Consider the following 144,179-nt stretch of genomic DNA (forward strand, 5'->3'; position numbering starts at 1 on the left):
CATTCCCTCCTTCAATATACTGATCCTCACTGTAATACTGTGTAGACCTAACATTTTGCTGGTCAAAGTAATTTCCGGAATTTGGAGGAACAAAAGAACGCTGCTCTTGGGTTAACACACCTCGACCTCTACCTCTATTTGCTGACTGAGGACCACCACGACCTCGTGAAGCAGATGTTGCTCCATTACGCTGCAACAATGCCGGACAACTGTTCTTAAAATGACCTTCCTCCCTACAATAAGCACATTGATTGGGACCTAGCAAAGGTCTTGGAATGAATGGTTCAGGCTTTTGATACAACCTCTGAAACTGCGGAGGCTGTTGAAACTGAGGCTGAACATAACGAGGAGGATAAGCCTGTTGCAAGAGAACTTTAGTTTTTAATTCTTTCGTCTTTTTCTCTTGTTTTTCCCTTTCTTCTTTGTCTCTATTTTCATAATATTGTGCAGTAGCCAATATCTGGGCGGAAGAAGAAACTGCCCATGAACTCTCGGAGTCTTTTAGCTTGTGTGATAGTTCAGGAAGCAAGTTATATACAAACTTATCCACAAATAATCGCTGTCCCCCTTCTGTAGCCATATCTTGACCACTGTGATCAATGAATGTCTCCTCGAATCGGGTAAAGAAATCGGAAACACTTTCATCTTTCTTTTGTTTACATGCTGCTAGCTTATCCCAATTAACTCTCAAAGCAGGCATCATTGTTTTCATTAATGTAATAATCCTACCAGGGAGTTCTGAGATCAAAGCGTCGGGCTTTGCACCACCTACTTGACCTCTATCTGCGGCAATAATAGCGTTCCAATCGCCGCCTAATTCTTGAGCGTGATCCTCTCTACGAATTTTAGCCCATATTGTCTGTGGAACTACATTTCCCATCAACATGTCAATATCTGCTAGATTCATAGTACATGCATCAACTGTTTGCGACAACTCTTTATAGTAACCAGCAGGATTTTTGCGTGAATCTGGTAGTGACTGTTTAAGTGCTAAAACTTCAGACCTTTTCCAGGGGACATGTATCCATATGCGCTGAAAATGCGCAGGAATAGCTGGATTAGCACCTGCTGCTGCAACTTCTTCCTTCCATATTGGAGAAACCTCTCTCATGGGATAGTTTTTCAGTGCTGTCCTAACTGAAGGATCAGAATCAGGAAAAGTCTGTGAGAACAATAGGGATCTGAAAGAAATAAGTGTTCTGACAGCGTTTTCAACCTTAGGACCCACAATAAGTCCTTTGTCAAAGTCAGCCTGAACATCTAACAGATCCTGTGGGACCGAACCCAAATTCATATCCTCCCATTCTTTAGCGAGAGTATCGCACATAACTTTAAAAACATATCTCTGCGTAGGTGCATTCCATTGCAGAAAGGTGGACATAATATCAGACGTACTATATTGGGGACCCTTCTTGATCCATCTACAAGCAAGTGAGTCCAATTTTTCTCGCTCTTCGGAGTCTGGGAATTGACTACGAGACTGTCTTCGAGAAAAAGCTGGAGACACATTTAAAGCTTCAAAGAAAGGTGATAAGAGACCAGAGACAGTATCTGCAAATCGCTTACGCATAGATGGAGAATTTGACATAAGGATAGGGGACAAGGTATTAGGTGAATTAACTAAAGGAGCATTAGGAATTGCCAAAGGAGCAGAAGGCAAAGGAGTTAAAGGCAAAGCTGGCATAGGCAATACTTGAGGAGGCAAATGTGGAAAAGCTGGAGCAGGCGGAAGCACAACTGGCGGCTGAACAGGCTGTAACATCGGGGGTGCATTAGCACCTTGTACATAGGGCGGAGGCAATTTCAATAAGTGGGACATTAAGGGATCTTCCTCAAAATCTTTTCTCTTATCAAGGGAAGAGATAGGCAACGTCGGATAGCATTTATCTATTGCCATTCGATGCTGTCTGTCTGAAATTTCCATTGCATTATCTATTTCATCATCTTTGAATTGCTGAGCAGCCTGTATAATCGTCATTCCCTGTGTTTTCCTATCTCGTTTCGCTTGTTTAATTTCTCTCTGTTTGGCTTCCTTACGCCAAAGGCGAAAAGAGTCAAACATTGCCGGCCGGGCTTTTCTTTTAAATAACGTTGCTTCTAAATTATCTAGCACATCAGTTTCGAAACTACCATTTTCTGGCCATTTTAAAACACCATCTTTCTTTGTATATCGGGTCCATGTCTTATTAAAGGCAATAGGACCAACACCATGTTTAGAATAGAGCTCATATGTGGGAGTTCCAACCGAAGGAATCGGACAGGAGTCCTCAAGCTGGGAGTCCCTATTACAACCAAAGCAACAAAGTTTTCCAAACTTAGTCAGACCAGACATCTCACGATTTTTACTGGCTGTTCACAAACATCAAGGGGGTAAAACTTTCAGTTTACACAGCACAAATGCACTTACCCCTCGGCTTTGGCCACTGCAATGGCCAAATCTAAGGACCTAAGGACAAAACAAAGACCAAAATTTGTGGGCGCGACCCACCAAATACTTAACTAAGGATGTCTTCTTACACCAACAGAGGCCCGTCTATCGTCTCGCTTTACCATACATCATCAAAGAAAGGGCCAAGGCAGGGCGGCAGTCAGGGCAGCAGTCGTCAGTAGCCGTCAGGAAGGAGTAACCGCGCTGAAAAAGACCTTCGGACCACTTCGACATACAGGGGTCGCTTGACGTGGCTCGCGATTCCTCCAGAATTTTCTTGCGGGGTTCCTCACGACCTTCAGGCAGAACCGGTACCGCTGAAGCCGCCCCACGTTGGGCGCCAGTTGAAGAACCAGAACCTTATGGGCCTGGCGGCGCAGGGTACGCCTGAAATCTCCTTGGATTCACCTGCCTCTACTAACAGAGACACGGGACACTCTGTCAGGCGTAAAAGATCAGATTTTATTAGCTGCAGCTAGTACAGTTGTCCAAGAAGTACACAAGGTATGTTCTCAGGAGACTGCCACTTTACTTTGTGGCGCACAATCTTATATACCGTATAAAAACCATTTATTAACTACATACACTCCCAGAACACATAGAAAGGAGCCAGTAAGAATAATGTAAAGATAGAACAGAGCCAATAGAAATGTCGGAAAACAAGACAGCACCAATAGAAGGAATTGGAAAACAAAGTATCAAGTGACTTAAGGTTGCCTCCCCTCCAGCTGTGTTTGTCACCCCTCCCTTGAACTAATTCATTAACCGATCCACAACGAAGTTGCATGTGGTGCGATAAGTTTGTGTGCGTTTGGAGGACAGTTGTGAAATGAGAGAATACTAGCAAAGGACAGCGAAGGCCCGACGATAAGATAAGATCGGCGGAGAATAGTGTGAGCCTACAGATAGTTGAAACAAGGATTAGAAAACCAGACAGGGATTAGTGTACTCGGTCAGACCTTAATACCAGCCTTGTAAAGATAGAGGCAGAAGGCTGTTTTGAACACCATGTTGCAGAATAAGCAGAAAAGGCAGAATGGACTTCGTTCGCTGTGCTGCCTGAGTGAAGGCAACATAAAATGGCGGCGGGCCACAAAATGGCGGGTCGATACGATCGTATTAAAAATCGAATTTCCTCAGTCTTGGTACATCTAGTCAAGGAAAAAGTAACTCCGTCTGGAGAATAGACTCAACCTGCAAGTCTAAGGCCTTGACATCAGACACCCTTCTGCTGGAGACCAGGCATAGTAAAACCATCTATTTAGCTAAAAATTGTTTCCGAGACAAATCGGAGTTAGCCGGCCATTGCCGAAGGAATTTGAGGATGATATTAACATGCTACAGGGTCGAATATTTTGGAAGAGGTGGATTGGATAAATGTATCCCCTTCATAACCCTATCAACTAGGGAATGCACCCCAATTGATGTAGCTTCAATAGAAGTGTGACCTGCAGAGATAGCTGATCAATAATTGTTGATAGATTGCGAAGACGCTCTCAAAATAGGACTGGACCATCCTTGTGCTAGCTCATGGCGTCTCCCTGCCTCTCTGCACCTGCGTTGGGTGCTAATATAAAGCAGAACTGCAGTTCAGATTATAAATGTAACCTGTGCCTAGCTGAATAGCGGATCATGCAATGATTTGCTATAGATAAAAGAAAAGAACTTATCTGTGCTACGAGCAGCAAAGAAAGAGGACAATTGTGGCGCTGAGGTCTTTATATATGGAAGCGGCAACTGGGTGTCATAGGCGCGCAGAGGAGATGTTATTATAATATTGGAAAATGTAGTTTTTTCTTTATCCATTTTTATTGCCTGCTGTGTATTTATGTGTTAATAAATAGCAAAGAGGGAGAAGCATAATCTGAAGCCTCCAGCTCTGACATAAAATGACAACGCTCATCAGCATAGAATTACAGCAGAGGCACCAAGAACATACGCAAAATGCAATTTTTAAAGCCAATATCATGCCTGTTAATTACATTGCTTTCTTATAACAGTTGCTAACTATCCCTGCTTTGGAAAACATAACAAGGCACCTCCCACCGTTTCCAGTCGACCCTCTCTAAAATCCTGGTCATGTGCTAAAATACCTGAAATCTGCCATAGCTGATAAAAAATAGGACACGTAGTCATCCTACACTGAAGGCTAGCACCTGCACCAAGTTGGCAGCATCAGGACTGGACTGGCGGCCAAAAGTACCTCTGACAAAAATGTTCCTACCAGTGCATGGAGTGAGTGACCGTTACAAGAGGGACTACTTTACCCAAGAGAAATATGGGAAATATTAAGCAACTGTCAATTTAGCAGCAAACATACTTAATATATTGGCTAACAAACCAATTATTTAAAATACTATTTGAAGGGTGACCATATCCTTTTTGGAATGCTTGAGGGTCTGTCCAGGTACTCAGCAGCAATCATTTTCTTTAGCTGCAAACCATGCTTAAGCATATTAAAATGTGTGCCCAGTGCAAAAAATACATAACGGGCAAAAATGTGTAGAACCAGTGGCTATTTAATAGTGTGCCATGCTGATAAATATTTAAATAGATCACTGAAAATCGTTGCCCACAGCAAATAACACTAGGTTGAAATATAATGCCAGGGCCTGTAGCACTAACCCACAGTAATCCTAGCCCACATAATAGCTGATCAGACGTTCCCTGTTGGTGGTGGGGCTTCCAGGGCTCTGTGATGGCTGTTTTTTGTTTTTAACAGAATTCTAGCATTGGTTGCGGTGTTCTGACACAGTGTCGGGCTTGGACGAAGATGGCTCTGAGCCATGACCATACGGTGGTGTGAAGCATCCCTCTGCAACTGAAGCAAAATATGTCCAACAAAGATGGTATCACTACTGCTTCAGCAGTGATTGGGCGCATCCACATCCGCATGGGAAGGCATGTGGCTGGATCATAAGTGCTGCAGGGTTCAGATTCCAGTGGTTCCCCAAGAATGCTCATAACCCTCATGAATCTTACCTCAATCCCATTGTGTGTCGGGAATGATGGTTCAATGGGCCATGCAAGAGTTCTGGATTTCCTGTCACCTGAGGGGAATGGGAAAGGGAAGGAGAAGCTTGTATATGGCGTGAAATTTACAAACCCCCTACCAACATGAGCACAGATATTCTGAACAACCATACTCTTAGGCAGACCATTTGTAGGTTTCGCCTGCATGTGAAGTTTTTTGAGTTAAAAATAAAAGGGCTTAAAATGCGCCCCCTTACTGTCCTGAACTTACCATTGGTTGATTCCAGTGTCGCTGTAATTTACTTTCTTCTCATTGGCCAGTATGTCCTCTGCTTTCACTTCCTGCTCTACTTTTGGGTTGCTGGAACTTGAACAAAGTACACCTTCCAGTCACTGGCCACAGGTTGCTGTCTAGGGTCCTTCCACTGACTACTTCACTCTGCAGGTACTTTTTTTCTATTTACGATCGAGCAGGCCATCTGTTCTCCTGCACTCCTCCCACCCCCGTTGTCTATTTATGGTCAAGCATGCCATCGGCACTCCCACACTCCTCCCACTCTTGGTTGTATTTTTTAATTGTAGCCATGCAACCCAGTACTTGCAGGCTTCCGTGTGCCTAAGGTCCAAGAACATTGACTGGAGTATTTCCCTCTTGCACAGCGCTTCTATGCTCATTGTTTCCGGCATGCACCGTGCACAGGGTAATTTTGGTTAGGTTAGCTCATTGCCGCACACTCTTCCCTTGTTCCTATATATGATCGACCATGCCATCTGCACTCCCACTTTCCTCCCGCTCTCGGTGGTGTTTTTAATTCTGGACATGCACCTGCATACTTGGGGGCTTGTGTCTAAGCGCCACGATCAATGACTGGAATGTTTCACTTGCTCTGTGTTTCCATGCTCTTTGTTCCCGGCATGCACCGTTAGATTAGTTCATTTATGCACACTCTTCCCTTGATAGATTTATGACCACTAGCCGAAGCAACCCATGATTGTAGCAATATTGAACATAGGAGCTGACTAATAGGCAACTAAAATATAATTTGTAAGTGTTATACCGAAACCCAGCAACTGAAAAGGAAAAAAATCAGGATAACAAACATAGGAAATGTTTAGGAGCCTAGTTTGGTCAGCGTACAAACAAATCAGTCGGTATTCATATTAAGTGTTTATTTTATAATTGCACATGTTGCCGTTATACCCATGAGAGAGGAGACGCAGAACTTTTCTAGGAGACAAGGACGCCAATATTCTGACCCGTGTCTAGGAAATTTGATTACCCTATTGTCTGCTCATCTTTTTCTGTTTTGTCTTCATTTTAAACATGTATTTTGAATTAGTTGTTTTAAACTTAAAACTGCCACGTACACTTATAGCGTTATTCGTCAGAGATATTTTATAGCCGAAAAGGAGAAATATAGAACTGAAGACTGAAAGAATGGCTTGGTGCTTGACTGCAGGGTCAGACAGGCACCCTCGACGTGACCCTTATTTGCTATCTGTGTGTGTTTAATCCCCATTCTTATTTTATCAGAGCGTTTTTAGTTATTATATCACGGTCACCTCTCCGTCAATCTCACTAATTGTTTTTATTTTTTCTTCGCTTTCTATTTTTTCTTTTCTGCCTCTCTGTACTTGCTTTTCCGGCCCTTTAATTGGGAAGCCATACGTTTCTGTATTGTAACAAATGATGAAGTCTTATTTTTTACTACTGCTAGATTTGCTTTTCCGTTTTTTTAAATACATTAAAATATTTTTCCATTATTAAATATCTTCTTTGTAACCAAGCTGCGCCGACAGCACAAATAGCTTGGATTTCCGTAAAAACTACATCTCCCTGTGCGCACTAAGCAAAGCACTCCACCACCAAAAAATCACTGTTACTTACGAATTGCTGTACGTCTCTCTGTGTGAGGTTGACAATACCACAATACCTTAGCTACTAAGTGAGCATAGGCGAAACCTAATAACTTTGCCATTGGTTGTTGGATATGAGATTGGTGAAAACGGTGCTGATCTGGACATTTTCGAGGGCGGCACTCTGATGCTCTGATCATTCTAATGTTTCCAAAAGTTCATTATTACAAATCTGAAAAAGAAAATAAGGAATTCTTTCATACCAAACATTATACTTCATGTAAGGTAATTGACACAGTACTCCATATGAAAAGGCATTTTTGCATTTTTTATAATCTATTCCCCTTGGGCAATATTCACTAATATTAGCTCACCAACAGTACAAACGACTCACTGCAAAGATATTGCCACATTTTAAATAGATTTATCAGTGGGGTTCAAAGTTATTAGGCAGATGCGAAACAGACTTTTTAATAATTACACTAGGAACTTACACAAACTTTCTCCACGAAAAACTCAAAAACAGCTGAGCAAAATCCATACAATCTGGAAGGCATGCAGGACGTGTCTTCTTTTTGTGTTTAATGAATATAGTCATAACCGTTTTCAAGGAAAAAATATATATATATGCTTATCCAACGTGCACTGAGAACATTGGAAAAATAAATAAAAAGACAAAAAAAGCCCTCTGGCTGGCCGAATTTTCCTAACGTTCTCAAATATTGAGCTGGAGAGTCGATGCAAAATGCATAGTGGGTGAGCCTTTGGCCCAATCACATATGCATAATTTCTCCCCTGCCTGTCACCTGGGTAGTGTTACATGAGACAGTTCTTCACTCATAACCACCCTGGACTAGGCAAGGAGAGGCGAAATTAAAACATGTATTTTTCTTTTTTTATCTGTCTGCATCCTTATGACAGGCTAGAGAGTGATCGTGCTTAAGTGGCTAGGGATAAAAAATACGTGCCAAAAAGGCTCTTACAATTCCACTAGCAAAAATAAACTAATAAAACCACAAAGGTGATGTGTATAATGTTTGCAAATGTCTCAGCTTCTGGCAATCCTTGGGCTTTGCTCCAGTCCATTGTCTTTCGTCCACTGTACCACTTTTGCCCCGATCACCTTATGCATGTCAGTTATAGTTCGGCTCCAGAAGTTAGAAGGGTTTGAACTGACCTTCAAGGTCAGGCACCTTCTTAGCTGGACTGTAAGGAATCCCCGATTAGTTTCAACCTAGTTGGGCCTTATCAGTGAAGTGCAGCTTGATTCCTGTGGCACAGTGAGTAGTGGACCCACTCCTTGGCCCCTCCGCCGCCCTTAGGGCTTTCCGCTGATGACAATAAAAATTGTGATGGGTTAAATGCTTGCCAAAGTGTAAGCCACTTGCATTCAGGGCCACATTCCAGGCCATTGTTTTTCATCCAGTATGGCACTTCAGACCCGAAATACCTTGCGAACCTCTCAAGTCCTTGATAAAGGATTCGTCCTAAAAAGTAGATCAACTTACACTCTGCAAACACCTGCCTATTGCAGCTCATTTGGTTCCACTAGAGCACACAAATTGGTGCAGCTATGAACAGAACATTTGTTTGAAAAAGAATCAGCCCCACACAAGACGAGTGAATTGAGGAAATCCTTCCACTATTAAAGTAACTGCCAACTGAACCCCTGGAATGCTCAGGACACTTGAATGAGCTTTCCAGGAAGGAGTTCTTGAACAGAATGCAGCACCGGCAGATGAAGCTGTGGAAAAGTAATCAGCAGGAGGTAAGTTATCACAGTACTGGAAATTAATGTCACTGCTGATGTGTGCACTGAAGTATGGTGAGTCGGGAAAGGGGTCAGTAGGACTGTATATTGCAAGCATGGCATATCTCGCCTGTCTCTTCTGTTCATCACTACCGTTACAAACTTTAATAGCTGCTGTCTCTGAGAAATTATTTCGAGGTAAGAAATCGTCGATTCTAGCAAAACACAAACAAAGCGCTTTGTAAAATTCGGCTTATTAAGAGATCTTGTAGAGAAATAAATCAGCCACACATTGGAAGAACTGGAAAATCCATGAAGTTGAGGGGTGTAACACCAAACCACTAGTATGGCCTGGAGTTCAGTGAAGCAAGCCTGAGACGGGTGGAGTCAGGTTTACCTCTATACATTTTATGGGCAAAGACTCTTAAGTCAAACAGTTATAGGTTACATTTTTGTCAGATCACCTCAATGTGAGATTACATTTCAGTTCCAAAATCAAATGCTAGTTTAAATAAAGTCTTAATTATATCTAACTGAAATGTCCAACCAATTTCAGGAGGACTGAATGAATGCCAGATTTTGAGGATTTCTACATTTATTTCAACATATATACACTGGCTTTAATTGGACTCTTTCACATAGTCTCTGGTTAAACTTGAAAATGTAGCATGGATCCAATACTCCTGATGCTAGAAGTGGACTCCCATGATCCACATGATATTTGCCAGTTATCAAGCTACCTTCCTTTTACATTGAATGACTTGAAGGAGGATATTGTGGAAGACATTTGTCAATCGGAATTAAACAGTCTGTTGCCTGGCACAATCACAGGTCATTCTGGTGTCGACTGTATATGCATTAAAGGATTAACTGGAGGATTTACTTTACTCAGCCAGTGGCACTGAACCTCAAATCTCCAAACGTCCATGGGCCTGATATAGAGTTTGGTGGACTGGTTACTCTGTCACAAACGTAATGGATATTTCATCTGTCGTATTACGACTTCCATAGGAAATAATGGAATGGTAGTACAGCGGATAGGATATCTGTCACATTTGTGACAGAGTAACCCCACCGCCAAACTCTAAATCAGGCCCAATATCTTGCAGGGAACATGTACTAGACAGTGGTAACTTTATACAAAAATTACTCATTTGTAGGATGTCATCAAAAGTAATTTATTTTGCCTCTCAGATGTCTGGCCTTAACCAAATGATATTCATGTTCAGAAGAATGAGAGCTAGATAGAGAAATGTTATTTTGGATTTAGCGGTCCTTCATAATAAGGAAACAATTGCATACAGAGCCACAAAATCAAAACATGAAATCTATTCAAAGGCCAGGATACAAATAACAGTACTAAAAGGGTCATTCTTAAGATCAAGATGTTGGACAACCTTGATTTCCCATCTGGAAACCACATTTGACAACACTATACAGTCAATAACAGGGCCAGCGGATTCCCATTCATGTAGATTGTTTCATTCTGAATTAATTCTTGTAATGGCTTACAGCATGTATGGAAATGCCAATATATGTGTTCGGTGTTGCTGTTAATTTGTGTTCTGTTGGAACAAGAGTGGTTTGCATGTTTTAATATTTAAACCTTTCCTCTTTCCTCTTCCTTAATATGCTGCAGTTCACAGAAAACCTCCTTACGTTTTCCCTATTTGCTTGTGGTGCCTTGGTGAGGATGGGTGCTGCAGCTCCCTATATAGTTAATCCTTGCATAAAATATTCATGGTGTATGATGAGTATCTATGAACAGTTTGTTGTTAAGCTTCTTTAAAATATTTAACCACCACTATAAATGAATACATTGTTTATTGATTCTATTAATTAACCTCTTCGGTGGGGAGGACGGCTGGGAGCCGTCCTCCGCCGCGGTGCTCCTGTGTGGAGGATGGCTCCCAGCCGTTCTTGCACGAGTCAGGAAATCCCTTTGGTGCGGGCACCAGAGGGATTCTCTGCTTCAAATAACAGCCTCGGGCGGTAGGGAACAGCTTCCCCACCTCCTTGCACTGTTTTTGGTTTTCAAGGAAATGACGATCAGCGTGCACTGCGCACTGATGTCATATCTCTGAAAATGAAAGTGAAATTAGTCGATTGGCTCAATTAACTTTCTGTGCATAGGTGATCATGGGGCTATCTCAGCCCCCTGAGCACTGATCCAGACGGGAAAGGTACCATTGGAAAGAGGAGAATCCCCCCATTCCAATGGTACCCCTCTCAAGTGGATCCCTGCTTGGGGATTGCCCAAGCAGGGATGCACTCCACTAGACACCAGGGAGGGAGAGTGGCCCCTTGGGCAAAGGATTTTGCTCCCCCTATAGTATTAGGGCACTATTGAGTCTGGGGGCAATAGCCAGGGATGATTATTTTTTTTTAAAAAGAGGATCCCACCCCAAATAAATGGGGCGGGCAGATGCGTTAGTTACCCCTGATCCAGAGGGGAGGAGGGAACAGTCCACTTGACACCAGGGAATAAAAAAAAAATAGAGGGGTGGGGGCTGCCCACCACCATGGGCATGGCATACCCCCCACCCGAACTCAAGGGGGTAACATTCTTTCAGCCACCCCGCAGACTAAAGCATCTCATTCTAATAGCAAGCAAGAGGACATTTGACTCTTTTGGGTTTTGATTTTACATATGGACCAAGAAAGCTAGGCTAACTTCCAATAGCAGCCCACTTCCAATGGTGAGCGTCTGCACTTTTTGGCCTTGGTACGCTGCTGCTTGGAAAAACCTACCAGACACTTCTGAAAACTAAACATTTGAGGGAGTACAGGGTGGTGTGTGCTTCACATACACCCCACACCATTTTCTTTTCCACACTGCCCTGCAGACCTCCACCTGTGTCTGAAATCGCATATTTTCCCCACATCTCTGTGATGGAAACTTCCAGAATCTGCTGAAATCTACAATATTCCTACCACTAGCATTGCCCCATCTGTACTGATAAAAATACTGCCCGGCTTGTGTGGTTTGCCAAAGCAGAGTCAGCCTAAAAACATTTGAAAACACCTGCCCGTTTGGACCTGCTTTGGTTCCCCCTCAATCTCTACAGTTTTTTGGCCCTTCCTCGTCATGGGCAATGTGAAGAAAATGTGTTTTTTTTTAGTTAAATTTGAGATTTGCAGGGGATTCTGGGTAAGAAAACTCTGGGGGATCCATGCAAATCACACCTCCATGGACTCCCTCGGGTGTCTAGTTTTCAGAAATGTTTAGGTTTAGTAGATTTCCCTAGATGGCGGCCGAGCCCGGGACCAAAAATGCAGGTGCCGCCCCTTGCATAAACAGGTAATTTTGTGAATAAATATTTGTGATGTCTCTACAATACGTTTTGGCCTCTTCCCTGTCGCAGGCACTAGGCCTATCCACACGAGTCAGTTACCGGTATTATCCAAAGTCTTGGGGAAGTGCTGGGTGGAAGGAAGTTTGTAGCTCCCCTCAAATTCCAGAACTTTCTGTTACAGAGATGTGAGGAAAATGTGTTTTTAGACAATTTTTGATGTTTGCAAGGGATTCTGGGTAACAGAACCTGCTGAGAGCCACACAAGTCATCCAATCCTGGATTCCCCTGGGTGTCTAGTTTCCAAAAATGTACAGGTTTCCTAGGTTGCCCTAGGTGCCGGCTAAGCTAGGGCTCAAAATCCACAGTTAGGCACTTAGGGAAAAATAGGGTCAGTTTTGGATGGAAAAATGTGACGTGTCCACGTTGTGTTTTGGGCCATTTCCTGCTGTGCGCACTAGGCCTACCCACACAAGTGAGATAACATTTTTAACTGGAATCTTAGGGAAATGCTGAGTAGAAGGAAGTTTTTGGTTCCCCTCAGATTCCAGAACTTTCCATCACAGAAATTTGAGGAAAATTCGTTTTTTCAACAAATTTTGAAGTTTCTAAAGGATTCTGGGTAACATAATCTGGTGAGAGCCACACAAGTCACCCCATCCTGGATTTCCCTGCGCATTTAGTTTTAAAAAATGTTCAGGTTTGCTTGGTTTCCCTAGGTGCTGGCTGAGTTAGAGCCCAAAATCCACAGCTAGTTACATCTGCAAAAAAAGAGTCAGTTTAGAGTGGAAAAATGTGCTGTGTCCACATTGTGTTTTGGGCCATTTCCTGTCATGGGCACTAGACCTACCCACTCAAGTGAGGTATAATTTTTATCAGGAGACTTGTGGGAACACAGAACAGTAGAACAAGTGTTATTACCAATTGTCTTTTTCTGTATTTGCACCTTTCAAATGTAAAAAAGTGTGTACGACAGTCGTCATTTTGAGAAATGCCTCCTAATTCACATGCCAGTGCGGGTGCCCCCAAATTCAGAGATGTACAAATACGATTGCTTCTAAACTCCATATTTTATGCCTATTTGGGAAATACATAGGTTTCCTTGATACCTGTTTTTCACTTTTGATATTTTACAAATGGAAATGCTATCTACCCCGTACAAATGAAAAATCTTTGCAAGCTGCAACTCAGTTATTGGCTCTGGGTAGCTTGGGTTCTTGGAGAACCTACAAGCCCTATATATCCCTGCAACCAGAAGGGTCCAGAGTACATAACAGTATTATGCTTTCGAAAATCTGCCATACTTAAAAAAAAGTTACAGCTAAAAACCTAGACACAAATGGCTGTTTTTTTTTTAGCTCAATGTCAATATTTTGTTACTTTCTATAGGAAAACCCTGAGGGATTTATACAAATGACCTCCTGCTGAATTATGAATTTTGTCTATTTTTCAGAAATGTATAGCTGTCTGGGATCCACCATTGGTTTCACACCCATTTCTGTCGCTAACTGGATGGAGGTTGAAAGCACATAAAAGTAGGAAAAATTGAGTATGCCCCAGTAAAATGCCAAAACTGGAGTGGTGGCCACTACAAATCTGAAGGGGAGGGGTGAGGGGGGGTAGGAGGGTACGGAGATGAGAAAATAAAAAACATAAAACTTACCTCTCTGCTGTCTCTGTCTCCTGCGCCTCGTGCTCCTCTTCCATCCAAGTGGTGTCCCAGCATTCACTGGGACACCAGCACAGGCTCCCCAGCAATCCTGGTGCTGCTTTAATGCAAAACCTATCATGAAAGCAGCAACAGGATTGGTCTGAGTGGCAGTGACTGCCGCTCAGATACAGTCCTGTGGTCTGTGCAGTTTCTTCAGCCCAGTTGTGTACACAGCCGGGCTGAAGAAACCTAAGTGCGCATGTGTGGTTGGCCGGCCTCAGACGGCCAGCCAAACACACATGGACATTTAGGTGCGCTCTCTCCTCATCTCACCTCCTGTGGCCTCGCCCCGCCCCTCCCCGTACTGCTGGCTGAGCCAGCAGATGAAAAATGAAATGACAGTGGAATTATCGTTTCATTTTTTATCTCCTGGCTCTTGGGTAGGCTCCTTCACCATAGCAAAGGAGCCCCCCTGCAAAACTGTGTTGAAAAAATTGATTTTCTGATCCTAGTGTGCCTGTTCCTGAAAGCTGGGAGGATGGTGAATTTAGCACTGCAACCCCTTTGTTGATGCCATTTGAAGGGGAAAAAAAACAGATGCTTTCTTTTGCAGAACTTGTTTTCCCCTTTGCCCCAAAAAACCACAATATAGCTGTATTTTGGCTAATTTCTTGGTCCCTTCCAGGTAAAACCACAAACCCTGGCTACCTTTACAATCCCCAGGATGTTGGAAAAAAAGGACTCAAATTTGTTGTGGATACCTTATATGGACAAAAAGTTATGGGGGCCCAAGCGTGAACTATGCCAAAAAAGGTTTAGCACAGGGGGAAGGGATGGGAAGACTTTGCAGCGAAGGGTTTAAAATTGCTACGATAAATACAACCAGAATAAAACAAATATGAGTGTACAAAATTACAAACAATTTATAGCAATACATTACAGCTAGTAAGAATGGATCAGGCACAGTTCATTATACACTGTTCCATGTCAGAAACAATAGGAAGACCTGAACAGTCAGGAGTAAAACCCTCAAGCATCACAATGGATGACTCGCATCATCATCGGGTAATACTCCACGTCAGGCTGGCGATGCAATGCCTGACGGGCTCCCCAATCAGGGAGCAGCCAGCCGTATTGTTCTAACTGGTAACTGATAAATATCAGCTATCTTCAACGACTGTGTCTATATTCAGGCACAGACGCACAAAGGAGAGAACACAGAAATAGAGATAAAATTGGTTCTACATCACTACATATTTCATAATTTTAATCAATAGCCAGTGATGAAACCAAGGTTAAAAACAAGGGAAAGTCATCAGTTGAGTATCAATGCTCAATTACTTTCACAAACAATAAACTCAAGGGGATGTCATTCTAGATGTCCCCTGAACTAGGTCGACATGTTTCGCGTCATGTGGTCCCGGAGGATCCAGTGACGCTTCATCAGGACCAAAAATGCAAAAAATTTTAGTCAGCTCTTCTCCTAAATCCTAAACATGTGACAATGCACAAGTTCTAAAAAAAGAGAGGGATATCAGCTGGTCACTTACATTATAGTAAACAAGCTACGTCGTGGTCAGGTCGCCCTGAAAAAGAAATAGATAATACAACATAACACCACAATGTACCCAACAGTGGTCACAAGTGTCAACATGCAAGCGAATGTATCATAAAAATATATATTATGGTGGTAAGAAAAAAGGAGAGGGGGAAAAAATATTTCCAACAATGCACATGAGCTTACCGCCCCCAAATTAGGATCAGGCTCCTTGGTAAGTGCGTTCACAGGACGCGGACAATTACTAGATGTAATATACAAAGGAAAGAAAAATAGGAAAGAAACATCCACAAATGAAAATCAGTCAGGTGTTCAGTTCACAACATCCATAGTTTTAGTAGAACACATGTCAGAACCCATTCTATTGTAAAAGAGAATGTCTGTTACCCAAAACGACATAAACGGAAATTACTGTAATCAAACCTCTTGTCAAATGCTGTGATTGTAATCATATAGTGTAAGAGTTGGTCACAAAAACCGGGTCCAAGCATTTATAAACATTTTTAAACATTTTTCAGAAAAAGGGAAGACTGGCACGATCATAGTGCCATAGGTGTGTCGTTACAAAATAATGGTCTCTTCGTAAGAACCAAATCGCCGGGGAACAGTCACCATCCCATCGCCTGCTCTGAAAAAGGCGCGTGGGCATTGCACTTACTTGTGTCCGTGTCGGTCCTGATTCGGGACCTACCCTCCGTGAACGCCCAACCGCAAAGACAACGCGGTAGGCGTACACGGGGCGTTATCAAGGCCACTGAGACCCGGAAGTGTATCCGTGGTCATGGCAACGTTTACGAGAGGACGCTTCCCGATACGAAATACTTGCGCGCGTTCACCAGTATGTGAAAGGCACTGAAAAGATCAATCAAAATCGAAGAAGGACTCTAAAGTCGGCCATATTGGTAGAGTCCGATGCAGATCAACCACTCACAAACTAGAGTGTATAAACAAAAATTATGGGTTCAAGAAATTACCAGTGCTAGTAAAAACAAATGCCAATAAAAGGCTCATGTGTCAAACATCAATGTAGAAAAAAAGATAAGTGTGGGTATTGAACTTGGTGGAATATTTGTCCATACTCTTGGATAACAGGGCTCTTGAGTCATGTCAATCAAATACATATTTATAAAAATATTCAGCCCAAGGTCAAAAATTAATGTAAGTGCTTTTTTTTCATAAAATGATTGAAAAATTAATAGAAAAAAGGTTGCGTCAAAACTTTTTCTGTTAGAATTCTTAAAAATTATTTGATAATACTTAAGGGATTCCAATTAGTTAAAGATAAAGATTAATATGTAAGACTTGTCCAAGGGATGTCGTCATTGAGACCCTGAGTATTGGTACTCAATTTAAACACCCATCTTTGTTCAATTTTAAAGCGGTGTCCTGGGTCATGAGATCGGACATTCGGCGTCTCTAATACCACCCAGCAGAGGTCATCAGGGGAGTGTTTGACAGCCAAGAAATGTGTGCTGAGCTTGGTAGTGATTCTGTGGCATCGAATATTGCTACGGTGTTCATTAATGCGGTTCTTGACCGGCCTCGTTGTCATACCAATGTAACGCAAGCCGCAAGGGCAAGTGATCATATAGACACAGTTCCTTGTGTTACAATTGGTATGCTTCTTAAGATACCATATACCTATTGGGTCTAGAGTAATAGTTGATAAGTGTTTAGTCAGGGAACAGACATTACAGTTTCCACAGGGATGATGGCCCACAACGGGGGGAAGGTCCCATAATGTTTTTTGAGTCTGAATGTTGGATTGTAGACGTGGTCGAGTGTGGATCACTATGTCCTTGATATTAGCTGATCGTTTAAAGGAGAAAAGAGGTTTAGGAATGTCACACCCTCCACTAGTGAGAATAGACCATCTTTTATTGATCAGTTTTTTGATAGAGTTAGAGAGAGGAGTGAAAGTGGAAACACATGTTATCCTTGTTTGAGATGTTTTATCAGAATTTGTTAGTAAAGTCTCCCTGTTATGATTTTTGGCTCTTTTCCGTGCTTGATTCACAATTCTGGAAGGGTAGTGGCGTGCCAACAGTTTTTCTTGAAGAGCGAGAGCCTGACGATCAAATTCAGGGGAAGAGCTGCAATTTCGTCTAAGCCGTAAAAATTGGCCTACGGGTAAATTATCTCGTAGTGACTTCGGATGGTGGCTCTCATAAAGTAAGAGGGAATTGTGGTCAGTAGGTTTATGGTAAACAGTGGTGGATAATTTACCATTATGAATCGTAATCATTAGGTCAAGAAAAGGTAATTGTGTGGACGATATAGTAGTAGTAAACTTCAAAAAGGGGTCCAGAGTATTAATCCACGTAGTGAAATGGTCAGCTAAAGGTAAGGGACCATTCCAAATGATCAGAATGTCATCATTGTAGCGGCGCCATAATGCCACATGGTTCATGTAGGGATTAGATGGTGCAAGAATAAATTTCTTTTCAAAATCAAACATGTATAAACAGGCCAAACTCGGGGCAAAAGTACTGCCCATAGATGTCCCACGGATTTGATGGTAAAACTGATCCTCAAGTTGAAAGAAATTTTCAGTTAACGCCAGTCTGGCAAGTTGCATCATAAAAGGAACTGGAGTTGAGAGAGTATTCGGTGACTCCTGAAGAGCAGATTCAATGACCTGTAATGTTGCTTCCTGTGGAATGTTGGTATATAATGCCTCAACATCCATAGTGATTATTCCTTGTACAGTGATAGATTAATTGATAGACTCGATCAAATTCAGGACATCCTTGGTGTCTTTCAAGTAAGTTGAAGAATTTTTTACAAGTTCCTGTAGAAAATGATCACAGAACACAGAAAGAGGTTCTAAAAGTGAACCAATTCCCGATACAATGGGACGTCCTGGAGGGGGTGTAGTGCCTTTATGAATCTTTGGTAAGCAGTAGAAGTAAGGAACACGGGGATGGGGATTATCAAGAAATTCTGCCTCTTTAGGTGAAATCCAGAGGTTGTTCCTAGCTTCTTCAATAAGAATCCTAATGCGAGTCTGTAATCTAGTAGTGGGATCATGTCTGATCTTAGCATAATAGGTTGAGTCACTTAGCAGGCGTAGGCATTCATGCTTGTAATCAGTAGAATTCATGATTACAATAGCACCACCTTTATCAGCCTGTTTAATCGTTATTTGAGGATCGGATGCTAACGTGAGTAGAGCCCTCTTCTCTTCGTTAGGGATGTTAATGTAAGGATGTTTGGGACATAGTTTGTTGAGGTCAGCTAGTACTGCTTTTTCAAAAGTAATGACTTCACAGGGTATGACTGTTTGAGGAGGGACAAAGGTCGAGGGTCTCTTAAGACCCGAGTCATCTGATCTAGGTTCTGTTGTCTTGTCCTTAAAAAAGAAATGTAGCCGAACCTTCCGGAAAAATTGAGCCAATTCAATGTTTAAGCGGAAAAAATCTTCTTCGGGGGTAGGGACAAAACCCAAACCCTTGTTTAGTACGCTCATCTCAGTAGATGTTAGAGGTCTAGATGATAAATTAACGACTAAGTTCTCGCTGGAGGGCCTTTCATGTGGCTCCTGGTCACCATCTGGGGTTCTTCTCGGGACCATTGTACCCGCCTGCCTCTTCCTCTCCTTCTGCCTCTGCCCCTGCCCCGGCCGTGGCCTAAAAAAGGCATATATGGCATCATGGGGCGGGGCTGAAAGAAAGGGTAAGGAGGTTGCCAATGCATAGGTTGGTGTATAGGATAGGGCGGATAATTATAAAAGGTTTGTGGCGGATTCTCGTCCGTACTCCAACTATCAGATGATGACCCACTGCTGTATGTCCGGGTCTTTTTCAAGATGGTAGTGGAATCATCAGATGATCGAGATTGGGTGTCTACATCATAATCCTCCGTTATATAAGGGTACACCTTTTCTCTGCTGAATCTCACAATATCTTTTTGCAGTTTAGTTACTTTCTGTTGTGTCAAAAACTCTTTGGTTTCGTTTAATTCAGTTGTAATTTCAGCAAGACGGCTTTTAAAAGCTGTCAGTGTTATTGTCGTTTTGAGACTATGTTCCAATGCATTGATTTGAATCGTAATCGTATCGGCCAAACGCCTGGAGGTGTTTATAATTAAGACTAGCCAGTCTCTGGTACATTTCCAGGCTATTTGAGCCCAATCTTTTCTGAATGCTAGATCTTGTAGGAAGATGCGGGGGATGTTGGACACTAATAATCTGTTGGGTGCAATGTTGGCTCGTAAGTACTCTGTCATGATGGTACCATGCATGACAGTTTTAATTAAATCTTTCTTTAATGCAGAGAGTTTATCCCATTCGGATTTAAGGCTACCCGTAGCGGCAGCCCCTTCATTATCAAGGATAGATGGTGTCTGTAAGATGGCTGACACCATGTCATCATCATAGCTCAGTCCCTGGAAATCTTCCATTGTGAGATTATTGATCAGGGTAGCTAATTGGAAAAGGTCCACAGCAGACTGCTGTACAAAGCATATAACGAAGAAGGGGGGGAAGGGACCAGGAGATTAAACTGGTCCAGTGTACACTCTCCCAACCGTAGTGTAAACACGAAAAGTACACTGTTCCATGTCAGAAACAATAGGAAGACCTGAACAGTCAGGAGTAAAACCCTGAAATATGTAGTGATGTAGAACCAATTTTATCTCTATTTCTGTGTTCTCTCCTTTGTGCGTCTGTGCCTGAATATAGACACAGTCGTTGAAGATAGCTGATATTTATCAGTTACCAGTTAGAACAATACGACTGGCTGCTCCCTGATTGGGGAGCCCGTCAGGCATTGCATTGCCAGCCTGACGTGGAGTATTACCCGATGATGATGCGAGTCATCCATTGTGATGCTTGAGGGTTTTACTCCTGACTGTTCAGGTCTTCCTATTGTTTCTGACATGGAACAGTGTACTTTTCGTGTTTACACTACGGTTGGGAGAGTGTACACTGGACCAGTTTAATCTCCCGGTCCCTTCCCCCCCTTCTTCGTTATATACAGTTCATTATACACCATGACTAGACTTGAGATAGGCACACCTGCAAATTCAGCCTAATGAGCAATATCCTACTTTTGAGAAGAACACATCAATTAAAACATCCCAGCCAGTCACTTACTTCAGCTGCAACAGGTCAGATGTTTCATTTTATTGAATTATATGTTTATGTATTTTACAAACCGAGCAAGTTGTGGTACCCCACCAGTATTAAAATAGGAGGCTAAGGCTTCCCTACCGGTAGGGTCTCTATTTTTTTACAAGATCGTTTTGAGTAAATAAAGTGCGACATGCAGATAAAAATTCAGGGCAGCAACAAAGTAAACGTGCAATGGATTCTGTAGTATAATTGCAGAACCTACAGGGTCTATTAATAGCGGGCCTATTCCTCTAAGATGTTCTGAACTCATCAATAGGCAAGACGATAAATCTTACATGCAAGATGTCATTTCTCCAGGGCCTTCCTAGTGCCTTCTTCAGCTAAGGCTGCATTCGGTTTGCCTCATACCATTTGCAGACTGGAGCAAAGATTGCAGCTGTCCCTAGGCCTGCATCCCTCGATAGCGCCACGACTCGCTTTTTCAAAGTGGCTTACTACCATTTCCTATAGAACTCTCAACAAAACAATATTTAACAAGCATTTACAATGCAACGGGTCTCGCGTTTGCTCATGTTAGAGCTGATCGCGCTGTAAACTCTTAACCCGACTTTTCACCTATTGGGCAAAAGTGCATTTATGTACATAACCTGAAAAAGTGAAATCAAGTATGTAAAGCGCTCGACTTCTGCCAAGCGAGATCGCGCTCGTAAATTAGAGAAAAAAAAGTCCACGAGCCCGATGGAAAACAGCGAGCCTCGCATGTTTTCTGTACTTGGTCGCTGCGCTCGAGGAGGGCTAGCCACCGGAAAAGGCATGCCATATGCGTGCCTTCGACTAATGAAAGCAAGCAGATTTTATTAGGGAAGCCCACGAACCAATAAAAAACACTGACGTGAAGTTGACAGGGCTCCGAGCCCTTTTCTAAATACAAGAGTCTTGATGCGATACGCATGCGCGAGCGCATGCAACGCAGGTTCAACCCTAAAAACCAGGACAGCTGTGCGGTCACTGCAAGCAAAATAAAAACCCAGTTGAAGAATTCACTGTGCACTCTAGAAACTACATACCCACTTTTTACAACCAGGAGCAAGTGAAAGGAGGCATGTATTCTGCCAAGTCCCAGTAAAGCACGTGAAAGCTAAGAGTTTGGTCCTGCATATAATTTCCCTGGCAGTCACTATTGCAAGTTATTGAGTTCCACTCTGCCTTAGAAAACGCTCTAAGATGACGTTTAATCAATTTCAAACGTGGCATGACTCCCCTGTCTCTACTACTCACCACTGTCGCTAAACACTTTAATACCAAGTGTCTCTGAGAAATTATTAATTATTTGGAGATAAGGAGTTGCCCTTTCAGGCAGAACAAAAACAAGGGGTGGGTGGATAAAGGTAGGTGTTGTTAAAAAATGGTATACAGAGATGTAGCAGCCATACGTTCTGCCGCAAATCACCCCCAGAGATGTGCTTCTCTAGGTAACGCAAAGCAAAAACTTTGCTTTTTTTTTTATATATGAGCAACCAACATACTGGGAATGTGTTCGGTTCAGGACCAAAGTACGCTCCTGACAAGAGATGGCACAAGCTGACACCATGATAAGGAAAGCAATAGGTGGATGAGACTACAGAGCAAGTTGAGTTAATGAATAATTTCAAACTGAAAGGCTTTCACTTCCGACTGCTCTGCAAACTGACTTCCTACTGGTTTTCAGAGCACGTTGCTACTTTACAAGCTCTTGGAAGAGCATGAAGAAGACGAAGGGTAAAGACAGCAGCGTCGCTGAGTCGCCACGTTCCAAATGCCCGGATAATTCAGCGTTTTACCAGCAGCGCATCCCTGCCTGGACTCCGGCGCTCACGCCCGAGCCTGTGCTTAGCATCTTCTTCGGAATTGGACTTTTTTGCTTGGCCGTGGGAGTCGCCTGGATTGTTTCAGTGGGCAACGTCAAAGAAATCAAGGTGTGACCCTGTTTTATTGGAATGTGCTTTATTGGGCAAATGGAAGCAATGTGCATGCTGGGATGCATTGTAGTTGACGAGCAATATGGTAATGCAAGACATATTTGCATGTCTATAAAACGAATTACGTTTACATTAAGTTCTGTATTTTTAATAGCTCATTTCTAAGGCAAAGTTTGTAAAAGCAAGAAATCGGCAACATGCTGTTCTATATCAGACAACGTTTGCATGAAATATGTTTCTTTTGCAATTTTGCTGAGTGTGTGACATATGCTCCATGGAGTAATATGTGACAGCATAGTCAATCCCAGGTCAATCCCTGATCGAGTTAGAGCCAGGATTAAAAGATGGTTTAGAGTAAATATTTGTATGGATGGTATTATACAGGTAGAACTTAGAAAACACCAATGTAAATGTCTCAGATTTATGAACATGCCTTTCTCTCACGCTTGAAGTGAGGAAATAGCTTTGTCAATTGATTGCTAATAAGCACTACGAGCACAGTATATTTCTTCAAATGCCTTCATTGACATCATAGCAAGATATGCACTGTTGCTTGCTAATGAGCTAGACATTTTTAGTTCCTACTGGCTTCAAATCATTTGATACATTCAATGAACAAAGAGTCATTACTATTGTAGGAAGCTTTGATTTTATTCAAATCAAATTCAGATATGGACTATCTAATTTCCCAATGTGGTGGGACATCTGTAAGGCACTATTGAATTAATAATATACTCCCATTAATACGTAGTGTACTGAATTGCTATCTATGTGTTACACTACTGTGTGTGTGTAAGCTGTGGAAGCCACTACAAAATTGGTGATCAATCTTCGACCTCCAGCTATCAAAAATATAACGTGATCATATGACAAACAGCTAGGTGGTAGGCTTTAGTAACCAGACTTGATAACACTGACTTCTACAGCTTGGCTTTAGCCATTCTCACCTCTACAGGTTTGACCGTAGTCGTTCGGAATGATCCCAAGGGAGACCCCAACACATACATCTGAATCCGTTCTTCTTACCCCGTTCCACCACAATATGGTCAATGAGAGATACTCTTCTCTTCAAGTTCCAGTAAAGTAGTCCCTTCCTTCCTTCATATGTTACTTCTCAATGTTGTGTTCTATCTTGCTCAACTATCCACTTGTTTCTTCCCTTTCTGCTTCATGCCTCCTAGATCTTTAGTATTAGAGTCCAAGCAACCTGTTCATCATAATATCCTGTGCATTATGTGCACCCATTTCCTTATCTGTCTTCATGTTCCTCCTTGTTTTTCTCTGGTTTCTTTCCTGCAATGTCTGTGCTCTTCCAATAAACAAAAGCTATAAAACATTTAAAGAGGGGATAAATATGTAGGTGTCTGAATCAGGGGTGTCTTGCTACACTTGCTGGGGCGACAGTGAAATTTTTTATTTCTTGGTTTTAACTGGGGTATTTACAGAACATAGCAGCGGTGGCCACTGATAATCTCAAAGGGAGAGGTGAGGGGAGGGGCGGAGGGGGAGCTTAAATAAAAAATATATAATTTAAAAAAACCTTACCTTTTTCCCATCATTGCTGCCGCTTCATGCTGCGTTGCTCCTCTGGTCTTCTTGTGTGACACCAGCACAGGCTCCCAAGCAATCCTGGCACTGCTCACATGCTAAACATAGCATGTAAGAAGTGTCAGGATTGGTCTGAGTTGCTTGGAGTGCAAGGGTGCCTGTGTTATGGGCAGGATTGTTTTGTACAGGATGGACATATTCCTGTACAAAACATTTTCCTCTTTCTTTGTGTACTTCACAATGCAGCACACATGGAAAGATTAAATAAAAAAAAAGAAATAAAGATATTTCTCCCTGTTACGCCTCACTGGGGAATGTGTAGCGTTTTGACACATTTCCAGGTTTACTAGCTTTAGTAAAAAAAGGAATGCACCATAATCCATGGGCGAAGGAGTAGCATTTTTTACACATTCCCAGTTAACTAGCTTTGATAAATCTCCGAATGCACCAAAATTCATGGGTGGGTGCATGGGAACGCTCATACCCCTCCAATGGAACACCTCCAAAGTAGAAATGGAATGTAGCACAGTACAAGCAACTGCGTTGCATTACATTGTATTAAAAAGACATGCAAGGCTGCGCAAAGCACCCCTTATGTGACTTTGTAAATATTACCAAAGGCTTTGCATTGTCCTTGTGTTGTCTTGTAAACAGACGTTTGCATGGCAGCCATTAGGGCTGTTCCTAGTACTTTTGTAAAACATTGTCATTCAAATAGTAATAAAAATAATTCAGCTACAGTATTGCCATGTGTCTCTCTTCCTTCCCAAACATTGAACGTTTATGAATAAACTGCTTTTTCTTCAGCATCAATTAAACTGGCGATGTGTTATTGTTCGCATGGTGATAACAATTCTAGGCAGGCTTAGAATATCCTCAAAAGGCAAGGAGTGTGACAAGGAAGATGGGACTGAGAGGTAATATTTGGAATACCTACCTTTAATCTTCATGAAGCTCAGGCCAGCCCTTCTTCCTCATAGTCAAATTTCCAACTCCTGTTGATAGTTGTTGTTGTAATAAAAGGCTTTATAAAGAAAGCAGGTGTAGGAAGTTGGCTCTGTATGCACTATTTCAAAGTAAGGAATAGTATGCACAGAGTCCAAGGGTTCCCCTTAGAGGTAAGATAGTGGCAAAAAGAGATAATACTAATGCTCTATTTTGTGGTAGTGTGGTCGAGCAGTAGGCTTATCAAAGGAGTAGTGTTAAGCATTTGTTGTACACACACAGGCAATAAATGAGGAACACACACTCAAAGACAATTCCAGGCCAATAGGTTTTTGTACAGAAAAATATCTTTTCTTAGTTTATTTTAAGAACCACAGGTTCAAGATTTACATGTAATACTTCAAATGAAAGGTATTGCAGGTAGGTACTTTAGGAACTTTGAATTAGCAAACTAGCATATACAGTTTTCACATAAATCACATATAGCTATTTTAAAACTAGACACAGTGCAATTTTCAACAGTTCCTGGGGGGAGTAAGAGTTTGTTAGTTTTTGCAGGTAAGTAAAACCTACGGGGTTCAAGTTTGGGTCCAAGGTAGCCCACCATTGGGGGTTCAGAGCAAGTTACCACACCAGCAGCTCAGGGCCGGTCAGGTGCAGAGGTCAAAGTGGTGCCCAAAAAGCATAGGCTTCAATGGAGAAGGGGGTGCCCCGGTTCCAGTCTGCCAGCAGGTAAGTACCCGCGTCTTCGGAGGGCAGACCAGGGGTGTTTTGTAGGGCACCGGGGGGGACACAAGTCCACACAGAAAGTACACCCTCAGTGGCACGGGGCGGCCGGGTGCAGTGTGCAAACAGGAGTCGGGTTTGTAATGGAAATCAATGGGAGACCAAGGGGTCTCTTCAGCGATGCAGGCAGGCACGGGGGGGGCCCTCGGGGTAGCCACCACCTGGGCAAGGGAGCGGGCCTCCTGGGGGTCACTCCTGCACTGAAGGATCCGAACTCCAGGTCCTGGGGGCTGCGGGTGCAGTGTCCCTACCAGGCATCGGGTCCTTAGAATAAGGTAGTCGCGGTCAGGGGGTGCCTCGGGATTCCCTCTGCAGGCGTTTCTGTGGGGGCTCAGGGGGGTCAACTCTGGCTACTCACGGTCTCACAGTCGCCGGGGAGTCCTCCCTGAAGTGATTGTTCTCCACAAGTCGAGCCGGGGGTGTCGGGTGTAGAGTTTCAAGTCTCACGCTTCCGGCGAGAAACGCAGTTGTTTTAAAGTTGCTCCTTTGTTACAAAGTTGCAGTCTTTGGTGAACAGAGCCGCTGTCCTCGGGAGTTGTTGGTCCTTCTAGATGCAGGTCAGTCCTCTGAGGCTTCAGAGGTCGCTGGTCCCTGTGGAAAGCGTCGCTGGAGCAGTGTCTTTAGAAGTGGGGAGACAGGCTGGTAGAGCTGGGGCCAAAGCAGTTGGTGTCTCCGTCTTCTCTGCAGGGTTTTTCAGCTTAGCAGTCCTCTTCTTCTTAGGTTGCAGGAATCTGAGTTCCTAGGTTCTGGGGAGCCCCTAAATACTACATTTAGGGGTGTGTTTGGGTCTGGGGGGTTAGTAGCCAATGGCTACTAGCCCTGAGGGTGGGTACACCCTCTTTGTGCCTCCTCCCGAGGGGAGGTGGGCACATTCCTATCCCTATTGGGGGAATCCTCCATCTGCAAGATGGAAGATTTCTAAAAGCCAGAGTTACCTCAGCTCAGGTTGCCTTAGGGGCTGTCCTGACTGGCCAGTGACTCCTCCTTGTTTTTCTCATTATCTCCTCCGGCCTTGCCGCCAAAAGTGGGGCCGTGGCCGGAGGGGGCAGGCAACTCCACTAGCTGGAATGCCCTGGGGTGCTGTAACAAAGGGGGTGAGCCTTTGAGGCTCACCGCCAGGTGTTACAGTTCCTGCAGGGGGAGGTGATAAGCATCTCCACCCAGTACAGGCTTTGTTACTAGCCACAGAGTGACAAAGGCACTCTCCCCATGTGGCCAGCAACATGTCTGGAGTGTGGCAGGCTGCTAAAACCAGTCAGCCTACACGGGTAGTCGGTTAAGGTTTCAGGGGGCACCTCTAAAGTGCCCTCTGGGGTGTATGTTACAATAAAATGTACACTGGCATCAGTGTGCATTTATTGTGCTGAGAAGTTTGATACCAAACTTCACAGTTTTCAGTGTAGCCATTATGGTGCTGTGGAGTTTGTGCATGACAGACTTCCAGACCATATTCTCTTATGGCTACCCTGCACTTAAAATGTCTAAGGTTTTGCTTAGACACTGTAGGGGCATAGTGCTCATGCAATTATGCCCTCACCTTTGGTATAGTGCACCCTGCCTTAGGGCTGTAAGGCCTGCTAGAGGGGGGACTTATCTACAGGGAGTGCAGAATTATTAGGCAAATGAGTATTTTGACCACATCATCCTCTTTATGCATGTTGTCTTACTCCAAGCTGTATAGGCTCGAAAGCCTACTACCAATTAAGCATATTAGGTGATGTGCATCTCTGTAATGAGAAGGGGTGTGGTCTAATGACATCAACACCCTATATCAGGTGTGCATAATTATTAGGCAACTTCCTTTCCTTTGGCAAAATGGGTCAAAAGAAGGACTTGACAGGCTCAGAAAAGTCAAAAATAGTGAGATATCTTGCAGAGGGATGCAGCACTCTTAAAATTGCAAAGCTTCTGAAGCGTGATCATCGAACAATCAAGCGTTTCATTCAAAATAGTCAACAGGGTCGCAAGAAGCGTGTGGAAAAACCAAGGCGCAAAATAACTGCCCATGAACTGAGAAAAGTCAAGCGTGCAGCTGCCACGATGCCACTTGCCACCAGTTTGGCCATATTTCAGAGCTGCAACATCACTGGAGTGCCCAAAAGCACAAGGTGTGCAATTCTCAGAGACATGGCCAAGGTAAGAAAGGCTGAAAGACGACCACCACTGAACAAGACACACAAGCTGAAACGTCAAGACTGGGCCAATAAATATCGCAAGACTGATTTTCCTAAGGTTTTATGGACTGATGAAATGAGAGTGAGTCTTGATGGGCCAGATGGATGGGCCCGTGGCTGGATTGGTAAAGGGCAGAGAGCTCCAGTCCGACTCAGACGCCAGCAAGGTGGAGGTGGAGTACTGGTTTGGGCTGGTATCATCAAAGATGAGCTTGTGGGGCCTTTTCGGGTTGAGGATGGAGTCAAGCTCAACTCCCAGTCCTACTGCCAGTTCCTGGAAGACACCTTCTTCAAGCAGTGGTACAGGAAGAAGTCTGCATCCTTCAAGAAAAACATGATTTTCATGCAGGACAATGCTCCATCACACGCGTCCAAGTACTCCACAGCGTGGCTGGCAAGAAAGGGTATAAAAGAAGGAAATCTAATGACATGGCCTCCTTGTTCACCTGATCTGAACCCCATTGAGAACCTGTGGTCCATCATCAAATGTGAGATTTACAAGGAGGGAAAACAGTACACCTCTCTGAACAGTGTCTGGGAGGCTGTGGTTGCTGCTGCACGCAATGTTGATGGTGAACAGATCAAAACACTGACAGAATCCATGGATGGCAGGCTTTTGAGTGTCCTTGCAAAGAAAGGTGGCTATATTGGTCACTGATTTGTTTTTGTTTTGTTTTTGAATGTCAGAAATGTATATTTGTGAATGTTGAGATGTTATATTGGTTTCACTGGTAATAATAAATAATTGAAATGGGTATATATATTTTTTTTGTTAAGTTGCCTAATAATTATGCACAGTAATAGTCACCTGCACACACAGATATCCCCCTAACATAGCTAAAACTAAAAACAAACTAAAAACTACTTCCAAAAATATTCAGCTTTGATATTAATGAGTTTTTTGGGTTCACTGAGAACATGGTTGTTGTTCAATAATAAAATTAATCCTCAAAAATACAACTTGCCTAATAATTCTGCACTCCCTGTATACCTGTAGGAGGTGTGAGGTTGGCATGGCACCCTGAAGGGAGTGCCATGTCGACTTAGTCTTTTTATCCCCACTAGCACACACAAGCTGACAAGCAGTGTGTCTGTGCTGAGTGAGGGGTCTCCAGGGTGGCATAAGATATGCTGCAGCCCTTCGAGACCTTCCCTGGCATCAGGGCCCTTGGTACCAGGGGTACCAGTTACAAGGGACTTACCTGGATGCCAGGGTGTGCCAATTGTGGAAACAAAAGTACAGGTTAGAGAAAGAACACTGGTGCTGGGGCCTGGTTAGCAGGCCTCAGCACACTTTCAATTCAAAACTTAGCATCAGCAAAGGCAAAAAGTCAGGGGGTAACCATGCCAAGGAGGCATTTCCTTACACAACCCCCCCCCCACCCCCCCAAACGAAAGAGGATGAGTCTAACCTTTCCCAAGAGAGTCTTCATTTCCTAAGTGGAAGAACCTGGAAAGGCCATCTGCATTGGCATGGGCAGTCCCAGGTCTGTGTTCCACTATAAAGTCCATTCCCTGTAGGGAGATGGACCACCTCAACAGTTTTGGATTTTCACCTTTCATTTGCATCAGCCATCTGAGAGTTCTGTGGTCAGTTTGAACTACAAAGTGAGTACCAAAGAGGTATGGTCTCAGCTTTTTCAGGGACCAAACCACAGCAAAGGCCTCCCTCTCAATGGCACTCCAACTCTGCTCCCTGGGGAGTAACCTACTGCTAATGAAAGCAACAGGCTGGTCAAGGCCATCATCATTTGTTTGGGACAAAACTGCCCCTATCCCATGTTCAGAGGCATCTGTCTGCACAATGAACTGCTTGGAGTAATCTGGAGCTTTTAGAACTGGTGCTGTGCACATTGCTTGTTTCAGGGTGTCAAAGGCCTGTTGACATTCTACAGTCCAGTTTACCTTCTTGGGCATTTTCTTGGAGGTAAGTTCTGTGAGGGCTGTCACTATGGATCCATATCCCTTCACAAACCTCCTGTAGTACCCAGTCAAGCCAAGGAATGCCCTGACTTGAGTCTGGGTTTTTGGAGCTGCCCAGTCCAGAATAGTCTGTATCTTAAGCTGGAGTGGCTGAACTTGGCCTCCACCTACAAGGTGACCCAAGTAAACCACAGTTCCCTGCCATATATGGCATTTGGATGCCTTGATAGAGAGGCCTGCTGATTGCAGAGCCTTCAAAACCGTCTTCAGGTGGACCAGGTGATCCTGCCAGCTGGAGCTAAAGACAGCAATATCGTCAAGATAAGCTGCACTAAAGGACTCCAGGCCAGCAAGGACTTGATTCACCAACCTTTGGAAGGTGGCAGGGGCATTCTTTAAACCAAAGGGCATAACACTAAACTGATAATGCCCATCATGTGTGGAGAATGCTGTATTTTCTTTTGCTCCTGGTGCCATTTTGATTTGCCAGTACTCTGCTGTTAAGTCAAAGGCACTTAAGAATTTGGTAGCACCCAATTTGTCAACCAGTTCATCAGCCTTTGGAATGGGATGGGCATCTGTCTTGGTGACAGAATTAAGTCCTCTGTAGTCCACACAAAACCTCATCTCTCTCTTTCCATCTTTGGTGTGAGATTTGGGGACTAAGACCACTGGGCTAGCCCAGGGGCTGTCAGAGTGCTCAATGACTCCCAATTCCAGCATCTTGTGGACTTCCACTTTGATGCTTTCCTTAACTTGGTCAGACTGTCTGAAAATTTTGTTTTTGACAGGCATGCTGTCTCCTGTGTCCACATCATGGGTACACAGGTGTGTCTGACCAGGGGTTAGGGAAAAGAGCTCAGCAAACTGTTGCAGGACCTTCCTACAATCAGATTGCTGTTGGCCAGAGAGGGTGTCTGAGTAGATCACTCCATCTTAACTGAGCCATCTTTAGGGTTTGTGGAGAGGAGATCAGGGAGAGGTTCACTCTCAGCTTCCTGGTCCTCATCTGTTACCATCAACAGATTCACATCAGCCCTGTCATGGAAGAGCTTAAGGCGGTTCACATGGATCACCCTCTTGGGGGTCCTGCTAGTGCCTAGGTCCACCAGGTAGGTGACCTGACTCTTCTTTTCTAGTACTGGGTAAGGGCCACTCCATCTGTCCTCGAGTGCCCTGGGAGCCACAGGTTCCAAAACCCAGACTTTCTGCCCTGGTTGAAATTCAACCATTGCAGCCTTTTGGTCATACCAAAACTTCTGGAGCTGTTGGCTGGCCTCAAGGTTTTTGCTTGCCTTTTCCATGTACTCTGCCATCCTTGAACGTAGGCCAAGAACATAGTCCACTATATCTTGCTTAGTCTCATGAAGAGGTCTCTCCCAGCCTTCTTTCACAAGAGCTAGTGGTCCCATTACAGGGTGGCCAAACAGAAGTTCAAAGAGTGAAAACCCTACTCCCTTCTGAGGCACCTCTCTGTAAGCGAAAAACAGACATGGCAAGAGGACATCCCATCTCCTTTTGAGTTTTTCAGGGAGCCCCATGATCATGCCTTTTAATGTCTTGTTGAATCTCTCAACAAGGCCATTAGTTTGTGGATGGTATGGTGTAGTGAATTTGTAAGTCACCCCACACTCATTCCACATGTGTTTCAGGTATGCTGACATTAAGTTGGTACCTCTGTCAGACACCACCTCCTTAGGAAAACCCACTCTGTTAAAGATACCAATGAGGGCCTTGGCTACTGCAGGGGCAGTAGTCGACCTAAGGGGAATTGCTTCAGGGTATCCAGTAGCATGATCCACTACTACTAGTATGTACATGTTCCCTGAGGCTGTGGGAGGTTCAAGTGGACCCACTATGTCCACACCCACTCTTTCAAAGGGGACCCCCACCACTGGAAGTGGAATGAGGGGGGCCTTTGGGTGTCCACCTGTCTTACCACTGGCTTGACAGGTGGCACAGGAGACACAAAACTCCTTGACCTTCTGGGACATGGTGGGCCAATAGAAGTGGTTGACTAGACTCTCCCATGTCTTGGTTTGTCCCAAATGCCCAGCAAGAGGAATATCATGGGCTAAGGTCAGTATGAACTCCCTAAACTCCTGAGGCACTACCACTCTCCTAGTGGCACCAGGTGTGGGATCTCTTGCATCAGTGTAAAGGAGTCCATCTTCCCAATAGACCCTATGTGTTCCTGTTTTCTTGCCATTGGACTCTTCAGCAGCTTGCTGCCTAAGGCCTTCAAGAGAGGGACAGGTTTCTTGCCCCTTACACAACTGCTCCCTTGAGGGTCCCCCTGGGCCTAGGAGCTCAACCTGATAAGGTCCTAACTTCATAGGCTCTGTTCCCTCAGAGGGCAGAACTTCTTCCTGGGAAGAGGGGTTCTCTTTTTGTTGTTGTGTTGCAGCTGGTTTCCCAGTTGTCTTTCCTTTTCTCTTGGTAGGCTGGGCCCTTTTTCCAGGCTCCAACTCTACTTGTTCACCCTGAGCCTTGCACTGTTCCCTTGTCTTGACACACACCAGTTCAGGGATACCCAGCATGACTGCATGGGTTTTGAGTTCTACCTCAGCCCATCCTGAGGACTCCAGATCATTTCCAAGCAAACAGTCTACAGGGATATTTGAGGAGACCACCACCTGTTTCAGGCCATTGACCCCTCCCCACTCTAAAGTTACCATAACCATGGGATGTACTTTAGTCTGATTGTCAGCGTTGGTGACTGGATAAGTTTGTCCAGCCAGGTATTGACCAGGGGAAACCAGTTTTGCTGTCACCATGGTGACACTGGCACCTGTATCCCTCAGGCCTTCTACACTTGTCCCATTAATTAAGAGCTGCTGCCTGCACTTTTGCATGTTAGGGGGCCAGGCAGCCAGTGTTGCTAAATCCACCCCACCCTCAGAGTCTAATGTAGCTTCAGTGTGACACCTGATTTGCTCTGGGCACACTGCTGATCCCACTTGGAGACTAGCCATTCCAGTGTTAGCTGGAGTGGAGTTAGAAGTGGTACTTGGGACAGGCCTTGTCTCCAGTTTGGTATCCAGGCTGATTACAGCTACGACACCAGGCCTTTTTGGGATCAAAGGTTTTACCCTTGTACCCAAAATTGGATTGTGAAGAGGCTCTGGGCCCACCCTCATGTGCAGGTTTTTGGGGGCCTGTAGAAGACTCTTTACTATTTTTACCTTTGGATGTCTCAACAAGCTTCCCCTGGGGAGGCTTTGTGACCTCTTTCTTTTGGTCACCCCCTGTGGAAGTCTTGGTCACCCTAATCTTGACCCAATGGTCCGCCTTCTTTCCCAATTCTTGGGGAGAAATTGGTCCTAGGTCTACCAGATGCTGATGCAGTTTATCATTTGAACAATTACTCAAAAGGTGTTCTTTCACAAATAAATTGTACAGCCCATCATAATCATTTACACCACTGCCTTGAATCCAACCATCCAGTGTTTTCACTGAGTAGTCCACAAAATCAACCCAGGTCTGGCTCGAGGATTTTTGAGCCCCCCTGAACCTAATTCTATACTCCTCAGTGGAGAATCCAAAGCCCTCAATCAGGGTAGCCTTCGAGAGGTCATAGGATTCTGCATCTTTTCCAGAGAGTGTGAGGAGTCTATCCCTACACTTTCCAGTGAACATTTCCCAAAGGAGAGCACCCCAGTGATATCTGTTTACTTTTCTGGTTGCACAAGCCCTCTCAAAAGCTGTGAACCATTTGGTGATGTCATCACCATCTTCATATTTAGTTACAATCCCTTTACGGATTCTCAACATGTCAGGAGAATCTCTGACCCTATTTATGTTGCTGCCACCATGGACGGGACCAAAACCCATGTCTTGTCTTTCCCTTTCTATGGCTAGGACCTGTCTCTCTAAAGCCAATCTTTTGGCCATCCTGGCTAACAGGAGGTCATCTTCACTGAGGCTATCCTCAGTGATTACAGAGGTGCTGGACCCTCCTGTGAGGGAAGCAGCATCTCTGACTATCACATTTGGAGACAGGACTTGAGGGGCCCTGATCTCCCTAATTAGGACTGGATGGGGGAATGGTCCTCCAGTTCACTAGCTTCATCCTCTGGGAGGTCATCCTCAGAGGGGTTAGCTTTGGCAAACTCTGCCAGCAGCTCCTGGAGCTGTATCTTGGAAGGGTTTATGCCAGCTTTAATATTTTTTAATGTGCAGAGAGACCTTAGCTCCCTCATTCTAAGATGGAGGTAAGGTGTGAGGTCAAGTTCCATCACTCTCTCTTCTGCAGTAGACATTATGGGGGATAATTCTAACTTTGGAGGAGGTGTTAATCCGTCCCAAAAGTGACGGAAAAGTGACGGATTTACCACCAGCCGTATTACGAGTCCATTATATCCTATGGAACTCGTAATACGGCTGGTGGTATATCCGTCACTTTACCGTCACTTTTGGGACGGATTAACACTCCTCCAAAGTTAGAATAACCCCCTATGTTTCTAAAAGTTGGAAAACTTTTTAAGAATCTAAAACTATCTCTAGAACTTAATTCAAACTTTCACAAGACTTTTAAACTCTAAAAGAAATGCTAACAGGGACTAACACAAGGCCCTAGCAGGACTTTTAAAAATTTAGAAAAATAGTTCAAATTGCAAAAACCAGTTTCTAATGACAATTTTTGGAATTTAGTCGTGTGATCAGGTATTGGCTGAGTAGTCCAGCAAATGCAAAGTCTTGTATCCCACCGCTGCCACCAATGTAGGAAGTTGGCTCTGTATGCACTATTTCAAAGTAAGGAATAGTATGCACCGAGTCCAAGGGTTCCCCTTAGAGGTAAGATAGTGGCAAAAAGAGATAATACTAATGCTCTGTTTTGTGGTAGTGTGGTCGAGCAGTAGGCTTATCAAAGGAGTAGTGTTAAGCATTTGTTGTACATACACCAGCAATAAATGAGGAACACACACTCAAAGACAATTCCAGGCCAATAGGATTTTGTATAGAAAAATATATTTTCTTAGTTTATTTTAAGAACCACAGGTTCAAGATGTACATGTAATACTTCAAATGAAAGGTATTGCAGGTAGGTACTTTAGGAACTTTGAATTAGCAAAATAGCATATACAGTTTTCACATAAATCACATATAGCTATTTTAAAACTAAATACAGTGCAATTTTCAACAGTTCCTGGGGGAGTAAGAGTTTGTTAGTTTTTGCAGGTAAGTAAGCCACCTACGGGGTTCAAGTTTGGGTCCAAGGTAGCCCACTGTTGGGGGTTCAGAGCAACCCCAAAGTTACCATACCAGCAGCTCAGGGCCGGTCAGGTGCAGAGGTCAAAGTGGTGCCCAAAACGCATAGGCTTCAATGGAGAAGGGGGTGCCCCGGTTCCAGTCTGCCAGCAGGTAAGTACCCGCGTCTTCGGAGGGCAGACCAGGGGGGTTTTGTAGGGCACTGGGGGGGACACAAGTCCACACAGAAAGTACACCCTCAGCGGCACGGGGGCGGCCGGGTGCAGTGTGCAAACAGGTGTCGGGTTTGCAATGGAAATCAAAGGGGGAGAACAAGGGGTCTCTTCAGTGATACAGGCAGGCAAGGGGGGGGGGCTCCTCTGGGTAGCCACCACCTGGGCAAGGGAGAGGGCCTCCTGGGGGTCACGCCTGCACTGGAGTACGGATCCTTCAGGTCCTGGGGGCTGCGGGTGCAGTGTCCCTACCAGGCGTCGGGTCCTTAGAAGCAGGCAGTCGCCGTCAGGGGGAGCCTCGGGATTCCCTCTGCAGGCGTCACTGTGGGGGCTCAGGGGGGTCAACTCTGGCTACTCACGGTCTCGCAGTCTCTGGGGAGTCCTCCCTGAAGTGATCGTTCTCCGCAAGTCGAGCCGGGGGCGTCGGGTGCAGAGTGTCAAGTCTCACGCTTCCGGCGGGAAACGCAAGTTGTTTTAAAGTTGCTCCTTTGTAAACAAAGTTGCAGTCTTTGGTGAACAGAGCCGCTGTCCTCGGGAGTTCTTGGTCCTTCTAGATGCAGGGCAGTCCTCTGAGGCTTCAGAGGTCGCTGGTCCTTGTGGAAAGCGTCGCTGGAGCAGTGTCTTTAGAAGTGGGAAGGCAGGCCGGTAGAGCTGGGGCCAAAGCAATTGGTGTCTCTGTCTTCTCTGTAGGGTTTTTCAGCTTAGCAGTCCTCTTCTTCTTAGGTTGCAGTAATCTGAGTTCCTAGGTTCTGGGGAGCCCTTAAATACTAAATTTAGGGGTGTGTTTAGGTCTGGGGGTTAGTAGCCAATGGCTACTAGCCCTGAGGTTGGGTACACTCTCTTTGTGCCTCCTCCCGAGGGGAGGGGGGCACATTCCTATCCCTATTGGGGGAATCCTCCATCTGCAAGATGGAGGATTTCTAAAAGTCAGAGTTACCTCAGCTCAGGTTGCCTTAGGGGCTGTCCTGACTGGCCAGTGACTCCTCCTTGTATTTCTCATTTTTCAGCCTTGCCGCCAAAAGTGGGTCCGTGGCCGGAGGGGGGCGGGCAACTCCACTAGCTGGAATGCCCTGGGATGCTGTAACAAAGAGGGTGAGCCTTTGAGGCTCACCGCCAGGTGTTACAGTTCCTGCAGGGGGAGGTGATAAGCATCTCCACCCAGTACAGGCTTTGTTACTAGCCACAGAGTGACAAAGGCACTCTCCCCATGTGGCCAGCAACATGTCTGGAGTGTGGCAGGCTGCTAAAACCAGTCAGCCTACATGGGTAGTCAGTTAAGGTTTCAGGGGGCACCGCTAAGGTGCCCTCTGGGGTGTATGTTACAATAAAATGTACACTGGCATCAGTGTGCATTTATTGTGCTGAGAAGTTTGATACCAAACTTCACAGTTTTCAGTGTAGCCATTATGGTGCTGTGGAGTTCGTGCATGACAGACTCCTAGACCATATACTCTTATGGCTACCCTGCACTTACAATGCCTAAGGTTTTGCTTAAACACTGTAGGGGCATAGTGCTCATGCACTTATGCCCTCACCTATGCTATAGTGCACCCTGCCTTAGGGCTGTAAGGCCTGCTAGAGGGGTGACTTATCTATACCTGTAGGCAGTGTGAGGTTGGCATGGCACCCTGAAGGGAGTGCCATGTCGACTTAGTCTTTTTATCCCCACTAGCACACACAAGCTGACAAGCAGTGTGTCTGTGCTGAGTGAGGGGTCCCCAGGGTGGCATAAGATATGCTGCAGCCCTTCGAGACCTTCCCTGGCATCAGGGCCCTTGGTACCAGGGGTACCAGTTACAAGGGACTTACCTGGATGCCAGGGTGTGCCAATTGTGGAAACAAAAGTAAAGGTTAGGGAAAGAACACTGGTTAGCAGGCCTCAGCACACTTTCAAATCAAAACTTAGCATCAGCAAAAGCAAAAAGTCGGGGGGTAACCATGCCAAGGAGGCATTTCCTTACAGAAGGTTGTTTTGTCAGCATTATGGGATTTTTTTTAGGCACGAGAGGTGAATGAAAGAAATAGTAAATGTCAAAAATGGCTATAGTTTAGCTGGGAATTATGGTTCTTTAAAATGGGAAGCCTGTATCTTAAGTGGACGCCTTCTCAAATGAAAAGGACTGTGACAGGAAGGGGTCTGGCCTGACCCTAAAAAAGATTAGCTAGAAGTAATCCACACATTCTGGATAGTTGTAGTTAAGAAGAGACTTCTGGTTCTTGTTTAGAGCCTATGTCTGCAAGTTGCTTCAAAGATAAAATTTGGCTGTCTCTCATGTAGAAGCACCCCCAGATGGTAAGGACGTTGATGAGGACAGATGAACCTAGAGGTAATATCAAGGTCAGAGAGCAGTGCCAAATTACAAAACTGAGTGATGGAATCACAGGATTGTATAGATGCAGAGGTAGTCATTATTGTGTCGTGGGAAATTATAGCATGAATATCACAGATCTTATTATTAGAAAAGATACCAAACAACTTTGTTTTGGTCTTGTTCTTTATTCTTGATTGTTAGTAGTAATTGGAGAGGTGAGAGGATGTAAGCACAGAAAAGGCCTGAAGTAATACTGTTCTGTCGCTGCCCGTGATGCAGGATCTGAGGTGATGATTTAGCATAAATCTGGGTCCCAGACACCAAGTAATTCGAATCAAACATCACGTGTGAGGTGCTAACAGTCATGTTCATTGTGTTATAGCTGAACAGCTTTTCTGTTTTTAATTTTATTGGCAGATTAACTATTCGGATGTCTGCTCACATTGTTCAAAGTTACGGGAGAACTCATCTAATTACGCAGTAGAATGCAAATGTGTGGTCAATTTCACACTCCAAGAGGCAATTCAGGTAAGAATATTTGAGAAGCTTTACATATAATCAGCAGTGGAGTCTATAGAGGAGGGCCCGTGCCACAATTCTGTGTATCCCACCCCCACCTCTACCCCTTGTGCTTCACCACCAGAGCTGTTGAATGTCCCAGAAGGTCACACAGGAAAAAACAAACAGACAATGTATCTTGCAACACACATGAATTTGTCTAAACACCTTTGATTGCAAAGCAATTTTGTTTGCTTAAATGTTTAAATCTGACTGTATGTGTTTCTGTATTATCTAAATATGCTTAGAAAAATATGATATAATGGCGAAAAAATATTCTGTATTAACAAAAGGATGATTATGTTAACCATGACTCTAAAAAACATCGCTTAAAAGGACTGATTGATCTTTCTACTCAGTATATCGATCAGAGAGCAGTGGGAATCCATGAGGGCTATAATAATTTTATGAAGAAGCATATGATTTACTGCCTTCAAAAGTAATAAAAACCCTAATACGGGAAAATTGAAACCTATAAGTGCTGTCACTTTAGAGGTGAAATGAAGAGCGAAACTGGATATGAATATAAGAGGAGTGTTTCAAATTGGAAAAAGAAAGTAGCTGGTCAAGAAAAAGGATGACAGTCGCTTGGTCTCTGAGATATATACCACCCTTACGCATGCAGCCCCATCGTCTAAAACCCCGGGGCAACGGTAATGGGACCATGAGATAGGCCGACAGCTTTCCCAGAAGGAATGGACAGAGATACATTACAGAGCCTGGCATACCGCATGCAACACCACAAGTTAGAGACAGCCACAAAGATCACTTCATACTGGTATCTGATACCTCTCAACATCATATGAGGAACCCCACACGCAATCTGGAGTGTTGGAGACCCTGTTGGTAGGCAGGCACACTACTCCACATACCTTAGGACTGCCCTAGGCTCGAAACGCAGATGCCCAGCTTCCTAACCTACACGATATTAGGCCTCTCTAATGTGCTTACCTTACCACTCAGGTACCGCAGAGGATGCCAAATAGAGCTGGTCCTGGCGGCGGCTTACCAGGTGATTTTACCACACAGAGAAACAGAAAACATTCCAACACGTCTCTCCAGGCTCCATCGCCTCTGGCACATTTTGGGTATGGGGACATTGACTCTGGTCATCGCGGCTCAAAGGGAAGTGTACAGAGAATTGTGGAGGATATTCGTCACTCTTCTCTCCATTGAATTCGAGGCTTGGCATGCCCTAAGTACTTACCTGTTCTACGCCTCTCTGACATAACTCTATCAAATACGGACACACCCAGAGCCCACTCACCTGATACGCACACTTAGTAGGCGGTACATCATGTGAAACCTGTGAGTACTGGGGGAGGGTGTAGTGGTAGAAGGGGGATTTATGGAATGTTGGGGGTTATATTTGTTTATTACTAACGATGGGTGTTGTGTCGCCAATGTTTCTGGTTTCAAAGCACGTATCTTACGATAACAATAAAACAAATTTGAACCATAAATTGGAAAAAGAAGAAAGGGACCCCACATGTTAAAAGAATCAGGAAAGTATATTGAAAAAAGTTTAGAAGAATAATTTCGAATCACAAATAAAGGAAATAGTCAGAGATCAGCAATGCCCCAAGAAAAATAAGATCCAAAATATTTTGGGACTTGATAGGTGATATGCTGGGTAATACGAGGTGAGTGGTTGTGAACCCAGTAGAAGAAGAAACATGCAGGGCCGGCTTTGGCGCTGGCAGTGCCCTGTGCAGCAGTCATTTTTACCGCCACTCCCCCATGACCTCCTTCTCAGATTCCCTCATTTCCACCGCCAAAATACCCCTCATCTCTTCATAGCCCTCGCTCACATACATTTCATTTGTTTTAAAGCACTGGTAAAGGCTGGTTTTATTAATAAGAATCTACACAAACAAATCCTTTTTAGCAACATTAGGAACAGATAATGAAAGACTGAGAAAGAAAATGTAACATTCGAACCTATTTTATGCAGTTTGCATACAGCTCTTTAATGAGAGTTCGTAACAGTCACTGTCCTATATTAGGGTTATATCTTATGACTTGTGGCAATCAAAGGACAACTGTGATAAAATAAGTAATCCACTCAGCTATCTACATAAAATACAGATTAGTGATCTGCAGGGTATGCAGCAAGAGTTTTTAAATTGTAGGCAATTGCTAAACACAGTGCTCCCCTCCCCCGAGTTCAGCGCCCCCACCCCCAGGTCAGCACCCAGTGTAGCCTCACCAGTCGCACGGCCCTAAAGCCGGCCCTGGATACATGGATCAGGTACATTTTGTAACAGTATCGTGAAAATTCGAATTTGAACCATCTGAGCTTGGACTGTGAAAAAAAGTCAATACAAAGAAAAACATTGAATATGTTGCAACATGTGCCTACTCTAATAATAAAGGAAACAGAGGGCTTTATTAAGGCCATAACAAGCTGAAGGGCCCAATGTGCAGACTCCCCATCAGCAAATATTTTGAACGGAAACCCGATCCTTTGGGCTAAAGTTCTGACTCCTCTTTTCAATGTAGTGACCAAGCTAAACACAATGCCAGACTCAGGGAGAGGCAGTGTAAAACTACAAATATATAAAAGAAGGACATCAGAGATCTTCCAAGTAGCTGTTGAATGATAGCTTTGTTAGACATCCTTTGCAAAATGTAGGCAAAATATCTTATGAAATATATAGAAAAACGGGTGGAAAATCCATATGTATTACCTAAAACACAACTGTTTTTCAGGAAGGGATGTGGATGCATGTTGCAAATTAAAATTAATAGCCAGGAGATATATTATGAAAAAATGTCAGCGCTTTATGTGGCATACATTGAGTTGACCACTGTCTTCAATGTTATCAACAGAGCCAGACTATGGAAAAAATTATGTCATGGCAGATCCCTCCAGGGCTCCTAAAATTGATAACTGACTTGCATAATGGCTATTGGACTCAAACAGAACTTGGCCACTACCCCCACTTAGCCAATACCCCACAGTAGTGAAAATATCTTGTTAATTTCCCCCTTAATTAGATCAAGAAAAAGATTCCCAATTTATTTTAGGCTGATCACACAGTTTTAAAAGATCTCATGCCCATAGGTCTGCAGAGACAATGAACTGCAATTGCAAAATATGGCCAAGCAAATTAATTGAAAATAAATGCTACAAAAATAAAAGCCATGGATTTTACAAAGGCAATAAATGTAAAGAAACGTAAGTGGGTACATAAGACTCAACAATTAAGGGCAGTGAACATGTATGTATATCTCAAGGCATTACTTTTGAAAGTAATCTAGGTTTTAAGAAGCATATTGAAATATAGGAGAAGGGACCAAAGGCAGTAACAGGAGCTTTAACACTACTAGATAATGAACTAGCGCATAATTCGGAGGTTCTAAAGGAATCCTCAATACGAAAATTGTTAATTTATTACTCTATGGAAGTGAGTTTTTAGATCAAAAAGATGTCATGTGAATCTGTCAATTGAAATGAGCATTTGGAAGGTCTGGCTGGGGTTTCCTGTGGGCATTGCACATTGGTCACTAAAGCTGGCATTGGGATTGCTGAATGTAATATATAAGTTCTATCAAAGAGTCAAGGAATATGGTAGAGTATAAGGACTACAGAAGAGGGCTCCATGAGGAGTACTATGCAAGCCTTTTTAATGTCTTCTGAAAAGGTAGCATTGTTTGAAAACCTAAGAGAAATCCTGGCAATAGTTGATCCTTCTGAGTTGTACAAATTAACTCACAATAAGAAAAAGGAAGAGACTGATTAAAAACTTGGCAAAGGAACGTGCTCTAGGAAAGGACCTCTAGGGATGCGTAAAAAAGGACTGAGATATGGTAATCTTCTTGAGTATACTGGGTAGTTATAGGTAGGTCAGAATTTCTAAAGGAAATGCCTTTTTTCTTGTGCTAATGACTTTGTCTCTGTTTGACGAATATCCGCGAAACTTTCCAAAAATGTGTTACTTTTGGACTAGTTTGTGCCTGAAAAGTTTTGAGGTGATCTGTCAAGCAGAGGCCGAGATAAAAGAGGAGTCCCAAAATGCAAAATCCTCATGCATCTTCCATGGACATCATTAAGAAGTGCTACAACAAAAAACTGCAGAACACAATTACACCAAATTTGGCAGGAAGACAGATCCTGGCCTGCAGATTGTTCTTTTTGTGATGTGGTGTAAATCTGCTCAGTAGTTATTGAGAAATTAAAGTACAAAAATATTTATATAACCAGACATTTGGGACCATAAGAGTTTTGTGAGACTCTGGCGGGACCACCAGTTTAAAATTAAAGCGTTCTGATTGGCCCAGGAAGCTTTGTTTCTTGCCTCAGCAGGAGTCAGACTCCTGCTGATTGACTACCAGCAACATGAGAAAAAGTTTGCTGGCAGCCATTACAGGAGTCGGGGACTTAGTCTCATGGGGAGGGACTCATAGGGACCTCCATCGGACCTAAATTAAGAAAAAATAATTGGTGATTTATTCTGTAATCCTGCAGGGAAAAAATCCAAAATGGTGGCCTGGGGCTGCGTTATTTAATGAAGAGGAGGGGGACACATGCCCCCTGCCAGGCCGCTTTGGCCCCAAGGGCGCCGCCCCCAAGGGCCCAATTTAATAATTATGGGGATGAGGCACACTGTTCCCCTTCCCAAGCCTTTTTTGGCCACAGATTTCAGGAGGCCAAATTTCATTACTGGAGGGGGTGGGGGGGGGAGGGGGCTCATGGCTCCCCTCCCCAAGCCATATTCAGCGCCGGGGGCCCCATCACCTGGCGCCCAAAATAAACTTTAAGTGCAGGGGCAGCACGGCCCCCCTCCCTGAGCCTTTGAAGGACTCTTGATTAAATAAAAAGGGAGATGGGCCATGCAACCTCCTCCATGAGCTTTTAATGGCCCTGGGGGTCCCATCCCCCAGCAACAGCTCAATTGCTGTGTCTGGTGTCCTCACCCGGGACACATCATTTTCAAATCTCCCACCAAACGAGAGCAAACACAAAGTCTGATCCCAGTGGGTGGGAGCTTTAAAAATACTGGGAGCAGATTTGTCTTCTGGTTTGCTATCCACACTGATGTGAGCAGGGAAACAGAATAAGAGATTGCTCCCGCCCAAGGCTGGTGGGTTCTTTCTTTTCATTTTCTGGTCTGAGAGCAGTCTCTATGGTTCGTCCTTTAAATTACTACTGAGTATACAAATGTGCAAAATCTCTTACAAGTGTCTTCCATTTTGCCCCACCCCTTCCAGTTAGTAATATGCAATGGTGTTCCTGCCATTTTACAGGCTTATGGACAGCTCAACTTACCAAAGTGACCTCAGCGTGTTTCTCAACAATTTGCATGGCAAGTTCGGTCCATGTGGCCCAGCCCCTTCCACATTAGTGGTATGCAATTGTGTTCTCGCCATTGTCAAAGCTGTTGGACAGCTCAAGTTATCAAAGTGGCCCAAGCATGTTTCCAGCTGATTTTGATGGCTTGTCCTTGATGCCGAGGAATATGAAGACATCTTACTCCATATAGTTAAAAGGAAATACCCTTGTGTGGTGAAGATTCAACTCTTTGTATGTAGTTTCATCATCGTCTCTAAACAAGGATTCACTTTGTCACTGATTTCTGTATGAAGACGCTTGAGGAGCATTGCCAAAATTACACTTACACCAGGTCACTGGAGACATTAACTTGTGGTCTTTAAGTCAGCTGTTGCGTAGAATATGCACTAGCAATTCATCACACAAGGTAGAACTTAGTAATTAACAAGTAGAATGGACTAAAGTTGGCAAGATATTTTGTGCAAAACTGTGGCCTCTTCTTGGATAAACAGGCGAGGTTCTATTCTGGCCCTGATGCTCATTTCACAGAAATTAAACCTCAAAGGGAAACACAAATATAAACATAGCAGGTGCCCCACTCAAGCTCCACTTCTGTAAAGGACAAATCACCTTAACGTATTGTGCTTTGCCAAGGCAAAGCAAGTGTGTTTTTCGTACAGTTGCACATTGAAAAACTGTCTGAAATCCTTGACAGTGGTGAATGCATTGTTGATTTATTGGAGCACAATTGCTTCCGTAGTGACTGTCCAAGATGAGTGTGTTCTTTCTTGTCCTCTCCTGGTCTGAGAGCAGAGTCCATAGTTCTTCCTTTTAATTACCGCTGAGTGTGCAAAGGCACAAAATCACCTTTGAGCTTCACCCATTTGGCCCAACCCATCCACATTAGTTGTATGCAACAAAGTTCCTGCCATTGTCTAGGCTGATGGACATCTCAACTTACAAAAGTGACCCGGGTGCATATCCTGCCGATTTTTATGGAACGTTCTTGGTGCAGAGGAATATGAGGACATCTCCACCAAACAAAAAAAACACTTACTTCAGAGGAAGTACCCTTGTATGTCTGTAGTCTAGTTGCCTTGTCTTTACGAGGATTCATTTTGTCACTCATTTCTGAATGAAGACTCTTGAGGAACAATCACATTGCCAAAAATACATGTAGACAAGGTCACTGGAGACATTACCTCATGATCCTTTACACAGCTTTAGTGTAGAGTATGTACTAGACATTCACCCAACAAGGTAGCACTAAATAACTAGTAAAAAGTACTCCAGCTGGGTAGCCCTCTTATTTAAATTTTGTTCCCAGAGGGATGAGGTCCCCAGGGCCTAATTAGGCTCAGAGAGGGGGTCTGCATGCCCTCTCCCCTTTTTATTAAATTTGGCCCAAGAGGATGGGGTCCCGAGGCCCAAAAAGGCTCAGTGAGGTGGGGTGCATGCCCCCTCCCTTTCCTTTTTTAATTGGCATTGGCCCCAGGAGATGGGGTTCCCAGGGCCTGATAAGGCTTGGGAAGGGGGGCCATGCATCCTCGTCAACCCTTTCATACAAAAAAGGCCCCAGGAGATGTGTTCCCCGGGGCTATAGCAGCCCTCTCCTCTTACATTTTGGCCCACCGGAATAGGTCTCTGGGGCCTAAGAAGGCTTGGGGAGGACTGCATCCCCTCTCTCCCTATTTAATTGCACTTCGTACCAGGTGATCATGCCACACCGCGCACAACGAAAGGCTGTGAACAGGGTGGGATTGGCTGCCTTTAGGGTAGGTTGGCTGACTCTGGGTATGTTGGCCACAAGCTGGGCCCTGTTCCCAACCTCACCACTGCACACAAGGGGTGGTTAGCTTTAAGTATGGTAATAAAATATTACTTTACGTTAAAAACAATACTAGAAATCCACTGGAAAAAGAAGGTTAACGTAACATTATAGTTAGGTGAATATGTCAGTGACAACATTAATGTTTTGAACTCAAAAACTACAGATCATTTACCACTTATAGTTAGCAGAGTTAACTATAATTTGCGCCCCTCCCATGCACTGCTTACGACATCACATATTACATCACTCATTTATGACCTCACTGATGACATCTAAAATGCTATAATTGATGACAGCACTGATGGCATCATCCAAGCTTGGTCTGTACACATTTTTCTATAAAGTAGTATGACATTAGAGGCCTGGAAGTAAGTACAAAATAGCTCAGAATAAAATGAAGCACCATTAATGCCATCACAGATACAACTTCCTTAGGTGTAGCAGGCATGTGTTATGTGTAACATTGACCCTACACTGTACACTTCATGGGTAGCCTAGTTCACATTAACAGTCAACCACAGATATATGGGGACCACCACTGTACACTGTGTTCAATCTGTATACAACTATTCAGAGAAAGCCAAGTTGCTCAAGACACTCAATGTCTGTTCCAAAATGAATGCCCTACTATGGACAGCTCTTATCTGTATTAAACCCCTCATAGTCACCGAACTTACATTGAGAAATTAAGTTGATATAAGTAGAAAAGTGGGTACTGTAAATAGTGTTTACTGTATGGAGAGAGTTTACTTTGTACCACATTGTTTGCGGACAGTGGACCGTAAAACTTTCAGGAGAAATACACCACAGAGTATTAAACATTACCTGCTAAGAGCAGTGCATAGTCTATGCAACACTTGTCAACACTTATAAAAAAAGACGCTATTCACTTAAAATAACCAAACCCTGAAGGTGCTAAAGATTCTACTAACTGCAGCCTTCATATTGTGGTGAAAACTTTACATCTTGTGAAGCAAAAGAAGCACATGTACATAGATTAGAAGTCTGGTGCACACAGTCTTCAATGTTATGTAGAAATTGTCATGCTTAGATTAGCCTAGGCTGCTTACAATACTTAGGCCCTGATTTAGAGCTTGGTGGAGGGGTTACTCCATCACAAACGTTACGGATATCCAATCCGTCGTATTACATTTTCCATAGGCTATAATGGAATTGTAATACTGCGAATGGGATATTGTTTGTGACAGAGTAACCCCCTCCTCTGAACTGTAAATCAGGCCCTTAGGGCCTGATTAAGACTTTGGCGATCCCACCACGGGACCACCAAAGCCACAGGGGAGGCCGCTACCGCCATGGCAATCTCCCTGACCAAATTACAATGTTCCCACCGGGCTGACCGGAGGGAACATTGTATTATGAGGTTCCCGCGGGGCTGCCTGGCGAGAACAGTGCTACGGTATTGGTTCCCTTAAGGGAGCCGAGGTCAATACCGTAGCACCCCAGCACCATCGGAATGGCCACTGTCTGCAAAGCAGAGAGTGTGCATTCCGATGGTGCTGGTCAGGGGGGCCCCTGCACGGCTCATGCCATATGCATGGGCAGTGCAAGGGCCCCCCTATGGCCCCTTGCACTGACTTTCTGCCAGCCTTTCCATGGCAGGACAAAAGCTGTAGAAAGGCTGGCGGAAAGTGGGGTTGTAATCAGCCAGGCTGCGCTGAGCTTAGCACTGCTCTGGCTGGTTACAACTCCGCCTGTCGTCGACCTGCCGGGAACCACATTCCCGGCAGAGACGCTGGTCTCCTGGTGGTTCCGCCCGCCAGGGTTGTAATGTGGCAATCCCTGGACCACCAGCCTCATAATGAGGCCCTTAGTATCTACTACATAGAATCTTTGCTCTGCTGGAAACGTTTTCTGCAGAACCAAAAAAACTGTGTAGAACATACTGGACACAGATTGTAAACATGTACTATGTTAACATGCATCAAGACCTGTGACAGATGTAATATTATCAAAGCATATAAAAAAGCATGCCCGCCTATGATACTTCCATCGCCATGCTCTGTGTAATCAAATCCCTAATAAGGTGTGAATGGGTCAAAGGCAGCGCTTATTTGAGCTGCACACATTTTCCACATTGGACATTTACAGAGGAAAAACACAGAAACTGGAAAGACAGACAAAAAGAGAGACAGAAAACCTGTCACAATGGGGAAAAAGTAGGAACCTGAAAGAGTGAGATAAAGGGGCAGGGGGCGCCTGGTGGTAAATCAGAGGCATGAGGTAGATTCTAGACCTTGGTAATTGCTGTGCTGACTTTTAATAGCAGCAGCTCCATGCTTCTGAGAAGAGCTTCAGGCACTGACACTCAATTTTACTACACAACAAACACTGGTCACAATCAGGGTGGGTATACCTTTTGCAATGTATTTCAGCTGGGCTCAATCTGAATATATATTTCCAGCAGACTGACTGTACATTAAAAATATAGCATCATTCAACATATGTCAAGGAACATCACAACATACTGTCCCAAGGACTGGTCTTGTATATTACAAAGTCAACAAGCATTGGCAAAGCCACAGGTTGCACCTAAGTGAAATCTATTGCCTTTGTCAATTTTTCTTTTTTTGTTGAACAGGAAGCTCAAGCTGTTGTGCAATATTGCTTTAAGCAAAAAATAAATGAGAAAAAAAACACTAAGATGCTGCCAGCATTGACTGTGACATTGCATATTTTTCCTTTACACCATGCTAGGCGTCAGGGGATCAAGCAAGACAAGGGAACACATCAGGGAGCGGTAGGAGGGTGGGGTGGGCAATAACAGATTAGGAAGAGGTAGGCCTTGGTTTTAAAAGCAGAGCTTTTTTTAAATACCATCTTATATTGCATCAAGCAAAATACAAAAAAGGGACAGATGGGATCCTACATTCAATGCACTTGGTATGGGTAGTGCAGGGGGCCCCATGCACAGCCCCGTTGCGCATTCCACTATTCCACTGCCCGAATTATGGGCAGTGGAATGAGCGACGGGCTGCTGCACTCGCAGCACCGCCACATTGGTGCTGGCTCCATTAAGAGCCGGCGTCAATGTTAAGGCCCTATTCACCACAGGGCAGGCGGGAAGAAACACTGTTTCCACCCGCTGGCACTGTGGTGAACTCCTAATAGGGCCAGCGGGATTCAGGCTGCATAGGCAGCCTAAAAGCGGGAAGAGTTTGGCAGGCAGCCTCTGCCGTTCGCCAAACTCGTAATGAGGGCCTATATGTCTCAAGCTTATACAGGGAACAGGCGGATGCCACTACTACAAGGGGAAAGGAAAGTCTGGGCCCTGGCACAACCTTGCATTGGCCCTCGAGATCATCAATGCTGATGGCTGGCAATTTAATAACAATCGACCTGGCACAAGTAATGAAGGCAATCAAAGCAATGCGCCCAGATGGCACGCATGGTTTAAGTGGTATCCTGGCAGCAGTATATAAATGGGCCGTATCAAGATGGTCATTGGTTATAGCCCCCCTTTTCCAACAATACCTGCTGGGGTCACCCATCCCTGATTCATGGAGGGGATCACTACTTGTACCAATACATAAAAAGGGGCCCCTGGTCATCTCCTGCAAACTATAGTCTAATTGCCCTCTTGGACACAGGAGGGAAGTGCTTCACCAGCATTTTAAACAAGGAGCTCCAAGCTTGGGCCGAGAGCATCAAAGTAATCCTGTCTAGTCAAACAGACTTTCACAGGGGAAGCCACAATGAGGACAATCTTTTCTGTTTGGCCCATTTGAGCGAAGCAACTATGGCTACAAAGGGAAAGGCTCTATGTGCAGGTTACATAGATTTTCAAACAGCTTTTGACAGTATTTCAAGCTCAAGGCTTTGGGAAAAATTGGAGGTTTGGGCAATACATCTAACCTACTAAAAACTAATGGGTATGGCCGGAGACATTTTGAAGCCCAGGACAGATATTTTAGATTCTGTGCCAGGCAGTATGAACACACAGTTGGCAGTTGGATTTACAAACCTCCTGTAGGAGGCTGGCCTGGCTTGTAGTGGGTACCAAGGGGTACTTACACTCTGTACCAGGTCCAGTTATCACTTATTAGCGTAGAAGAGGTGTTTCTAGCAGCTTGGGCTGATAGAAGGTAGCTATAGCAGAGCAGCTTAGGCTGAACTAGGAGACATGCAAAGCTCCTACTATACCACTGGTGTCATATGCACAATATCATAAGAAAACGCAATACACAGATATACTAAAAATAAAGGTACTTTATTTTTATGACAATATGCCAAAAGTATCTCAGTGAGTACCCTCAGTATGAGGATGCCAAATATACACAAGATATATGTACACAATACCAAAATTATGCAGTAATAGCAAAAGGAAGTAATGCAACAGTGTAAGTTACAATAGATTGCAATAGGAGCACATAGGTATTGGGGCAACATAAACCATATACTCCAAAAGTGGAATGCGAACCACAAATGTAACCCAAACATATGTGAGCTTGTAGAGGATCGCTGGGGCTGTAAGAAAACAGTGAGGGTTAGAATAATAGCCCACCCCAAGACCCGTAAGGTAGGTGTAAAGTGCACCTACAACCCCCAGAAAGCACAGAAGTCATGATAGGGGGATTCTGCAAGGAAAACCAACACCAGCAAAGCAACAACAGTGGATTTCCGGACCTGAGTACCTGTAAGAGAAGGGGACCAAGTCCAAGAGTCGCGACAGTGTCGAGAGTGGGCAGATGCCCAGGAAATGCCAGCTGAGGGTGCAAGGAAGCTGCCTCCGGATGGGAGAAGCTTGGTGTTTTGCAAGAACGAAGAGGACTAGGAACTTCCCCTTTGGAGGATGGATGTTACATGTCGTGAAGAAGCTTGCAGAGGTGTTCCCATGCAGAAATACCGCAAACAAGCCTTGCTAGCTGCAAGGGTCACAGTTAGGGTTTTTGGATGCTGCTGTGGCCCAGGAGGGACCAGGATGTCGCCACTTGGATGAGGAGACAGAGAGGATGCCCAGCAAGTCAGGGAGCCCTCACAGAAGCAGGCAGCACCCGCAGAAGTACTGGATCAGGCACTTAGAAGAGGAGTGAACTGGAGTCCACCTGAAGTCACAAAAGGGAGTCCCACAACGCCGGAGGACAACTCAGAAGGTTGTGCACTGCAGGTTAGAGTGTCGGGGACCCAGGCTTGGCTGTGCACAAAGGAAATCCTGGAAGAGTGCACAGGAGCCGGAGCAGCTGCAAATCACGCGGTACCCAGCAATGCAGTCTAGCGTGGGGAGGCAAGGGCTTACCTCCACCAAACTTGGAATGAAGAGTTACTGGACTGTGGGAGTTACTTGGACAGAGTTGCTGAGTTCCAGGGACCATGCTCGTTGTGCTGAGAGGGGACCCAAAGGACCAGTGATGCAGGCTTTTGGTGCCTGCGATTGCAGGGGGAAGATTCCGTCGACCCACGGGAGATTTCTTCAGAGCTCCTGGTGCAGAGAGGAGGCTGGCTACCCCCAGAGCATGCTCCACCTGGAAACAGTCGAGAAAGCCATCAGGATGAAGCGATACAAGGTTGCTAGTAGTCGTCTTGCTACTTTGTTGCGGTTTTGCAGGCGTCCTGAGCAGTCAGCGGTCGACCCTTTGGCAGAAGGTGAAGAGGGAGATGCAGAGGAACTCTGATGAGCTCTTGCATTCGTTATCTGGCGAGATCCCCAAAGCAGAGACCCTAAATAGCCAGAAAAGGAGGTTTGGTTACTTTGGAAGGAGGATTGGCTACCATGAGAGGTAAGAGCCTATCAGAAGGAGTCTCTGACGTCACCTGATGGCACTGGCCACTCAGAGCAGTCCAGTGTGCCAGCAACACCTCTGTTTCCAAGATGGCAGAGGTCTGAGGCACACTGGAGGAGCTCTGGGCACCGCCCCTGGGAGGTGCAGGTCAGAGGAGTGGTCACTCCTCTTTCCTTTGTCCAGTTTCGAGCCAGAGCAGGGCTGGGGGATCCCTAAACCGGTGTAGACTGGCTTATGCAGAGATGGGCAGCATCTGTGCCCATCAAAGCATTTCCAGAGGGTGGGGGAGGCTACTCCTCCCCAGCCTTCACAGCTATTTCCAAAGGGAGAGGGTGTTACACCCTCTCTCAGAGGAAATCCTTTGTTCTGTCTTCCTGGGCCAGGGCTGCCTGGACCCCAGGAGGGCAGAAACCTGTCTGAGGGGTTGGCAGCAGCTGCAGTGGAGACCCCGGAAAGGCAGTTTGGCAGTACCCTGGTTCTGTGCTAGAGACCCGGGGGATCATGGAATTGTCTCCCCAATGCCAGAATGGCATTGGGGTGACAATTCCATGATCTTAGACATGTTACATGGCCATGTTCGGAGTAACCATTGTGACGCTATACATCGGTAGTGACCTATGTATAGTGCATGTGTGAAATGGTCTCCCCGCACTCACAAAGTCCGGGGAATTTGCCCTGAACAATGAGGGGGCACCTTGGCTAGTGCCAGGGTGCCCACACACTAAGTAACTTTGCACCCAACCTTCACCAGGTGAAGGTTAGACATATAGGTGACTTATAAGTCGCTTAAGTGCAGTGGTAATTGGCTGTGAAATAACGTGGACGTTATTTCACTCAGGCTGCACTGGCAGGCCTGTGTAAGAATAGTCAGATCTCCCTATGGGTGGCAAAAGAAATGCTGCAGCCAATAGGGATCTCCTGGAACCCCAATACCCTGGGTACCTCAGTCCCATATACTAGGGAATTATAAGGGTGTTCCAGTATGCCAATGTGAATTGGTGAAATTGGTCACTAGCCTGTTAGTGACAATTTGGAAAGCAGAGAGAGCATAACCACTGAGGTTCTGGTTAGCAGAGCCTCAGTGAGACAGTTAGGCATCACACAGGGAACACATACATATAGGCCACAAACTTATGAGCACTGGGGTCCTGGCTAGCAGGGTCCCAGTGACACATAACAAACATACTGACAACATAGGGTTTTCACTATGAGCGCTGGGCCCTGGCTAGCAGGATCCCAGTGAGACATTGAAAACACCCTGACATACTCACAAACAGGCCAAAAGTGGGGGTAACAAGGCTAGAAAGAGGCTACTTTCTCACACCTCCTGAGATTGATCAGGGCCCTACCACCAAATGCATTAGACAATACATTCATCACTTTTTAATAGACTTCTGCTCGCCTCGGGTAACTCACAGATGCCTTGAGACTAGTTTAGTACTCCATTTAGGGTCAAAAACTCGTACTTTAGACTTTCCATCCTTTTAATTTCTGTTCCTAATATATAAGTATTTTTAAAACTACTTTTATTAAAACAATCAGGTGACTTGAAAAGTGAGTGCTCATAGTTGCCAGCTAGATTTACAAACCTCCTGAGAACGATCAGAGACCTATCACCAAATGCACTAGACAATACATCTTGCACTTTTGAATAGACTTCTGCTCCTTAGGGCATCTCATGGAGGCCTTGAGCTTTGACTGAGACTAGTTTAGTATTCCATTTAGGGTCCAAAATTGCACTTTAGACTTCCCGTCCTTTTAATTCCTGTTTTTAACAGTTAAAGCATTGTTAAAGCTAATTTTACTAACATAATCAGGTGGCTAATAAAAAATTATATTTTTAAGTGGTCAAAAAGAAAGATGTATGCATTCATGTTTTATTGTAACAATTTTAAATAATTGCACTGGCCGTTCCTTGTAAAAGGGAAGAACACAGTAAACACCCAAATAAGGTATATAGCGCGGTTGAAGCCACGATATATAGAACTAAAAGGCATTACTATCTCAAAAAACACAACCTGATTATTTTGTGGTAAAATAGGGGACAGAACTGTAAGTATTGAATTATTTAAGAGGAAAATATTCATTCTGAGAACTAGATATCTCGGACCACCTTACCAGCAGCAGAAGGTCACTCACATTTAACCATAGCTGGAAGGCCTGCTGTGGTTGCTGCAGTTTTTTGCAACTAAATCCAAGTTTAGGAGCAGGGATTAGGGAAGAACTTCCAATACTTATCTTTCGGAAAGGTAACACCACATGGTATTTCGCTTAGCGCCCTGTTTAGTCTGAGCAAATTCCTCCTTATAACTTCTGGTGCAATTTTAGTGGTGAAAGCCCAGCATGCAAGTGCAATACATACCTGGCTTGTAATTTAACATTGAGGGCCGTGTTGATTCATGCCTTTCATTTTTACCTCTGCACTTAGAATTGGCCATCAACGGTGCAAGAAGAAAGACGTCCTAACTGTCTCTATTTTGGTCACTGCTCTGATCAATTAATTCCAAATCGCCTTTGGGTTGTGAACCTCCTGTACACACATAGTTTGTACTCCACTGATTCTGACCGTGTCAGTTATACTTGCTGACCTGCTTACACTTAGAATAGATCCAGAGAATGTTCCTTTAATCTGTCAAGGGTGGCACAGTACAGTGGGTAAAGGACATCTTTGTGCCAGTAACAACTCAAGGCAATCACTCTGCAACATATATATGTCGCACAACATAATTAAGGGATACTTCACACATATTGGTAAAAACTTAGGGCCAGATTTAGTAAAATCCGTTTTTGCTACTTGCAAATTGCGAGTCTGAGCGACTCGCAATTTGCAAGTCGTAAAAACAGATGCAGAATGGTGTCTCAGAGACCTTCTGCGACTCGCTATGGGGTCGCAAAGACCCACCTCATCAATATTCATGAGGTGAGTCGCATTTTGCGACCTCATAGCGAGTCCGTGCACTCAGAGGGATGGTGGCCTGCTGAAGTCAGCAGACCCACAATGTCTGTGACTGCTTTTTAAATAAAGAAGATTTTTTTTCTTCATTTTGCAGTCCGTTTTCCTTAAAGGAAAACGAGTTGCAAAATGAAAAAACTTCCGAAACCATTTGGTTTTGTTTTTTCAGAGTAGGCAGTGGTCCATAGGACCACTGCCTGCTCTGAAAAATATTTTTCTCGACATTCACAAAGGGGAAGGGGTCCCATGGGGGCCCCTTCCCTTTTGCGAATGAGTTACCACCAGTGTGACACTGGTGGTAACTGCGAGTTGCTTTGCGACCGCATTCGCGGTCACAAAGCAAGTCTGAATTGCGATGCAAGTCGCAAATAGGAAGGGAACACCCCTTTCTATTTGAGAGTCGCATTCACAAATTGCGAGTCGGTATCGACTCGCAATTTGTGAATGTGCATCGCGTTCGGCCGTTTGCATGCCGCAAACTGTGATTTTTGCAGTTTGCGACATACAAATGGCTTACTACAACTGGCCCTAATTTCCCAATTGGAAGAAAAAAGAATTAAGAACATTTATGGATGGGGAGTATTTCGATTTAGGGCTTGGTAAATGTTTCCAGAAATTCACCAAAAACATCTGAAGATGACCTTTTCAAATTTCAATGTCTCTTGAGAAGACATGGTTGTATTCTCGCCCTCCATTACTTCGAAGTCCTCCACAAAGTCCCCAGAATATGAGTGACGGAATAAGAAGCAGTTTTCTGAACACATGTGCGCAGTGGTGAGCTGGCATGTCCAGCAGGGCCATTCGCTTTTCCACCTCCATCCCCTTTAGCCGCCACTCACCACCATGTCCATGAACTAGGGGTACCTGGTTTGCCTTTTGGTACCTTGGCACAGCTCTTGCTACCTCTCTTTTCAGGAGTCTGCCTCTGTTTACTGTCTCCATTTTCCACTATTGTCCATTCGCTAAAGCCCATTACTGCCAAATTGAAGTTGTTGAGGACCAAGGATGGCACAAAGAGTCGACCCTCTGATGTCTTTGTGGGCAAAGGCTATGTGATGTCACTTTCACTGCCGCTAGCATTTTGTGAAACTGCATTCATGCTCACCACTGTTAGGGCTAGGCCCGCCATTGTCTGCCAGCACTTGCACCGACTAGACAGATTATCTTTTGAGCAGGAGAAGATGGTTCTACAATCGCTCTATTGCCATGGACATAACGGAAGGTCTAGCTTTTGCATTGCTGAAGATAGCCCTTCAATTATGTTTATCGCCTGATAAACATTATAGAAATGCTACCGTGGATCTGAATCCACTCCAGGTAGGTCTCAGCCACTCAGAAGCTGTTTCGTCAGCAGCTCTTCTGCCGAGCTGAACATAGGATAAGTGGCGCGAACGTGCCCACAACTCTTTGTTTTGAGTGGGAGTTATCAGCTTTGCTGCCGGACTTAAGTGTCAACTTCCTGCATGCCTCAAAGTGACCTGCACAATCTTTCGTCTCGGCTTTTAAGAAGAGCATCTTGGAACGCTTTAAATACAAATATCTGCTTGCTGGTGGTTGAGGTACTTCAGGGATAGAATCTGGTTGCATGTGTTTAAGGTACTGAAGGGCTCATATTTGTTTGCAGGGTGACTGCTGCTAGGTCCGTCTTACCCATTTATCCACAAAACAAAAACACCAATACCGAACACTCCCCCTGCGCCAGCTTTAGGGTTGTGCGACCGGAGCATTCTCCTCAAGCAAAACCTGTCAAGAGAGCTTTGGTGATTATTGTCGCTCCTGGAGAGAGATCCGAGTTTTTAGGTAGCGCAGAGGGTTAATATGCTGCTGCACGTAACGTGTCCAGCACAGATCACAGAACTGTATTTTATGTGGATAGCTTACTTGGTTACTGCTTTTATCACAGAGATCCTCTTGTTACTTGCAGTTCAAAAGTTTCAATTTTAATATGGCTCAGTCACGTATGAAATGTCATGAAACAACTGCATGCAAACCTCATGGTATATGTTAGAACGTTTTTTTCCGCAGTCTTTCATTTTCCTAATGTTGATAAAAAGGTTTCATCTGGGTAGAAGTACATTCTTATTAGTCAACCCCCAACTATAGTGGTACTTTTTAAATCCTGAGTTTGTGCTTCTCTTGACCAAACAATCTTAAAATAGACTGACCATGGATTATTCTTACACCCGGTGACCCTCATTGTCTTATATAACATTCCCTATAGGCTGGTTTACACATGTATAATTCTGTGTCTCCATGGAGTTTGGGAGTGATGTAAAGTGCTCTGAAACCCTACACTGGTATGAGCAGCACTACAAAAAAAAAATCAAATGCATTAGAAAGAGGGGCTATGGAGAGATGAGGAGCGCTGCTGGAGGGTGGTAGTGAGGGAATCCGTGGACAGAGGTCACGGTGGAAGAGGCAAAAAAGATTCTCGCACCGGACAACTCCAGTGCTAAAGCCAGCCCCACTCTCACCTTTGCCATAGGGTACATTGTCAGAAATTGTGGTGTCTTACTGTTATGTCTGAACCGGATGCTAGAGTGGGGATAGGATGGAGGCTGAGGGTTGGAGAGGGTCAGACTGGATATTGGTCTCTGTGCTGCTCTTCTTTTAAACACAAAAAACAAATAAACTTACAAATTAGTACCCACCTGTGCTCTTACTGACTCAAATGGTCCATGTCTCCAGTGTTAAAATAATTAAAACAACACTGCAATTTTATGACTGAAACATAACCAACTCCTCATCATTTACACCTTCCCCATTTATTATAAAATGTATTTCCCATTTCCAGCCTAATTGCGGCATGTACACTGTAAGCATGGGAATGTATACGTTTTGTTTTTTCATGAATGAAATGAGAACTGCAGTTTTCTGTTACCTGGTTGAAACTTTACCAGGCTACATACAGTATACATAGTTAATGCAACTCTCAGCTGCTGCCCGTAATTCTGTTTACGCTCAAAATATCACCATCAGTACTCCTTTTATTCTCGTGTCAAGCATACATGGCGGACTCAGCACAGCCATTATTTGCAGCATTACTGCAAGGTGCTCAGGTGCTAACCCATGCTTAACTAGTTTTGCTTTGCCTTTACTCACCTACCTGCAGTCTTCCCTCCTCTCTTTCTAAGAGCGGGGATTCCCTTTTGTTTAGCTCTGTCTTCAGTGTTTAAGACAACCTGAAATGTGAGGATTCCTTTCACTTTCACGATCTGTAATCATTAACCTGTAGTGATTTAATGTTTCCTAATCAAATACAACCTTTTACTTTTAGGGAGATGTGTTTATGTACTACGGCCTTCGAAACTTTTTCCAGAACCATCGTCGCTATGGGATTTCACGATATGATGCACAGCTGTTGGGGCATAATGTATACAATAAAGAGGTGTGTTTATGTTATCTTTTCTCATCTCTGTTCTTTTTTTAATTTATGTTCAACTTGTTGGTCTATATAGTTAACTAATTGGCAAGCATTTCTTTAACAAGCATATTTTGTCCCTAAGAAACGAAATGCAGTTTTTTTGTAAAGGCCCCTTCTTACTGAGTGATTAGCTGAATGCTTGTTATCACTAATTATTGTAAGGAGAACGAGGGTCGTGCTTTGTGTCTGCTTAAAGGGCAGAATGTTGTGGTAAATGAATCACTAGGCTGAGAGTTCTGAGAGAGGAACTGCAGACAGTGAACCCTTGTGTGAATCTGAAACCATCGGGCACCTTTGAAGGTGTGACATCATGCAGGTCCTGCCTGGGAAGGGTGGCCCTAGAGGCAGGGCAGCACCTAGCATTGGTTTGGTGGATCTTAAGCACTAGTTGCCACTAGCACTGGTGAATGCTGCCTCATCTTTCACCATTCCACCTTACTGGGGTGGCCTTTATCCAGGTGATAATAGTTGGTGAGGAAGGAGATGTCCTTGTGGGGCTATCACCAGCTTTGTAGCTACTCATGTACCATAAACTGTGACGCTCCAACTGCAAATATCTTAGTTAGCCCTGACCTCTTGTGATTTGTACATAGTTTATTTGTTTAGATTTTTTTAGTTTGCTTCTACTGAATATATCTCATCGACAATTATTACTTGATTTCCAGTGCGGCACCACATATCTTCTCCTCTGTGAAGCGCTGTGATGCTCTAGGGCCTTGTATATAGCATATAAAAATGCTAGTAAATAAATACATAAATAAAATAGTAAGTGTTCAATATACAGTATAATGGTTAGAAAACCTGTGGATGGGTTTAGGCACTTCGGAAGTCATGTACTTTTTCCCCGAGTTGGTGCTGTTTCCATATCGTCGTGCAGCAGACGGGGCCAGAGCCAGGATGGCTCCAGACCTAGAATCCCAGCTGCCATAGTCCTTTTATATATATTGGTCTAGTTATACAGAAGTGAGGATATCTATCCACAGAGCTGGCCCCAGGCCCTCTGCAATGCTCTCCACAACACTGACAACACAACAAGGCTTCCCATTTGACTGGGACAAGACAATGGGTTGCCATAACAGCTAGGCCTTTGTGATACTATTCAGTTTGTCCCTGTTGAGAAGTCGTTTTGCAACATGTGAATACATTCCCATGTGAATGGTGATATGTCAGTGGGCCAGGCTTAAGCCAAAAATCTGCATGGGCCCCAAACTGGATTTATTTAGTTGCTAGTTAGACACTGCAACACACCCATGGACTCCACATGAAAGGAGTTAGAACTGAAGGGCACTGCACATACCAAAGTGGAGAAACAAAAGATAAATATAGTTTATACCGCCACCTCCCCTTGGCTAAAGTTGAATTATATGCAGGGGGGCAATGTGCCCCCCGCAATTCCGGGGACGGCCAAAACCCCAGGGCAAACACTTAATTTAATGTGGGGGCCACACAGCATACCCCTCAGCCTCGGTGACCACCAGCACCCAGGGCTAAAGTTAAATTATGTGCTAGAGGGCTGTGTCGCCGACCTGCAGCCCCAGAGACCGCCACCTCCATGGGGCTAAAGTTGAATTATATGCAGGGGGCCATTTGGCCTCTCCCAGCCCTGGGGGCTGCCACCACTCAGCGGCAAACATTTATTTCAAAGTAGGCAGTGCATGCCCCCCCCCCACAGCCCCGGGGAATGCCACCTCCCTAGTACTAAAGTTGAATTATAAGTGGGGGACCATGAGGCCCCCCGCAGCCCTGGAAACCGCCACCTCCCCGGGACTAAAGTTGAATTAGATGCAGGGGGTGCTGCCCCTGGGACCACCACCTCCCTGGGGCAAACATTTAATTTAATGTGGGGGAAGCACACGCCTTGCCCCACAGGCCCGGGGACCATAACCTCCCCAGGGCTAAAATGAAAGCTGATGGTTGGGAGGCCACATTGCCCCCTGGCAGCCCCCAGGGACCTCCACCTCCCTGGGGCAAATTCTGATGTTGGAGGGGGGCGAGTGTCCCCCTTCGAGAAGTAAATAATGCCACTCTGAACCATCCACCCCAGGGCCGGCTCCTGCTATGTCCTGGGGAGCCCGCCCCCGGGACATAGCTGTTTGCTCTGACTTGGCAGAAGCTTTAACAGCTCCCACCAAGTCGGAGCAAACACTTCACTCGCAGAAAGTAAGAGCTGTCAAACAGCTCTCCCTTCTGCAAGCAGAGGTTTTTCTGTTTCCCCACCTGCAGACAGCATTGTCGGCTCCCACAAGAGGAGAGGAGCCGGCTGGGACCGCAGTGGCATTGAGGCTCCCCCTGCGGTCCCATTGCACAATGGGTGCCCTGGAGGGCACGCAGGAGAGATGACCAGGCCCTGGGAAATAGGGTCCTCAGGGCAAAAATTGTACCCCCCCTTTAAAATGAGTCCCCCCTCCCCATCAAAAAATAATATGTTGAGTGCAGGCCCTGGGAGATGGGATCCCCAGGGCAGAGATCGGCATGGGAACGGGGGCTGCATGGCCCCCTCTCTCCCCCAAAAAAAATGTTTAGGCTGGGCCTTGGGGATGGGCTCCCTGGGCCTAGATCAACTAGGGGAGGGAGACTGCGTGGCCTCTCTCCCCACCCAAAAAATAATTATTATAAGGTGGGACCCTGGGAGATGCGGCCCATGGGCCAAAATCAGCCAGGGGAGGGTGGCTGCCTGGCCCCCTCTCCAAAAATATAAGAAAAAATTCTAAGGCCGGGCCCTGGGGGATGGGGTTCCCCCGGGCTGGAATCGGCTAGGGTACAGGAGCTGCACAGCCCCCCCACCCCCACAATGCACATTTATCCAACGAAGTAGCACTTACTGACTAACCAGTAGAAAGTGCTCCAGTTGGATAGACATTTTGTGTAAACTGTGCAGGTGAGCATCTTTTCTGGCCATGATGGTCATTTCACAGAAATTAAACCTCAACAGGAAGCACTTACAAATATGCGGGGTTGGGTGGTTATAGGGGGTTGGCTGCAGGGCCTGGTCGCAGAGGTTGGATTAACGTATAGTAATGAAACATACTTAACTTTATAAAAAGCCATAGAAATTCACTGAAAAAAACAAAGGTTACAGGGACATTATAATTAGGAAATAGAATTAAAAAAAAGCTTCAAAATTTACTTAAAAAACAAAGGTTACAGGGACGTTATAGTTAGGCTCAGATTTCGGCCATGCACGGCGGTGGTTGGATGAACCTATAGTAATGAAAATTACTTTATGTTAAAAAAAAACCCATAGAAATTCACTGAAAAAAACTAAGGCTACAGGGATGTTATAGTTATAAAAATAGAATTTTACAAAACCCTAGAAATTCACTTAAAAAAACAAAGGTTACACGGACGTTATAGCTAAGCTCAGATTTCACTGGTACAAAACCATTAAAATTCAGCAGTTCTAGTTAGAGTTATTTTAAATAACTTTAACTTGCGGCCTAAGGGAAATATAACTTGCACCCTAATTACCACAGCTATTACAGAACTTATGACAACTTTTGTAATGTCAAGAAAAATATCAATGAAACTTTAGGAGTTCAATTATTGAAGAAAAAACTGGGCATGGCGGAACCGTGAACTATAGTTACCTTAGGCCGCAAGTTGTGACAGGCTCGCTGTGGAGGTCTGACTGCCGCAGCTGTGGCAGTCTGACCGCCATATGACAAGATTGGCGCGGTGTCATCAAAAGACCGCCGTCTCCACCAGGATCTATGATCTCTAGAGGATGACGGTGGTCGTGGCTGTAATCTGGCACGGCTGCACTGAAGTCAGCACCGTCATGCTGATTACAACCATGTTCTCCGCCAGCCTTTTCATGGCTGGCGGAGAACAAGTGCAGGGAGCCTCAGGGCGGCCATTACACCCCACCTCCCCAGCACCATCGGAAGTCCGACAGTGTGTATTCTGAGGGTGCTACTGGGGCCCTCCGTGCGACTGCATTGGACTCGACTCCGTGTGGAGCCAAGTCCAATGCTGCTGCATTTTTACACTGGGATGACCGGTGGAAGCCTTGGTTTCTGCAGGTCAGCCCAGTGGAAAACTCGTAATGGGGCCCCTGGGGAGACCGCCAGCTCCCCGGCAGTCTCCTCACCACTGATCTGGCCAGTTGGGTTTTCCGACCCCCAAACTTGTAATCAGGCCCTAGATCATGGTCCAAAACATATGCTTTTTTTGGTCTCGATCTGTTCAGCATTTTTTGAAAAATTAAAGTTTAAAAAACTTTGTAAACCTAGACAGTTGGGATGAAATTCAAAAACTGAAGTTTCTTATTGGCTGAGGAGGAGAGTGCACTGATTGGCTGGCTGCAACATGAAAATACATTTTGTGTCTGCTAGGACTAGGGAACTTCATCCTTTATCTTGAAAAAAGTTTTATAAAGTAATATAAGAGGGCAGGGCAGGGATACCCTGCGCCTCGAGCTCTTGTGGGGCCAAAAGTAAAAAGAAAATGTTTTTTGCCTCTATCCTTCAGTTTCCCAGCAAGAATGTGGTAAAAAACCACAAACTGGCACCAGGTTGGTTTTTGCTCAAAAAATTGCCACTAGCGGTCAAAGTATATATATATATATTTCAAAATATGGGGAGAGGGCGTGTGTTGGGCCCCCCTCCCTGACCCGATTACTGTCCCAGGGACACCATCCCTTGCCATACACTACTTATGACCTCACATATTACATCACTCATGACATGTTCTATGACATCATTGCTAAAAATCAGTGCAACATCGGAAATGGTATTGATGACAACATTGTACATGGCGGGGCTTGAGTTATAGTAACTTCTGGACTCCAGTTATAGCCACTTGAGATAACTATAACTGGTGCATTTCAGTGTTTTTTTCATTTTGTTAATTTAAAACAGTATGTTTTAACTGACATTTTCACCTAACTATAACGTCCCTTTAACCTGTAGTTTTTTCTGGTTTTTTTTAATGCAAAGTTAGATATTCTTACCATACCTAACTATAATATCATTTTAACATTTGTTTTTTAACTTTGGTGCCATTTGATGAATCGTCACAAAACATTCCTGAAAAATACAACGCTCACTTCAGCATCTGTCTGGAAAGATTCAGGCTGATGTCTTAATCAAATGCGGGTGCGCTGCCCGCCCCCACGCAGCCCTAGGGAGTGCCATCTCCCTGGGGCTGATGTCCTAATGAAATGCCGGGGGCCACCAGGCCCCCCGCAGCGTCGGAGACCACCACCTCCCTGGGGCTGATGTCTTAATGAAACACAGAGGAGGTGGGCACCCCCCCTCTGCCCAGGGGACCGCCACCTCCCCAGGACTGATGTTTTAAAGGAATGTGGGGGCCACCGTCCCCCCTCCTCAGCCCCAGGAGCCACCACCTGCCCTGGGCTAATGTCTTAATGAAACACGGGGCCGTCTGCCCCCCCACCCACAGCCCTGGAGACCACCATCTCCCTGGGGCAAAATTTAGATAAGATAGGGGGTTCGTTTCTGAATCCCAGCCCCGGGGACCACCACCTTCCTGGGGCTACTTAATGTTGGGGGGGCTGTGCAGCACCCCTCCTGGTGCCAATAATGGCCCTGGGGATCGCCACCCCCCACGGACGGCTCGTGCAATGTCCTGCAAAGATGTAGGCAGGGAAACAGAGGAAACTATTGCTGTCACAGATAGGGAGCGGCGTGTTTAGAAGCTTCCTTCTCTGTGACAGCAATTCTGGCTCTCACAGGAGGTGGGGAACCAGCTGGGACCGTGGGGTCCTTCGGGCTCCCCTGTGATCCCCAACGGTGGTGACTGGGAGCCCTGGGGAGCACCCAGGTGACATGACCAGACCATGGGGAATGAAGGCCCATGGGCAGGGATGCTGTGTGGCCCCCTCCAACAAAAAAACACATTTTAGAAAGCCGGGCCCCAGGGGATGGGCGCCCCAAGGCCGAAGTGGGTCGGGGGAGGTGGACCACGCAAACCTGCAGCCAACTCCCACTGCTCATGGCCAAAAGCAGTGCGCAGCGTAGAGTTGGGTGGTTAGGTGGATTGGCCACAGGGACGTGACGCAGACCAGGCCCCATGGCCAATCCCACCGCGCATATCTGAAGGCCATGCGTGGCGGTGGTTGAATTAACGTATAGTAATGAAAATTAATTTATGTTAAAAAAAACATAGAAATTCACTGAAAAAATAAAGGTTACAGGGATGTTATAGTTAGAAAATAGAATTAAAAAATATATAAATTCACTTAAAAAAACAAAGGTTAAAGGGACGTTATAGTTAGGCTCACATTTTAAACATACAAAACCATAGATATTCACCAGTTATAGTTAGAGTTATCCCAAGTAATTTTAACTTGTGCCCTAAGGAAACTTTAGTAATTATATTTTTACTAACTGTTTACATTTAATTTACAATTAAGTTTAATTAAGTTACTCTAAATCTGAAGATAAAATAACGCTTCTCTGCACTTCCGAAAATGAAGACACTTTAAGATTGGCTGCAAATGCAAGAAAAACTCCATAAAATTTACACTAGAACATAAAGTGCAGCAGAGTTTGAGCAGATGGCCAGTCACATTGACAGGCCAAAGCACACGCTCCCATTGTGAAAGAGCCTACCCAGAAGCTTAAGAATCGCTATACCTTGCCAGCAATAAATCGGAACAAGAGAGATCTCTCCCACCGTGAGAGGGGTAAAGATAGATAAATCGCCTGTACCTCAGGCATGCTGAGTGCAATGTACTTCCTGACTGAACTTTTGTTAGACTCATAGCACAATCTATTTGAATAACAACAATTGTTGAATTGAGCCTTAACCACTTTTAACCAGACTTTATAAAGTGCTTAGTGGATAGAACATATCAGACAGACCTAACTCACACAATAAATCAGAAACATATCTCAACCAGGCTACAGAATGGCCCCTATCTAGTTTGAGGCAAACTAGTCTAATATCCCTGCACAGGCTAGCTTCAGCATTTGTCAATACATTGGCCAGAGTAAGAGGGGGGCATTACATGAATAAAACAGTGCTCAAAATGTCCCGTACTACAGATAAAACCCAGGACATAATATGCACGGCCACCAGTCTCATTGCTTATATCCCTATACAGGCTAAAATGTAATTACAAGATTGTCAATAGACACACCGGACCCACAACATCACCAAACACTCTTAAATTACAAATAATGCTAACAATTAAAGTATCTGTGGTTCTATGTAAGCTTACAACCTACAACGCGGGTAAAAGGGCCCATCATTTGACGTGTGTATTTTGCCAATATATGTGGCTTTGTTTCATGAGGAAGCCACCTAAAGACACCAAGGGTACCATAAATTGTCAAATATTCTGAATATGTTCAAATCTTTTTAAAAAAGGATTCAAATTAAGATTGTAGAGATTAGATCAGTGTTATAATGGATCACAGCTGTATAATCTGATATTTGTGTGCCCTCTGGACACTGTTCTTTTATAAACAGTTTTCTTCCATTATATGTGTACTGATCCTTTAAATGTTGCCTCTCTCTCCTCTTGCTTAAATGCCATTACCTTCATCAATATATTCACTTGGTCTGTCATATATGGGACAAAGTACCCCTACCGTACATTATAAGAATATTGGAAGTCACTAAAGAGTTCTATGACCATATACAGGATCTTGACTTTGGCCGAGTTCCTTTATAAGGTCAAGGAACTCAGCGTAGAGACATGCAGATTCTATCTTTCCTAAAATGATCTAAACAGTGGAATAAAAAAAATGTTGCCATGAATATCTCCTTTCTGCTTATCACTATTCATCTAGAAAAAAAACAGAGCAGAAAAAGGAAAAGTCATATTTCCTTTTTTCTTCAAAAGTACAGCTTTAATTATGCTCTGTGACCCGCCTTTTCCCCTCAGGTGATGACTCTGGCAAAGAGCACTTTGGTGTCAGAATTTAGCTCTCATAAATTATTACAGTTGAGTGGCTACCTTGTTTGTTTATGACAGGGGACTAAGGGTGTCACAAGTCGCCTGTAATATGGAAATTTCAGACAGGTTTATGTACCGAGATTGCAGGCTACTATGTATTATATGTGAATAAACATGCAGATGCTTTAAAGTAAGTCTAAGCTTTAAAAATATATGATTTACTATTTTTGTTATAGAACAACAGTACATTTAACCAAAAATGTGAACCTTTTGCAAGATACCCAGATGGGACTCCAATGGCCCCATGTGGTGCCATAGCCAACAGCATGTTTAATGGTAAGTGTTTGCATATTACCTTTGCTTCACTTGGTAGATGTGATGTATTTTCCATACAGGTTGAAAAACATCCCACTAACTAAAATGTCCATTACCCAGATGCCTGTCAATAGACAGGCTGGCTAGTCCTATCTGTGTGTAGAAACATTTGAAATCTGTCAGGGAATGGAGAATGACAACAAACGCTTACCTTGTCTTGATGTTTTTGTTCCTCCACTCGCAATTTAGTTATATTCAACACTGGAAACAGATAAAGACAGAACCCCCTTCTGACCCTGAATGCGCACTACCCCAGGGTTCAGATACGTTTAGCAATATTATAGCCTCCTTGCTCATAGTACCCCACACACTCAGGGCCAGACTGGCGACTGGGCGTTTCGGTCAGCGTTGGACTGGGAAAAAAGACGGAGCACATTAAAAACAGAAGTAGCCCACATTCACCATCACCACTCAAGACTTTTTGTGCCATACTAATTTAGAGGTACTGGGGCAGAACACCGTAGACAAGTGATGCATTATAATTGCCTTTATGCAGGCTTCCTGCAGTTATAACTGCAGCCTCAGTACCTACTCTGTACATCTGCTCCAACTTTGTCAGCAGTAATAAATGAAACATCATAAAACCAGCATGTGTTGGCTACAAAACAAAGCCTACACTGTCCTTTTAGAACAGCCCTTCCAACACTGGGGTATTGCCTGATAGAGGAGGCTTTCTGGGGTGCTGGTTGTGCATCTTCATGACCCTGAGAGCATCTCTTCACGTCCCAGTGGCTACTTTCTGTCAAACCTTAATTGAGCCCCGAGCCTTCGGCCATGCCGGCTGTTTAACCTGTAGGTGTCTACGCCTTTCTTGTAACACAATTCTATTTAAGTGTGTAAATAAACAATATCAAAATATTTTGAAACTATGGGGAAGTCACTAGTTAGGCTTTGAAGAGAAAGGTGCAGCTTTCTATTCATTATATTGAAGGTTCCACGATACCCTAATTCAGTTATTTTGAGAAATAAATGTAATGAGTCACTCTAAAGTACCTTTGACTTTCCCTTTGGAAGCGTGACCATGCTCAAGGCTTATTCCGGGAAATGGTGCAGGGGAGATCGGGTAATAGCAAGCAAAACATCTAAGAATTAAAAGAAAGAAAACATTATTTCTAGGCAAAGACCATTCCAAACATCATGTGAATTTAACATTAGGAATAAGAATGATTGCCATAAAAAACTGTCCAACAGAATTAGTGGCAGTCCATAGCAGTAACAAAAATTTTGAGGAAAACCTTTCAATATTGTCAGGTTTGTTGGGCACCTTTCAACTTGCAAGCAGTAACGGTTTACCCCAGGGAAGAAAGTTACCTTTGTATTTAGAAACTATCCTTGAGCTTAGTTCACTAAAACAGGAGTAGGTTCTTGCCCTCGTAATGGCGTCAGTTTTTCTCTCGATGAAGAAGTCTTCATTTAAAAAAGGTCTCTGGATAGGAGCAGACATTGCCAGAGGCAGAAGCAGGATGTGTGGTCTGCTACTCAGTTCTCCCAGTGTGTTGTTTTCTGGTTGCAAGGGAGTTTTAGTGTGGTTTTTGGTGCATAGTGTAACTGATGAAGTAGATTTGCCACCAGCTATGTTTGCAAGTTGCATCCTGTTAAGGGATCTGGAGTATTTTTTTCGAGTTTAGGTTGTCACAGACAAGATTAAAAAATGTCCAAGTCCTGGGCTGTACTTTTTCAAGTGACAACAACGGTTGGTGGCAACATTGTGCTCCACTGTCCTAGTACAGTGCCTTGAAGTAAAGCTTAATCTTTTTTGGGTCCACGCAAAGGGGAGTCTGATATTTTAGAATGACGCACGCTGTTAAGCACCTCTCAGTCAGAAGGACTTGAATACACTTATATAACACACATTGTTTACCAGAGCTGATACAAAATATATTATGAACAGTTCACCTCTATATATCTCCTTCAGCTCTAAAGTTGCTGCAGCAGGGGACACACTATCTTTTGTTCTCTGACTTTTCTGAAACGCCTTCTTCAAGCTTGACAGCTTACAAAGGCAACACTTAGCTGATGTTGAACATGTCCAAATTGTTCCTACAGTTATCATTCTTTTTAGCTAGACTGGCTTGCTTATTATTTCTGGTTTAATTCCACTAACGGGACCAATCACATTGCCCTGGCATGAGCCAAACTGTTTATATAGCGTTGACTTGGTGAAATTGAAAGAGGTGCCTCTTATAAGCCAGTTTGCTAGCTTTATGGGTTTCCTGGAAGGAGACAGAATCTGGTGCTCTGCAATGTGCGGAATGTAGTGTTTAGCATCTGCCTGCTTCCCAGCAAGAGCCAAGACAGAGCCAAGATAGTTCTCACCCACTTCAAAGGCAAATGTCCTCTATCTCCTTTTGTGATTTTGGTTTCTTATCTGATAGAACTGATGTGGGTCGTTTTCTGTCAATGGCAGCTTCACTTACGATAGCCAAGCTTCACATGTGAGAGCAAAGACAGGTCTTTCCAGTTAACTACTCTCGCCCAAGAGAGGCTTGGTTTACAAAATAGCTTCAACCCGACATGGATACACCAACATTTGATTTTATAGGATTTAACATTTCTGACTTCCTTTGGACTCTACTGAAAATTGATAACCTGATTCAATAGTTTAAAGGATCAAAGCAGAAATAATGTCATGCTTTTCTTACAAGAAGGGAAAACTGATGGCAAAATTAGGATCCGGCTCATTCCTTCTAAATGCATGTCACATGGGATGTATGAGTTTGTCTTATGTTTGCATCATTATGGAATTTTACAAATCAGGCTATGTAAATGTTATACTAGAATGCTCTTCTTTGCATCAAGTTTCTAAAGCTGTTTTTAAGGAAGGACTATCAATTTGTGATGCAAATTAGTCTTTAATCCTATAAAGTTTTGGCCAATCTGATTGTCCAAATTAAGACCAAATTTACTGAGTTAACTAACTTTGTAATGCATATTTTTATTCCTCTCGTAAAGAAAATGATCTGGGAAGGACCTTCCACTCTTCTGTTCAGTCTTCTTTTAAAAACTTAAACTTGTAACCAATGCTACTGGCCCAACATGATTTATGATCTACAATTTTGTACCTATTTTCAAACGATTTTCTCGGATGGAGAACCTTCCACACCCAACCCGTAAAGGGATATTTAAATAATATATCTAAGAAAAAACCAAACTCAGCCGACAAGGCAGTATTTTGGCCATGTGGGTTGGGCAAATGCAAGAAGTCTAGTGCGATTTTTTACATACTATTTTGGATTAATTTTCAAAAAACATTCCTAGGAAAAAATCCTTAAACATTCCTGCACAGCACAAGAAGACGACCAATGTGACAAGCCCATTCTGTTTATGTTGCAGTGTTTGCAATCTTCTTGAAGAAGAAAATCGAAGCACAGCTCTAACGTTATTCTTAAATCCTACCAAATTTTGAGTAATATTACAGTGGCCATATTGTTGGGAAAAATGAGGGCAATTACACCCCCTGCCAACGTTATAAGGCAATCCTACATAGCAATGATTTGAAGTACGATGCTACATAGTTCAACTAGTGTGATGCTGATTTTGTCTGGGAAAAGTTTAGGATGCAAAAGAAGAAGTAACTGAAGGATTAGGGGCATCAGTCCGAGTTGGAGAAGTTATCCATGTTTGCATTAGGGCGTATTGCAGCAACCTCAATTTCTAACTCTAGGTAGATGGGCATTTTCTTGCATTCATTTTTTGATACAAAAAGACATTTTGATATCTTTCGTGCAGAAGGAAAGCATACTTTACAAGACATTAGACAGCGACAGTTGACATATTTTTGAGGGACATTCTGCATAAAAATGTTGTGCGACCATCTGGAAGTCAATGCACTCTTTTTTAAAGCATCATCATACTAACTCTGATGCAAATAATGTTGAATTTTCAATAGGTTAAACAATCCTTGAGAATCTGTTTAAATAATGCACCTTCCTACTGTAATGTAGGGGATGCTCACTACTTTGTTTAGAGTATTCATATCCATATAGTTTGACCGTCTCTGTTTCAGCAAAATGGCTGGAGTTTTTTTAGAAAGAGAACCGAAGGGACTGGTTTTAGTCGAGCGCATTGTGGCTGCTTCTGAAGCATATATATATATATATATTTTATTTAACTGCAAGGTTGATAATAAATGTAGTTATTTTTTTGACATGTGATCATGGGTCCCACTGGGAATTTCCACTTGTTATCAATATGGCAAACAAACCAAAGATCGAGAATTGTCATTAGAGGTAAGTAACTTTTAGATGACAACTGTCTATTGTCAGTATAAAATAAGTCTTGATAGGACAGACGCATGAAAAAAGGAATTTGTCATAGTGATTCAACAGAAAAACATGGTTTTATTGGGTTTGAGAAACTAAACGTCCAAGGTGTTTCAAACTTCATAGAGTTACCATGCAGTGACTGTGGTCGGAGTCTTCAGCAATCTGTGCTACAGGAAAGCTATTTCACATGGGAGATGGTGAACATTGTAGAACAGGTTTCTCCAACAAGTAGCTCATGAGCCACTGGTATCTCTTCAGCTACCTGGACGTAGCTCTCCTGTGTGGAGCCTACGCTACTAAAATAGAAGACTTTAATAAATGTATCTATCCAAAATTAAAAAGCATGTACAGTTTCAGAACTCGTAAACCTAGGTGATATTTGGAAACAAATGACTGGATTTCCAAAATATATTTAATGCTGATGCTTGAAGGATAAATCTGAGTAGTTGGGAAGTCTTGTTAATAAAATTATTACCTTGGTGCCCTGAGGCATTGCAGCTATGTCTGTCATATATTAGCCCTGGAGTAGCATTCCAAACTGATAAAGCCTTTTTCAAGTTTCACATTGCTGGACAGCCTGCCTCATGCACTGAGGTGATTACTGACAGTAATCTTGCCTGGGATGGCCTCAATTGTAATCTTGTATGAAATGGCAACTATTGCCACACTAATTATATTTGTACTTTGGTATGATTTTCAATGAACTTAAGCAACTAATATGACAGAAAAGGTTGAGGATTCCTGTTGTATAACATAAGATCAGGTACTTAACCACGTCCCATTCTGAAAGTTTGGATTCACTGTAGTACAACAGCAGTACGACCAAGCACCAATAATGGAAAACCTTCCAAAACCGTGCTGTAAATAGAATCCTTTGTAGTGTTAGCTTAAAGAAGGAAGGCTTCAAAACTCAGAACCGTAGCAAAACATTCACTTGTAATACAGTTCATTACATAAAGTGGTGCCCAGAGTCAGTGGTCTGCTGGAGTTTGCCACCATCTGGTGTGGTAGAGGTTTTCACTTTGCTTGACTGTTTATGGCCTTGTAGACATGGTGTAAGGCAATGCAGCACAAGTCGCTGTGTTGCGTTACTTTAAGTAAGGGAGACATTTCATGAGTGTTGTGGTGGGTGTTCCCACGCAACGCCAATGGATTGTGATGCATTTTCAGATTTACAAGGGTTTGTAAACCTGGAAATGCGTCAAAAGCCTACACCTCCCCAGGGGTGGCATGAGGGTGGCGCAATGGGGAAAAATAATATTATTTGTTCCCATTTTTTCCTCTTTCTATGTGTGCTGTATTGTGCAGCACACACAGAAAGAGGTAAATGCTTCTTGTGGTTGGTTTTTGTGCAGGAATGCATGCCTTCCTGCACAAAAACAATAATCCCTGCAACGCAGGCACCCTTGCACCATGACGCTGCTATGCCTACATTGGTGCATGGCAGAAATTTGTATGCCAGGCAGCAGTCAAGGACAGGAATTTACTATTTCTTGTAGATACTGCACATTCTTGCCCTTTTGTTTTGATGCCACGCAACGCAGCAAGAAGGCTTGTGGAGAGACCCTGTGCCAAAACTTTGTAATGAGATCCTCTGTCAATGTCAGTGCGGCATTAAGATTTAGATTTGGAACCCAAAAAGAGTTTACACAAGGTGAGGTTGGCACTACACTGACACATTGCATTTACCTGCGATAACTTGATTTTTTCCGCTGGTAAAGTGATTCTTAAATAGCAATGAACTATTGCCATTTTGTTTTTTAAAGATAGTATTCTGCTATATTACCATCCTGAGGGATCGGCTACTGTAAAGGTGCCTCTGGCAAGGACTGGAAACAGCTGGTGGTCAGACAAAAATGTGAAGTTCGAAAACCCAAAACCGAGTGACAATCTAGAAGAGGCCTTTAAAGGTAAGGTTTTGTCAACCAATTTACAACATAAAAGGGCATTATTTGTTCCCAATGACAAATGTATGTGTTCTTTTACATTCACACTTTGGTTCGTTCTGCTCCTATGTTGAAGCATTTGTTTGCACTTTCAATGTAAATTGTACATTGTTTTGTATAAGTATCGAAATTCAAATGAGGAATACCAATCGAACCATTGTTACTTTGTAAGGTAATAGCAGGAAGCAATGAGGTGTTGACCTATAGATGGGTAAGGTAATTGGTACTGAAGAGGCAGAGAAAGCGAGGTGATTTTGTACAGAATACAGCCTTTCTGTTGGAAAATGGCCTCTCTGAAGGGTCACCCCAAACCTTTTGGCTTCTTTCTCATCTTTTTCTGACCTCATTTTGCTGGCTTTAGGACTCTGGACACTTTATCACTGCTAACCAGTGCTAAAGTGCATGTAGTCTCTCCCCAAACACATGGTATCATTGGCTGATATCCAATTGGCATCTTTTATTTACTTGTAAGTCCCTAGTAAAGTTCACTACATGTGCCCAGGGGCTGTAAATTATATGCTACGTGTGGGCCTGCAGGCCTGATTGTGCCACCCACATAAGTATCACCTTAACCATGTCTCAGGCCTGCCATTGCAAGGCCTCTGTGTGCAGTTTCACTGCCACTTCGACTTGGAATTTAAAACTACTTGTCAAGTCTTAAACTCCCCTTTTTCTACATATATGTGACCCCTCAGGTAGGCCCTGGGTAACCCATAGGGCAGGGTGGTATGTAGGTAAAAGGTAGGACATGTACTTATTTGTTTTACATGTTGTGGTAGTGAAAAACTCCTAAATTCGTTTTCCACTGCTGTGAGGCCTGCTCCTGTCACAGACTAGCATTAGAACTGCCCTCATATACATTTAAGTGGTAGATTCTGATCTGGAAGAAGTAGCCATGTCTTGTTTGGTATTGCCAGACTGATAATAGACAAATCTGCTCACTGGTGAAGTTTAATTTAAAATTACTATTTTAGAGATTCCACTTTTAGAAAGTGGGCATTTCTCTGCACTTACTGCCAACTGTGCCTTACAACCTGTCTCCAATCCACATCTGGTCTGTGCTGGTTGACTGCTCCCCCTGTGCATTCCACCCAGACAACCTTAAACACAGGACACCCATTCACATCACATTCATCTGCATACTGAATGGGTCTTCCTGGGCAGGAAGGGTGGAGGGGATCACACTTACATTTCAAAGACCAGTAGTCTGCTCTCACACAAAGGACTGATAAACCCCCCCACAGGGATCCTGGCAGACATGACTGGGCTGAAAGGGGAACTTGTGCACTTCAAAAGCACTCTTTGACGTTTCCCCCAAATAAAAAGGCATTTTTGGGTATATAAACTGGGTCTCTGACCCCACCAACTCAGACACTTCTGGATCTACACCTGCGTCCTAACTAGAGGAACTGCACGGCTGCCCAAATTACTCATCTGGGCTGCTTTGCTGAGAAAGACTGCTGCCCTGCTGTTGCCTAGCAGCCCTGCTGGCCTCTGACTTTGCTGAGAAGGACTCTGCCTTCTCCAAAAGTGCTCTCCAAGGGTTTGGATTGAGCTTGCCTCATGTTTTCCGAAGTTGCAGGGCCAAAAAGACTTCATCTCTTCAGAAAACTCTGTGCGTCGAAAATCGAAGCGAAGCCTGCATTGCTACCAAGGAATCGCTGCACAGCCGACCGGAATGACGATGCCCAACTTCCTAAGTGGAAATTCGACACATCGTGTATCGGATCGATGCAGCACCCGTGCCTTCTTCCGCTGAGTCAACAATTTTTCCACGCATCATCCCTGAGCATCAAAATACTCTGCATCGCAGTGAGGAACCAAGACTGTGTGCCGAAAAACGGCGCAAACCTCTTGCAGCGTGGAAAGAAACACCAGATCGTCTGTGCTGCATCGGAAAAGTCGATGTGCCACCTTATTTTTCCATGCATCTTCTGCGGTCTCTGTGCGTCATTATTTCTGACGCATATCAGGTACTGTGTGTAACAAAGAGACAACTGTTTATTTCCAAGGATTAAGACTCTTTTTATCCTTATAAAAGTGATATTTCAGCTTGTGCTCACTGGATCTTTGTTGTTCTTACCTTATTTTATTCAGATATATATGATCTATTGCTCTAAATCTGTGTGGTGTATTTTTGTGGTGTTTTCAATGTGTTACTGTATGATTTATTGCACAAATACTTTACACATTGCCTTCTAAATTAAGCCTAACTGCTCAGTGCCAAGCTACCAGAGGGTGGACACAGGATAATATGGATTGTGTGTGACTTACCCTGACTAAGATTGTGGTCCCTACTTGGACAATGGTGTATACCTCTGCCCAGCTAGAGATCCCATTTCTAACACTTTCCTACATGGCTAAATATAGTATTTTAGCCTAGTGCCAAGGGCTATAGTGGTTGTTAAAGGCCCTCTTCCTGAATTATGGGTCCAAGCTGCAAGAGAGGTTCTTTAATGAGTGAGTTTGTCTGTAACACTTGTTTCAGCCTGAGGCTGAAGGGCCATTAAGGTACTAGAATATATCACTCTGTGAATATCATTTTTGTAACATAAAAGAGAAACAGAACAACAAGATTCAGACTGTTAGAGAAAATGTTCTTCACTAGCTATTTTTGACCCTGAGCCACTTCATTATCTTTAGTTTAGTTTTCAACATTCCTATATCATAATTAGGGCTCCCCGTTTTATGGTATTTATTTTTTAAATATTTCTGCCTGTATTTATAGGTATTTATACATGTTTATTTTACATTTCAAGAATAAAGTCGTAAAAATTGTATAATTCCACATTTGTATAGCTGATAGACATGCACTTTAATGCCTGTTGTAGTTAAGTACCATCTTTTTTGGCATGGGACCCCCAATTTTACATGTATGTCAGTATGTTTTGCCTGTCTCACTGGGATCCTGCTAGCCAGTACCCCAGTGCTTATAGTTTGTGGCCTGAATGGGTATAGCTGTGTAGTGCCTAACTGTGTCACTGAGGCTCTGCTAATCAGAACCTCAGTGCTCATGCTCTCTCTGCCTTTAAATTTGTCACTATAGGCTAGTGACTACATTTACCAATTTCAATTGGCATACTGGAACACCTTTATAATTCCCTAGTATATGGTACCTAGGTACCAAGGGTATTGGGGTTCCAGGAGATCCATATGGGCTGCAGCATTTCTTTTTCCACCCATAGGGAGCTCAGACAAACCTTTACACAGGCTGCCATTGCAGCATGAGTGAAATAATGCACACAGTATTTCACAGCCATTTTTCACTGCACTTAAGTAACTTGTAAGTCACCTATATGTCTAACCTTCACTTGCTGAAGGTTAGATGCAAAGTTACTAAGTGTGAGGCACCGTTGCACTAGCAAAGGTGCCCCCACATAGTTCAGGGCCATTTCCCCGGACTTTGTGAGTTCGGGGACACCATTACACGCGTGCACTACATATAGGTCAATACCTATATGTGGCTTCACAATGGTAACTCCGAATATGGCCATGTAACATGTCTAAGATCATGGAATTGTCCCCCCATTCCAAACCTGGTATTAGGGAACCAATTCCATGCATCCTGGGGGCTCAACTATGGACCCCCAGTACTGCCAAACCAGCTCTCTGGGGTTTTCTCTGCAGCTAAAGCTGCTGCCACCCCACAGACAGGGTTCTGCCCTTCTGGGGTCTGGGCAGCCCAGTCCCAGGAAGGTAGAACAAACAATTTCCTCTGAGAGAGGGTGTTAAACCCTCTCCCTTTGGAAATAGGTGTTACAGGCTGGGGAGGGGTAGCCTCTCCCAGCCTCTGGAAATGCTTTGAAGGGCGCAGATGGGGCCCTCCGTGTATAAGCCAGTCTACACCGGTTTGGGGAACCCCCAGTCCCTGCTCTGGCGCGAAACTGGAGAAAGGAAAGGGGAGTGACAACTCCCCTGTCCATCACTACCCCAGGGGTGGTGCCCAGGGCTCCTCCAGTGTGTCCCAGGCACTCTGGAGGCCTCTGAGTGGCCAGTGCCATCAGATGTCGTCAGAGACCCCTCCTGATAGGTGCATACCTGACTAGGTGGCCAATCCTCCTCTGATGGCTATTTAGGGTCTGTCCAGTGGGCTTTTCCTCAGATTACAACTTGCAAGAATTCATCAGGGTTCCTCTGCACCTCCCTCTTCGACTTCTGCCAAGGATCGACCGCTGACTGCTCCAGGATGCCTGCAAAACTGCAAAAAGTAGCCAGAAGACTACTAGTGACATTGTAGCACCTAATCCTGCTGGCTTTCTCGACTGTTTCCTGGTGGTGCATGCTCTGGGGGCTGCCTGCCTTTACCCTGCACTGGAAGCCACAAAGAAATCTCCAGTGGGTCGACAGAATCTTCCCCCTGCTTCAGCAGGCACCAAACTTCAGCTTCACCGGTACTCTGGGTCCCCTCTCATCTTGACAAGCGTGGCCCCTGGAACACAGGTGGTGCACCCAAGTGACCCAGACTGTCCAGTGGTCCAACTGTCCAAATTTGGAGGAGGTAAGTCCTTGCCTCCCCTCTACAGACAGTAATCCTGTGCACGGCATAATCTGCAGCTAACGGGCTTCTGTGCACATTTCCAAGAAATCCTGCATGCACAGCCGAGCCTAGGTCCCCAGCACTCTGTCCTGCGATGCTCAGCTCCCTGAGTTGATCTCCGGTGTTGTGGGTCCTCCTTTTGCAGTGTTGAGATGACCACCATGTTCAGACTTCTTGAACCCATGTTCAAGGACTTCTGCGGGTGCTTCTTTCCTGTCCAAGGGTGCTCTATGTTGCTGAAGGCCCCCTCTGTCTTCTCTCCCAAATGACAACATCCTGGTCCTTCCTGGGCCCGGGCAGCACCCTTTTTCTCCAACCGCAACTCTTGCAGCCAGCAAGGCTTGTTTGCAGTATTTTGCCAAGGAAACAACTCTGCAACCTCGAACATGCCGTGGGACATCTTCTGCATGAAGAACTGCCTACCTCTTTTCTTTGTTGCAAAACTTGCACCTTCTTCCAACCGGAGGCAGCCCTTTTACACCTTCATCCAGGGTTTAGTGGGCTCCTGCCCCCCTGGACACTTTAGCGACTCTTGGACTTTTGGTCCCTTTCCTTTGCAGGTCTTCAGGTCCAGGAATCCGTCTTCAGTGCTTTGCAGTCTGTTGTGGTCTTTGCAAAATACTTTATTACAGCTTTAGTGTGTTTCAGGGGAAATAGTAGTATTTTACTCCTACTTTCCAGGGTCTTGGGGTGGGGAATCTTTTACACTCTTAGTGTTTTCTTACACTCCCAGCAACCCTCTACACATTACACTAGCCTAGGGGTCCATTCGTGGTTCGCATTCCACTTTCTTAGTATATGGTTTGTGTTGCCACTAGGCCTATTGCATCCTATTGTATTCTACAGTGTTTGCACTGCTTTCTGACTGTTTTACTTACCAGATTTGGTTATTTGTGTATATTTTGAGTATGTTACTTACCTCTTAAGGGAGTATATCCTCTGAGATATTTTTGGCACATTGTCACTAAAATAAAGCACCTTTATTTTTAGTAACTATGAGTATTGTCTTTCTTATGATATTGTACCTATATGATATAAGTGGTATTGCATGAGCTTTGCATGTCTCCTAGTTCAGCCTTGGCTGCTCTGCTATAGCTACCTCTATCAGCCTAAGCTTCTAGAACCCTACTACACTCTACTAATAAGGGATAACTGGACCTGGCACAAAGTGTAAGTACCATTGGTACCCACTACAAGCCAGGCCAGCCTCCTACACCTGTCACAACTTAAATCCCCATGGTGTCTATCTGCTTAGCAGATGGTCTGGAATTCATGAAGGACAACAAGGAGAGTCAATCACAAGAAGCACAATTTTCTGTATTTTTCCATTAAAAAATAAATAAAATACAGACAGGAACTAGATTGTTTTCTGTCTGTAACTATCTGTACAAATCAGTAAAAATGGAAACCTGGAACCCTTAATTATCATATATCCTTATAGTCCTCCTTAGTGAGCTATACTGACCTTTAAAACCTCCCGTCCGTTCCAGCATTATAGGCCTGAGCTAAAGGTTTAATAAGGAAGCGGGCTTTTAATGGCTATAGGGTGGTTAGAACACTCCATCCCATGAGGATGGAATGTCCTAATTAAAAGAACTCATTCCTAGGAAACACAAGATGTTGTACCTCACCTCTGTACCTTGCTTTCCGTTCTCAACTTCAACTGTGCGCGCACCCGACAGTTACTTCTGCGTGCACTAATTTCAAAGATCAAACATACACAGCAGGAGCTGTGAAATGGGGCTGAAGTCAACCCTACTCTCCCTCCACTCAGCCAAACCGTTTTTTCCTTAGTTTGGAAAGCTGTGGAGAATCCCCACCCTCCTTCTCCTGAGGCTCACTGTCTGGTCTCGTTCAAAGCCCCTGCCTTTGTCTTTGCCCTGCACAATCTACATACCCTGCCGAGGCAGGGTAGTGGGAGAGTACATTAGGACATTAGAAACTTGGCAGCAGCAGGTCTATACCAGTGTTTATAAGCTGCTGCTGTTCTGTTGTGTTCAATGGAGCTTTCAACATTCCAGTGTCCTAATATAGGATTGCATATGTGCCAGACTCACTTGCCTTGTCACATTTTGGAACTCCTCACTGACATTTTAATAGCATTACTTTTCCTGACTTTTAAATATAATTCTTAAAAAGTGATGGATGTTATTTATTTCGCCAGTAGAAAGAATGAATTGCATTTAGCCCGACCCTTTTATAATGCTTTCTTGAATTGTTTTACCCGATTTCTTTAGTGATGTGGTATTGGTTCCAAGGGCCCTATTGCAAGCAAGGAAAGTGCCTCTCAGTCCACCTGCTTGGTAGTCAAATATAGCAATTGTGGTGTATTCGGGCCATTGGAGCACTGGACTCGGTGTCACTGAACCTGAACTTTCTTTAATGAATAAGCCAGTCAACACAAATTACAAGGAGGTGTTTAAAGATCGGTGTCCTTTTACTTAAACAGATGGCTTAGACTATTGCCTGATCTCGAAATGCTACTCCCTGCTGCAGGCAAAGACAAACTTGTCACCTCAGATCGCTCACCCTTTGCTATTGGGTACCACTATCCCTGGCTAGGTGGAATTTATTCCCTCTTTTAAAAATGTGTGAGTGGCCACAAGCATTGGTACAATTCCTTGTGAATCAGACGGAGGAGCTCATTCCCTTGAGCTTGTCAGGGTCTGCAGTGCAGGCATTGTGTCCCTCAATGCCAATAAAAAATGTCAGTTTACAAAGTGCACACTGCGAATGAGGAGTTGGCATTTACAACGCCTTGCAAATAGCACAGCGCGGGCTCTGTGGATGCGAAGTGGATGTTTACATTTGATTGAAATACTCTCTGGTCATCCCCAAGGAATGTGAAAAAGGTCAGAGTTCTTTCTCACGTTGCTTTCCTAGAAGGTGTCACGTTCTGAGAAGGTTCGTCTTAACATAAAAACAGCAAAAGTGAAGCCCTAACAATCACGTTCTCTGCTGCATAAAAATATTGCTTCGATGTAACCTCGAAATCTTACTAAATGTTAATGAGTCACATTTAGCACATTGTCAGTGTAGGTTATTATTTATCTTGCTATTTTATTTATTTATTTCATTTAAGGTATTTGTATAGCGCAAGCTCAGCTCATGTAGCACAGTGGACATTCATTGTGCCTATGTTAAGTAGTTGTCAGCTACTTGTTTTGTTACATTTATTTTTTAAGATTAATTAAAAATGTCCGTGATAGGTTAAGAAACATATTTTTCTGACAAGTTTTGTAAGGGTAATCGTTTTGTGAAGATGCTATTATGTTTCTGCTGCATGTAATTTTAGAACAAAATATTTATGATACTAACTTGCATTTTGTTGACCACTTTCTGCCTTTATCAACCCTGAGTCTGCTTTCTTCCTGCTCTGGACTGCTCACAATTCTTCTGGAGGGGAGTGGTAGTAGGTCTAGGATTTTCCGAAGTGTTCTCAGTATGCAAAAACAGGTAGCAGCAAGTTGTTTTGCTTGTGTATTCATGGAGAGGCAACTGTCAAGCCACATTCCAAGATCTTTTATGGCCTTTGTCCCCATAAACAACTCTGCAAGTCCCAACATCTCTGTCCTAATTGTCAGTGTCCTCTTTGCCTTAAGTCAACTTTGGTGATACCTTAAAGTAGCTCTAAAAGTCGTTATCGAGTCCCAAAATGTTGTCCAACTTCTGTTCCATATCTCTGCTTCCTCTCTCTCTCATAAGAATTCAATTGACTGCCCCTTTAGATTTTTCTGCTCCTCTTGATCTGACCAAAAACTTGCTTTGTTCTTGCCCATGGTACATAATTGCTCCTAGTCGCTCTCCTTACCACATAGCAGTGGCCTTGAGTACCAGCATGTTGGCTTGACTACAGGATGGCATTAATGTAGCAGTGTCACAAAGCTGCATTGTAACGCGCCATCTCACATCCCACTGAAGCTGGGATGCTAAATAATAATGCTTGAAGTTAGGAATCACTAGCCCTCCCTGATCTGGGGCTCATATAGCTTGTGGAATGCCACTGGGTACCTAGAGGTGTTCTATACAAAGTTTCTAACTATTCCTTCAAACGAGCAGAAGAATGAGGCACAAATATAAAGGGGCAGATTAACCAAATAAGCAGTATAATGGAGCACCACCTTCTTAAGCAAAACCACTCTGCCCACCACAGATAAAGGTAAGGTCTGCTAGAAGGACATGGGGGTGTGCAGTGAGGTGACAGAACGCATCAAGTTACCGTGCAGAGATCTGCAGGTGAATGATAGATTTGCATTCCCAAATATCTTAATGTGTGAGGCTGCCAGGTTAAGAGGGGTGCAGATGAGTCTACTCAAGGGTTTGGACCATGCGGGGAAAACGGGAAGTGGCAGGATTTTGTCTAATTAACCCTGAGTCCTCAGAGGGCAGCAAGCTGGTGAAGTGTGTGGGTGATTGTTGGAAAGTGGATTACTGGTAAGGGCAGGTAAGTATTTACACTTAGCAATAGGCCACTAATCCCCACTAGGTTCAGTTAGGTCTCAATAAATTGATCCCAGCTCAACCTTTGGTAGCATGTCAACAAGAAGTTAGGCTTACGTTAGGAGACCGGTGTATAAAGCATTTAAAAATCTCTAAACAGTAAATAAGTTAAACTCAAAACACAATAAAAATCTAACAACAATTTATAAAACTATATTATATTTTTTAATTTAAAATGACAAAAAATCCAATAAAGGGAACCAGGGATATGAATTTTTAAAGAATTAATGTTTTTTAAGCTCATAGAAATTAAAAGCGCCAATCTGGACATCTGGTCGCACTCGACCGGGGCAAGTCAAAATTTGAAGCCGACCGTGATGGAGCCCAGCTCGGCTACAGTGAGCGGAAGGCCTCGGTCAAAGTTTTACCTTCGGACTTTTCTTCACCGGGACGAAGTTACAAGTCGGATCTGACCTCCATGTAGCCCTCTTCGGATGCACTTCGTAGGGGACCTCGATGTAGAATTCTACATTCAGAATTAGATGTTTTTTCATGACTGAAATCTTCGTCCAGGATGAACTTGAAATTGAAGCAAATCTCCCTGGAGCCCTCTTCGGATACGCTGCGCGGGAAGCCTCAGTCAACTTTTTATGTTTGGACTTAGAAACTTTTTTGAAGCTTTTTCTCTCAGGCATCGAACAATCTTCCACAGCAAGCCAATTTCCAGTCAATGTCGTTGCCCTCCAGGAGCAACTCAGAGCTTCTGGAACCTTGGGGTGAGCTGTGGACTCCTAAAGGACCTTCAAAGACCTTCTGGAAGAAGATCCAAATGTTTAGAGAACTTTTGAAAAAGAGCTCTGAGAGAGCGTAGCTTATATAACCTATATTAAAATGAAATGCTTATATCAATATGTAATGATGCTACATAGAAAACAATAATAATAGCGGTTTTGCTTAAACATGCACCTGAATTGTGAGCCTGGTAAATGGCCACCAATGTATACGCAAACTAATAATGATGAGTAAAATGTTCATGTTATGTTTAATTAAGCTTATATTAACATTTATGTTACTGCATTTATATTGAAAATCTTTATAGGCTTTAAGTCAGCGTGAGCTGTGGGCTTTAGCTGCCCAGCTCTCATATTAAATGCATTTTTCTGTTTTTCCAGTGTGCTGACTCGCAAAGGGCCATGTCCCTGCAAATGTTCTTTTTCTTCAACTTGGAAGACGAATGTATCTATGTTGATTCCGTTCCCAAGCGCATATTCAGTGCCTTGGTTTAAGAGTTATGTACAAATTGAAACAAATGTAGATTAATGTAATGTACAAGGTCACTTAGACCGAGTGACAATGGATCTGCTGACTCAAAAGACATGCCAAAGAGTGAAGTAACACCGGATGTGCCACCTCCGAAGACGTCAATTATGAAGACCAATCAAAGTGCTATGAATTAATGTGGGGTGACAATTGGGATTACCTAATGCTAAATTTGATAGGTTAAAGATAGTGGGGTATAGTAAATGTCAAATAGAAATTTGGGGGAATGTGCTACGAAAAAGGGATGAAAACCCATGTAACAGAGATGTCTGGAGAATTAGGTAGGGAATGCTATTGATTTTATCCAGAAACTCTGTCACTCTGTTTGGTGACTTTGAGACTTATTAAAACCATCCTCACCCATAGACTGCCTATTTTACACTTCTCCTCCTTACGGGGGAAGTGTCCCTATGCCCTTTAGTTGAGTTTAGACTGATGGCGTTTTGACTGATGTCCTGAAGACGAAGACTGATCCTGAGTGCTGAACTAATCCTTGGAGGGTAATTATGACAATGCAATTTGTAATTTGTCTGTTTGCTTTTCCTTTCTAGGTACCAACTGCTTAATTTTGACAGAGACCATAGCTAGGTGTTTTCCAAATTGGTGTTCTAAATTGTTTTGCATGAAGCCCAACATACCAATGCTAATTAGTGGTTAGGACAGGTGATCACCAAATTGACGCAAATAGACAAATGACTGACATTATGCTATGTTGAACTTACGCATATTTGACACTTTGCTGTATTCTGATCTATGTTTGCGCCGTGTTATATTCTGATGTTTATAATTCTTGCCTTCTTGTAATCTTATCAAAGTTGCCATATCGTAACTATGCTGTTGTGTTTCTTGGCTTTGAGATTGACGCACCCAATCTTAGATTGTAATTAATAGGGAATAAACTTCATAAAATTCTATTAAAGGTGTGGTTATTCATGGCTGAAAGGTCATGGTCCCTTCGACAATTTGATTAATGTCTTTGACTAAAGTGCAATGTATTGTGGTGATAAATATTGATGACATTATTGATATATTAATCGACATATTAATCAGCTATCTCGTCCTACGGTGTCTCTCAACTGGGTCAAAAGATTCATTGACCTAAAACGAGTCCTAAATGTGTAATAAATTAACATAAAAGGACACGTTAACAGTTCTGGTAGCAGAGCGATGGTTTGGCCCTTTGGGGCCCTAGGACAGAGAATCATTGTTTAAATTGTTTTTCTGTGATAATGCAAATTGGAGGTATGATGGGTTTCTAAGTTCACCATGACTTTGCCGGGATCTCGGAGCCCGCCTAAGTGAGTTGGGAATGTTCTCGGCGTCATAATGTGTGTGATATAGGGGTTTGCGCTTGCTCAGCTTATGCCTTTTTGCAGATGATTGTGAAATCTGAGTGTATCTAGGTCAGGTAAATGTTGTCTTAGTAGGAGTGGGCGCACTCCGCAGTATGAGAGTAGGGAAGTCGGCGTACTTCATGTGAGTGTGGCGCTTTGTGCTCAAAATTATCCACGTGGTTGGTTGTTTATGTACAGACCCGTCGCGGTCTAATACTCCGGAGTATATTGACAAGTGTAGGAGACACTTGAGTTTATGTTGTAATCTGTGCAGTTTAATAGGTCAATCGGGCGTGGTTGGCAAGTCAAGTTTGAGTTGAAACGTATGTATGAAACTTTTGATGGAGATTTGGCAAGTTCTAAAGTGCACTAGGACGAGCCATTGACAAGTGGAGAGTAGAGTTTGTGGGTCGAATTCTGCTTGCGTATGCGGGAGCTGAGAAAGAGAGAGTAGCGGCCGAGGCTTCAAGTGAAATCTCTGTAAAGTTCTGAAGCAAATGTGTTACCCTTCCTGTAGTAAACCGACTGATTTGTGTTGTCATTTAAGGCGCTTGCAATAATTTTGCATTAGTTTGTGTGGATTCAGTGAGGGGCGGGCGAGCCGCAAGACTTTGTCAGCTGCAGTGTGTGAGTGTGACGTCAGTGGTGCCGCGCTGAGATAGGTCAGTTGTCGAGAGGGGTCGCGCACAGATTGACTGCCGTCCGTGAGAGGCATTAGGTTGAGAAGGGTGGGTGAAGAGTGTCCTGGGAACTAAGTCACTTTCTGATTAAATACAAGTAAGAGAAAATCGCAAAAAATGAATTTTGTCAAGGCATTTAAGAGCGCTCTGAAAGGAGACGCGTATATTATGGCAACTGATGGGGAGCCTACACTGCCAGAGGGTACTCCAGCTTACCTGGTTATGGAAGAGAAGGGTGTTGCGCCTTGTTTATGGATGAAACAGCGGCGCAAATTAACAGAGAAAGAGGGATGTTTAGCATTCCCAGAACATGGGACGTTCAATCCGAAGGTGCTAGAGAACTTAAGGTGGATGTTAAGTACACAAAAATCACCTCCGAGGCCAGCTCAATATGAGGCTTTAGCGATTTGGGATCTGATGGCTCTTAAACATAGACAAGAAAGGTTTCAGAGAAGGCTAAAAAGGGCAGAAAAATCCTATGCAGAAGCTAGGTGGGATAACGAGAACAAAATGTGGAGACGGGGAATTGTTGACGGATTAAAATTGTTCCCAGCAATAACTCAGGGAGAAGAGTCACAGGGAAAGAAAGCCTCCTGTAAAACATATAAGGACTCTAGTAAGTCTAAAGAGAATAAGAGACCTTGGGAAGAAGAAGATGATTCAGACAATGAGGAATTAATGGACAGATTATTACATGATCGCCCGCCACCTTATGCGGTGAGCGACAGTGCTCTAAGCACTAGCGTGGATCCTGGGAACCAGACGCAGGAGAAGGGAGTTACTGATACGGTACAGACTAGTGATACGACTTCGATACTGAATGGTGTCAGTGTACCTACTGCGCCAGACATGCAGATACAGTTGCAACCTCCACCGCAGATACAGAGAATCTATCCAGACGTTCCAGTACTTGAGACTACTACAAATCTGATAGTGCCGCCAGACCCGATATATATGAAATTAAGGTTCGTGCAGATTGAGTCAACTCCGAAATTGCTGTCCCAGCCGCAACCACAATTGATACCAGGGTATAACCCAGTGGCTGGTCCTCCATTAGTGCCTGTCCCGGGTACTTTGGAACACACCTATGGAGTTACTGCTCCATGGAGTTTAGGACCAGGTCACACACCTGCTGCCATATCTTTACCAATTACTGTCGGTCCACCAGTACCATTGTATGCACAAGGCAAATCTGGCGTATGTGATCAGGGAGTAATGACCCAAGATGCGATAAGAGAAGGGTCTATAGGAACTCCCCAGATAATGGCCCCAGGAGAACAAGCAGTTGAAAAGCCGAGATCCTTAATAGACCTTAGCCCAGTAGAAACACCCTTGGAAGCAATGCGTCAGGCAGGGTTAGGGGTTTTAACTCCACAGACGATGAGTACGAACACCTCACAGTCGCCAATGATACATGCAGGAAACATTTCACTGCAGGGTTTTACAGTACAACAGCTGAATGAATGGCTAGAAAAAACATATACTTCACAAAAGACTACAGTGACTGCAGTGGAACCGGAAAAGGCAGGGCAAGATGACTACCTAAATTTTGTAAGACTGGGAGTGGAAGCTGCTGTGTTAGTGGAAGTACGATGGGGGTAAACATATTGGAGTCATACACTGAAGCAGAATTGAGATTTCTATGCCCCAAGATTACTAAGGAAGTGGGCAAGGTACATCAGAGATTAGCAAACCTGGCAGACAAATACAATATTGACATTGAAAATACTAAACATTTGAAAAGAAGCTACAGATTAGACTTTGATTCGAAAGATTTTGAGCACATGAGGTCTGCTGGAATGAAGGCGCATTTAAAAGAATTATTGCAAAGTGCACAAATTTGGGGTGCTTTAGAAAAATGGGAAGGCAGATGGGCAAAGAAAAGAGATAAGGAAAAAGGTGACAGTCCAGGGTCAAGTCAAGCCAAAGCCTCACCCGCTACAGAATCAGTAAAAATATTACCCATGAGAGAAACAGCTGGTGTTATTTTAGTTCATGTACCAAGGTCCAGAGGAGACATCCTATCCTTTACTAACGATTATCCCAGACTGAGAGAGAAACCGATCGAGTGGTATCAGCAAACAGATAGGTTTGTGAAACTTGCGAAGTGTCTCTGGGAAGACTTGAATACCTTGTTTGAGATCATTGTTCCGCCTGATTTGTGACTCGAATGCAAGAGAGGGGTAGATTGGCCGACTAAGGAACCGGCAAGGGATAAGGTGACCGGAGATCCCTCTGAAGAGGTGATGAAGTACTATCACAAGGTGACTGAGTTTTTGAAACAAAAGGTGTCGCCGAAGGTGACTGATTGGCAGAAGATTGACCGGACCTCACAAGAAGTTAAGGAATCAGTACATGCTTACTATGAAAGATTGTTAAAGGCATTCAAACATTACAGTGGTACTGAGTCTATTGAGCTGAAGGACATGACCCATCTTGTGTTCAGATTTGTCGAAGGGCTGAGACCAGAAGTTAGCCAGATGATTAAGAATCATTTGATTTGTTGGCAAGCGAAGCCGATCGATGAAGTGTTGCAGTATGCGAAATACTGTAGTGATGAGATTGAGCTGAAGCAGAAAAAGCTGAAAGTGATGGTGATGCAGATAAGGGCTGCACAGGCAGGAATACAAGGAAATGGAGTCCAACAGATAATACAGCAGCAACTGCAAATGAATGGTGTGTTTCAGGCACAGCCGAGGGGTGGAGGCCGAGGGTTCGTGAATCGCGGTCCAGACTTGAATACCATTGTGGTTCAAAATGATGTACAAGGGGTGAAAAAGATGTCACCGTGTCACGCGTGCGGGGGCGTGGGGCATTGGAAATGGGAGTGCCCGAATGTGATACAGGATGGTGTTGTTCAGCAAAGCACTAATGTCGGTGCATTGCAAAATATAAGAGGTCAACAATTGAGACATCAAAACCCGAATTTTCAAAATAACCTGCTACAGATGCAAGGGGTACAGCCCATGCAGCAGATGCAAATGCCGCGTTTTCAGCCAGCGCAAATGCAACAAGTACAACAGCCGATTCCCATGGTACCTAGACAGCATATGCAATTACCAATGGCTCCGAAGGGACAGCAACAGGTCATGCTTCCTCAACAGGTCACAGGTCAGGTAACGAGTGAAAATAATACAGTACAGCAATTCCCATTACGAGGTGCAAATGGCATGAATGAAGAGTGGTCGGATGATAGTTCAGATAGTGAAGAGTGCAGGCTTGCAGCATCCCTAGAGGTGGATCAAAGGGGTCCCTATGTGGAAGGGAAGGTAATGGGTTACAAAGTCTCGTTTTTGGTCGACACTGGAGCTACACGCTCTACAGTCGGGAGTGCGGAGGTTCAGAAACTACCACTTTCGGGGCGTACCATAAGTGTAGTCGGAGTAGCAAATCAGTACCTGACCAATCCGATTACAGATCCAGTGCAAGTTGAGATCGGCAACTTCCAGGGACTGCATAGATTTGTAGTCTGTGATTCAAGTCCGGTATCCCTACTGGGAAGGGACTTATTGTGCAAGACAAAATGTTCAATTACTTGTTCCAATGATGGAATTGAAGTGCAGAAAAATAGTGATGATGAAGGAGACAAAGGTCATTTCTCAGAGGAAGAAACAGGCACAGCAAATGAGGATTATCCTTTAATTACCTTGTTTCCAATGCTTACAATGATTGATCTACCTGTCAAGTTACAGGGAACAGTGACAGAGAGAGTGTGGGATCTAACAGGAAAGAAAGTGGGACTAATAAAAGGCGTGGAACCAGTTAAAGTACAAGTGAAGCCAAATGCAGTGTTTCCCCAGGTGCCACAATATCATATGGCACAAGACATTCTTATTGAAGTGTCACAACTAATTGCTGATTTTCTGAAACAGGGGGTCCTGAAAGAAGTTTTGAGCAGTCCATGTAATTCTCCAATAATGTGTTTGAAAAAGCCCTGTGGGAAAGTCCGAATTGTGCAGGATTTGAGAAAAATAAATGAGATTGTGGTAAAATGTTGCCCCATAGTGCCCAATCCAGCAGTGATCATGTTTCAGGTTCCATGTGATGCTGAATGGTTCACCGTTATAGATTTGTCACAAGCATTCTTTTCGATACCTCTTCACGAGGACAGTCAATTTTTGTTCAGTTTCAAATTCCTGGATAAGGTGTACAGTTGGTGGAGAATTCCTCAAGGGTTTTCTGAATCACCGTCCATTTTCAATCAGATATTGAAAAAGGATTTGGAATCCTTAGTACTGCCTTTTAACTCGACTCTAGTGCAGTACATTGATGACTTGTTGATTGCATCCAAAACAAGGGATAACTGTAAATATGATACCATTGCCTTACTGAATCATTTGGGAAAGAACGGACACAAGGTGTCACCCAAGAAGCTGCAATACTGTCAGAAAGAGGTGAAATACCTAGGGCATCTAATCGAAAGAGGGTCCAGGAGAATATCAAAAGAAAGAATAACAGCCATTTTGCAAATGAACCCTCCAGCGACAAAAAGGGATGTCAGGATGTTTCTGGGAATGGTGGGCTACTGTCGCCAGTGGATACCCAACTTCTTGATCATCTCAAAACCTTTAATAAGACTGACAGGCAAAGAGATCAAGGATGAGCCATATACCATAGCTTTGTCCAAAGAAGAGCTTGAGTCATTCATAGAATTGAGAGAGTGCATGTGCAGGGCACCAGCGTTAGGTATGGCTGATTATACGAAGCCTTTTCTACTGTTTTGTCATGAACGTGATGCTTGTTCTTTGTCTGTCTTGACACAGGTCCATGGAGGTGCAAATCGCCCTGTAGCATATTTTTCAGCTACCTTGGACCCTGTCGCAGCAGCCTTACCGGGTTGTTTGCGCGCAGTTGCAGCAGTTGGTCAGAGCCTTGCGCAGTGTGAAGGCCTAGTCATGGGATACCCCCTAACAGTAATGGTTCCGCATTCAGTTGAAATTTTGTTGATTCGAACCAAAACTCAGCACATGACAAATGCTCGTCTTACTAAATATAAGACAATCATACTGGGGTCACCAAATGTTTCGCTGAAACGATGTACTGTATTGAACCCGGCAACTTTACTTCCTGCTGAGAATACTGAAATGAACAATGAGGAAGAATTTTAACATGATTGTCTTGAGGTAACGGAATTATGTACCAAACCACGACCAGATATTCAAGACACACAGCTGAAAGAAAATGATTGCATCATGTTTGTCAATGGGTCCTGTTTAAGAGATTCCGTCGGAACACTGAGGGCTGGTTACGCTGTATGTACTATAGCTGGTATCATTGAATCTTCCTGGCTCGAGAAAGTGTTTTCCGCACAAGTGACAGAATTAATTGCCCTTACTAAGGCATGCCACGCAGCTGTGAATCTGAGAGTCACTATCTATACTGATAGCAGATATGGATTTGGAATTGTACATGATTTTGGCCAACTGTGGTCACAGAGAGGTTCCATGACCTCTTCTGGGTCTCCTGTGAAAAATGGTGAACAAATAAAGGATTTGTTACATGCAATTCAGTTACCTCTTGAGATTGCCGTAGTGAAATGCAATGCTCACGTTAAGTCACAAGATTTTGTGTCCATGGGAAACGGTTATGCAGATCAAGTCGCAAGGTTTTGCGCATTGAACTGTATATCGTTCAAGGAACAGTGGGAATTGTTACCGCAAACTGAAAATGACACATGTTTGAACCTTGCATTAAAAGTGGTCAATACCCTAGATGAGTTAAAAACATTACAGGGTCGTGCTAGCAAAGGGAAAAACGATCCTGGCAAAGAATGCAGTGTGTACAGAGAGCTGATGATTTGTGGGTCTCAGAAGAGGGGAAATTAGTCTTGCCAAACAGCCTTCTGTCCCAGTTTGCCAGGCTATACCATGGACAGGCTCACCTTGGGAGAGATGCAATGATCAGGTAATTCAAAATTGATTGGTTCAACCCAAAGTTCAGACATGCCGCAGAGGTTACCTGTCATAGGTGCATCATCTGTCAACAGATGAATGCTGGAAAAGGGACTGTGGTAACTTTGAGCCACATTGGGAGAGCTGGTGGTCCTTTCAGAAAAATGCAAATGGACTTCATTGAGATGCCTGTTTGAGGAGGACTAAAGTACGTGTTGGTGATCGTGTGTGTTTTCAGTCACTGGATTGAAGCCTACCCCACACGTAGAAATGACAGTCTCACAGTCGCAAAGCTGCTTCTTAGGGAACTAATACCAAGGTTCGGGTTTCCGGTCTCTATAGAGTCAGATAGGGGCAGACACTTCGACAATGAGGTGATTAAACTCCTGTGTGCCGCATTAGACATCGAGTAAAAGTTGCATTGCAGGTACCGCCCTGAAGCATCAGGACTAGTAGAGCAAATGAATGGTACTCTGAAATCAAGAATGGCAAAGATGTGCGCAGCTACCAATATGAAATGGCCAGATGCATTGCCCTTAGTGCTGATGTCAATGAGGAACACCCCTGATAAGAAAACAGGACTGTCCCCCCATGAGATCCTCAAGGGCAGAGCTATGAGGTTGCCAGCAGTACCTGCGAATGCTCTAGTGAATATCACAGATGATATGGTGTTGGACTACTGCAAAGGTTTGGCTGATGTGATTCGCTCTTTCTCTCACCAGGTAGAGGCTAACACATTGCCACCGATTGGAGATCCAGGTCACACTCTACAAGCCGGTGACTGGGTGGTTGTCAAGAAGCACGTGAGAAAGTCGTGTTTGGAGCCACGTTGGAAAGGGCCGTATCAAGTAATCCTGACAACAACCACTGCCGTGAAATGTGCGGGTGTTCCAAATTGGATACATGCCAGTCACACAAAGAAGGTAATGTGTCCAACTGACGAGGAACTTGATGTTTCCGGCACAACAGTTCCAGGAAGAGAAGTCTCAGGGCCAGAAAATAACCAAGAAGGAACTGAGACTGCAGGAGAGCCCACTGAGAGCAGCCTCGTCCCTCAAACAGTGAATGAGTTCGAGAGAGGTGACAGAGTGCCTATCTCAGTAGAGGCGGCAGGAGAACTAAGTCAAGGAGAGGTTCTCCCAGAAGTAGACGGATACGGGTTAGAACTTGAACCCGTTACAGATCAAGAAGAAGAAGAAGGAGAAATAATAGAAAGAGATCAGAGTGTGCCAGCATCCCCTGAGCTAGTTGCAGGTCCATCAAGTGAAAACACCATATCACAAGAGGAGGGTGCTGTCCAACGTCCTGAAAAGACATATCGGAAGAAGACGCATAAGGGTGATAACTGGCCAGAAAAACCACTCTTAAGAATAAGAAGCATACCAGATGAAACAATAATAGAGGAAACTGATACATCCAGAGTGGAAGCCCTAAGTGAAGGAGAACAGCAAGGTGAGCGAAGGTTGAAAAGAAAGAGAGTCGCAAACAGAAGATATACAGGTCCTGAATGGGCGTGTGCTACAACATCTGAATGGCAACAAGCATTCCTAGCATTCTGTTTTGATCGAGAAGTACCAGGCCAATAGTACGGGACCTGAACTAATTCAGAGGAAAGACTATGTTAAAAATCGAAATTGAAAACTGAGGAAAGAGACTTATAAATTACCGGATGTGACATTAGAACCAGATTCGACTTTGAGAAACCCGATTACGACGAGCTGCTAACCTGATTTGACAAAAGGGGTCCTGGAGCGAGTGAAAACGCTGTAACTGCACGCAGAGGTCCAGAGAAAAGAGTTCTAAATCATCCTCAAGTTGATTGTTATTCTGCTATCTGATTCTATACAAACATGGCTTATAATAGAGGTAGTAACAAGGGAAGTAAGGTGTGTGGTTGGTTAAGCCTTACAATAGGTATTGTGTGTGCAATAATAATTGTGGGAGTGATTGTGGGAATGCCGTGGTTGGAGAAAAAGACTATTAACGCTACTTCAAAACCTGAAACTACAACACTAACACCGTGGGAAAGGTTTGAGCAGGATGCAAGACATTTACATGAGGGAACTAATTCAAAGGGGGAACTTTCTACTAATGGCTTCTATCGCTTACTGAATGAGTATGTAGAAACTATGGATGCGAAAGACTGTTATGTGTGTACCAAGATTCCTTCGTCTGTGCAAGAAGGGGTCACCTATCATAGCCTTCCCCTAACATAAGGGATTAGCTGTAGTTTGCTACTAACAAGATTCTATAACCAAGAGCATGTGCAATACTTTTATTCAAATCTGGATGTTGTGTTTTCGTTTGTGCCTGTAATTGAATTCCTGAATAAGCTAGCTAAGGAACATGATATAAAAATAGTTAGAGTATTCTTTGAGTCGACGCTTACATTTGAAACTGCTTATGCACATCGCAATAATCTGACCTGCTTACTGTCACCTGTAGAGAAAAGCTTTTTAGATCAAACTGATGATAGACGCAAAGCATTGAAAGAAAGATTAGAAAAAGGGTTAGAGAAACGCACATATGCAAATGATTATGCTTACACTGCAATCAAAACACAAGGCAAACTAGCTATAGATGCACTACATGTAGGCAGGCTTTGTATATATAGGCCAAAATCTGAGCAGGACAATTTGTTTGTGGGAACGAGTGAATGCAGACATGTGTTTTTGTTTCAGAGTAAGTGGACATTTATGCTGAATGGACAGGATCCAGCGATCCTTGGGATCTATTATATCTGTGGACTTAATGCTTATTACCGTCTCCCTAAGGGATGGTATGGGACATGTTATTTGGGAATAGTTTTCCCAAAGATTTACCAGGTTGATGACTTAAAGAAAATACTTAAAACGTCTGAATTACAACATCCTAGACAAAAACGAGAATCAGTGGCTGCTGTCATTGGTGATATATTTGGAGCTATAATCCCTTCAGTAGGGGTTATCTTGAATTCTATGAAGATTCAAAAGTTGTCTACAATTGTGGATAACATGCTGACAAATTTTACAGGGGCTATACTTCTGATGGATACTGAACTTGCTGCAGAAAGAGCTATGGCTCTTCAAAATCGGCTTGCTTTAGACATTCTTTTAGCAAAGAGTGGAGGGGTCTGCAAGATGCTCAACGAGCGCCATTGTTGCTCATTCATTCCGGACAATAGTAAAAAGATTAGAGGTATGCTTACTAACCTAACTAGAGATAGTGCAGATTTGAAGGATTTCAAAGAACCTGGAGTTTGGGAGAAAATTGGAAAAGGAATTGCCAGAGTAGGGAGCTGGTTTACCAACATTTGGAATGGGGTACTTGCAAAAATACTAATGGGTCTATTAATTGTTCTGGCCTGTCTATTAGGATTATGGGGGATATGCAAAATTAATGACAAAATTAAAAGAAATTGGACAAAAAGAACCAGGAGAAACGAAGAAAGTGAAAGAGAGAAAATGTTCAATGAAATTTGGGAGAGTTCACATAAGGGACAAGATGTTGAAATGCGCATTATGCATCAAGTGAAAAATTAAAAATGAAAGGTTAAAGGGAAAGGTTTGTGTGATGACGAACGTCATCAGAGGAGGGAGTGAGAGAGCGTAGCTTATATAACCTATATTAAAATGAAATGCTTATATCAATATGTAATGATGCTACATAGAAAACAATAATAATAGCGGTTTTGCTTAAACATGCACCTGAATTGTGACCACGGTAAATGGCCACCAATGTATACGCAAACTAATAATGATGAGTAAAATGTTCATGTTATGTTTAATTAAGCTTATATTAACATTTATGTTACTGCATTTATATTGAAAATCTTTATAGGCCTTAAGTTAGCGTGAGCTGTGGGTTTTAGCTGCCCAGCTCTCATAGTAAATGCATTTTTCTGTTTTTTCAGTGTGCTGACTCGCAAAGGGCCATGACCCTGCAAATGTTCTTTTTCTTCAACTTGGAAGACAAATGTATCTATGTTGATTCCGTTCCCAAGCGCATATTCGGTGCCTTGGTTTAAGAGTTATGTACAAATTGAAACAAATGTAGATTAATGTAATGTACAAGGTCACTTAGACCGATGGACAATGGATCTGCTGACCCAAAAGACATGCCAAAGAGTGAAGTAACACTGGATATGCCACCTCTGAAGACGTCAATTATGAAGACCAATCAAAGTGCTATGAATTAATGTGGGGTGACAATTGAGATTACCTAATGCTAAATTTGATAGGTTAAAGATAGTGCGGTATAGTAAATGTCCAATAGAATTTTGGGGGAATGTGCTACGAAAAAGGAATAAAAACCCATGTAACAGAGGGGTCTAGAGAATTAGGTAGGGAATGCTATTGATTTTATCCAGAAATTCTGTCACTCTGTTTGGTGACTTTGAGACTTATTAAAACCATCCTCACCCATAGACTGCCTATTTTACACTTCTCCTCCTTACGAGGGAAGTGTCCCTATGCCCTTTAGTTGAGTTTAGACTGATGGCGTTTTGACTGATGTCCTGAAGACGAAGACTGATCCTGAGTGCTGAACTAATCCTTGGAGGGTGATTATGACAATGCAATTTGTAATTTGTCTGTTTGCTTTTCCTTTCTAGGTACCAACTGCTTAATTTTGACAGAGACCATAGCTAGGTGTTTTCCAAATTGATGTTCTAAATTGTTTTGCATGAAGCCCAACATGCCAATGCTAATTAGTGGTTAGGACAGGTGATCACCAAATTGACGCAAATAGACAAATGACTGACATTATGCTATGTTGAACTTACGCGTATTTGACACTTTGCTGTATTCTGATCTATGTTTGCGCCGTGTTATATTCTGATGTTTATAATTCTTGCCTTGTTGAAATCTTACCCGTTGCCATATCGTAACTATGCTGTTGTGTTTCTTGGCTTTGAGATTGACGCACCTAATCTTAGATTGTAATTAATAGGCAATAAAATTCTATTAAAGGTGTGGTTATTCATGGCTGAAAGGTCATGGTCGCGTCAACAATTTGATTAATGTCTTTGACTAAAGTGAAATGTATTGTGGTGATAAATATTGATGACATTATTGATATATTAATCGACATATTAATCAGCTATCTCGTCCTATGGTGTCTCACAACTGGGTCAAAAGATTCATTGGCCTAAAACGAGTCCTAAATGTGTAATAAATTAACATAAAAGGACGCGTTAACAGCTCCATAAAGTGACCGACCTGCTGTTGAGAGACAAGCCGGCTTACGTCGACAGCGACCCGGTCTGACTTGCAGGTCTGGCCCACTGAAAAGCTCTGGAGCCCCGGACTTCCAGGATTTCACCAGGTGCTCCTGGAAAGGCAACTGACGATGTTGTATTGAAATCGGCTTCCTGTGAAGGGTCATCTGATGTTGGAGAGAAAAAGCTCCAAAAAAGTGACTAAGTCCGAAGGTAAAAAGTTGAACGGGACTTCCAGCGCAGCGTATCCGAGGAGGGCTCCAGGGATGTCGGATCAAGAGTCAGCTTTGGATCCGATGAAGATTTTCGTCCCGAAAAAATAGTCTAAGTCTGAACTTAGAAATCTTCACCAAGGTCTCCTGCGATGTGTATCCGAAGAGGGTCCCAGAGATGTCGGATTTGTGACTTCGTCCCGCTGAAGAAAATCTTCAAGAAAACGACTAAATCTGAAGGTAAACTTTTGACCGAGGCCTCCCACTTGCTGTAGCCGAGCAGGGCTCCATCTCAGTCAGCCTGAAACTTTCACTTTGCCCCTGTCGAGGCACCACCAGATGACCAGATTGGCACTTTTGGTTCCCATGTGCTAGAAAACATTATTTTTTTTTAATTCATGTCTCCGGTTCTCCTTATCCGATTTTATTCGTTTTGGTGTCAAATTGAAGCTAAAAATATTTCCTATTGTTATAAATTGGTGTTGGATTTTTAAACTGTTTCCTGCATTTTATTTAATTACTGATTTGTGATACTTGAATGCTTCACACACTTTGTTTTCTAAGTTAAGCCTTGTTGCTCGTTGCCAAGCTACCAAGGGTTGAGCTGGGGTTAATTTATTGAGACCTTACTGAACCTAGTGGGGGTTGGTGGCCTATTGCTAAGTGTAGGTACTTACCTGTCCTTGCCAGTAGTCCACTTTCCAACAGTGAGTGATAAGCTAGTATTCAATATTAGTGTAAATAGTACAAATAGGTAGAAAATAAGGAGAATAAAGCCCTGTCACCCATATGGGTAAGGTGGTCTGTGTGTTCTTAGCACTGCTTTTGTTACCTCTGATTGAAAGAACCACAAAGGTAGCACCAGAATTAGCAAAGGACAAGACGGGGTCACAGCTAAATTTTACGTGTTCTGCCATGTTTGCCATTTCCTTCAACCAGTTAGCATGCCTAGGTACTTCCATAGGTTTCAGTTGTCTCACAATGATGAATTTTGCCACTGCCAGTGCTGTGGCTAACCTTTGTGTTATGCATTGTCCCTCCCTGTTACATGTTACATGCCATATAATGTAATAAGGCTAGTGTGGCTATGGGTGTAAGCTTCTGAACACAAACCTTTCTTATTGATGCCCAGGTAGCTGTCTAATATTATGTGTCATTATTACATGACTAAAGAATATGTATGATATTGCAATCTGCCTGACCACATAAGCCAGTATTTCGAGTCCTGACTCATGTGGGGACCAATGTCATTCATTTAATATTTTAAGCAACTAGATTTCAGGCTCATCTCTCTTGTCTTGTACCTCTAGTGTAGCGGAACATACCTCATCCTCGCATCGCAGTTCAGGTTTTTCCTCCGTGCCAATGCCATTGGTTTGGAGAATGGTTTGTTATGTTGAAGTCCCATATAGGCCTGAAATCACACCCTCACATAATCCCCAAAATTTGAAGTGTTTCCAAATCGGGGACATTGAGGGGCATATTTATACTCTGTTTGCGCCGGAATTGCGTAATTTTTTTTTACACAAATCCGACGCAAAACTAACTCCATATTTATACTTTGGCGTTAGACCCGTCTAGCACCAAAGATCTTGGAGTTTGTGTCATTTTTTAGCGTGGACACCTACCTTGCGTTAATGATATGCAAGGTAGGCGTTCCCGTCTAAAAAATGACTCTGAGGCATGTGCGCCGTATTTACACTCCCGGGCAAAAATGACGCCCAGGAGTGGGCGGGTCAAAAAAAATTACGTCCAGCCGTTTTAGCGTCATTTTTTAACACCTGGTCAGGGCAGGCGTTAAGGGACCTGTGGGCTCGGAAGGAGCCAAATCAGGCCCTCCCATGCCCCCAGGGACACCCCCTGCCACCCTTGCCCACCCCAGGAGGACACCCAAGGATGGAGGGACCCATCCCAGGGAACTTAAGGTAAGTTCAGGTAAGTATTTTTTTTTAATTTTTTTGGTGGCATAGGGGGGCCTGATTTGTGCCCCCCTACATGCCACTATGCCCAATGACCATGCCCAGGGGACAGAAGTCCCCTGGGCATGGCCATTGGGCAAGAGGGCATGACTCCTGTCTTTGCTAAGACAGGAGTCATGTCAATGGGGGTTGGGAGTCAAAAGAAATGGCGCTAATCGGGTTGAGGCGAAAATTTTGCCTCAGCCTGACTTGCCCCATTTTTTGGTGCCCAAGCTCCATTTTCCCCTACGCCGGCGCTGCCTGGTGTAAGTCATTTTTTTTGATGCACACCAGGCAGCTCCGCCGGCTAACGTCATTCCATAAATACGGCGCCCGCATGGTGCTTTGGAATGGCGTTAGCCGGCGTTACATTTTTTGACGCACAACTGCGTTGGCGCAGTTGTGCGCCAAAAAGTATAAATACGGCCCTGAATATCGTATGTAGGAGTCCATAACATTGCTCTGATGGAGACCTTAGTGAAGTGCGGGTATTTCCAGACTTCAGACGTTTGCAGACTATGTTCTCTTTTATGTTCTTCAGAAGACTTTAATCACCTACCCTGAAACAGACTAATCCCTGCCTTTTCCCAATTTTACCTCTTAATACCCTCTCATCCACTTCTATACCCATATTACAACTAACAGTGGCACTTAGATGCACATGGGCGGTCTACGTTTATGAACTTCTGAGCGTCTCTGCATGCATGTGGTGTTGTATGTGTTACTGGATTTAAAAGCCTCCGTGGATCAAGATGAGCCCCCATGTATAGAATCTAGATCTATTTTAGGTGAGATAACTATTTCCTAATTTTAGTCTTTAATGGGGTATGTTCTATAGCAGTTATCCGGTCAGAAATATGTGGCACTCGATGCGTGAAGTAAAGTTTTCATAATTGGTAAACGTCACCCCTATTTTTGTGAAAGTATGTAATTTAGATGGTCCGAGTCTTTGTTTCGTTTTACACTAGATGGATTGTTTGCTAGCTGTGGTGATCTTTGTTAGGGTGGATTTTTGCATGGGCAGTAGGAGCATAACGAAAAAATTATTAAGTCTAGGGTCCATGGTGATCTTAAATGCCTGAACCTTGCTCCATAGTGGCAGCTGCAGACTTGCCCACTTTACGAAGTCTGTTTCTGTTTTTTTCAACAGTGAGGGATGTTGTCTTTTACTACGTGTTTTAAAACTTTCATTAATCAGAATACCTAAATATTTCAGGTTCGAGGACACCCATCTGAATGGGTGCAGGCCCAATGCTGTGCACGTTTGGCTTTTGACATTAGTAATGCTTCTCTCTTTGCCAAATTAATACAGAATATTTAGAGACGTGTTTGATAATGCTCATGAATTATGGGAATTATTCTGCACTGGACAATAATACACCATCTGCATAGAATACTATTGTTCTAGTTTATGCCAGTGTAATAGTTCCTATAATATCAGGAGATTTGTGGGGGGTTTTGGCAATCAGTGGTTCCAGTGCTAATATAATAATATAAAAAGCAAGTGAGACAGGGGCCAGCTTCATCTGGTTCCACCCTTGACAAGAAATGTATCTCAAAAATGTCCAAAATAAACCCATTAAATGCAACTTGGACTATAGGCGATGTGTATAACCACTGTAACTTTTTATATGTAAAACCTACTCCTAGGCCTGCTCTATCCAAGATTCTGAAAAAGTCGCCCCATTTCATTCGATCAAACACATTCTCTGAATCTGGTGACAGGACCACCTTTTCGTCTACCTCATCCTTCACCTACCATAGTAGTTGTGAAAGTATCCACAGGTTGTCTTCAGAAGAGCAGCGAGATACAAAATCTGCTTGAGTAGGTTGCTATTAAGGGACGGAGCCTGTTGACAATACGTTTTTGATGACGATACAACTGCCTTGCTAAGCTGTGGTCGTTTCGCCTTGTGTTTTCGCCTCTTTGAAAACTATCCACAGTACCTTCGAGAATTTGATCTTATTAATTTTGTGGTATTTTATCATTAGCCGATCCTCCTCGGTGCAACCCCCTTACTTATGTCACATGTAGCCTTTTTATTTTCTCTTGTGTTACGCTATCTCCCAGCACTAAAGAGTGCCCCTCATCTAGTCCTGGCATTACAAGTTTTGCCACAAAGTCCTCTTCTTGTTGCACAATAGGTTCAGGTTTTAAACTGTTAGGTTTCTATAGAATTCTCTGATTTGCTTCCTGGGCTCTGGTGGGTGGGTCAGGAGCTCTTCCTGGTTGGTAAGTGTTTCTGGGACGGCTGACAATGTTAATGAATCTTCCCACCTCTTCTCTCTTTTCATAATGCTTCCTTTTAAGCCTATGTAATGTACGTTCTGCCGGGGTGGTGAAAGGTGCATTACGTTTATACTTTGTCAAGCGTTGCAGGGGTGAATCGCTGTATGATAATATTGACTTGTTATGTCTCGGATTGATTCTTCTAGAGGGACCTGGTCTACCTTGCTGTTTCTGTTTCGTATGGCTGAGTCACACCTTCCTTGTCTGTGATGTAGTCTGCTAAATGTATTCGCAATTTGTTGTCCTCTAGAAGTTTATATGTGCAAGTATTTATGCTCCTTGGAGAGGGATGCACATTGGAGAGGGATGAATAGACGTATATCAAGTTTTAGAAATATCGGATCGTGGCCTGACACACTCCTCTCAATAATTGTGTTCTCCGTTATGGAAGGTATTTTTGAGGTGGAGGTGCAGTAAAAATCGGTATGTACACATGCCTTGAACACATGACACAAAGTACATTTTCTGTCTTCTGGATGTATTAATGTCCAGATATCTTTAAGAGAGTCACCCTCTACAAGGCCTTGCAATAAACCTCCCAACCGTGAGCGTCTGGTTTTCTAGATCTGCCTAATGCTACATCTGTCTTCAGGTCCCAGTTCCCGTCCTCTATAGTTCATGTCTAGAAAACACTGACATTCCCCTAGATAACCCGGAGGAGAAGATCCGTTTTCGACAGTGGAAGCGTAGACTGACTCTATTAGCATTGTCCATCCTTGTATATTTATCCTAGCACGTGCCCTTCCTCCTCCCGCCACACTCTGTGGACAGTGACTGGTGGGGTTTTCTGCATAGTGTGGCTATCCCTCCTTCAAGTGTGCAGTGGAATTAGATCTTCCTGACTCGACTTCTGTGTCACTGCACAAATACAACACGTTCCCACCCAGCCTCTTTTCAGTTTCTTTGTTTCAGCGGGTGAGAGGTGCGTTTCTTGCGACATTGCTATATCTTCTGTTTTTGAGTGAAGGTTTATTTGGTTATGTTAACTATAGTGCATGGGACCATTTACATTTGAAGAGATAATACACACGTCTCTTCGTGCCACTTTGGTTCTGTGCTGTTGTGATCTTGCTGGACTCATACCTGGTATTCTTGGGTCACTCATAATAGTTCCCTAATGTTTAAATGCTGGTATATTTTTTATCACTTGTTATTCTGGGTGTGGTAACAATGGTAATAGTGGTAGTTACCCGTTTGTTACTACTCGTGGTAGTATATGGTGACCTTAGTGGTGTAAGATCATTCCTGCCCAATATTGTCACAGGTAAGGGGTCGTATGTACTTTTCACAAGTTGCCAAAAACGATGTAGTAGCGCTGTGCCATGCAGCACAGTGATAGTGCGTGCTCTTCTGCTGGCCCTAGGGGGTATCTTGACGTTAACCTGAGAGCTCCACTCACTTCCTGCGTTGTGTCTTTAAAGTCAGAGGTTATGGAATCCTGACGGACTTTGGACGGGTGGCTGAGCCCTCGCGCCGCACCCTTGCCCCGGATTACGTTGATTCACCGAGTCAGATGAGAGCCAGTATCCCCACCACTATGGTAATTCTAAGTATACGCAGGACAGAGGGGAATGTGTGCTACTCCTATCAAGGGCAGGATTGCGTCCGCCCCCTTTCGTAGTCCTCTCTGTTTTAACAAAAAGTGCAGGGAAGGGAGGACGAATCTCGAGCAGGTTTTGAGTATCTATTGTCAGTCTGACAATCTTCTGCGACCTCATTGTCCTGTTTAGGGTCAGTTCTATCTCCTCCGTCATTAAAGTGTGTCACCGCTGGTAACCCTCCCCCAAAGATGACTAGTACAGTCAGAGATTGCGGAGCTATAAGCAACCTCGCGAACACGTGCAGTGTCTTGAAGTACTGAACCGCCTCTACACCCATCCATCAGATCTCTCCTCTGGCACTGATAATATCATCACTTCTTTGCTAGGTTCGAGGAAGGACCTTGGTTTATCCCTTTCCTTGTCTTTCTTTCCACAGCCTCCTGGTCAATGTCCCTTGGGCGCCCCTTTCTTCGTTACCGACCCAGCCGGTATCCTTCCGCCGCATCTGCATTCCTTCTTGTTTATTGTTCCGCCCTGGGGATCTCTGATTCTTCTTCTATGTTTATCTTGAGTGAAATTGGACTCTTCCATGTGTTGTCTCCTAGGGAGTCCAGAAATACTTACCAGACCTCTGGCTCACTGAATTCTTTATTCCTAACATTTATCATTATGAACAAGGTGTCTGGTTCCAAGAGCCTGTGCCTGATTTCATACTTCCACAGGGGGACCTTGGAGCCAGAAATGTCCTTTTAAGGATTGTATCATGCAAGACCTCCACTGATATAAAGATGTAATTATCCTCGAAGTGGACTGAATCATCTGTTATTTTTGCAGCTGATTTGCTTTATCTCGCATGTTGGGGTATAAAGAAAGCCTGCTAACACTGGTCTGGACGAACCCGGGGTTGATGTGAACTGGTGTGCTCTCTGGAACTCAAGAGCTGGTGTAAAGTGTTTTACCGCAGTGTATGCCAAACGTGGCAACGTCCGTGATCTATCCCTTTTCAAGAACTCTGGACTTTCTCACAATATTCCTTCTACTTCTATCTTCTGAATTTGTTTTCTTGGAGAGTGCCTATTTCTTGCCCCTGGCTGGCATCGTGTTTGGTCCAACTGATCCTCTGCTGCCACCAGCCGGTGTTCTGCTGAACTGATCCTGTTCTGGATCCACACAATATCAGTTCAGATAGGTTTTATGCTTGAATTGTTTTCCTCTGTGCTCCTTTGTACCACTGATAATGATTTCCCTACTGTAGGCGGGTTTCCTCATTAAGGTCTCTGTGTTAATTCCTGACATGTTGGATGTTTTCTAGTCTGTCTCTGTTTTCCAGTTATTGCCTCTGCAAAATGTAATTGTCATGAGAACTTGTCCTGACGTGTAGTGGTGCTGCAGCCTTTTTACTCTGTTGTTTTTCTATAACTGATGTGGGCATGTAGTGTGACTTCTAACCTTTTTGCTCATTTCTCTTTCTATTCCTATTTCAAAGCCACAGGGCTCCAAAGTGTGCCATATCTCTTTTCCGCGTCATATATTTTTGGATATCTTTCCTACTGCATTACACCCTCGTCAGGTGTTGATGATTCTGATGGTAGGGAGCTCTTATGTTAGGGCCTCTATTCTCCTCAAATACCCTTCAATAGATCTCCACCAACCGTACTGTTAACGCCATTCTGTGTGTTCGGTGTTCTAGGGAGCAACATCTCACCATGCTCCATGCGCTGTGCTGCTCAGATCTGATGTATTTTCCTGATGTCCTTTCTCATATTGGGCACTGTCCCCATGCACCGACCTGGCATTTTCAGAATTGTGACTTATAATCAACTTTACCAGTAAAGAGGGTTTTAAAATCCAATTCTTTAGACACCAACTTCAAAATTCAAATCTGTTCCTAATTGAAATGTATCACCTTTTAAATAAGTTAATCCATTGTTATCCTATGGGAGAGATAGACCTTGCCATAGTAAAAAAACAAATTTACAAGGGTTTCACTACCAGGCTATGTAAAAGTTAAAAGCACATGTCCAACTTTTTAAATACACTGCACCCTGACCTATGGGTTGTTTAGGGCCTACCCTGGGGGTGACATATGTATTAAAAAGCAAGGTTTAGGCCTGGCAAGACATTTACCTGGCCAAGTCGAAATGGCAGTTTAAACTGTGCACACAGGCTGCAATGTCCGACCTGAGGTGTGTAAAGGCACTTAAGTGGGCTGCACTATCAGTGCTGGGAGCCCACTAGTAGCATTTAATTTGAAGGCCCTGGGTACATGTAGTAGCACTTTACTAAGGAATTACAGGTATATCAAATGTGCCAATTAGGTGTAAGACAATTTTAAGTTGTTTAGAGGAGAGAGCACACTTGACCACTGCTTAGCAGTTGTAAAATGTGAAGAGTCACAAAAGCCAACAAAACTGGTTCAGAAAACAAGAGGATGAAGGCAAAATATTTGGAGATGATCCTGCCAAAAGGGTCACGTTCAACAGTGCAACTTATTCTTGAGGTTATCCTTGCTAACTCCTGAATTTCAGGAGTAAGACAAAAGTACTCCAAGTTTATTCTTGCAATGCAATAGTAGCCAGGATAACTACAAGGCTCTCTTTACAAGTGGTCTTGAAGTTGGCCTGAAAATGTCCAAGCTATGGAGTTAATGATACTGGAGTAAACAGACCCACAGTGTTCTAGCAAATGCCATAATTCTGATGGGGTTGGTAATTTGTGTTACCAGGCCCATCAGATTTAATAGATGAGCCTTAGCGAGTGCTTAAGAGTACGTTTAAACACATTCTTCATGAATCAGGCTAAATGTGTACCTTCCTGCATGTTTATGTTCTTAGACATGTATTCTCAAATGTAATGACAACGGTTTGGCTATATTAAGATGCTTCAGTTCATTTTAAGTATGGTTTCTGTGAACATTAACATATTGAGTCTGATTCACAAAGATTTTTCATATTTGTGTCTTATACCAGTAAAATCCAGTGTGACTCACACCTGAGTCACAGGGCCTGACTGGGAACCAAAAGCAGCTCTGGCAAAAATGTTCAAACAACACCTGCTCCCTTCCTCTCCTCTCTCTTTTCTCGTTCATCCCTCTCTGACCTGATCTCTCCTTCCTTTTTCACTTTTGTTACCCCTCACCTCTCTCTTTCCCTTCCCTCTCTCTCTTTGCTTATTCTCTGCTGTAATAAACCACATGGAGCTTTAGAGAGTTACAGAAGTACCAGAGTGGCTGTGGTTCTTCAAAATCTAGCATCCTGTGGCTCCCAAGACCATAATGCTGTGCCCGCCTCCCCTCAGGGAATACTGGATTAAATGAATGGCCAGTCTGGCCCTGTGAAGTCAGGAGTAAGACACAACTACTCACAGAAAAAGCTTTCTGTGTCTTGGGTGCTGTAAATTAGAACTACCAGACTGCACAGAAAATTACATTATTGAAAATGAGTTCTGCCATTCTGAAGCACATGAGAAAATATTGAAATCAACAACATTTCTTTCTGTGTGCAGAAAAAAAATTGAATGTCCCTTTCTCTAAAATGTTACTGTGCCAAAACAGACCCTTTTTTTAAAAAAAAATTCTCCTTCCAAGTAAAAATTACACTTTAACTTTACTGATCTGCACTGATCTGGAAATACTCATAAAGGGCATTTGTAATGTGAAGTACAGTATTCTTTCCCTCCCTATCAAACATATGACAAAATGGATTTATCACTTCATTAGGGCAACACCTTAACTCTTTATCTGTGCAACACTGAGGTATATATGTCCTTTATTTTTAGAAACAGTGGGATTGAGTCACCAAAGAACAAAGCCCTGGCATAATTTGCATTAACCCCGTGTGATTAGCATAATTTCTATATTTTGGGTCGTTCTTGTTACACTAAATTTCCGAAATTGCGCTATTATGCTGTTACACCACTTTGCATAACTACACGCCGTTTGCGGTAAGAACAGTGAATGGTAACATTTTACCATAAGTGCACAGGAGTAAGGTGCGACCAGTACTTTAGTTTTTTTGCACTTTGTTTTTTTTTGGCACAAAATGGACGTAAGGGTGCAATTTTGCTCTAAAATGCAGTGGCAACGGCGCTTTTGCATTTTCTTTAATTATGTGTAATCTTGCAGAATTTTACTAAAAGTTTGCTTAATTACACAAATTGAATTACGCAAATTTCGTACATTCCCTAAAAAGAATAAACTTACATACAGAGATTTATATCTCCGGCGGAACATACTTTTCAGTTTTTTCCAACTCATAAACGTTCAAGGAAATATGCTTGGAAGGCAGTACTGGACACAGGTTTCCAGGCGCACTGCAGGAAACTGTTTGACTTGTGCCCCATGTTACGATTCCCCCAAATAGCATGCATTTAAGTCACGGGGCATGGAACAAGCTGCCTAAATGAATAGACTTTTCCTTCTTCATTGAGAAATATTTTCTCTCCGGGAGAAACCCATTCCACTTCAACCCAATGAATATAGGGGGGGGGGGTCAGTTCCCCTTCCCATCCTGGAAACCACTGAGCACTTCCAGGGGTAAGGAGGGATTGGACGCCGAGTTTGTAAATGCCCATTGGCTTACAAGTTTTGGGGTGTTCACACTCTTTTAAGGTAAACGACGACTTTAATCATCCAATTTATACCCCCTTTCGGGAATTTAATAATGCTTATTTTTCAGCACGTGTGTCGAAGACAACTGCAGTACAAAACTAAGATTTCTGGGTGTATGCATGACACTAACAGGATTTGTTTCACTACCAGATATAAATTAAGAATATAAATGCACCTTAACTTTTTTTGTGACTTGAGCACAATGTCACTATTGCTACTTGTGATGGAGCAACGTTTTATTGGGTTTACAGTAAGCAATAAATACAAGTGTGCAGCACTTACACAATCAATAACTATTAACATAGTGTATCTTAACCTTGGTATGGAGCTGATATAAGCCACTGCACAGAGTCCACTCCCCAGTCATAACGCCACCACGCACCCCACACCTTGCAATATTTCTGTGGCACCCTCAGGCGTTGTATACATATTCCTCGTCTTTTGCACCATAGTCCACGCCTTGGGTCCATTCCCATATAGGACGCTCTGTGTCCAACTGCCAGTGGCTAGCAATGTCTCTTTGGCTACCAGCAGCTCCGCCCTACGAAGACTTCTGAGGTCCCCCACACTCATCCATGAAGCTGAGCGGTGCTGTCCGAGGATCCGGTTTGATTGTCCTGCCCAGTATTCAGGATAGGGTGGAGGTGTTCTGGGCCAGTAGTTTTGCATGACAATACATTCTCTTACTGTTTAGAGGAAAGTTCACACCCCTCTTTACTTTTGAGGCAATGGGGGCCAGTCCTGTCCTCACCTGGGAACAGTAATGTTAATGCCAGGCCATTCGTTGAGCAAAGGTAAATGCAACATTGTTTTTTAAAAATGAGATTTTTTTTTTTTTTAAATGAGAAAAGTATAATTTAGAATGTTCTGTGTGTGCTCATGTTTACCTCCCTGTATTTAATGGTTAGGTACTCGTCATCCTCCATACTGGCAGAAAGCAGTTTACTCGCTGGACCCTGCGGATCCCCAGAATAACGGTTTCAAAAATGATGACCTCATCATCTGGATGCGGTTAGCGGCTTTCCCCTCCTTCCGAAAGCTGTACCGTCGCGTGAGTCGCACTGGCGTGTTTGCCGATGGGCTACCCCCTGGCAACTACAGCTACAGCATAGCATATGGTATCCTTTCTGTTGCGCTCCAGTGCCCCCGTTTGCACCGAGAGATTACACGCGTTGTTGCCCTTTTGTATTTCTGTGTTTGGGAGTTGAGTTAATGTATTAGAAAAGCTATATAGTGACCAGGAAACTCCACGGTGCAGAAGAGTCTCTGAATCAGATTTGTTCTTTTTCATAGATTTTTGAAGTTTAGTTAAAAATGTATCACTTTGAGCCCTGAATTAATCAATGTTAAAAAAGCATGAGAGTCACACTACCTAGGTCCTAGATTTAATTTACTCCTTACAAAAGTGCAGTCACATCTCTGTTTGTAGTTATGGCTGACATGCCACTTCATAGGAACTTCCATTTCTCACCCTATTTAAATTTGCCATTCCTGACCATTTTGCAAGTTTCGACTGAAAGATGTGCAAACGATTCGAGGCCGAGCAACTAAAGTAACTGAAAAGGTCACTTTAATTCGACAGGTTCGATTCACTGTTACATTATAAAACATTACCCCAACCCTTAAACCTCCTGTATGCACCAATCATATACACTAACGCCCAAACAAACACCATACATCCCGAATCCATCCATCGTGATTAAACAAACTGCCTGTCCATACTCCATTCTCCCACATGTCTCCATTTCTCCAGCTCTTTGCCCTTGACCCCTTTCCTTCCTAGAAAGCACACCAATATCTAGGCCCACTCCCCCCATCACCCCCTCCACCCGAGCTCTCAATAACGTTCATCTATTGCAAGTCCTCAACTGCATGCCAACATAGATGCTAAACATCTTGCTTTAAGTGGACAACCTAATGCTCTAGATCTGGTCCATTCAAAGAGGCCACCATCATGCGACACACCCTATCGCAAAGAATCCCTTCACCCAAGTCCCTAATGAAAGAATACCTCTCCCAAATCCCTCACTGAGGGAAAGCTATGCAGGAAAAACCCTGCTCTGCCTACCCACAGGATTGTGGGGTCCAACAAAACCGGCTCTCCTTCAACCAAACCCTGACTTAAACCTCGAACAAACCCCGAAACCACAGCAAGCTAACATATCACATTCATTATCCTCTCCCAGTACCACTCACCTAAAGGGATAATGACATGATAACTTCTTCCACCCGCAGAGTCTCATAGAGTGAGAAACGGGCAAAAGAACAATGGCCAAGCAACTTAAAGCGAAAAGGGCCTCTGTAATAGGACAGGTCTGTGCCAGTATACAAGATAATACTCCTACTCAGGAATACACCACCCACACACACTGAAAGCCCAAACAAACACCATATTTCCCCAATCCACCTAGAGTAACTTGTCTACAAACTCGCCATCCACTCCTAGTTCGTCCTCCTGTTTCCCTTTACCCAACTCTGTGCTTCTGACCCCTTTCCTTTCTAGGAAGCATGCCAGTACTGGGCCTGGGCAGAATTTCAATTACACTAGAGTAATCAGAGCAATTTTAGTAATTCCTCGTTACTCTGATGCAGAATTACCAATAATAACACAATTATTTCTGCTCGCGTAATTAAGAGTAATTTGGGGGAACAAATTCTACTGTGAGAGCACATTTAGCGATCACGAGCAGATGCTCGCACTCACTATTTGTGTTCAGATGCATTAAGTGCTATTTCTTAGCACAAAATGCATCCTCAAATCCATTTAAGACACAACAGTGCATTTTAGAGCATATTTAGTGAGCACAAGCAGCTGCTCATGCTTGCTTTTGCTGTTCTGTTGCATTTAGCACTATTACTTATTGCAAAATGCATTCTTGCACCCATTTAGACATGAAGGGACATTTTGCACTAAAAAATAGTGCTCAATGCAGTTACTCTTTTCATGTAATTATGCACAATCTCACTGAATCCCTAGGTAATTTTACTTAACTACACTACACTGAATTACACAAGTTACGCCCACCCCTAGCCAATATGACACTTACCCGATTCACACCCCATGACTGGATTCGCCTGCTCAGTAACCTTTAAACCTAACAAAATCACGCTAACCACGAAATCCATAGCTAGGTGTTTTCTTGCCCACTGAACTGCATTCTCATAATCACCACCAATTCTCAGTAAAAAACTTGAAAACGACCCTAGACCCTTGGAGCGACCCTTGACCCTTGGGTAGGTCGCTCCCCCGCCGCTGCAGCTCCACCTGCCCTGACCCCTGCCACCTGTGTGTAGGTCCTCTCTGCGCCTGCTTCCAGTCTGCCGTTCTCTCTCCTGTCGCTCCTAACTGCCATCTGGTTACCTTTCTCATCCTGTTGCCTTTCTCTCCTGATTCCTTCTTCACCTTGTTGCCTTTACTCTCGTGATTCCTTTTTCCATATCATTTTTCTCTCTTTTGCCTCTTTTCTCTCTTGCTGCCTTGCTGACCTACGATCTTGTTGCCTTTCCATCTGGTGCCTTTTTCTCTCCTGACTCCTTCTCCATTCTGCTGCCTTTTCTCTCGTGATCCCTTTTTCCATATCGTTTTTCTCTCTTGCTGCCTTGCTATCTTGTTGCCTTTCTCTCTTGACTCCTCTCCATCTTTTTCGCCCCTCTTGCCTTTCCTTCTTAATTCCTTTTCTTGTAGCCGTTTTTCCCTCTAGTTGCCTTCCCGCTCTCCCGCCTCCCGCTCTCCTGCTTTCCCGCCGCTGCCCCCGTGCTGCCCCGCCCCCCTGCGCCCATTCGCTGCCCTCCCTCCCGCCTCCCACCCCTCAGCTGACCCCTCCTCCCCCCCTTCCCTCTTATGGCAGCCACTGCGCGGCAGAGATAGAGACTCTTGACCCTTGGGAAGGTCGCTCCCCTGCCGCTGCAGCTCCACCTGCCCTGACCCCTGTCACCTGTGTGTAGGTCCTCTCTGCGCCTGCTTCCAGTCTGCCGTTCTCTCTCCTGTCGCTGCTCTCCATCTGGTTGCCTTTCTCATCCTGTTGCCTTTCTCTCCTGACTCCTTCTTCACCTTGTTGCCTTTACTCTCGTGATTCCTTTTTCCATATCGTTTTTCTCTCTTTTGTCTCTTTTCTCTCTTGCTGCCTTGCTGACCTACGATCTTGTTGCCTTTGTATCTGGTGCCTTTTTCTCTCCTGACTCCTTCTCCATTCTGCTGCCTTTTCTCTCGTGATCCCTTTTTCCATATCGTTTTTCTCTCTTGCTGCCTTGCTGCCTTACGATCTTGTTGCCTTTCTCTCTTGACTCCTCTCCATCATTTTCGCCCCCTTGCCTCTCCTTCTTAAATCCTTTTCTTGTAGCCGTTTTTCCCTCTAGTTGCCTTCCCGCTCTCCCGCCTCCCGCTCTCCTGCTTTCCCGCCGTTGCCCCCGTGCCGCCCCGCCCCGCGCCCATTCACTGCCCTCCCTCCCGCCTCCCGCCCCCCAGCTGACCCCTCCTCCCCCCTCTCTCTTATGGCAGCCGCTGTGCGGCCGCGGCGCTGGCGCGTCGAAGGCGCGCCAAAGGCATGCCCGTCTGCGCCCGTCCGCGCCTGGACCGCACCCAGCGCCAGAACCCCTGGCCCCCACCGCACCCAAACCCCCATCTCAGATACAATGCCGCCTCCCTCTACACACTCAACCCCGGGCAAACCGCCAACTGCTACCAGGCCAGCCCCAAACGCACTCATGGACCCTTCGACTGTCAAGCCTGCAGGTATACCTTCCACCGAGCCTGCAGTCCCTCCACCAGCCCGCGCACAGACAACCACCTCAAGTGCATCCTCCTCAACACACGCTCCATCCACAGGCACGCCATCGAGCTATGGGACCTCCTGGACACTACGGCTCCTGACGTCACCTTCGTCACAGAAACCTGGATGAACGCCTCCTCAGCTCCCGACATCGCCATTGCCATCCCCGACGGCTACAAGATCGCCTGGAAAGACCGCGCCAACCAAATCGGGGGAGGAATCGCCATCATCTACAAAAACTCCATCAACATCACGACTACCAGCGAAGACACCCCCCTCGCCGCTGAACACATGCACTTCCAGATCCACTCCGACCCCAGGACCACCCTCAGAGGTACTCTCGTCTACAGGCCCCCTGGCCCACGCGCCCTTTTCAGCGAATCCATCACTGACTTCATCACCCCGCATGCCCTAGCCTCACCAGACTACATCCTTCTCGGGGACCTAAACTTCCACCTGGAGAAGAACGACACCAACAACGCCACCCTGCTCGACAACCTCGCCAACATCGGACTCAAGCAACTGGTGAACACCCCCACCCACTCCGCTGGCCACAAGCTCGACCCCATCTTTTCCGCCAGCAACCACATATCCTTCAGCCACTCCTCTGAGCTACACTGGACCGACCACAGATGCGTCCACTTCACCTTCAAACGTGAGACCCACCACCACCGCACACAACAAATCCCCCGCAGACCCTGGAACAAAATCTCCACAGAACACCTACTTGCAACTCTAAACCACAACCAACCAGCCAACACCACCGACGCCAACAACGCAGCCCTCAGGATCACCAACTGTGCCGACGACCTCGCCCCTCTCAGGAGCCACCCAAGAGAGACCAACAACAGGAAACCCCCGTGGTTACCAAGGAATCCAAGAAATCCTGCCGTACCCTCGAAAAAACCTGGCGCAAAGAACATACTGCAGAAAACATGTCAGCCCTCAAGATCGCCACCCGCGAACACCACAAGCTGATCCGCTCCACCAAAAGGGCATCTTTCAAAGAGAGACTTGACAGCAACACCCACAACAGCAAGGAACTCTTCCACATTGTCAAAGAGCTCTCCAACCCCAACACCAGCTCCAACACCATCACGCCCTCACAAGAACTCTGCAACTCCCTCGCCACTTTCTTCCATCGAAAGATCACCGACCTACACAACAGCTTCGGACCCCAAACCCCCCCACCCACCACTGAACCAACAGCTCCAACCACTACCCTCAATGCCTGGACCCCTGTCAGCACCGAAGAGACCAGAATCACCATGAACACCATCCACTCCGGCTCCCCATCGGACCCATGCCCCATCACATCTTCAACAAAGCCGACGCCATCATCGCCCCCTATCTCCAAAGCATCATCAACAGCTCGTTCGCATTTGCCACCTTCCCCGAGAGCTGGAAACACGCTGAAGTCAACGCTCTCCTGAAAAAACCCACGGCTGACCCCAACGACCTGAAGAACTTCCGCCCCATCTCTCTTCTCCCCTTCCCGGCCAAGGTCATCGAAAAGACCGTCAACAAGCAACTGACCAACTTCCTTGAAGACAACAACCTGTTCGACCCCTCCCAATCTGGTTTTCGCACCAACCACAGCACGGAAACCGCCCTCATCGCAGTCACCGACGACATCAGAACCCTGATGGACAACGGAGAAGCTACCACCCTCATCCTCCTGGACCTCTCGGCCGCCTTCGACACTGTATGCCATCGCACCCTAATAACCCACCTCCGCTCCACTGGAATCCAAGGTCAGGCCCTAGACTGGATCATCTTGTTCCTCTCTGACCGAACCCAGAGAGTCTACCTCCCGCCCTTACGCTCAGAACCCACCGAGATCATCTGCGGCGTTCCACAAGGCTCTTCGCTCAGCCCTACACTCTTCAATATCTACATGAGCCCCCTCGCGAACATCGCTCTCAAACACAACATCAACATCATCTCCTACGCCGACGACACTCAGCTGATACTCTCCCTCACCAAAGACCCAGCCACCCCCAAAGCCAACCTTCATGATGGAATGAAAGACGTCGCAGAATGGATGAAGCTCAGCCGCCTGAAGCTGAACTCTGACAAGACGGAGGTCCTCATCCTCGGGCACTCCCCGTCCGCCTGGAACAACTCATGGTGGCCCACGGCACTGGGCTACGCACCAACCCCCTCAGATCACGCTCGCAACCTCGGATTCATCCTGGACCCCCTCCTCACAAGTCAACGCTGTCTCGTCCGCCTGCTTTTACACCCTCCGCATGCTCTGAAAGATCTTTAGCTGGATCCCCACCGACACTAGAAAAACTGTTACACACGCCCTCGTCACAAGCCGACTAGATTACGGAAACACCCTATACGCAGGAACCACCAGCAAGGTACAGAATCGTCTCCAGCTAATACAGAACACCTCTGCACGCCTCATCCTAGACATACCATTCCACAGCCACATATCCGCCCACCTGAAGCACCTGCACTGGCTGCCTGTCAACAAAAGGATCACCTTCAGGCTCCTCACCCACGCACACAAAGCCCTCCACAACAAGGCCCCTGAATACCTCAACAGACGCCTCTCGTTCTACACGCCCACCCGCCAGCTCCGCTCAGCCAGCCTCGCTCTTGCCACCGTCCCTCGCATCCGCAGAACCACTGCTGGAGGCAAATCCTTCTCCTACCTGGCGGCCAAGATATGGAACTCCCTCCCCGTTCACCTTAGAACCACCCAGGACCACCTCGCCTTCAGGAGACACCTCAAGACTTGGCTCTTTGAGCTGCAGTAAACCCCCCCCCCCACCCCCCAGCGCCTTGAGACTCTCATGGGTGAGTACCGCGCTCTATAAATGCCTTGCTTGATTGATTGATTGAAAAGATGTGAAAATCACTAGCTATGGTAAGACACAATCTTAGGACTTACCTCCGCTGTCCTCCCTAAACTTAACACCGACCCCATCATACACTGTTTCCAACATGAAACGTGTTTGCATACACACAGTATCGTGTGACAATGTACAATATCAAAATTGCATCTGAACTGCATAGACACTCACCTTCTTACTCATGTCTCATTTCCACCCACCACAATTGATGGCATAGGTGAAATTTATGGCAGCACCATTATCATTGTTTTCACCTCGCCCATCCTGACTCAACCTTCCTTCTTTCCACAGCATGCACTGTTTTCAATATAAAACTGTTCTCAACACATATATCACATAACATAATGTACAGAAAACATTGCAGAGTATTATGGAATGTATTTAAAATTTATTTATTAAATGTCTTTGTTTTGCATAATGTCACTGGCACATCAGTGAGCTTTGAGTCAAATATAGTTAATCTGCTGGTGCATGTAAGGACTGCATACAAGGGAGGTAAGGAAAAGTTGCATTTAAACAAATGACAGCTTGAGCCTGCTGCCAGTATCCAGTTTTCAAAGGATGGTTTACAAATTAATTTAATCCTGTCCAAATTCTGCCTCTATGATTAATTCTCTGAAAACTTTGAATGGTATATTATAAAGATAGCCTTCTTGCTAGGCATCCTGGAATAGGCAATAAATAGTTTTTTTAAACAATTGTATTCGTTTCTTCACTCATAATTGTTCATTACACCAAAGAACATAAAAGAAACAAAACGTGAATCAATAAGGTCAAGCAGTGGTCAAGTTTCGTCTTGAGTCCATATATATCAAATATCGCCCAGAGCAGTACAACAGCAGGTACACAATCCAATAAGAGACATTTCGCCTAGTTAAGTAGGTAAACTAATACTTTACTCCTGGCTAAATCCTCCTTAGTCTTCTCAATTATCAACTTACATACATTCCCCTCCCATCCATAAAATTTTCTAATATGTTGTCATCCATATGTACTATTCACAGCCGCAGCTCCATTGCCATTAGCTGTTCAGCAATCTCTTAAAGCCATCTCTAATCGGAGCCAGTGGAAAGCTTAATGCTTAATGCTTTCACCAATAGAAGAGACACTTTTACTATTTTATGTTAATATTTCAATTCCACATTTTGATTGGCGGTCCCAGTAGACATTGCTAGGGTGAAATAATAATAATCATCATCATCATCAACACTTTATTTCGGTAAAAGCATACCATAAAAGTACAATACGAATCAATCTAAAAGATAAAATATGAGAAGAAAAACAGATAAAATTAGAATACAAACTCTAAAAATGAAAGAATTTAGAACAAAATAAAACAATAACTAAAATAATTTCCACAAGTATAAAATTTAAAAGGGCATACAAGCTCAGCTAGATAATAAATACATTAAGCTAATATCCATACACTTGTGTATAACAGCTGTACTCTATGGTACCTATTACTAATGTCTGCTACTGAATCTCTTTCTTTAAAATTCCATTCCTAAAATGCCAAATTGATTCAAGAAATTTTGCCACAAGGCACACAATTTGTACAGATGAATCTGACTTGAGTACTCTCAGAGCAGGTAAACAGTTCCTAAAACCCATTTGTTTGCATAGAGGGATAATCCAAAGTGCACCCAAGGAAAACTTGATACTGATGGCTCTTTTGCCCGATCAAGTGTCTTACCTTCAGACTAAGTGCTCAATTATGATCTTGGCAGTAAGGGTTACTCTGTCACACTGTGACAGGTATCCAGTCCGTTGTGTTACGATCCATTATGTCCTATGGAAAATGTGATATGGCAGATGGAATATCTGTCATGTTTGTGATGGAATATTCAATCCGCCAAGATCATAATCAGGTCCTTGGTCTCTTTCTTGGAGCTTGGATTCCTCCAGCAGGAAAAGGCAGCAGGCTCTACTCAGGAAAGCACACCAAACTTGGACATGTTTGCTGCAAAGGTCTGCATAACTAGGTTTTTGGGCAGCTAAAAGCTATGTGTGGGATCAACCTGATTTTCTTGCCTAACAAGGACATGCCTTGGATAATGGTCTGAGTCCACCAAAGGTCTGAAAGCCCAACATTTTTTAAGGCTATTATTTCTTAATAAACCCTTCTGGGCTCCAATAAGGAGCTTAAGGACAGCACTAAGAGGTCAGAACTCACTCCAGGCGAGGCCACCAGCAGAGCCCAGATGACTTTGAGTTGCAATTGGTTACTCCAGGAAATAGGCCATGTGTGTCTTTTGATGTCCCTGTAGCCAAGCAGGAGGTCAACCAACTGATCCCTGGAGTCTACTAATTTGTCCTGGCAACAGTATGAGCAGGTCCAGCACTTCAGGTTGCTTCAGAGGTCTTAAACAGCAGATGCAGTTGTTCATTTGTTCTTCCTCTGGCCCAGAAAGTATTATGGGGGCTGTGGATGAGATGCCAGTTTTGTAAATTTCACTAGTTAGAGTGTTGAGGTGAGTCCTGGATACTCCCTAATTAGTAATAAAAGGTTTCTGGGGGCAACTTGTAGAGCTCTCTGCCTTATTGCAGACTATCCCATAGTGCACTGTTCTAAGGGACATCCAAAATGGCACAGGCATTCCACCTCTAAGGGGAGTCTGTGGGACAGGCAGGGGTTTATTTAGGGAAATGAGCTACCCCTCATCTTCAGCTACTCCATACTGGTTATGTGACCAGCTCCCTTTCCTAGTGGGCTGGGGCCTAACTAATTACTAGGGGCCTAAAGGACAAAGTTCTTTCCTTTGGATTCCTCTTACACCAAGCTTTAAATGGGCAGCCCTCTTGCCACTTTGAAGTAAATAAAAGACATGAACCCTCCCAGCTACTATTGCTGGGTCAACAGGTACTACATACCTAACACCCACCTCATCCTGCCCAAAAGGTCCAAACCATTGCCCTGCTCTGGGAGCAGTTTTCACACTTTATTAAGGTTAAGGACTGGCAGGGGCAACTGCTCGGCCGCCAATGTACATTAGTCTCCAGGAGCTTCAGGCATGGAAAATGTAACTTTCTAAAAGTTCATGTTCCTAAATATTTACTAAAACCTAAGGTCGCTGATTAAATCGATTTTTTAATAAGTATTAAAAATAGTTGTTGAACCATTTTTCTAGCTTGTCCCAAACCCGAGATAGAAACATTTATAGATTTATTTGCTTTCATTTTCTTCACTGGACTGCCAGTACATTGAGTGGTGAAAATAGTGTTTAGCAGTGTGTCAATGTACAGACATGCCAAAATTACATTTCTACATACCCCCTATTAAATACTAGGCACCTACCTTGTGGGCTATGAGGCCTACTTAGGTGTTACTTGTTAGGATTCACAAGAAAGGCTTTCCCATGACATAAGGGTTATTTTGGCTGCTCGGACTGCAGGTTTAAACTGGAGCAGTCAGGCTACTTTGGTAGGCCTGAAGCCATGTTTTGCTTGTCATAGTAGTGGATGGCAAAATAAGTGCTGTAATTCCTGGGTGACATTTAACTCCCTACTATGGGTGTAATATCTACACTATATATTATAGTATTACATGACAGTTAAGTATACCAATCAAGGATTAGCCAAAGTTCATATATTGTATGGGTTAGTGCACATACTCTGGGCATGGACGTCAGTGCCCCAGTATGTAGAGTCCAAAAACAGCAATGAAAATTCAGCAAAAATGGGGGTGACCATGCGAAAAGGACTATTTTCTTACACAAGGTAGCAAATGATTTAAAAAAAATATACCATATAGGCATGTCTAACAGGTTTCATCTGTCACGTCTAAAGGCACATTTCCTAGCCCCAAATGAAGAAGGGAAACATTGCATATGGATGGTGCCTAAGGCCTGAATGAGTTGTCTGGCCTTAGTTCCTGAGGTTGTCTTCCATCATCGATGCTGAGCCACTTTGTTTTATAGGACACTGCAATTTGCCTAATGTCAGCGGGTGTTCTGTGGATTACTTAAAAGTTTTGGGATTGGGGCAAGGTGGTGTATGTTGGAAAGTGATGAGAGTACCTTCGGGATTTTTGGATGTGGTCAGGGAATCTCCAATGTTGTTGTGCGTGCTTCTTATTTTAGGTATGATGCTTGAAAAGCTGCCAGTGTTGTATTATGTTCCGACCAAATACTGGTTAGCCCTTAGACCGAAGCCATAAATACATCATATTTCTTCCTTTTGGTGTATCATAAATTAAAAGTAGTTCCTTCTTTTCATGCTAATTTACTTTTATGTTGCAGATATTGCACAAGAGTAAACTTGTTAGTTCTTAACTAACACCTTCAGATTTTGCTATTTCACGCTTCAGAGGACAAAAGCATGTCATTCTATCAACCATGAGCTGGGGTGGAGGGAGTAACTTGTTCCTTGGAATTGCTTACGCTGCAACTGGTGGGGTAACAGTGTTGACAGCTTTTGTCATGCTGGCAATTCATTTAAAAATCAAGAAAAAGCAGACATATTTTCAACAGTAATTTTAATTTCATTGAAAAAATGAGCGCAGTAAAGTCCGACAGCAACAGGTGTCTTGGTGTGCTCTAAAAGACACGCCTGATCGATCCCCCTTTCACTCGGTGTGGATGTTGATTATCATCTCTATGAACAAGAATTGGCCGGTGTCATAAAAATGAAGTGTAACACAAGAGCAATGCTGCATTTCTTGGTGAGAGACGATCTCCTTCCACATCCCCATTCATCGACACGCGATTGCTTCTGTGTCTTCATCTCGGAAGTGTGATTGCATCCAAAGTAAATTTCATGGGATGATTTTACAAGGAAGATAGAGCTGGAAATAACATGAGAAAAAATGTAACAACCTTACAGTGAGGAATCTGTGCGTGATGCCGGAAACACTTTAAAGCAAATGAAGCATCAAGAAGAAACCAATTGTTATATATTATCGAACAGTAGCAAGTATTACATAAAATGGGGAAAGTTCCAAAACATAATGAACTCTAACAATACTGATGTAATATCATCCCCATATCCTTGTGCGGTGTAGTGTTTCATAGCCTCTGATGTTACAGAGCACACATATAGTTCAGTCACATACAGAACAGAAAAAACAAGCACAGGCTAGCTCACAATGACAGTAATAGATGTAGCCTTAGATCGCTAAAGAACAATCTGGAAAGGACAGTGGCGTAAAGAAACTGCCCCCCCCCCCCACCCGCAAAGAACACGGAGAGGGCCCCCTCCGGACTTACTCAGGCCAGGTGCTGTGCTGAGGGGGCCCCCTGGAGCTCGGGACCCCCTCGCACCGCGGTGGCTGCGGGTGCATTTGTTACGCCAGTGGGAAAGAAAGTAAGAGTTTCAATTTGCGGGCTTGCAAGGGAATGCAGAAACCGCATGCTTTACATTTTTAATCGCCTGTGAAGTACATCATTTTAATGCTACTTTGCCTGGTTGTCCAGGGAGAACAATGTTTGGTACTGGAAAACCATTTGTCTGAATTGCATCTCTCTCACTAGCTCATCAGCATTCCTTTGTTGATCTTCATGAATAAACCTACCTAAGAGCTTGACAAAGGCCTGGCCTGGTGAACTGGTTATGGTTCTGTGTATATGGTCCATTGCCTTTTCAAAACTGCACTCCAATTTTCCTGTAAACAAGCCTTTTAATCTCAAGTACGGATGTAAAAACTGGAACGAGTCAGTCAGAATTTATCAAAAATTATGACTAAAAACATGGGGCTCCAGGTGTGTCTGTGCAGTTCAGGAATGTCTTAGAAAAGTGAGTCTTGACATCTAGAATGAACCAGTAAAATACCAGCATTAAGATAGTAGTTAAGTAGCCCTGGGTATATCTTTTATTTAGACTAATGTCCGAATGGAGCAAGCATGTGGAGTGTCAATATAGCCAAACACAGTTTGAATTTCCTTAAATAAACCTGCTCTGAGTACCGTATACTTTTAGAGAATATTAGGGAAGACGTCCAGTTCAAAGTTGAAGGTCTTTAAGTATGGAGCTGTTTGAAATGTACTGCACACAGTAATAAAATGGGACGTAAACTGATGCATGAAACATCTTTATGGCAAAGAATGTGGTTATTTCGCTCAGCCAGCTTGGTTAGTTTTAGCTCATGGGACCTTATACCGATGTCAGGATTGCAGGACATATGGAATGGATATCATATGAAATCCTTTATCATCCTAGTGGGAACCTTCAGCCTTCACAGGTCTTAATTCTACAAATATTTGCAACTGTGCCACAACCTGGAGATGTTGTACCACTTAGATTTGGTGCCCGTTCCTGAATTGAGCCTGATAGAGGCTAAGGTACTGTGTGATCGACTGACTAGGAAAGGGATTTCCTGGATCTATCTACCCCTAGTAAGACATGTTCCAATCTTTTCACTATGTTGCGGTCCTGGTCAGAGGGATGATTCTGGACACCTGGAGAAAGACAATTATAGGGAGGTGAAAATGACTCCTCACAGTCCATTATGGGCACATGGCAACTTATTCAATTTAAATTTTCCAAAGTGTCTACTATGCTCAGGAGCGACTTTGGAAGAGGGCAAGAGCTCGATTCCTGGATATATGTCAGGCAGATTTGGTGACTAGCTTTTTTTATATGGTCTCGGAGCTGTAATGTAATCTAAACAAATTAGCAGATGTTACGCCCCCCCCCCCCCCCCCAAGGATTCTGGGATGCCCATTTGACTTCTCCCCTAAGCTGGGGTTGTTGTGATTTATGGAGGACTTGGGGGGTTCACGTGGGTCAAGATTTCTGGTGCTGATGGGGCAGCTTCTGGGCAAATGGGTAATTTACAGATACTGTGCTTAGAGATGGCTCCTCCGATGGAAGAATGATTGAAAAGTATGAATCACTGTTCCAGCATTGAGGAACCAATATACATTTGCAGGGGCTACCCCCAGAAGCACATGAAAACTTACGCCAGTGGTTAGAACACTTTTATATTTTGCTGTCATAAGCACCTAGACTAGATTTGGAGAGCACAAGATACTGTACTGCTTTACTGAACAAGTGTGCATTGATCACTTCTAAAAACTGTAAGTGCTGGAGAAAAATTGTCACGTGTTTTACTTTGATGTAATTGTTTTGTCTGTTATGCAAAATTGTAATACAAATGTTTATAAAAACAAATATGATACACAATGAAAAATATAAAATAAATATACTTAATTGATAAATACAGAAATTGAAATATTTATCATTCACACGTCATAAACTTGTCTCACTGAAAAGATCTCAAGCCATTAAATTAATATGAAGCGTGTTGAAAATAATTTGACACCCATTTAAATGAATGTCATGTGTTGATATGAATATGATGCTTGTTGAAATAAATAACACATTGACATCTCTATTACAGGGATTGAAATCAATATGATTCATGTTAAAATGAATATAGCATGCCTTAAAATTAATTTGATATGAATTGAAACAAATATTACATGCACTGCAATGAATAGGAAACATTTTTTAATTATTATGCCACACATTCAAATTAATTTTACATACATTGAAATGATTCTGAAAAGTTGCAAGTGGAATGAATATGAAATGTTTTTAAATGAATATCACATAAATTTTTAATGATGATGGAAAGCACTGATATCAATGTGGCCCATGTTCAAATGGATATAACAAGCAGTAAAATGACCACAATGCACATTGAAATAACAAAATATGCATTAAAGCAACTATTATATGTTGAAATACATATTGCTTGAATTCAAATAAAGTTACCAAGTATTTAAGTATATATGACAACCATTGAAGCAATGCGATGCATACTGAAAATAGTATGACATGCAATTAAACAGATATGACATGCATTCAAGTTAGTAAAATGTGTTTAAATGTATATAATGTATTGAAATGAGAAGGGTCTTCTTTGAACTGAACAAATGAATGAAATTAATACGGTGAGCACTGAAATGAATAGGACTTGCAACGAATTTGCTAAACATTTATACTTGGCCTTAATTCCGGGTGAGAAGTTAGCTGAGGTGTGTATTATATGTTTTTTGTTCTGAAACAGACCAGGTTTATTTGCCATCACTAAGACTTGATGTACTTGTTGGTGCTTTAGGAATCGTTCTGTGATGGGTCTCAGAAGTGAATGCTATGTTCACGAATCTATGCAGCATGGAAAACTCATCATGTCATGACCCTTTTCTGATTCAGCAATTCCACAGAGAAGTATCAACATACTTGATCATTATTTTGCCACGATCCATTGATCATGCAAACCTCCAATAGTGTCTGGTTCAAGACACCTCAAAACCTACCTGGGACAAGTTGTAGAGTGGTTCACTGCTACCTGCAAAGGCATTGTGATCAAGAATACAGGGAGTGCAGAAATAATAGGCAAATGAGTATTTTGACCACATCATCCTCTTTATGCATGTTGTCTTACTCCAAGCTGTATAGGCTCGAAAGCCTACTACCATTTAAGCATATTAGGTGATGTGCATCTCTGTAATGAGAAGGGGTGTGGTCTAATGACATCAACACCCTATATCAGGTGTGCATAATTATTAGGCAACTTCCTTTCCTTTGGCAAAATGGGTCAAAAGAAGGACTTGACAGGCTCAGAAAAGTCAAAAATAGTGAGATATCTTGCAGAGAGATGCAGCACTCTTAAAATTGCAAAGCTTCTGAAGCGTGATCATTGAACAATCAAGCGTTTCATTCAAAATAGTCAACAGGGTCGCAAGAAGCGTGTGGAAAAACCAAGGCGCAAAATAACTGCCCATGAACTGAGAAAAGTCAAGCGTGCAGCTGCCACGATGCCACTTGCCACCAGTTTGGCCATATTTCAGAGCTGCAACATCACTGGAGTGCCCAAAAGCACAAGGTGTGCAATACTCAGAGACATGGCCAAGGTAAGAAAGGCTGAAAGACGACCACTGAACAAGACACACAAGCTGAAACGTCAAGACTGGGCCAAGAAATATCTCAAGACTGATTTTTCTAAGGTTTTATGGACTGATGAAATGAGAGTGAGTCTTGATGGGCCAGATGGATGGGCCCGTGGCTGGATTGGTAAAGGGCAGAGAGCTCCAGTCCGACTCAGACGCCAGCAAGGTGGAGGTGGAGTACTGGTTTGGGCTGGTATCATCAAAGATGAGCTTGTGGGGCCTTTTCGGGTTGAGGATGGAGTCAAGCTCAACTCCCAGTCCTACTGCCAGTTCCTGGAAGACACCTTCTTCAAGCAGTGGTACAGGAAGAAGTCTGCATCCTTCAAGAAAAACATGATTTTCATGCAGGACAATGCTCCATCACACGCCTCCAAGTACTCCACAGCGTGGCTGGCAAGAAAGGGTATAAAAGAAGGAAATCTAATGACATGGCCTCCTTGTTCACCTGATCTGAACCCCATTGAGAACCTGTGGTCCATCATCAAATGTGAGATTTACAAGGAGGGAAAACAGTACACCTCTCTGAACAGTGTCTGGGAGGCTGTGGTTGCTGCTGCACGCAATGTTGATGGTGAACAGATCAAAACACTGACAGAATCCATGGATGGCAGGCTTTTGAGTGTCCTTGCAAAGAAAGGTGGCTATATTGGTCACTGATTTGTTTTTGTTTTGTTTTTGAATGTCAGAAATGTATATTTGTGAATGTTGAGATGTTAAATTGGTTTCACTGGTAATAATAAATAATTGAAATGGGTATATATTTGTTTTTTGTTAAGTTGCCTAATAATTATGCACAGTAATAGTCACCTGCACACACAGATATCCCCCTAACATAGCTAAAACTAAAAACAAACTAAAAACTACTTCCAAAAATATTCAGCTTTGATATTAATGAGTTTTTTGGGTTCATTGAGTACATGGTTGTTGTTCAATAATAAAAATAATCCTCAAAAATACAACTTGCCTAATAATTCTGCACTCCCTGTAAAGTGGGTTCAGGGGGACAGCACCCCAGACCCTTTTATCTTCTTATATGGGGAGTAATACCTATGGTGCATTAGAGAGTGTTAGGGCAAGAGCGCCTCTAGTGTGATTTCATCAGTGTGGGATTTTCCCAGATTGCAGATTTGCAGTGGGAGCAGCGTCTGGCCTATGCCAGAAATCATGACATGATTTTTCTGGTTTGCCAGTGAACTACCAGTATGGTGTAACACACTGGACAGAAGGTTCACTAGTAGAGCGAGTGCTACAGAGTGATCATAAATGTACAGTGAACTCCTTGGGCATTCACCAAAGGCATAGCAAACAGGACTCACTTGATAAAGTATTGTCATCAAATGATGTCATCTCAAATGTTGCAGTGATGTTATCAGTGATGTTGTGGAGCACGTCATGAGTGATGTAAAATGTGGGGTAGTTAGCTGTACATGGCGAGGGCGCGAGTTATGGTTACTAGAGATAAATATAACTGGTGAATTTCAGTGCTTTTTTGAGTTTAAAACATTATGTTGTCACTGACATTTTCACCTAATTATAACATCACTTTAACCTTTGTTTTTTTCAGTGAATTTCTACGGTTTTGTTTAATGTAATGTTTTATTACCATATATAAAATCAACCCCCACCGCTCACAGCCTTCGGACATGCATGGTAGGGGGTTGGCTGCTGGGCCTGGTCTGTGGCCAGGCCCTGTGTCCTACCCCCCAAGGTCAACAAGCCACCCGCCTGCAGCCGGGCCCTGCTCTCAACCTTCCCCCTCCCCCCACAGTCAGTTAACCCTCTATGCATAGTGTGGGGTTGGCCGCAGCCTCTAGCCTGAGAGCAACCAACGACACAAGGCCTTCTCCAACACCAAAATATAAAAAGTGAGCATATTGGCTTTATTAAAGGGTGAGTATATCAGTATATATAAAGCAGATATATCTTCTTTCTTCAAAAATCACCAATATTTTTAATTAACTTAATATTTCAATACTTCACACAATGCAATGTTTATTAATATTGATTATCAAAACTTTATCAAATATTTTACAATAAATAATATGACTGACTTTCTTTTTACAAAGTTTGTATCATTCACATTTTGTGGGTGACAAAAGTCAAAATAAATAGAGACATTAAAACAAACATGTCTATGACTCTTTCTTTGAATGTTTTTTGACCCAGAAAGTGCAATCATAAAAGTAATCACTAGAAGACCTTGTATTCCAGCTGAAGAGCATGGTTCTCCAGCTAGGAGTGCTTTAGAAAATATGGTAAGTTCTCCAGGGCCTAGGGGCTTACTGTTGTTTTTTTAATGGTGCAGTTGCAAGAGTCCCTCGAACCCAACCGTTCAGATATGTAAATATTTTTAAGACTTAGGCGCTCATTATGACACTGGCGGTAAGTTCCACTTAGCACAATGCCAACTGCCGCGGCAGCGGATAACCGCCAAGCATATTATGACACCCACACATACCAATCCGTCACTATACAGCCACACACGCAAGTCCGCCAGCCCAAAGGTCAGTGCTAAACTGGCGGTATCTAAACCCTCACCCTTACGGCAGCAGAACTACACCCACAACATTATGACCCACAAATTACTGCAGTGGACATTCAATGGCAGTAAACCATTGGCGGTACATACCGCCACGCTCAAATTACACACACTCAAACAAAACAACACCACATTGTGGAATTCAAACTACATACACCTGACACTCATACACACACCACACCCACACCACTGTAAAACACACACCCACAATACCCACATCCCTTTACGACGAAAAAAATTGCCACCAGAGAGACATACAGCAAGAGCACCCACACAACCAGAGCCACATAACACCATCACTCATACCCTCCACGCACCTTACATCACACACCACAACACATCACCCCACACACCCTCACCCACACCACTCACACTACACCCATGGCACCACAACAACACCCCAGGTTCTCAGACGAGGAGCTAAGGGTCATGGTGGCGGAAATCATTCAGGTAGAGCCACAGCTATTTAGCTCACAGGTGCAGCAGACATCCATTGCTAGGAAGATGGAGCTATGGCGGAGAATCGTGGACAGGGTCAACGCCGTGGGACAGCACCCCAGAACAAGGGATGACATCAGGAAGAGGTGGAACAACCTATGGGATAAGGTGCATTCCGTGGCAGCAAGACACCAACTAGTTGTACAGAAGACTGGAGGTGGACCCCCATCTCTTCCCCCACAACTAACAACATGGGAGGGGCAAGTCTTGCAATCATGCATCCTGAGGGCCTGGCAGGAGTAGGAGGAGGACTGGACTCTGGTAAGTCAAATCTCTATTACTATCACCCCCCACCTGCATGCCATCACACACCCTTACCCCACTCCCATCACTTCACCACCTCCCACATACCCCACAATCACAACCCACTAATCCCAATACCAAGCCCTGCATGCAACACCAATGCATGGACACCCCTCACTGACCTGCATGGACACCTGTCACCACTGTGTGCACACTGGAGAGAATCACAGAGCCCACCAAATAGCAACTCACACAAAGGCTAATCTGCCAGGGCAACAACAACCATAGAGGGCAACACACCCATGCACAATATGTCACACGCAGAAACAATAACACTGCAATTACATCCCCACAGGTCCCCCAGCCAATGCCACCGGAGAAGAGGTGACAGCAACATCCAGTCCCCACCCCAGAAGAGGCCCACAGTGATGACAGCAGCTCTGCTCGGCTGGATCTGGATGACCAACCTAGCCCATCAGGGATCTCCGGACAGTCAGTTACCCAGGCACAGTCACACACCACCACAGAGCCTCCCCCCTCAGGAAACACCACCACAGCACCCACCCAGTGGGCCCATACCTCTGTCCCCAGGACATATCAATCAGCAGTGTGTCCACCACTACAGGGACCCCAGGCCACCCACAAACACAGGACGATCAGGAACCTGGGGTCAGTGGCAGTGGGCACACAGTTCAGGAGACAGAGGCAAAGGACAACAGGGAAGTTGGGAGGACTGCTCTGCGCCAGGGGGAGGACAGGCCCAGGGAACCGACTCTCCAGGAGGCACTCACCGCGATCCTAGGAGCATACCAACATTCCCAGGATATGCTGGCCAGATACTGGACAAGTTGCAGGAGAACATGCGGCTACAGGAGGGACAGTACCTGGGGATCAGGGAGGACTTTAAGGACATAAACACCACCCTGATCACCATTGCAGGGGTGCTGGCAGACATGGCCAACACTATGAGGGAGGCAGTGGCACCCCACCGGGCCCCTGCCACTAGCCAAACCGATGAACAGCCCTCCACCCCCGCTGCTGCTAGTGGACAGGAGGCCCCGCCACAGGACCAAAAGGCCACCAGCACATCTACCCCTGCAGAAGGAGTACCACCCCACAAACGTTCCCTGTGATCCAGGCAGAAGCCAGAGACTATAGCCAAGACCCCCACCAGGAAATAAGACTCTCCTGATTGTCACCCTTGTGTCCCACTCTGTCACCCTGTCCATCTTGAACTGCCATTGCTCCCCTTCCTATGCCCCCTTGGACAATGCACCTGTGATACCAATAGACTGGACTCTATCCTGGACTTTCCTCCACCATCACCCCAGCCCATTGCACACCCCCTCTACATCTTGGCACTTAAATAAACACCCTTTGAAAAAATACAAGTATGGAGTATGTCAAATGATTTAAGTATGTATTTGTTTAACAAGGTTTAAACATTGCAATTCAACTGTACAGTAATGTATACATAGGAATGACCTGTAGTTGGCTACAGTCAACACACGAGGAGCGATAGTGGGGCACACATATCTGCAAATAGAGATGCCAAAGGGTACAGTGAGTGGCCATAGAAGTGGGAAAATCAGCCTGCCAGTGTCAATGTCAAACACAAATCGGTCAATTAAATGTGAAGTAACACTGTCTTACCTGTTTGTCATTGGAAGTATTGACAAATTATTGCACTTCTGTTGTCCTCATCCTCATCCTCTGCCTCCTCATCTTCAATGTCCACAGCTGCCACATGGCCATTTCTGGCCTCATCCTCCTGCAGAAAAGGCACCTGATGACGTAAGGCAAGGTTGTGCAACATACAGCATGCCACGATGATCTGGCAGACCTTCTTGGGTGAGTAGTACAGGGATCCACCTGTTAGATGGAGGCAACAAAACCTGGCCTTCAGGAGGCCAAAGGTCATCTCTATAATTCTTCTTGTTCGCCCAGGTGCCTCATTGTAACAATCCTCTGCCCTTGTCCTGGGATTCCTCACAGGGGACAGTAGCCATGAGAGGTTGGGGTAACCAGAGTCACCTGCAAATATCAAGGGACAACTGTTAGCCACACACTAGCCCTTAGGGCCCACACCATACCCATACACCAAAATATACTGGGTGGGAACCAGGCCTCACCTATTAGCCACACTCTGTGCCTCTGGAGTTGAGCCATCACATATAGGATGCTGCTATTCCTCTGGATTAAGGCATGATGCACAGACCCAGGATGTTTTGCATTGATGTGGTAGATGTACTAGTCCGCCAGGCACACCATCTGCACATTCATGGAGTGAAAGCTCTTTCGATTTCTGAACACTTGTTCATTTTGCCGGTAAGGGGGGACAAATGCAATATTTGTACCATCAATTGCCCCAATAATGTTGGGGAAATGTTCATTGCATAGAAATCAGCTTTTACTGTGGCAAAATCCTCCACCTGGGGGAAAACTATGTAGCTGCACATGTGTTTAATCAGGGCAGACAACACTCTGGTCAGCACTATTGAGAACATTGGCTGAGACATTCCTGCTGCCAAGCCCACTGTCACTTGGAAGAAGCCAGTTGCCTGGAAATGGAGCACTGATAGCACTTGCAGGGGGGGATCCCGGTGGAGTGACGGATGACAGAGATTAGGTCAGGCTCCAATTGGGCACTCATCTCTGTGATTGTGGCCTTATCCAGTCTATAGCTGAGGATAATGTGCCTGTCCTCCGTTGTTGCCAAGTCCACCAGGGCTCTGTACACGGGGGAATGTCGCCATCTCCTATTCATCCACAGCGGTTGCAATCTACGGGGCAAAATGGTTAGCAGCTGGTCAGTATCTCTTATTTCCAACCACTACACTTCAATTCATGTTGTGATTGTAACAGTATTTTGTTGGAAAGGTCCAAATGGTGCATATGTGTACTGTGATGCAGTGAGGAGCCATGGCCTGCACCCCCCTGAAATGGTATCTGCCTGTCCTATTTGGAGGGACATGTGGAAATGAGGTAATTCCGCTGACGTTGTGCGCCATTGCGGGAGGCGGTCGAGAACCGTCGTGCAACTCCTCATTGGTTTATATTGGGCCCTATGGGGTACAGTGGCCAATGGTGATGTACACCGGCGGTGACAGTACGCACTGCCGCGGACGTGACCACCATCTTCTATCTGTTCACTCACTTGCTAGCTGACCTTCAACAGGAGAGGACCTACACTGCACGTGCTGCTGTGACCTGTTTCTGGAACTGACCATGGCTCGTGTGACTGGGGAAAGGGCCCCTGCCTTCACCTCGGCGGAGTTGGAGAGACTGGTGGATGGGGTCCACCTGTATGGGTCTCCAGACCATTAGGTGAGTACTCCGTGATTATGATGCATGGGGAGTGAATGCATGTAGTGCTGTGTGTGAAGGCCTCATGTAGGGGGGTGGGTGGTGGATGGGCACTGGGCAGAGTGCAGCATGTATGGTGGGCCATGTCTGTGCTAATGGGGATGGGAAAGGGCATGGTGGGCCATGAGTGTAACAGGCAGGATGGTCGGACTAGTACCTTACCCTGTGTCCATTTCCATGCAGGTCAGCGCCCATCAGAAAAGGGGTATATGGCGTGCCATCACCAAGGACGTGCAGACCCTGGGGGTCTACAGCAGGTGGAGCACCCACTGTCGGAAACGGTGGGAGGACCTGAGACGCTGAGCATGGAAGACGGCGGAGGCCCAGCTGGGGATGGCCTCCGAACGAGGATGGGGTGGCTGTTGAACCCTGACCCCCGATGGCCTGCATACTGGCGGTGGCTTATCTGGAGCTGGATAGGTGTTTTGGGGGCATCACAGCAGCAACAAGGGGGTGAGTACAGTACCCTTATATACAACTTGTGTCTGGTGGGGTGGTATCCGGGTGGGGGATGTGGGCCTGTGGGTGCCCCTAGGCCAGGCCTGACATTGCAGAGTAGGCCCCTTGTTGGGCAGGGTTCTGATGTAAAATTCCTCCAAACAAGCTAGTGGGCATCCACTACTGGGCAGGGGTCTGTGGGTCTCAGGTATGCTGCAATTGGCCTGGTGACTAGCATTGTGACTGGTAGTGGATTGCCTAGTGCGTAGGGCTGTTCCCTGTGTGTGTGTGTGTCATGTACACATGTGTGTGTGTCGTGTACGTCAATGGTGGTGTTGGTGCCGCCATTGACCAAGTGTATCCTTTGTCTCTTCCACCCCTTTTTGTTTTGTCACCCTGTCCTTCTGGGTATTAGCATCATTTGGTGGGGGCTCAGGGCTCCAGCGACGGAGGGAGCTGCATCCCCCAGGACCCAGGATGCTGAATCCACTGACGGTGAGGGGACCAGTGGAACGGAGGGCGAGGGGAGCACCACGGTGGAGACTGGAGGGGACAGTTCTGACACGGATACCTCCTCTGATGGAAGCTCCTTGGTGGTGGTGGACACCTCTGTGCCCACCCCAACTACAGGTGCAGCCACCACCCCCGTACCAGCATCTCCCTCCCAGCAGACCCTCAGCGAGTTTCCCGTGCCTGCTCACTCAAGAGCGTGGGCATCTCCTTCGCCCCAGGCACCTCAGGCCCTGCCCCAGTTAGCCCTGCTGCCCTGAGTGAGGAGGCTATTGACCTCCTGCGATCCATCTCTGTTGGGCAGTCAACCATTGTGAATGTCATCCAGGGGCTGGCAGCCCAAATGCAACAGACTAATGCATTCCTGGAGGGCATTCACACTGGCATGACGGCCCAACAGAGATCAATCCAGGCTCTGGCCTCCTCTCTGATGGGAGCCATTGTCCCTGTTTCTAGCCTCCCTCCTCCAACTTCCTCTACCCAATCGCATTCCTCTCAACTCCAACCTATCCCAAGCGCACAGTCAGACGAGCAGGCACCCAGGACAACACACAAGATTGGATATGGCAAACACAAGCACTGCACTTCATCCCACAGGGACTCACACAAACTCCATTCAGAATCAGACATACCAACATCCACTGCCTCCACTGTGGCCCCCTCCTCCTCGTCGTCCGCCTTCCTCCCCGTTTTGTCTCCACTCACACCTGCATGCACCACATCCTCATCCACTACCCCCATCACCAGCACACCTAACAGCACACGCCCCTCACTGGCAGTCACCACCCCCACTTCCATGCACATGTCCCCCGTGCCCTCTCCCACTGTGTCTGTGCCCCCTCCTCCCAAAGTACACAAATGCAAGCACTCAGACACCCAACAGCCATCACCTCACAACAGCATCCAGCCCATGCACCTGCACCCAAACACAGCAGATTGACACGTCCTACAACCACTCCCTCTTCCTCCACTCCCAAACCATCTCCCTCTTCCCACCCCAATGTCCCTAAGAAGCTTTTCCTCTCCACAGTTGACCTCTTCCCTACCCCTCCCCCCGTCCTTCATGTCCGACCAGGGTGATCAAAACCCAGGCGAGCACCTCAGCCACCCAGTCCACGGGCACAGTATTGTCCACAGCTACAACAGGTGGGAGAGGATACCGGGCACCAGGCAGCCACACTGAAAGGGTGCTGGCACCAAGTGCTGCAAGGAAGGGAAAGGAGGCACCCCTAGCTGCTGCGTGGAAGGAAAAGGAGGCATCCCCGGCTGCTACAAGGAAGGGCAAGGAGGCACCCCCAGCTACTCAAAGGAAGGGCAAGGAGCAGTCCCCAGCTGCTGGCAGGAAGGGCAAGGGGCCTGCACCAGCAGGCGAAAAGGACAAGGGGCCTGGTGCTGGGGCTCAGTCAGAGCCCCCACCACCAGACATAGTGGTTCAGCCATCTGAGGCTGCAGGGGAAGGGCTGGAGCCTCCCCCCACTACTGCTAGCACCGCCGCCAGCTCCACCACCAGCACCACCGGCAGCAGCCCCAGTGGGCAGCCGTCCGAGGGTGCAGGGGATGGGCTGGAGCCTCCCCCCACCACTGCTAGCACTGCCACCAGCTCCGCCACCAGCAGCAGCAGCCCCAGTGGGCAGCCTTCCGAGGCTGCAGGGGATGGGCTGGAACCTCCCCCCCACCACTGACAGCACCTCCACCCGCACCGGCACCAGCAGCAGCAGCCCCAGTGGGCAGCCGTCCGAGGCTGCAGGGGATGGGCTGGAGCCTCCCCCCACCACTGCCAGCACCTCCACCAGCAGCAGCAGCCCCAATGGGCAACTGTCTGAGGCTGCAGGGGAAGGGCTGGAGCCTCCCCCCACCACTGCTAGCACCAACACCAGCACTGCCACCAGCGCCGTCACCAGCACCGCCACCAGCAGCCCCTGTGGGCAGCCGTCTGAGGCTGCAGGGGATGAGCTGGATCCTCCCCCACCACTGCTAGCACTGCCACCAGCTCCACCACCACTCCGCCACCAGCACCATCACCGGCGCCGCGACCAATACCGCCAGCAGCAGCCCCAGTGGGCAGCCATCCGAGGCTGCAGGGGATGGGCTGGAGCCTCCCCCCACCACTGCCAGCACCGCCACCAGCACCGCCACCTACACCGCCACCTGCACCGCCACCAGCCCAACTGCTAGCAGCAGCAGCCACAGTGGGCAGCTGTCCGAGGCTGCAGGGGAAGGGCTGGAGCCTCCTCCCATCACTGCCAGCACCAACACCAGCACCGGCACTGCCACCACTGAGCAGCCGTTGCTGCCGGCGGGCAGTGTGTAGTCGTGCCTCCGTGGACTGTAATGCATCCTGTCCACTACAAATCATGTGGGTCTGACACCCAGGTGAGTGACTGTGACCTTGCACTCCCTGAGATCTGCATCACAGGGCACAAAGCCCCCTCCAGAACCAGTGGAAGCAGGCATCCACTCACCCCCTCCTTTCCAGGATGAAGCACACTGGGCACAAAACCCCCTCCAGAATCAGCGGAAGAAGGCATCCACTCACCCCCTCCTTGCCAGGATGAAGCACACTGGGCACAAAACCCGCTCCAGAACCAGTGGAAGAAGACATCCACTCACCCCTTCCTTGCCAGGATGAAGCACACTGGGCACAAGGCCCCCTACAGAACCAGTGGAAGAAGGCATCCACTCACCCCCTCTTTGCTAGGATGAAGCACACTGGGCACAAAGCCCCCTCCAGAACCAGTGGAAGAATGCATCCACTCACCCCCTCCTTGCCAGAATGAAGCACAATGGGCACAAGCCCCCCTCCAGAACCAGTGGAGAAGCCATTCACTTGAGAGAATGTGGCCTTGCACTCCTCAGGACCAAGCAGTGGGCAAACTACCCACTTGAGAGACTGTGGCTTTGCACTCCCCAGGACCAAGCAGTGGGCAAACCACCCATCTGAGAGACTGTGGCTTTGCACTCCCCAGGACCAAGAAGTGGGCAAACCACCCACTTGAGAGACTGTGGCCTTGCAATACCCAGGACCAAGCAGTGGGCAAACTACCCACTTGAGAGACTGTGGCTTTGCACTCCCCAGGACCAAGCAGTGGGCAAACCATCCACTTGAAAGACTGTGGCTTTGCACTCCCAGGACCAAGCAGTGGGCAAACCACTCACTTGAGAGTCTGTGGCCTTGCACTCCCCAGGACCAAGCAGTGGACAAACCACCCACTTGAGAGACTGTGGCTTTGCACTCCACAGGACCAAGCAGTGGGCAAACCATCCACTTGAAAGACTGTGGCTTTGCACTCCCAGGACCAAGCAGTGGGCAAACCATTCACTTCAGAGTCTGTGGCCTTGCACTCCCCAGGACCAAGCAGTGGACAAACCACCCACTTGAGAGACTGTGGCTTTGCACTCCCCAGGACCAAGCAGTGGGCTAACCACACACTTGAGAGACTGTGGCTTTGCACTCCCCAGGACCAAGCAGTGGGCAAACCACCCACTTAAGAGACTGTGCCTTTGCACTCCCCAGGACATGGCACAGGGCATGTAGCCCCCTCGGGGACAAGTTGTGTTGTACCATCTTCCGGCTGAGGTGCCCCCTCATTCCCGTCCCCCCGAGGTGCCTGTGTATTTTCGACCTGATGCCCCTGCAGTGTTCTCTCCGTGTTGATGTAGGAGTAAGATGGGGCCTTGGCATATGTGATGTGGCCCTGTGGCCCACAAACATTATGGACTGGGCAGTGTCCCTCCATTTGTGTATATGTCAATACTGATTTGATTTTTGAGGACGTATTCCTAGTATTTTATCTTATTACACTCACTTCAATTACTTCCTTTTGTCCTTGCATTATTCCTGAGGGGTACCGGGTGGATGTGTAATGTTGTTGCATCTGTTTGTGTGTATGCTGTTGGGGGTGGTGGTGTTGCGTGTTGCGTGTGTGTGTCACTCTCTTTTTCCACCCCTCTCTGCTGTGTGCTAGGCAGCAGTACTCACCGTGGTCGTCGTCGCCAGAATTGGTATTCCTGGTGTAGGAGGAGGTAGAGCAGCATGGGGAACACCTGCAGTTCGGACTCCATTGTTTCATGGTTCTTCCCTGAGTGTCTAGAGGTGAGTCCTTTGCCTTCTGTGTACTGTTTCCGCCGTGCTTTTGATGTCGTTAGTACCGCCCCGGAAGAGTTGGTGGATATGCCTCTTGTAATACGTGGGCGGTACATTGTCTTCTGCTTGGCGGTTACCTCAGCAGTGCTTGTTGCTACCGCCGTGGCGGTCGGTGTGTTAAAATGGCTGTCTGTGTGGGCGGTTTCCACTGTGGTCATAATTCCATTTTTTTTTACTGCCGGCTTGTTGGCGGTATTACCGCCGCTTTATCACCAACCGCCAGTGATGTAATGAGGGCCTATATGCCTTCTGCTGTTCTTGTTGAATCTCCTAGAAAGAGTGATGTTAATATTGTGCTTTTAAAGATTGAATTTGGAGAAAGTTTACATGGGACAATTGATTTAAACAGATTGATGTCATACAATGCAGATGAAATGAGGTACTCGATCAAAGAAGCAGTGAGGTGTGTAAATAAAGAACATGATATACTTGAAGAACTAACTGACAAGTGTGAGATTGACATCTGTAGAATGAGAACTGTGCTGGGAAATTACAAAACAGATTTGACCAATGATATAATAAAGGCGTTGGGTTTAAATACTTAAAAAGCTGACACTAAAGATCTAGTTGAAAAGAAAAAGGACTGTAGGGATTTGAGGAAGTATAGAGAAAGGTGGAAGAAGAAAGTTACTATTAAAAAGTGAGCGTGGCTTGGATGCAAGCCAAGACGGCACTTAGTGGGTGAGCTCCAGTTTCAAACTGCCTGCTGAGACTAAAATCCTGTTTCCTGGAGACTGCTGATGATCTCTGGCTCACTCAGAAACTGGGAGAGACCCAGCATGGCAGAACCCCAAGGCAAGAACACCCCGCTCAGGGCGAATGCCCACCCCAACCGGGAGCTGCCAAATCAAGATGGCAGCCAGACCCTGTGAGTGGGGATTGCTCAGGTGGGGAAACTGACGTGGAGCTCGGGCCACTCCTGGCACAGCCACCCTTACTGCTGTTGCTTGAATCTCCCCACCCTAAGAGAGAGCTCGTACACTGGGTTCCCCACTGAGAGGCCGGCCTGTGCTGTGAAGGAGGGCTCAAAGGGCTGGCTGGCTGAACCACTTGACCAGTGCAATGCACTGGGCCCGATGGAGTAGCGATGAGTCAAGCCCCTCTGGTCCAATACACACTGTGGTCCTGGGTTTGCCACTGAGCCTTGTGGTCGGATGTGATCCTGCCCTGGTCCCTCGCTCTCTCCGCTTCACCCAGGAACCTCTGTGGGGCCCAGAAGAGTGGATTCTTACCTCACTGTTCTCCTGCAATGCCCATCGGCAGAAGTATCCAATGGACCCCAACATTATGGACGAGACAAAGGCCAGAGGCGTTCCCACTCCCATAATTTAGAAAAATGTCTTCCAGAGCAAAGGGTCAGGCAGTGAACAAGTGGACATGGCAGAGCTGGTTTGGGACCTGAGGGGACTCCTAATCCCACACTAAAGGAGCTGCTACAGGCCATCCAGTATCCTAGGGCCACCTTGGAGACAAAGATGGACACGGTGGTGACGGACATCACATTGATCCGGGAGGACATGGGCAGGATGGCAACATTTGTGTGAGGGCAATGAACAGTACCCTGAAGGAGCGTTCCTGCTTCATAAAACCCAGACAGCTGAAATCTGCCACTTCCACAAAGCCACCAAACTACTCCACACACATGCTGAGGAAGCTGAAGGCAGGTCACGACACAACAAAGTACGAATTGTAGAAATCTCAGAGAAAGCAGAAGTCAACAATGTGGAGAAATTCATGGAGGAGTTCCTCATCGCCAGGCTGACCTCAGCAGACTTTTCACCACATGTTGCGGTCAAAAGGGTGCACAGGATGCCTGGTACCACACAAAAGCCTGGAGTGAGACAGAGAGTGATAATTGTTCGCTTCCTGCATTTCAAGGACAAGGACGCTGTATTTAGGGTCATCTGACTGCTGGACCCGTTCTCTATCAGTACCACATGATAATGTTCTTCCCTCACTTTACGCAAAATGTACGGGCCAAGGGATGCTCTTTTGACAGTATTAAGTTGGAACCCATGAAACATAATCTGCAATACTCCCTACAATTCCTGGTGAAATTGTGTATAGTGGATGATGGCAAGGTATGGTTCTGCATGACACCAGAGGAGGCTGGGACTGGTTGGAGAGGTGCCATCTGGTTGGTCCGGGGAGGCCATACCCCACCTGCATGGAGAGGGCCCCGGGCAGCACCACAAAGTGGAATGAGTCAACCCTCTCTGACCTCGGACAGGTGTGGAACTGAGCGGGGACTTATCATGACCACAGCGGAAGGTGAAGAGCAGGTAGGACTGCCTTTCACAATGCAAAGAAAAACCCAAGACAGTCTTCAGCCCTAGATGATAAGACTCATTCCTGAACACTGTCTGGTTTCACAAGGATTGATGTTTGGATGGCAGATACCTTAAGCACTGGCAGAGCAGGTAGTTCTATACTCGTAGCCCGAGGATGTGTGGTGAGAGTTTCATTTTTTTTGGGTGGGTGACATTAACACAACAGCATAATGTTGACACTAGAGAGTGAGAGATAGTGGTCCTTGCAAAGTGGGTAGGAACGTCAAAACTGGAGTCAAACACTGGAGGGGGTGATACAGTAGTCACCCCGTTATCCTGGAATGTGAATGGCCTGGAGGGCAAACTTAAAAGAGGGGAGGTTGTTGTAGACTCCTGTTACAGTAACAAGACTGCTGGATGTTGGGTGGCAGCACCACTGAGTATGAAGGACTAAGGCCCTCATTGCAACCGTGGCGGTCGGTGTTAAAGTGGCGGTAATACTGCCAACAGGCCGGCGGTAAAATAAATGGTATCACGACCACGGCGGAAACAGCCAACACAGACAGCCAGTTTAACACTCCGACCACCATGGCGGTAGCAACAAACACCGTGGCAGTAACCGCCAACAGCGAGGCGGAAGACAATGTACTGCCCCTCCCCATTACAACCCGCCAATCCGCCAGCTTTTCCGGGGCGGTACCAATGCCATCAAAAGCACAGCGGAAACAGTGTTTGGAAGGGAAACCCCTGGGACCAGGTAGCATTGAGGCAGGGCTAGACTCCATCCTGCGGCGCCTAAGCATGCAAACTGGTGGTAGTGTCAGTGCTGGTGGAGGTGCTGCCAGTGGTGGTGGCAGGCTCCAGCCCGTCTCCTGCAGCCTCGGGCGGCCGCCCACTGGGGATGCTGCTGCTGGTAGTGGGCCTACTGTCAGCGGTGCAGGTGGCGGTGCTTGCGGCGGGCTGCTGGCAGTGCTGGCTGTGGGGCAGGTGCCGGTGCTGTAAGTCGTGGAGGGAGGCTCTAGCCCTTCTCCTGCAGCCTCGGACGGCTGCCCACTGGGGATGCTGCTGCTGTCGGTAGTGGTGCCAGTGGCGGTGCAGGTGGTGGTGCTTGCGGCAGTGCTTGTGGCGGGGATCCTGGCAGTGCTGCCCGCGGTGCTGGTGGCGGGGCTGGCGGTTCTGCTGGTGCCTTCGATGGCTGAAGTGCCTTGCCTTGGGTCTTCTGCCCCTTCCCCACCTTGGCAGATGCTGTTGTGACCTTGGCTCTGGCAGCTGGAGTTTTGGAGGAGGCCTTGCTGGGTGGGTCGTGCTCCATGCCCTTGCTGCATGCTGTCCCCTTCTTCACCTTGGCAGGTGGCAGAATGGTTTGGTCCTTTGCACGGGTTGGTGGCACACTGGCTGGCCTGACGGGTGCCCCCTTTGAGCCTCTGGGAGTTGTAGGTACCACAGCAGATGCCGACTTGGTGGTTGAGGTGCTCGTCTGGGTTCTAGACACCCTGGCCTGAGGGGAAGGACGGGGGGGAGGGGTAGGGAACAGGTCAATGTTTAACAGGAAAAGCTTTTTAGACACACTGGGGCGGGAAGAGGGAGAGGGTTTAGGAGTGGAGGAAGAGGGAGTGGTTGTAGGAGGTGTCTGTCTGCTGAGTTTGGGTGAAGGTGCATGGGCTGGATACTGTTGTGAGGTGGATGGCTGTTGGGTAGGTGGGTGCTTGCATTTGTGGACTTTGGGAGAAGGAGTGACAGACACACTGGGAGAGGACACAGGGGACGTGTGCATGGATGTGGGGGTGGTGACTGCCAGTGAGGGGTGAGTAGTGATGGGCGTGCTGGTGATGGAGGTAGTGGATGAGGATGTAGTGAATGCAGGTGTGAGTGGAGATGCTACTGGGAGGGAGGTGGATGAGGAGGAGGAGGGGGTCACAGTGGAGGCAGTGGATGTTGGTGTGTCTGCATGGGGATGGTGCTTGTGTGAGTGCCTGTGGGAGGATGTGTGGTGGTTGTGTTTGCCTGAGCCCCTTCTGGGTGTTGAGTTGGGTGAATGCTGGTCTGATGGTGTGCTTGGGATAGGCTGGGGTTGAGGGGATTGGAACTGGGTGGAGGAAGTTGGAGGGGGAGGCTAGATGCAGGGACAAGGGCTGCCATCAGAGAGTTGGCCAGAGCCTGAAATGCTCTCTGTTGTGCCGCCACGCTAGAGTGAATGCCCTCCAGGTATGCACTGGTTTGTTGCAAATGCCTCTTGACACCCTGGATGGCATTTAGTATGGTTGACTGCCCAACAGTGAGGGATCTCAGGAGGTCAATAGCCTCCTCACTGAGGGCAGCAGGGCTGACTGGGGCAGGGCCTGAGGTGCCTGGGGTGAAGGAGATGGCCACCCTCCTGGGTGAGCGGGCACGGGAAACACGCTGAGGGGCTGCTGGAAAGGCAGGGCTGGTAGGGGGGTGGCGGCTGCACTTGTTGTTGGGGTGGGCACAGAGGTGTCCGCCACCGCCAGGGAGCTTCCATTGGAGGAGGAGTCGCTGCCTGTGGTCTTCCCTCCTGTCCCCATTGTGGTGCTCCCCTTGCCCTCTGTCCCACTGGTGCCCTCACCCTCGGTGGATTCGGCCTCCAGGGCCATGTGGGGTGCAGCTCCCTCTGTCGCCGGCGCCTCAGCTCCTCTGCCAGATGATGCTAATGCACATGAGGACAGGATGACAAAACAAAAAGGGGGGGAAGAGACAGAGGATACACTTGGTCAATGCCAGCAACACCACTACCATTGGCGTACACAACACACAGGGAGCAGCCCTATGCACTAGGCCATGCCCAACCATTTACTAAGACAGTCACTAGCCCATAGGGTACAATGCCTAACGCCATCAGCTGCACACCAGAATCCCACAGGACCTTGGCCAGTAGTAGATGCCCACTAACACTATTGGAGTAGGAGTACTTCAGAGCCTGCCCAACAATAGACTTACCCTGCCATTTTTGCCCTGGCCTAGGGGCACCCATAGCTCACATCCCCCACCCAGGTACCTCCTAAAGCGCGCAAAGTCAGGGTTCAGAATCAGTACTCACCGCCTTGTGGCTGCTGTGATGCCTTCAAGCGCCCATCGAACTCCGGATAGGCCACTGCCAGGATGCGGAACATCAGTGGGGTCATGGTGTAACGGCCACCCCTTCCTCGTTGGGAGGCCAGCCCCAGCTGGGCCTCTGCCGTCTTCTTTGCCCAGCGGTGCAGGTCTCCCCCACCTCTTGCGTCAGTGGGTGCTCTGCCTGTCAAAGACCCCCAGGGTCCGCACATCCTTGACGATGACACGCCAAATACCCTTTTTCTGGTGGGCGCTGACTTGCAGGGAAGAGACAGCAGAAAAGGGAATTAGTCACCCGTCCGGACCGTCACACTCATTGACCACCAGATCCCTCCCATCACCTGAGGCACATACATTGACCACCTCACATGCTGCACTCTGGCCAGGATGCCTCTGCCCCCCCTACATGTGGCTAACATTCACAGATCTCCATACATTCATGGCCCACACATCATGCTCACAGTCTACTCACCTGTTTGTCTGGAGGACCGTAGAGTAACATGTACTGGGATGGGACCCCATCCACCAGTTTCTCCAACTCCTCTGCAGTTAAGGCAGGGGCCTTTTCCCCAGACACATGAGTCATGGTCGGTTCCAGACACAGGTTACAGCAGCACTTGCAGTGTAGGTCCTCTCCTGTTGAAGATCAGGTAGCAAGTGAGTGAATAGATAGAAAATGGCGTACTGTCACCGCCGGCGTACATCACCATTGGCTCCTGGAACCCGCAAGGTCCAATCATAACAAATGCAATTTTGCGCGGCGGTCACCGACCACCTACCGCAATAGCGCACAATGCCAGCGCAATTTCCTCTTTTCCACTGTCCCTCCTCACAGGTCGGGCATCCGCCATTTCAGGGGGGCACAGGGCATGGCACCTAACTGCATCACAGCACACAATGGCACGGCAAATGATTGTCAGATTCACATTTTGTTTCTGTAAAGTAAACAAATCATCATTAGTGCAATATATGTGGGAATATGACCCTCTGCTCACCGTTCTCTTCCATAGGCTTCAACCGCTGAGGCAGAATATGAGATGGCGGCATCCTCTGGTGTACAGACCACTGGTGGACCTTGCGACAATGGAGGACAGACACATTATCATAACATAAGACTTGATCATGCCACAATCCAAGAACTGTGTGCCCAATTGGAGCCAGACCTGATGTCAGCTATCCACCAGCCCACAGGTATCCCCCCTCCAGTGCAGGTCCTGTCAGTGCTCCATTTCCTGGCAAGTGGTTCCTTCTAAAAAGCAGTGGCCATGGCATCAGGGATGTCTCAGCCAATGTTCACCAACGTGTTGACCAGAGTGTTGTCTGCCCTGCTGAAACACATGCACAGCTACATTGTGTTCCCCCAAGTGGAGGATTTGGCCACAGTGAAGGCTGATTTTATGCCCTGGGACACATCCCCAACATCATTGGTGCTGTTGATGGTACACATGTGGCATTTGTCCCCTCCCCCCCGGAGAACTGAACAAGTTTACATGAATAGAAAAAGCTATCACTCTATGAATGTGCAGATGGTGTGTTTGGCGGACCAGTACATCTTCCATGTGAATGCCAAATATCCTGGCTCTGTGCATGACGCCTTTATCTTGAGGAACAGCAGCATCCCAGATGTGATGGGCCAACTCCAGAGCCACAGGGTGTGGCTAATAGGTGAGCCAAAGGTCCCCACACAGTATGAGTAGATGTCTGGGTATGGGGTTGTCCCTAAGGGTTTGTGTGTGTCTAACGGTTGTCCCTCAAAATTTGCAGGTGACTTCGGTTACCCCAACCTCTCATGGCTACTGACCCCAGTGAGGAATGCTAGGACAAGGGCAGAGGAACGTTAAAATGAGGCACATGGGTGTACAAGGAGGATTATTGAAAGGACCTTCGGCCTCCTGAAGGCAAGGTTCCAATGCCTCCATCTGACTGGTGGATCCCTGTACTACTCACCCAAGAAGGTGTGCCAGATCATCATTGCATGTTGCATGCTGCACAACCTGGCATTGAGACGCCAGGTGCCTTTTCTGCAGGAGGATGTGCCTGGAGATAGTCTTGTGGCAGCGGTGGTGCCTGTGGACAGTGAGGAAGAGAAGGCAGAAGAAGAAGATGTTGACAACAGAAGGAATATAATTCAGCAGTACTTCCAGTGACACACAGGTAAGACACTGTAACATCACTTTACATTTCAGTTCTGTTTTGGACATTGTACAAGGCAGCCTCTTTCCCTATGTCTATGGACACTGACTGCACCCTTTGGCATCTCTATTTTCAGATCTCACTCTGGCTCCTGCTATGTGTACTGCTGCCCACCAAAGGTCATCCCATAGTATATTTGACTGTACATTTGAGTTGCAATGCTTTGATAATTTTGTACTAACACATTTGTGAATCATTTGACAGACTCCCGATTTGTATTTGTTCCAAGGTTGTTTATTTAGGTGCTTATAAGTAGAGGGGGATGTTCAATGGGCTGGGCTGATGGTGGATGAAGGTCCAGGGTAGAGTCCAGTCTATTTGTATCGCAGGTGCATTGTCTAAGGAGGCATAGGAAGGGGAGCAATGGAAGTTCAAGGTGGACAGGGTGACAGTGTGGGACAGAAGGGTGACAATCAGGAGAGTCTTATTTCCTGGCGGGGGTCTTGGCAATTGTAAGGAAATGCCTCCTTGGCATGGTTACCCCCTAACTTTTTGCCTTTGCTGATGCCAAGTTATGATTTGAAAGTGTGCTGAGGCCTGCTAACCAGGCCCTAGCCCCAGTGTTCTTTCCCTAACCTGTACTTTTGTTTCCACAATTGGCACATCCTGGCATCCAGGTAAGTCCCTTGTAACTGGTACCCCTGGTACCAAGGGCCCTGATGCCAGGGAAGGTCTCTAAGGGCTGCAGCATGTCTTATGCCACCCTGGGGACCGCTCACTCAGCACAGACACACTGCCTGCCAGCTTGTGTGTGCTGGTGGGGATAAAATGACTAAGTCGACATGGCACTCCCCTCAGGGTGCAATGCCAACCTCACACTGCCTATAGGTATAGATAAGTCACCCCTCTAGCAGGCCTTACAGCCCTAAGACAGGGTGCACTATACCATAGGTGAGGGCATAAGTGCATGAGCACTATGCCCCTACAGTGCCTAAGCAAAACCTTAGACATTGTAAGTACAGGGTAGCCATAAGAGTATATGGTATGGGAGTCTGTCATGCACGAACTCCACAGCACCATAATGGCTACACTGAAAACTGGGAAGTTTGGTATCAAACTTCTTAGCACAATAAATGCACACTGATGCCAGTGTACATTTTATTGTGAAATACACCCCAGAGGGCATCTTAGAGATGCCCCCTGAAACCATACCGACTACCATTGTGGGCTGACTAGTTTTAGCAGCCTGCCACACTCCAGACATGTTGCTGGCCACATGGTGAGAGTGCCTTTGTCACTCTGTGGCTAGTAACAAAGCCTGTACTGGGTGGAGGTGCTTCTCACCTCCCCCTGCAGGAACTGTAACACCTGGCGGTGAGCCTCAAAGGCTCACCCACTTTGTTACTGCACCCCAGGGCAGTCCAGCTAGTGGAGTTGCCGGCCCTCTCCGGCCACGGCCCCACTTTTGGCGCAACGCCGGAGGAGATAATGAGACAAACACTGAGGAGTCACTGGCCAGTCAGGACAGCCCCTAAGGTGTCCTGAGCTGAGGTGACTCTGACTTTTAGAAATCCTCCATCTTGCAGATGGAGGATTACCCCAATAGGATTAGGGATGTGCCCCCCTCCACTCAGGGAGGAGGCACAAAGAGGGTGTAGTCACCCTCAGGGCTAGTAGCCATTGGCTACTAACCCCCCAGACCTAAACACACCTCTAAATCGAGTATTTAGGGGCTCCCAGAACACAGCAAGATAGATTCCTGCAACCTAAGATGAAGAAGGACTGCTGAGCTGAAAAACCTGCAGAGAAGACGGAGACACCAACTGCTTTGGCCCCAGCTCTACCGGCCTGTCTCCCCACTTAAAAAGAACTGCTCCAGCGATGCGTTCCACAGGGTCCAGCACCCTCTGAAGCCTCAGAGGACTACCCTGCATCTAAAAGGACCAAGAACTCCTGAGGACAGCGGCTCTGCTCCAAGAAAGAATCATCTTTGCAACAAAGAAGCAACTTTGAAAGAACACACGTTTCCCGCCAGAAGCGTGAGACTTTGCACTCTGCACCCGACGCCCCCGGCTCGACTTGTGGAGAACAAACACTACAGTAGCCAGAGTTGACCCCCCTGAGCCCCCACAGCGACGCCTGCAGAGGGAATCCAGAGGTTCCCCCTGACCGCAACTGCCTGCTTCAAAGACCCAACGCCTGGTAAGGACACTGCACCCGCAGCCCCCAGGACGTGAACTATCCGACCTCCAGTGTTGGAGCAACCCCCAGGTGGCCCTCTCCCTTGCCCAGGTGGTGGATATCCCAAGGAGCCCCCCCCCCCCTTGCCTACCTGCATCGCTGAAGAGACCCCTTGGTCTCCCATTGAACTCCATTGCAAACCCAACGCCTGTTTGTACACTGCACCCGGCCGCCCCCGTGCCGCTGAGGGTGTACTTTTTGTGCTGACTTGTGTCCCCCCCAGTGCCCTACAAAACCCCCCTGGTCTGCCCTCCAAAGACACGGGTACTTACCTGCTGGCAGACTGGAACCGGGGCACTGTCTTCTC

At 45.2% G+C, this 144,179-nt stretch overlaps 1 protein-coding gene across 1 annotated transcript; it reads left to right on the forward strand.

Moving 5' to 3' along the window:
* The first annotated feature begins 22,289 nt into the window (after window positions 1-22,289).
* Window positions 22,290-121,217, forward strand: LOC138250242 (cell cycle control protein 50C-like). Its single transcript, XM_069204879.1, has 7 exons — window positions 22,290-22,539; window positions 38,071-38,181; window positions 57,286-57,396; window positions 65,536-65,635; window positions 71,706-71,849; window positions 106,803-107,012; window positions 117,815-121,217. Exons 1-7 carry the CDS (start codon window positions 22,327-22,329, stop codon window positions 118,000-118,002), a joined length of 1,077 nt encoding a protein of 358 aa, XP_069060980.1. The 5' UTR covers window positions 22,290-22,326; the 3' UTR covers window positions 118,003-121,217.
* Window positions 121,218-144,179: the final 22,962 nt, after the last annotated feature.

The sequence above is a fragment of the Pleurodeles waltl genome, chromosome 8 (assembly GCF_031143425.1).
Source record: "Pleurodeles waltl isolate 20211129_DDA chromosome 8, aPleWal1.hap1.20221129, whole genome shotgun sequence".
NCBI lineage: Eukaryota > Metazoa > Chordata > Amphibia > Caudata > Salamandridae > Pleurodeles > Pleurodeles waltl.

Excerpts from the sequence above, each read along its gene's own strand:
- LOC138250242 (XM_069204879.1), top strand. The coding sequence starts at position 22,327 with ATGAAGAAGACGAAGGGTAAAGACAGCAGCGTCGCTGAGTCGCCACGT. Across the intron at positions 65,636-71,705 it reads AGCCAACAGCATGTTTAATG|ATAGTATTCTGCTATATTAC; the intron begins GTAAGTGTTTGC and ends TGTTTTTTAAAG. Across the intron at positions 107,013-117,814 it reads CAGCTACAGCATAGCATATG|ATTTTGCTATTTCACGCTTC; the intron begins GTATCCTTTCTG and ends TAACACCTTCAG.